The sequence below is a fragment of the Megascapheus bottae genome, unplaced genomic scaffold (genome assembly GCF_031878675.1).
Source record: "Megascapheus bottae isolate mThoBot1 unplaced genomic scaffold, mThoBot2.hap1 HAP1_SCAFFOLD_53, whole genome shotgun sequence".
NCBI lineage: Eukaryota > Metazoa > Chordata > Mammalia > Rodentia > Geomyidae > Megascapheus > Megascapheus bottae.
Genome location: NW_028327559.1, coordinates 1,461,170 through 1,605,348, shown reverse-complemented (window position 1 = coordinate 1,605,348; position 144,179 = coordinate 1,461,170). Strand labels below are relative to the sequence as shown.

The 144,179-nt window shown below is 40.4% G+C and overlaps 1 protein-coding gene and 2 long non-coding RNA genes across 3 annotated transcripts; 2 read left to right on the top strand and 1 right to left on the bottom strand.

Annotated features, from left to right (window-relative positions):
• The first annotated feature begins 2,721 nt into the window (after window positions 1-2,721).
• LOC150039674 (uncharacterized) lies at window positions 2,722-10,292 on the top strand. Its single transcript, XR_016534285.1, has 4 exons — window positions 2,722-3,076; window positions 6,197-6,276; window positions 6,834-6,919; window positions 10,109-10,292. It is a non-coding gene; the product is annotated as an uncharacterized LOC150039674 (long non-coding RNA).
• Window positions 10,293-32,519: 22,227 nt separating this feature from the next.
• LOC150039673 (glutamate receptor ionotropic, delta-1-like) lies at window positions 32,520-104,011 on the top strand. Its single transcript, XM_090327658.1, has 6 exons — window positions 32,520-32,615; window positions 43,036-43,089; window positions 85,238-85,408; window positions 97,512-97,673; window positions 98,990-99,109; window positions 103,943-104,011. Exons 1-6 carry the CDS (start codon window positions 32,520-32,522, stop codon window positions 104,009-104,011), a joined length of 672 nt encoding a protein of 223 aa, XP_090183784.1.
• Window positions 104,012-142,349: 38,338 nt separating this feature from the next.
• On the bottom strand, window positions 142,350-142,987 carry LOC150039672 (uncharacterized). Its single transcript, XR_016534287.1, has 2 exons — window positions 142,853-142,987; window positions 142,350-142,760 (listed from the first exon to the last, which is right to left on the bottom strand). It is a non-coding gene; the product is annotated as an uncharacterized LOC150039672 (long non-coding RNA).
• Between the last annotated feature and the right edge of the window lie 1,192 nt (window positions 142,988-144,179).

Genomic DNA, 144,179 nt, shown 5'->3' with positions numbered 1-144,179 from the left:
TCACACACACCACTTACCTATGGTGATTCCAAAGCCCCATCTGAAATATCTGTTCTCTTATTGGACACAACAGATTATGTGATGGATTAAGCTGGGTTGGAAAATTTACAATACCATCTCAATAACTTCACGGTTCTGCGAAGACACTTTTCTAAAGGCATTTTCTTTTAATACTTCAAAAGTCAATAACTACATTTCAGATGGAGGCAGGAAAGGAATCTCTAATAGCGGTGCTATCTTTGTAGGTAGATATATAGAGAGAGATTTATAAATACAAAGATGAAAGGGAAGCCCTGCCTTGCTTAATTCACACCCTCAGTAATCTTTAGGTGTAAAGATTTTCAACTCAAGAGTAAATAAAGAAAGGAGTGAAATGTTGGATTTGAGGAAGAGGGGCTCAGGAGCACAGAACTAGTTTCAATACTCTCATGCCATGTAAATGGAAATGCTTTTTCTCAAAATCAGATTTATAGGCTCACCCACCATGACAGGTTCACAGTGACCTGTTATCCCATAAAATATTTTGTTAGCCATCCAAATACACAGGAGCTTTTTTAAAAAAAATATTAGGTTTGAAGAAAATGAAAGATTGTTGAAGTCTTCATTTTAGTTCTTTAGTAAGGTCTAAAAAGGGCTGGGAGTTTTGGCCTAGTGCTAGAATGATTGCCTGGCCTGCACCAAAACCTCGGTTTAATTCCTCAGTACCACATATACAGAAAAAGCCAGAAAGTGGTAGAGCATTAGTCTTGAGAGAGCCCAAGTACAGCACTCAGGCCCTGAGTTCGAGTCCTGGGACTGGCAAAAAGAAAGTATAAATAATAAGGTCTAAATATAAGCCACCCCCCAACCTTCTATGTACGGAGCAATATAAAGGAACAAAGCAGTGTTATTCCAAGATGGCATTGTGAAAATGTGTGATACTTCTTTTCTCTCTTTTTTCATGATCAGGATTGCATCAGTCAGTTCATTGGTTCTCTTTACGACACTGGTCTTCATAGCATATCACCAGCCTGTTATAGTTATAATCAGCCTTAATAAGAACCCAGGAACAAACTGAGGACTTGAAGGTCTTTCCTATTTGAAAATAGATGAATTTTCTTTCGCATCAACTGAAGCATTCTATTGGGAGGTTACCCAAACTCATCTATAAAGCTTTCAATTTTTATCTCATACTCATTTGGGAAGGCTTTAGAAACTAACAAGAAAGAAAACTAGCAAATCCTTACTGGAAATCCTAATCCTTACTAATTTCCTTTACTTTTACTAGAACATAAATAAGCCGAACTTAGAAAAATATGCTTTTTGGTTATCTTATATCTGAATGATCTTTATTAGGAAAGGCAAGATCTCTTTCATAAATGGAACAAAATACAGTTGGGATCATTCAAAATTGCATTAGTAAATCATGTTTTGAAAGTCAGTCTCATCCTCATCTTCTGATTGTTCTATTTTATTGTTAATCTGTGATATACAACACGCTAGGAGTTGTATATGTTCACAGCAATATAATGCACTGTTTTTAACTTGTTCTGGATTTATCTTTTCAAGGTCAAAGCATTCCAATCTGCCTAAGAAACTACTTGGTGGAGATCATTTTTTCATAAATTCCATATCTTCTTAATTCCCATGCATGTTTAAAATTCTAATCAGAATGTGAAAAGCCACATTTAAAAGCGATAAAATGGAGAGAAGCAAAAGCTTTCATCTGCCACTATGTCGTTCCTATTTATTTTATGACACATTAACAAAAAGCCTATTTTCCCCATCTCATCAAATGTGTCAGCAATAATGACCTGATATTAAGAATTAAGGGGAGGGGTTTTTTTTTGTTTGTTTCCTTTTCTCTGTTCCTTCTATATTCTTTGGGTACTGTGAGTTACTCTACTGGGGCAGTACTTAGACAAATACTCTCATCCCTTCTCATCAGTCAGCTCTTTCATGTTAGTACAACTTGAAAGTACCATGATCAATCATTGTTTCTTCAGCTGTCAGCCAAAATGTTCATTTTGTGAATACTGAACCAGCATTCCAATCAAGGACAATAGAGAAGTCTCATAGTTAATTTTAAATGCTCGATCTGGAAGAGATAAAACTCTGTAAAGGGGTTTCATAAGTGGGAAATGTTAAGTCATCTGTGCCTCTGCTACTAGTATTGAAACATTGAAAAGGAAAATAACAAACAAGGTAAGGGAAATAAACATTAGCTTGCTGCATGTCCTGAAAGCAATAGCTCCCACAGACTATGTTGTAGGCTACGTGAACGGCTTTTTTCATCACAGGAAAATGCACATTTAAAAGGCAATCCAGCTGGGCACTGGTGGTTCATGCCTGTAATGCTAGTTATTTGCTAATTATTCAGGAGTCTGACATCTGAGGATTGCAGTTGAAGTCTGCCCAAGCAGGAAAGTCCAGGAGACTCCTATCACCAATTAACCACCAAAAATTCAAAAATGGAGCTGTGGTTCAAGCGGTAGAGCACAAGCCTTGAGCAATAAGCCCCTGGGACAGCACCTAATCCATGAGTTCAGGACCAGCACAAAAACAAAAACAAACATTAAAACAACAAAAATCCATCCAAAAGAGTAAAAACATCTGAATAAGGAATAGATAAAGCCCTGAGGAATAAAGTTAAAGTAAGAAAACACTGAATGAGGATATGGTAAAGAGCAAATACCTGGTAATAAAAAAAATCTACCTAAACTAATTCTACCTAACCAATTACATAGGAGGTATCAAGATTAGAGCTGGCAAAATATAGCCATATCTGGCATTGAGAGTTGGGTATTAACTAGCCTGTTTTGGCTGCCTCCTTGCTTCTTCTAGGTTCTCTTCAGGATACAATCATGTCCCTTCTGCTCATTGTGGGGGGACTGTTGCATTTCTTCCTATCTACAGTTGGTACAAAGGGCAAAATAAATCAGCAAATAAGCAAACACATGACTACAAACAGAACATCATAATGGTTTGTGCTCCAGAAATACATGCTGAGTAAATGAACTGTGATATTTCTACAACTTAAAAAAATAGTTCTACTACCATTAACTACCAAAGGAAAATATGGAAAAGGAAAAGGACAGTAAGTAGAATCAAATTTTTGCATTATTAACTCAACTTGATATAGTTTGCTTATTTCTAAAAGTGCAGATATAATAGTAACTTAAAAGTGTATTTCATGGGCCGGGAGTTTGGCCTAGTGGTTAAAGTGCTTGCCTAGCATGAGCGAAGACCTGGGTTCGATTCCTTGGTACCACATACATACAAAAAAGCTGGAAGTGGTGCTGAGGCTCAAGTGGTAGAGCTCTAGCCTTGAGAAAGGCCAAGGACAGTGCTCAGGCCCTGAGCTCAAGCCCAGGACTGGCAAAAAAAAAGTGTATTTCATGGCATTGCATTTTAGACTTTGAGGAATAAAAATAAAAGTGTGTATTGAGTAAAGATTTTATAGTACTTTTAAGTAGGAGACATTAGGTATAAACATATAAATGGCTACATAAATACAATGACACTCCTAATATTCATATAGTTGACTAAGAAAAACAAAAGATATTAGGAATTTGAAAGGGGACTGGATTTCCTAACTTTGTCTCCTACATTTACATGTTGTGTCAGCTAGGTTAGTTATTTTACTTCTTTGAGTCGTTTTTCTCTTTCATTGGAAAAGTTAATATACAATTGGAACTAACTGGGTGAACCTCTACATTAACTGCCACAGATAAGACATTTGATATAAACAACAAAAATTCTTGAAATTATTTGTTTTTGTGGTCTTTCACAATCTTCTCAGTTTGTTTACTGAAGTAATTCATTCTAAGTCTTAGAGCAGTCTGGTTAAAACAGAAAAGTCAGGATGGTTAATTTTTCTCTAATCTTTAGAATTTAGAGTCAGAATCTATGAAGTTTCATTTTATGTGGTTAAGTTCAAGCTGAGAAAAAGCCCACCAAACCAATTTCATCAAAGAAACAGCAGATTTGATTAGAAGAAAATGTAGGTTACATGCTTTGTCTTACTGACTTTGTGGTTGAATGAAAGAATTCCTTATCCTCAATCTTCATCTATAATCCTAGAAATTTTCCACAGAACAGAAACAATCATCAAAGGGCAAATAAGAACTTGTATTTCTCCATTTAGTAATTCAATCTTTAAAAATTAATTGCTGTATATTTCCCTATTAGGAAATTTAAATCCTGGGGACTGCTCCTAACTGATTGTACTAAAATAGAATTCCCTTTTCCCATACTCATGACAGCTTCATGCAAATGGATCTGAGAGTGCCTTTAGAATAAAACCAGCTGGAGTCTCTGCACTTATTTATGAGTGCAGTTTTCTAGGCTTAATTTTGATTTATAACTATTGAAATTGAAAGTGGCTCTGATTTTACCATTGTTTGAGAGAGACTGGAATTATTTACCAACATATTGAGTTAGGAACATTTCCTCTCGGTACAGGCAAAATCTATAATGTGCCTAGTAATTTATTATTTTTAGTGTGTGTGTGTGTGTGTGTGTGTGTGTGTGTGTGTGTGTGTGTGTGCAAATACTAGGTCTTGAACTTAGCCTGGATGCTTTCTCTTAGCTTTTTTATTCAAGGCTACCACGTAGACCCCAGTTCTGCTTTTCACCTTTGGGTTGTTAGTTTCAGATGAGTTTTATAGACTTTTCTGCCTGGGATGGCTATGAACCATGATCCTTAGAACTCAGCCCCCAATGGAGCAAAGATTACAATTATGAATCACCAGTGTCTAACTTAGAATATATCTTTATGTCCATGTTGTACTTGAATTTCTAAGTATGTGATTGTGTTATCTCCAACAGCTGTGAGTATTAGATTTTTCAAATCCAACTAGAAGGAATCAAATTACTTATTTTCCACCTTTACTAAGTGACTTCAAGGTTATAGCTATTAAGGGTTTCAGATAAACATTTGACATGCCATCTGGTGGCAGTGCGCAAAGGATATACACAAATATCCTTGCTTTATATTCATGCTGTCTTCACTACAGGTAATCCTCACCCAGTGACATCCTGTTAAGGAGAGCAACAAGTCTTTTGCTTGTAGCCAAAGTCAGTATTCTATTTACCAGATACCAAATTCACAGGAGATTAGTTAAAGATGTTTTGTTTTGGGAAAGGAAGTGGGACATACATAGACCAATTGCTTGCATTTTTTCTCCTAGCAATAACTATAATTACTTAATTAATGGTAAATTGTAATTAATAAAAAGTAAAAGTTATAGGGGACCAAGACATGTGAAAGGGTATCAATGTATGGGAATTAATGCACCATCTATCTGGCAAATATCATGTAACCCTTCTATTAATTACAATAAAAAATATATGAAAAAAGTAAAAGTTGTACAAAAAGTGAAAGTCAACTTTGACTAATAAAATATTCTAAATATGATAGTTTTCAAGAGTTCTGAGACATTGTAAATATTAGTCAACACTGTGGAACTTTTATACCATCTGCTCCCTAAGAGTATAATGGTCCCCTTGGATCCTAATATAGCTGCCCTTATGCAGCTCTTGAAATGTCTTTTTATTTTGCCAGTCCTTTTACTCAGGGCCTAAGCACTGTCCTTGGGCTTTCTCAAGGCTAGAGCTCTACCACTTGAACCACAGCACTACTTCTGGCTTTTTCTATATCATGCTGGCTTCATGCATGCTAGGCAAGCACTCTACCAAAAGGCCAAATTCCAGGCCCTTGAAATCTCTATTTTGTGCAGACTATTTTTTTTTGGTTGGTCATGGGCATAAACTCTCGGCCTAGGTTCTGTCCCTGAGCTCTTCAGCTCAAGGCTAGCACTCTACTACTTGAGTCCTGGGTTCCTATGAATATAACTTTTTGTGATTAAAGTCACTTGAAGATGTAGTTAATATTATGGATGTGAAAATAAGAAGAGGATCCCACTCTAGTGGGACCCATCTAATGGCACAAAACAGAAATGTTTGTGGAGTTCAGAGAGATTCAGACGGCTATGGAATCAGAGAGATGTAAAGTATAAGAGGATGTTGACTTGTTCATGAGGGCAGGTATGAGAAAGGACATGAAAAGAAAGGAGGGAAAGTAATATGCAGCTACTGATGATTGCCAACAAGAGTGTAGACCTCAAGGTTTAAGTAGACCTTAGGGCCTGAAAGGAACTAAATTTAATCATAAGCTGAATGACGACACAAACTAATATCCACTCCTCATCTCCAGGATGGAACAGCTTTGCCACCATCTTGGTACCAAGAAAGGACCCACCTTAGACACACTGTACCCAGACTTCTGAGAGTGCGGTAATATATTGGTATTGCTTTAAGATATGTTTGTGGACATTTTTATATAAAAAAGCAGGAAAGTAATATATGGTATGTCCTGTCCATAGTATATTATATTCTTGTTTTCCTTATATCAAAGAAAAACAGCCTGTGCTCTAAACTCTACATGGCATTCTTCCAGTCATTTTTTTCTGCTTTCTTTGGTATACCAGTTACACAGATAGTAGGTACATTCTGTGATTAACAAATACAGGCAGTACTTATCATTTAAAAGAATCATTGTTTCCTCACATTTTCTAAAGTATCCTTGAGTATGTCTTTACAATGACTTCTTCATGCTTAAACATTTTGGTTTGGTAAAGTTAGAAGTAGATCCAAAGGAATGACCAAACCTGAAGGCATTTAAGCCATTAATAGCATCAAATGACATTGCTCCTCCTATGCAGATTTTGGGAATGTAACAAGCTCTGATATTCAGGTGAGCCTCATGTAATTTAGTTGTCAAAGAGATGAAGCACAACCCTTTTATTTAATTTATATAAAATCAGTATCGACTTGACTGTGTCCTTTGCCAGGCCAATGGCAATTTTTCCCGGACAAGATAGTTGGTAAATGGTGGAGCCAAACAAAGAATAAAAGAAGACTTCAGGGGAGATAAAAGGTAAGATCAAAGGTTCCCTGGGACTCCTAAGTTTAAGCCATCTTTTACCTGCTATTAAGCTCAAAGTTTCTGTGACCTTGCAATACGAATAATAACAGCACCAACTTGAAAAGTCCTTGGAATCCTCCTATTGCAGATACCATTAACTAAGTGCTAGCAGAAAATAGATTTTATTCTCCCTGTATGTCAATTTGTTGGGTAGATCTTGGAATTTAAAAGCAAAGATTGACAAAATGTATTGATCTTTCAGTCTCTTTAGAGAAAAAATATTCAAGAATAAATTTGTATTTTGATGCTTAAACTAAAAGGTACCTGAAGAGCAAGACTCAAGCTAAAAATCGTCTCTCAAATTGTCCAACCCTACCCCTTCCAGTATATTACAGAGAAGAATAAAACCTGGTCCTAACTAAAGATGGCTATTTAAAGCCCAAATCTCACTAAATTAGTGCTAAATAAGCACTTCTTCCTATAGGTAAACTGTCTCAAAGTTATTCATCATAACTGGTATTGCAAAAGAATTTTTTTGGAATAAGGGGCATTTCTAACATCTATAAGGTTTTCTTTTGTATGAAAATACACAGAGAAAAGTTTTTCTCTCATCATTTTTTTATCAGTCCAGGTTTCTTTTTTTTCTTGCATTACTACCATCCCTTATAATATATATATATTTATATATATATTACATATATGCATGTATACATATATTCATATATATTATAGTTATTACTATTACTTTCCAGATCTTCAAACACATAAAATTATCTCCAAATGTATTATTGTCATCTTTTTCCAAAGGGAAAGGAAGGCAACAGTAGCTCACATCTGTAATCCTAGTTCAGTAGGCTAAGATCTGAGGATCATAGTTCAAAGCCAGCCCAGGCTTGAAAGCCCACGAGATTTTTTTTTCTTTTTTTTTTTTTTTGCAAGTCCTGGGCTTGGGCTCAGGGCCTGAGCACTTTCCCTGGATTTTCTCAAGGCTAGGGCTCTACCACTTGAGCCACAGCACCACTTCTGGCTTTTTTTTTTTGGTACATATGTGGTACTGAGGAAGCAAACCCGGGTCTTCATGCATGCTAGACAAGCACTCTACCACTAGGCCAAACTCCCAGCCCCAGATATTTTAATTGTGTGTGTGGTTTTTTTGTTGTTGTTGTTTTTGCCAGTCCTGGGCTTATGCTCAGGGCCTGAGCAATGTCCTTGGATTTTTCTCAAGGCTAGAGCTCTACCACTTGAGCCTCAGCACCACTTCTGGCTTTTTCTAAGTATGTGGTACTAAGGAATCAAACCTGGGTCTTCGTGCAAGCTAGGCAAGCACTCTACCACTAGGCCAAACTCCCGGCCCCCCATGAGATTCTTATTTCCAGTTAACCACCAGATAATTGGAAGTGGTGCTGTGGCTCAAGGGTTCGAGTTTTAGCCTTGAGGTGAAGATTTCAGGGACAGCACCCAGGCCTAGAATTCAAGCACCACAACTGACACAAGAAAAAAAAAGTAAGGATGGCAGTTGTTAGGACAATTGCAGAGATTAGGATTCTTAGGTTCAAAAAAATTAAAGAAACTTTCTTCGGTGCCTCTTCAATGATTGAATGCCTCCAGTAAGTCATTAAACCCTGAAGTGAGGAGAACACGATTTTTGCTACCTACCTACCTACCTACCTAATTCTGCTTGATATTACAGTTATACATCTTCCACTTAGAATTTGCATACTGACTGCTCAATCATTTCTACAGAATCTCTCAAAGGATCTCAAGACTTGGTCATGTTTGGATTGTGATATATCTGACAAATAGTTAACATAAAACAAATAATTGCTAATAATGTCTTCAACTGTATAACCAGTGATGGAAAATGATAACTACATTTCCAGAATTCTTTAATCTAGTTTTAAAAAGCCTACACCACAGAAAAAGAAAGCCTAATATTATCTTGAAAAAAAGCACCACCTGGTTCCATGACTTTTAGAAAAGGACACATTCTTAGAAACTTACCAAGTCAATGGTGCTGTGGCCCAAGTGGTAGAGCACTAGCTTTGAGCTGAATTACTCAGGGACAGTGCCCAGGCCACGAGTTCAAGCCCTACGACTGGCAAAACAGAAAAAGAAAAAAAAACAAAAACAAAAGAAAACTCACCATGTCCACTACCATTTTGCACAAGCACTAAAATATGAGGAAAGCCACTAGGTCAGTGCTTCTGAAACATACTGTGCATGGAACTTATTTTTCTATTAACATGAAGCCATCCTAGAAGTCATCTTTGTGAATCATTCTACAGTTAAAACTGTCACCAAATATATTTGTCACGAAGGGTACTTCACACTTTAAAGTATTTTTTTCAATTGTATCCTGTATGGCTTATAGCACAGACAACAAGAAACATCTGAGAAAACTACAAGCATAGCCAATTCACAAGCTCCACTGAATTATATAGTATAACAGACATGGTTATTTTTCTCTGTGTAATCTATACACATATAGACTTACTGAATTTATGATGATTTAACCTCTATTTTTTCAGACTAATGAATTTTAACCAGTATTTCATACATTTTTCCACAAAACATCCCTTAGGATGAAATCATGCATTCATGTATTGATATTTTACCTATTTATCCACAGATAAATTCACCAGAATATACCATAACCAATATGTTTTACTTGGTGAATAGGACTGTCTTTATGCAACGTACCATATAAAAGTAATATTTATTTATTATCCAAGTTATAATTATTTCCTAAATTTTGAAAATTGTCATTAATTTCTTCTCCAGAATTCCCTATTTTTTTTTGTCTAATGCCTCTATCAAACCAAGTTAATTCTCTCCACTCCCCAGTTGTAAAAAGGTATAGTAAAGAGATGCCTAAATCTACACTAAAATGAGAAAAAAATTTAAAAGAAGAAGAAAACAAAGACCAACAGTCTCAATCAATATTCTCAAATATTGTGTTAAATCTCTTTATTACAGTTCAGATTGCTCATTTCATTTATTTGTACATAAGGTAGATTTTGCAGCACAGCAAACTAATAATAAGAGATAAATCTTCACAAGGACAGTTTTATGAACAGTGGCTCTTCCATGTAGATGATGAAAGAAAAGCACACAAAACTCCTAAGAGTGAGGATAGACTAGGGGGACAAGAGGAAGACTCAAGTGTACCTGTCAAGAAATTAATCATGTTTTACGCTGCAGGTGAGGATTTTCTGAAGATGGCTACAGTCGTGCATTAGGTTGATTGACTTCTGGACCACAAAGTCTGAAATATCCAGATGGCAGCTCAAGGAATGGGAAAATTGTGGTGCAATAATCAATTTCCAGAAAGGAGGAAAAATAAAGGTAATTTCAAATTGTGTCATACAATTTTGTGAAAGCCTTCTCATAGGGATTGGTTTCATTTGAAAATGAAAATGATTTGTGTTGTTACTAAAATGATAACTTATGAGGAACATTTATTCATCACATATGTGTCTATAAAACACAAACCTCCTGTGAAATGATGATTCCTAGCATAATTCTATTATAACTCATAGGTAAATAATTTCTAATGTGCAATAGAATGGTATTTTGATAAAGATATCCAGGTTGTGGAACTTGACCTCTGGACCTGGGTGTTGTCCATGAGCTCTTCAGCCTACCATCTATCAACCTACCATTGAGCCAAGCCCCATTTCATACTTTTCTAGAGGGTAATTGGAGCTAAGAGTCTCAGATCCTTTTGTGCCCAGGCTGGCTTTGAACCTTGATCCTCAGACTCCTGAGAAGCTAGTACTACAGGTGTGAGCCCACAGGTCCAGCTCAATAGAAAATTTAAAAGTCACATTTTGTTTTTTCAAGCCTGCTTGATTTACAGTGTTAATAACCTAAACTTCTAGTGTGTGTGCATGTTTGTGCGTGTGTGCGTGTGTGTGTGTGTGTGTGTGTGTGTGTGTGTGTGTGTGTGTGTGTCAGTGAGGGATGTTCCTTGACTTTGATCTCAGGACATGGGTCTGTCCCTGTGCTTTTTTTTTTTTGCTCAAGGATAGATCAAGAAGCTTGAGCCACAGCTCTACTCCCAAATCTAATTTCTTATTTAATTCATCCTATTCTTTCTGCCTCTGCTTCCACCTCTTCCAACTTTCTTCTTCTTCCTCTCCTCCTCCTCCTCTTTCTCTCCTTTCCTTCTCTTCTTTTGTTTTTTTAAAGAGTCTCTTTCTGTTATTCAGAATGGCTTCCAGTTGATTCCTGGGCTTAAAAGAACCTCCTGTCTTAATCAACTGGATATCTGGGATTCAGGTATGTGCCATCATGCCTGACAGGTGGTCCTTTAAGCTCTATTTTATTCAGAGAAATTAGTGAATAAATCCAATCCTTTCAGTGGATTGCATTGAACCAGACAGATAGTATCAACAGTAATAATAAATTAATCAGGTGATTGAGTAGTTTATGGTAAGGATGGTATGTGAGGTTTTACACTGGGACTGGTCTTAATTAACAGTATATTCTTGAAACTGTCCTAAAAATTGAATAAATTGGAGATTTCCCACTTGGTAAACAAACTCTTTTGAAAACATTACTCAAGATGAACATTTATTTTAAAAGCAATGTTCACAAACAATAAACACACACACACATATATATATATATTCATTGTAGCATATATTCAATATACTAAATATATAATCTATTTTGGTGTCCCATTATTTAAACATACTTAGTCAAATGTCTAAGTTTCCTATGAAGTCTGTAATATTCCTATAAGTGAGAATGCTATAATGTTTGAATATTTAAAATATCAATGTGATAGCAGATGAAAAAGACATAATGGAATTTAGCTTTTTTTCTTTAAATAAGAAGCAAAGGACCATCAGAAATAATTGTTAGATCAGATTCCACCTATTTTTCTTCATTCGTTAATGTATAGTCATTTTTTTTCTTTCTTGATAAACCATGAGTTGGTAATAGCCAATTTATTTCATGGCACGTTTCAAATGAAGTTATATGTGGCTTATCTTGTATTTATTTTGCACTGGTGTATTGAACATGTTTTCCATGTTAAATTTGAACTGTCATTCCTACTGAATATGTACTGCTGTCTCTAATGTCTCCCATCTTAAAGCTTTCATTTTATTACCTGAATATTTTCTGAGGAGAGAAAAAAGTAAAATAAGCATGTGTGCATTAGCATGGCTTTACCTTTGAGCTGCCTTGCTGGTTTCATCACCTTTGGAAGGAACTGCATTTCACACTTAAGCTGTTCCACTGCAGAATGATAAGTGAGAACCATCCTGTCGATATTCACAGCTATACAAAAGACATCCAGGTACACCTGTCTTTTGAATCAGAACCTAGCTAGCCCCTCTCACATTTACAGAATTGCTTTGGAGAGGAGTTAAACCTGGATGACTTCCAAGCTAGTTAAAAATAATTCTGGGAGGAAAAGTGCAGTGTTGGTGCTCGGCAATAGAAACATGAGTAATGTTCAACGGCAGCAGATTCCTTTCAGACTGTTAGATGCTCATTTCAACTTCTAAATTTCTTGCAGGAGTTATCTCGTATTTACAGCTTTCTCCTGATAAACATATTGAAAATGCAGTCAAACAGCTTTTTATCATTTCAAAACTCGAGTTCAAATTTAATCTTGCTGCCCTGCTGGAGCCCAGGAAGCTGCTAGGGCACTTCCATTATATCCAGTCCTGACTACAAAACTCCTAGTCATTCTTCACAGCTGTGACAGCATGATTCATTTCGAACAATGGGATCGATCTAGAAAGAAGCCAGGGGCAATGAACTCTGGGTATCCTATAGAAGAGAATATCCTATCTAGTTGACAAATGCTTCCCTCTTCATCCTTTGCCTAGAGATAAAGTATCACACCACTGGGACGTTAGCTTCTAGAAAATATTACAGATTTTCTTGAGGCTATTAAAATTGATTACATTTAAATCTCTATAATCAGGTATATAGCTCATAATCCCTAGCCAACTAGGTTAGAATTGTCTATCATTAATGTGCATCTTATTTCAGAAAATAGATCGCTGAGCACTTAGTTTTGCATAAGTATTTCAGGTGTGGTAAAAAAGTAATCTATTATGCTCTGATTTATATAAGAACAGAAGACCTAGCCAGGCACTGTTGCCTGTAGTTGGTCAGGAAGTGAGATCTGAGGATCATGGTTTGAAACCAGACAGGACAGAAAATTCTCATGAGACTCATATTTTCCATTCTCTAAAAAAAAAAATGAAGTGGAGCTGTGGCTCACATGGTACTGTGCTAGTCTTGAGCAAAAAAAGCTCAAGGACTGAGCACATGCCCTGAGTTCAAAGCCCAAGACCAGCATTGATACAAAAAATTAAAAAAATAGGAGACTATTTTTTTTCCCTTTTTACTATTAGGGTTTGAACTCTGGGCCTGGGCACTGTCCCTGAGCTCTTCAGCTCAAGGCTAGTGCTCCACCACTTGAGCCACAGCCCACTTCTGGTTTTCTTGTGGATACTTGGAGATAAGGGTCTCATGGACTTTAGTGCCTGGGCTGGCTTTGAACAGCCATCCTCAGATCTTAGGCTCCTAAGTATCTAGGATTACAGGTATGAATGAGCCACCAGCACCCAACAAGGAGACTCTTCAGATAATCATGATATGGTTAAAAAGTTCTTAGGTTTGCCATGACTCTTGTACATTACAAGTGATATTAATAAAATTGATAAAATCTGATAAAAAGCCTGTAGATTTGAAAGAAAATTAGATATAATGATTCGTAGTACAGGTTTCACAAGCCCTTATAGGAAGAATAGGCTTGCATGTCCCTAGATAATTTAATACGATGTTCATAAAAAAATCAAAATAAGACTAGAAAATGTTATCTAGAGGAAAGCCTTATTTTCCTATAGCCAGCCACAGCTCTGTAAAGCTGGAAAAAAGGTATGAAGCCATGCCAAGGAGAAAGAAAATCTGTAGTGATGAGCAGGACCTGATCTGCTGTCTTCATTCTACTTCCTGTGCCCTCTTTTCACTTTGCTTTTCTTGACCCCTGAACACTAAAATAAGATACTAGGGTAGGGATCCAAGGTAAGATGGTAAAAAGATTACAGTGGCCAGAGTCAAAACCACTAAGTGGCTTAGCTCAAAGTTAGACAGCCTTCTTAGAATCAGCAATAGATGTGGAGAAATGAATAGACCTAGAACAAATCATGTTAATGGAGGTGAGGCAAGTTCAGAGACCCAAACGACACAACTTGTATCTCACATGGGGAAGCTAGGTCTAAAGTACACTGGGACAAGACTCAAGTCATTCCCACACAGTGAGACAAAGGCAGATAGACTTAAGAACAGAACACAAAGGTACCATGGCCTATGTATCTCTGAGCACATCAAGTTTTTATCTAAGTGAGCTCCAAGAAATGGAAACTAGAGATTCTTTTCTTTGTCGCTGTTTTAAGTTTTCTCTTCTTTTTGTCATATGTTCATTTATATGTCATTGGGAGGGTAAGGAAGTGAACCAGTGCAGCAGTGGTAATCACTAAACACTACGTTGAAAATGAACTAGACAACTTGTGGGTGGGGGTGGGAGGAAAAAACTGAGAGAGTGAAGAAAAGGGTGAGATTGTCCAAAAGAAATGTACTCACTATCTGATTTATGTAACTATAATCTCAATTTACATCACCTTTATAATAACAGTAAAAAAACAATCTGTGAGAGGAGTCTGTGCTGTGAATACAAATGCTCTACCAATATTAAATCCTTGGCTAGTTTCAAAGGATTTTCCTCTCAGGAGCCTCTGAGAGAGGACATCATGCCCCCTCTCACTTTCTCACAGCACCTGCAGATGGCACCAGATTTTTCCATGGGTAACTCCTCTAGGCTCCATCATCAAAGGCCTATGGATTTGTTTATTTTTGGACAATGATTGCTAGGCATTGAAGTGCCACCATAACATGTATATTTTTTGCTATTAAGAGGATTACCTTCTAGCAAGAAAAAAATGTGTATATAGTTTTTTAAAAGACCTGCAATTCCAGACATTACAGTAAAGTACAAACAGATAACCATGTGGAAGAGTACAACAAGGTCTACTACACTCCAAAGTGTCAGAAGACTTTCCTAAGGAAGTGGTTTATTAGGCATGCCAAGGTTATTAATCCCAGTGGAGCATGTGAGAGAAGGGCCCACATTGGAAAACAGATTGCCACTAACAAGCATCCACAGGGTAACAAATATAGACCAGCAGTTGGTTAGTCTACCTGGGATCTACAGAAACAAATTGGGAAGAATGAGAACAAGTAAAAATACCTAGGATTACCTCTTACGTGGGATCCTTTTAAAAATTGATCCTGTCTAAATTCTGGACCCATTGGCCAAGGATTATTGTTCTATGGAAAAGGAATGAACTATTGGCCTATGTCCAAATATTACATTATTTAAATATTCCTAGAGGATTCAAGTGCTGGCATCTTGTAGAATACCCTAGAATGGATAATAAGAGCACAAGACTATTAAGAGCTAGGCTAGTATGCTGGCTTGTACATCAGTTCTCCAACAATGAAATTCCAGAAGATAAGATTTGTGTTGATACATCTAAAACCATACTTTCACTGATCAACAACTCTGGAAAAATCTAGGGACTTTAATTTAGAGCTTAGAAATCACCTACTAGAACATTCGCAACAACTAAATGAAGCCCTCCTATATAATTAAAGGTTATTGAAGCCTGGGAAAGCAGGAAAAGTCAACTGCTAACAAATTTGCACAGTCATAAACAGAATTTCGAAAGGTGTTTGTAGACCTATAGTAACACAGAAGGGCCTTGATAATTGATAAAGCTTCAAAAGTAGAAAATTTTATACTCACACCTGCTCATGTAATGTATTACCTCTGGGCATCTGAAGAGAACAGTTCAGTTCCCATTGCTATAAATATATATTTCTTCTTTCATGAGGTATCTTCCACCACACACACACACACACACACACACACACACACACACACACACACACAGTGCCTTCATTATTTTTCTGTGTTTGTTAGTTATGATCTCTTTACTTCTCAATATACCACATTATTAATATTTTTCTACTATCTTAATCTTAGTAGTTTATTCTTTGGAAAGGATCAGGTTTTTAAATTAATGCCTAATTGACATTTTTAACCTAACTATACTTCCCCATCATTATAAAAATTTATGAAAAAACATTAAACTATGCCAAAAATAAAATAAAACATTTTGCTTACATATACTAAAAATACATTCAATTCTTTTTTGCTGAGTGAACAGGAAGGATCATACTTAATTTTTCTATTTTTTTTTGTTTCTGTACTAGTGTTTAGCTGACTGTGTTAGTCTGGTTTAAAAGTTTTAAATAAGTTGTTTTTTTATATCTCCAATTCAGTGTCTTATACCACATCGACTGTGATGACAATCATACCAAACACATTAAATTACAACCAGGAGCACTAAATCTTTGGAATCCTATACCTTGGAAGAATCTGCAATAACAGAGAGTCTCTCTGTGGATGTTGGCATAAACATAATAAAGCAAATAATAACACAAAGCATAACATTATTATGAAAACTTCTATGTACTTGTCTAGCTTGTCTTGACTTAAGACTCCTGCACTCTCCTGTTCAACATCACTTCATAGAAAACACAAGCTTTCCTTGTGACTTTTCTCAAAATTAGTAGGTGTCAACTTTGGTAGGATTCAGCACTGCTTGATACTTGAGGACAATTGAAAGCCCATATCTAAGTTTACGGGAAAGGTTTCTGAGGCTGAATAAAGACTCCTGGCCTCAGGTTTAAGTCATCTACTGAAGCTCACTGGTGTTGTCCCCTGCCGGAGAGGTGAAAATCACACTACTGTAGCATAGAGAATCATTGGAATGTTGAGGTCTCTCATTTCCTGTGTAGAAGTGGTCTTTGAGAAGAGCTCTGTTTTGTGGAAGTCTCATAGGATGCCGTGGAGACTGGATCTCAGGCCCCAGCTAGATGGAGTTTTGTGAGGCATACACCCCACCGGGACTCTTAAAGGTGATCACCCCTACAACTTCCCTAAGCTACAACAGTAGAAGTTGGCGGAGAGGGTCTGGGAATGCACTCTCTGAGGAAATTTGGGGTGGTATCCTGAAACCCTGAGTGTGCACCTTGAGGTTGAAGACTCATGACTTCTGTACTTGAAGAGGTCTCAGAGCTGAGCAAAGAGCACACAGAGCTTGTAGTAGATCCGGATTCGCAGGTAGATCTCAAAAACCTGGAACTCTTAGAGTCTGTAAGTTAGGGTGGATCTTGAAGACCAAAAATGGGGGAGAAACATATTATGATCACCTTAACACTGTGCAAGCCACTTAGAAGGAAGTACAGTTCTAGGGATTGGACCATTTTCTGTTGTGATAGCAAAATCCCTGAACTTGGATGTTTTTATAAAAGGAGGTTTGGTTTAACTCATCATTTTAGAAGCCATCTGCCTGACATTAGGTAGGCCCATTGATTCAGCCTCTGATGGAGACCTTTGGGGATGGCATCTCTGTGGGTGGGACACCTGCAAGAGGGAGAGGTAAAGTGAGGCAGGAAGTTTGGAGAGAGTTTCTGTCTCCTGATTCACTCTTGTTGAGCCACCTGCTTTGGTGAGGACTTTGTGAGCCCAGCATCAATTCCTTCTGACTGAGAATTACTTAAATACCTTCCATTAGGCCTGCCTCTTAAAGGTCCCACCACCTCTCCACATGACCACAGCCCTAGGGGGCTGACCATATCCTAACCTCAGCAGGGCAGTGTGGCAGGGTTGGGGGGACAGGTCAGATCCACAGAGGAATCCCTTCTTTTGGTGGAGAACAATCCTCATTTGTCTGAGTGTATTCTCCCCATGTTTAAAGTTGGGCATCTGCTACTGGGTGCAGAGGGGACTCAGGGTAGGATCAAATATAAGCAGTTTTAGCAAGATAAAGACTCCCTCTTTTACACACTTCCTAAGTGTGTGGCCTGTGAAATCTATGCCCTCTACCTGTGTATTTAGATAGACATAGAAAAAAATCTGGAAAGATTCATAACAAGCTGCTCCAAGTGCCTGCCAAGTTTAATGTCCTACATTGAACATGGATCACTTTTGCAATAAAAATGCAAATCGGAAACAATATTTCCAAGTGTGTCATATTTGTGGTAGGCAATTCAGAAAATATGAAAAGTACATTTAAAAATTAAATCATCTGACTTCCCACTATGTAGAAATCATCATCATTATTTTCATTTAATTTCACACCCACACATACATCCATATATATATATATGTATATATATTTATTTAAAGTAGATATACACATACTCAAAGTATATGTGTTCTTTTTATGAAATCATAATCACATTGATTTGCATTTGCCATTGGTATCTGATTTTTTTCTTTTAATGTTGCTAATGAGTAATTTCCTCTGCCATTAAGTATTATTTGTAAAGGCTTTACCCATATACACATAGTGGGGCAATATGGCTGTTTTTAGATACAAAAAGGATAAGCAATTTATCCAAGAGTACACAGTAGGTATCGAGTACATGCATCAATGTATCTTTTCCCAATTTTTGAGACCCCCTCTCCCAAGGCAGGAAGAATATGTGAATGAACATCACAGGTTGAAGTAGAGTACCTGTCACATCTCAGTTCCTAACTAAATTTAACTCTTCTGTACTCCCCCATCCCTGGTCTCATCTGACCTTTATCCAAGGTCCTACCTCTTGCTGTGTGTGTGGGACAGGGAGCAGGATCAGTCCTGCTTTAAAAATTAACTCCTTTTTTCAGGCACCAGTGGCTCATGCCTGTAATCCTAGCAACTCAGGAGGTTCAGATCTGAGGATCCTGGTTCGAAGCCAGCTGAGGCAAAAAAAATCTGTGATATTCTTATCTCCAGTTAACCATCCAAAAATGGGAAATGGTGCTGTGGTTCAATGTAGTAGAGTGCTGCTAGCCTTCAGCAAAACAACTCAGGAATAGTGCCTAGGCCCTGAGTTCAAGCCCCAGGATCAGCATAAAACAAACAAACAAACAAACAAAGCATTCTTCAGGCGGTTGTTGTGGATTGGGCTGTTGCTTTGGAAGCCCTTTCTCTCATTATCTTAGCCTCTGCTTGAGTCTCTTCTCCATCAGGGTGTGGCTCCTATTTCTCTGGCTAGGCTCTGCTGTGTCCCCTCAACATTTTTCCACCTCCTCCAGTGCCACAATGCTTTTGTCCAGGTCACTCAGAAGTGTGAGAACCTCACAGAGGACATGATTTAAAGACTTCATGCAGCCCAAGTTCTCCTAGTGCTCCTTTAAATTTCAAGCAATCAATCTAGTGACTTATTGTGGAAGCAGTAACTGGGTTTCAGCTGGGAGAAGTCTCAGGTCTATAAAATTCAGATAAATCATTCCAGACAGTCCAGTCCAGATAGTATATATGTATACAGAGAAAGAGAGAGCGAGAGCGAGAGAGCAAGAGAGCGAGAGAGCGAGAGAGAGAGAGAGAGAGAGAGAGAGAGAGAGAGAATTGTAAGCACCTAGACAGTGATATAGCTGAATGGTTATCCAATTTCCCTTTCAGAAGCTACTTCTCTCTGTATGTACCCCCAAATCTATACTCATTATTCACCCCAATAGCTTTCCAGAAGCCTGCTGTTGGCACAATGCCAGGAGCTTCTGGGAATTGTGGACAAGATCATTCCTTCAAGCTCAGTTTCTTAAGACCTGAAGGTAAGCAAAAATGTCCATGTCTTGAAGCTTGCCTTTACTGCAGTTAGAAAGTCAAGGGCAGACTTAGAGGCAGATGACACAGGAAGGCAAAAGGTTGGATAAAGGCAATGGAGAATGGCAGAGATGGGAGAACTAACGAGAGCCTGTCCCCCTGAAATACAATCACAATCAACTACAGAATTATTCTAGTAATTCCTCAGCTAGCTCTCTTTATATGTCCAATAGATGTGTTAGGCAGAATGCCTCTGCTGGGCAGCTGTCCACATCCCGACTCCTGGAATTTGTGTGTACAGTACATTCCTGGTAGCAGAGAATTAGATCTGTAGATGGAATGAAAGTTGCTAATAAATTGACCTTGAAAATAAGGAGATTATCTTGGATTATTCAGATGGACTTGGTTAATCACAAATTTCTTAAATGTTGGAAGGAGGCAGAAGACAGGAGTCAGAGGAAGCAGTGACTGTTGGGGACATTGACACTTTTAGACATGGTGTTGCTATTTTGAAGATAGAGCAAGGTGTCAAAGGAACAGAGGAAAGGACGGAAAGGATGAGGAAATGACCTCTATTTTCAAGCCCCCAGGGGCAAACACTGCCAATACCTTGGTTTTAGCCTTTAGAGATCCATACTAGGCTTCTAGCCTTCACTTGCTACATTTGCAGTCATCTGTCCATCCGTGGAGAACTAATGCAAATCTTTTCTATGAACTAATAATATAGTGTCATCCAGGCTTACTTGGGTAGGGAGACATGGGAAGGCATGGACTTGACCTTGGCCTACCAGTTGATTCAGTTATGAGGACTCTACTCTGGGGTTGCTGGAGGCAGTTCAGATGAGCTGGCAAAGAGGGGATCCTTCCAGCCAGGTGGAACTGAGGTTCAAAAATACCTCACCTCTGGCAATAGCCATTTGGCAAAGGCCCACTTTTCCAGAGACCTAAAACTGGTCAAATTCCACTTAAAAAATCATCAGCATTTAGAAGATTTGAGCTCAACTTTACTTAATTTTCTTTGAAACATTTCCCCCCCTGTGGTACTGGGGATCAAAGCTATAATTTCAAGAGGGGGCTTAATGTGTTTCCACTGGGTTGAGCACGAGAAATTTTTCTTGTTGGTATTTTTTTGTTGTTTTCGGTTTTTGTTTTTCTCAAGGGAGTTGAATCCAATGCCTCATGCTTTCTAGAGACACTCTACCACTTGAGCCATGCCTCTCAGCCCCCCCCCTCCTTTTTTTTGCCAGTCCTGGGCTTGGGCTCAGGGCTTGAGCACTGTCCTTGGACTTCCTCAAGGCTAGCACTCTACCACTTGAGCCTCAGCACCACTTCCGGCTTTTTGATATGTATGTGGGATACCGAGGAATCGAACCTGAGTCTTCATGCATGCTAGGCAAGCACTCTACCACTAGGCCAAACTCCCGGCCCTCAGCCCTTTTTTTGCATTCATTATTTTTCAAGTTGGTTCTTACATTATGCTTGAGCCTTCATCCACCCAGTCTCTCCCTTGAGCAGCTGAGATTACAGTCATGACACACTGTACACACTGTACCTAGCTTGTAAGTTTATTTATTTATTTATTTATTTATCAATCATGGGGCTTGAACTCTGGGCCTGGGTGCTGTCCTTGCACTTTTCAACTCAAGGCTAGTGCTCTACCACTTGAGCCACAGTGTCACTTCCAGTTTTCTGGTGATTAACTGGAGATAAGTGTCTCAAAGACTCTCCTGCCTGGGCTGGTTTTGAACCATGATCCTCAGATCTCAGCCTCCTGAGTAGCTAGGATTACAGGCATGAGTCACTGGCACCCATCTGTAAGTTTTGTTTTAAATCTTGGGGGCAAACATTAAATAACTATTATGGTCCAGATGACAGAGTTGGTTTCTGGCTTGTTTCTTGTAATTGTAATGAGTGATTCTGTAGAGAAGATGAGGGGATGAGATGGTTGCCCCTAAAAATGTGGCTTATTAGAATGAGGAATATTTTTTGTATATTTCCACATGACTACTCACTGTCTCTAATGTCACCTCTTCACTGTGTTGTATTATGGCATACTGTAAAGCTTACAATCTGATTCTTCTCATGGATGATGTAATAGATTTGCTTTGAAAATCAAAGGAGTAAGATAAACTAAACTGTGAACACATTGCCTAATATGTTAAGTGCTTACATATAAATAAATGGCTTTTTCCATTAATCATAATTTATAAATATGTATATTATTTGTAATAGAATATGAGAAAAACAGGACAACACTGTTATGAGTATTAGGAAAAGAAGAGGGGACTTTATTTCCTCTGAGCATTTAGATGTCGTGAGCTTAGTGGAGGATGAGCTTGCCAGATTTCTCTCTGTGTTTGATCTGACATACATACACACACACACACACACACACACACACACACACACACACACACACACACACCACATATGTACTGATAATTTCTTTCCTAATCTAGGAGGATTTTCTTGAAAATGAGCTTCAGGGTACTCCATTGTCCCATCCAGTTCACTCTGACTAGGAAACTGAGTGGAAGGCAGGCCATTCACTTGTCCCAAAAGAACTCTGTTGGTTCATGGTTTGACAGAGCACAAGTTAAAAGCCTGTCAAGTTGAGATCGGGTACCCAACAAATCTGACCTGCAGAATTGTTGCCAATCCATCACGTGAACCTTCCCTGAGTAATGAACAAGGATGGAAAGAAACACCTCTGACATGAATCCCTTCTGATACTAGACGATAACTCTGTCTTCCTTTGGGCTAGCCCTGGGTTTTTGGATCAAGATGCTGTTGATCTCTTGGGCTGGGCAGTTGCTGCTGTTGTTGTTGTTTGCTAGTGGGACAGCTGTCATGTGTGTTGTAGGATGTTAAGTGATCTTTGCTAGCTAGTTGCCTGTTGGTGTCAGCTTCCTTCCCATTAGTCATGACAACGAAAGGTATCTCCAGATATTGCAGGTGTTCCCCAGAGTGGGGAGGAAAGAATAGACTTTAGTTGAGAACCACTGTGTTAGATAAGGAGGTTAGGAAGAAATCATTAGCCTCATGTCCCATTGTCAAAACTCTGGAAGCTTGGTGGGTACAGTAATATTAATCCAATCATCGGCATAGCTCACCCTGTGCAGAAGATAAAATTGATAGGAACCAGGGACTGGGTAGATATTTGGCTGGGACTTTATATTAGAGCTGCTTTGCTGGATGCAAAAAGAACATCCTTTGTTTGTGAACAGATATCAGTATGTTCAACAGCACTGTGAAATTCATGAGGGATTCAGTACTATGTTTTGTTCCTGCAGCAAGTGACCCCAGCTTGCTATAGCTTTTGATTTCCTATGTCCAATTTTTCACCTTAGATTGGGTCTGGTTTCTTGAACTCTGTCTGTGTCTAGCATTTTTGCTCTGCTCTAGAAATTATAATGCTGTGGGCTACACTCCAGGAGATACAGAGGGTGGGGCTGGACTCAGGGATTTTCTAGTATCCTGGGTCAATCAGAAGTATAAGGCTGAGGACCACTGTTCACACACAGCAGAGAAGAGCCCATGTGAGCTGTCCATCTCCCATAAACTGCTTCTGCTTCTCAAGGCTAGACTGAGTTCTACCAGCCAAGTGGGAGTAATGGCCTCTTTTACATTAAAATATAGTTTTATTTTATAAAATTAAACCTCATTGGAAACAAATCCCAAACATGAATTAAAATCAGCTTATTAAATGGTCTTGAAGTGCCTGAAGAGATGTTTTACTAATATCATTTAAAAACCTAGTCTTTTATATCCAAATATCTTTTAAGTAGCACATCAAAATAATTGAATGAATATGAATGCTGGAAGTCGGCTTTTGCTCCCAAGCTAGAGGCAGGTGGTTCTAAAAGCTCTCAAAAGGTCCTGTTTTCTTACTATAAACTCGGAAATAAGGAAGAAATGTATATGTACTTTAAGCAAGGTTAATTGTGTGTGTGTGTGTGTGTGTGTGTGTGTGTGTGTGTGTGTGTGTGTGTGTGTGTGTGTGTGTTTTGTGCCAGTACTGGTGTTTAAACTCAAATTCTTGGACTTTCCCTTAACTTTTTTTCCCACTTAAAGCTGAGTGAAAAAGTTACTTGAGCCATAGTTTCCTTTCCGGCTATTTTTGCTGGTTAAATGGAGCTAGGTAAGTCTCATGGACTTTTCTGCTCAGGCTAGCTTTGAAGGGTAATCCTGGGTTCTCAGCCTCCTGAGTAGTTAGGGATATAGCTGTGAGCTACCTATACCTTGACAGAGATGGTTTCCAATATCTGAACAGGCATGCTTAATATGATAGCATCAATAATTGTAAGTGTAGTTAACCAAAGATATAGGCACAGCAATTTAATAGGAAAGATTACAAATAGCCAAGGGCAAAAGAATCTGATGCCAGAAACTATAGGTTAAGGAATGCTCTTGACCTTGACCTCAGCTTTGAGCCCCCTGGTACGTAAAGCAATAAGCAGAACTGGAATGGCACAGCCCTCAACACTTACTAACAAGAATACAGTCCATTGGGAGAAAAGCTTCTATTTTGTATCCCTTTCTTTCTTTATAGTGGTGTACTTTGGGAGGCATTTATCACACCAGTTTCTAGATAAGGGACTTGAAACAACATAATGGATAGTGTCTTTGCTTGCAGTTTTACAAACAATGTAAACGTGATTCATAAGGCTCCAGCTTATATCAGTCCTGAATGAAAGCCAAGAGCATAAACAAAAGCGATTTTCTAGTGTTGTGTCAGTGCTTCTGTGGAAAGCCAAAATGATATCATCCAAACTCGGAGCTTCCTAGGAATTTGTTTTGGCACAGAGTAGAACTTCAATGTGTTAATGCCAGTACTGGGGCTTGAACTCAGGGCCTTGTGCTCTTGCATGGTGTTTTCACTCAAGGCTAGCACTCTACCTGGAGCCACACTTCCAGGTTCAGTTTTATTGCTGGTCAACTGGAGACAAGAATTCCATAGACTCTCCTTCTTAGGCTGCCTCCAAACTGTGATTCTCAGGTCTCAGCCTCCTGAGTGGTTAGGATTACAGATGGGAGCTACTAGCACCTGGCAAATTTTGTTTACCTTCTTAATGGTTAGCTTTTACTTAAGTTTTTTTTTTTTTTTGCCAATCCTGGGCCTTGAACTCAGGGCCTGGACCGTATCCTTGGGCTTTCTCAAGACTAGAGCTCTACCACTTGAGCCATAGCACCATTTCTGGCTTTTTTCTAAGTATGTGGTACCTAGAAATCAATCCTGGGTCTTCGTGCATGCTAGGAAAGCACTCTACCACTAGGCTAAACTCCCTGCCCCTTTTCCTTAAGTTTTAATATGAAATTATAATCCCGTTTGTTCCATGGAACCTCCGTTGCTTTCCTGAGATCATGTTAGATAGCCAACTGTGTGCTTAAATGTCCAGTGCATCCCAGTCCTCCATGAACCTCCTTCCCCAAAAACTGTTTATATGTCTACATTGAAGACAGTGGACTGTGAATAATGGGCATGACCTACCTTTAGTTATGCTGCTATTGCCAGCTCCCACACCAACTCTGACACACAGAGGGCCCTCATGACCATTCATCAGTCAAGTCCAAACTGGAGTCGTTCCTGCTAGAAGACACAGGTATGTGCAGGGATATCCTCTGGGTTTGGTATCAGATTGCCAAGTTCAAACATGGACATTCTTGGTCAATCTTGGTCAAGACAAAAAACTCACTGAACTTCTTTTCTTGGTCTATAAATAGAAGCTGTACTGATCACTAGAACACACCATAGGTCCTGATGCACAGCCATCACAATGAGATTGCTGGATCATCTGCTCCATCAGATCAGGGTTGGTAGGCAGGGGGGTAGAGTTGTGGTCTCTACAGGAACCAGCATATAGCCACTTGCTTATTGGCCACTCAAATTGGTCCTGTGCCAGGTTCTCAGACACAGGAAGGTGGGAGACCAGGTTGGTAGTTGTGTGCACACCAAGTCTCTTATTTTCTTCTGTTGATGTGGAATCCCTGTGTTTCCTTCTCTGCACTCACTGTTCCTCCACACGGTGGTGGGTTTGTGGAAGACCATTGGTCAAAACTCTCATCTGTGAGGCTTTTGAAGCCTTTAGGTAGGCTCTCACTGCCTCTTACAAGGCAATGGAGGGATCTTGAACCAACCAGTCTCATGTTCGGTGTGATTTGAGATGGCTAACAACATGCCCACATCTGAGTTAATAGGCTAATGTCTGGTTCGTCTTTCATAGTAGGGATGACTCTGCATAGATGGGTGGTGTCTGTAGGGATTCAGTGAAGACATTTGTCCAGGAGGTTCAGCTGAGACCCACACAGAGTCTACACACACACATGCACTTGCACTTCTCTCCAGTCCATCCAGACCTTCTTCTCCATGAAGGTCTCAGCATGTGAGAGGCCCCTGACCTGGGCTATTATGAGCACTGGAACACAAAGAAACAAACAAACAAAAATAATCACCTGTGAAAACATAGCCAAGGAAAGCCTGAGAGTTCCAAAGTGATCTGATCCCAACCATGGTCTCTAGGACTTACTCAGCTGTGTCGAGGACCAATGTGCTGCAACCTACCACTGGGTAAAGGAGACCCCTGCTGGGTCTCCCTCCCTGATCTCCTGTAGGTTCAGCCCTTGCCAGGGACTAACTGGTGGTCCAATGGGTCTGCATCTACAAAGGCAAGTGAAGATGGGCCTTTCCTTTCCTCCTCACTACATTTCCAGCTCTGAAAGACAGGTGTGTGACAAGAAAAGGGATTAGACTAGGCATTGATGGCTCACACTTGTAATCCTAACTACACGGCAGGCTGAGCTCTGAGGATCCAAGTTCAGAGTCAACCCAGGCAGAAAAGTCTGTGAGAATTTTATCTCCCATTAACCAGCCAAAAGCCAGAAGTAGAGGTGGGAATCAAGTGGCTGAGCACTAGCTTTGAATGGAAAAGCTAAAGAAGAGTACAAGGCCTTGAGTTCAAGCCCCAGGACCAGCACAACAACAGCAGCAGCAACAACAAAAGAGTTTAGGAAAGAAAGTGAAACATCTCTTGTTACACCTGTGTAGACTGTGAAGTAGTTTGTTTGGGACAGATACACCATTTTGTGGCTGGAGTCAACAGCAGATTGTAGATGAAAGAGAACAGTCTAGCATCGAGCACTAGGCCACTACTGGTCTTGTGGCTGGGTCACTTCATTGGTCTGTTTATATTTGTGTTCTTCCAGTGTCTGGCTCAGATATGTTGTGGCTACATGAGACTCAGAGTACTTTGTCAACTTATGGTTATTTCTGAGGATGAAAGATACCTTGCTCTTTCTTGTCTTCACAGGACTTTTCTGATCTTCTTTTAGATCTGCCTATACTTCCTCCTCCTTCCAGCTTAGCACCTCTCTGATTCTCTCTCTCTCTCTCTCTCTCTCTCTCTCTCTCTCTCTCTCTCTCTCTCTCTCTCTCTCTCTCTCTCTCTCTCTCTCTTCTCCCATCTGGACAGCCCCTCTCCACCCATGTCACATATACCACCCATCCTCATGTCCTCTTCTTCATGAGATGTAGTCTGTCACAGGAAAGAGACAGCCGTTTCAACTTTCTTACTGTCCCCAAACTCACCCTTATAGTGAATGGATGGCCAGGAAGCTCTCCACCTGTGTTTATGTTGAAGAAGCTCAGATCCCCTGTCCTGTAGACCTTTAAATCATTCATCCTTCTACAGGGAAATGTTGATCAAAGTGAGCCAGTGTGTTTGAACTATGTCTTTGAACAGACTATTATAAATCCTCTGCACTCATGTACATCCACTGACAGAATGTCAGACCTAAAGATATCGGTGCATCCTCTTCTCAACTTTCCTCGGGTCTTTGTTGTATGTGCATTTAAGTAGGCTGCCCAATGAAGCTGTTGGATGAGAATCTAACATCCTTCCTTGAGGTAGTGATAAACAAGCCTGAGCCCAAACTGTTGTGGATTTGTCAAGAGTTCTTTAGTTTGCTGGGTGCTGGTGGCTCATGCTACCAGCCTTAGCTGAGTAGCCTTAGCTACTCAGGAGGCTAAGATCTGAAGATCAAGGTTAAAAGCTAGCCTAGGCAGAAAAGTCTCTGAGACTCTTACGTCCAGTCAACTAGTAAAAAGCCTGAAGTAGAGGTGTGGTTCAAATGGTAGAGTGCCAACCTTGAGAATCAAAAAGCTGTAGACAGTGTCTAGACCCTGAGTTCAAGTCCCAGTACTAGCACAAAAAATGAATTCTCTATAAAATAATGCCTGTTCTGCTGTTGTAAAAAACTGATCTCCTCCATATATTCTCCATGGCTGGAGATGAGAGCAGAGGAAGCAGCCACCCTCTACGTCTCAAAGTCTAGGTTAACAGTGTTGTCTTTCCAATGTTTGTTTACATTCTATTTTAGACACTTTGGAGTTGGGGCACGGTGCGGAGAGACAATATTCTTTTCATTTTTGCGTGTACTACCACGTTAGTGTCTCCCAACATCCTAGAAAAGGGAATGCTCCTACTTGTCCTGCCCACTTCCAGATGTCTTGTATAGATTGCCTGGTCCTATCTTTCAATCCCTATATCTGAAATGCTCCACCATCTAAGTTTTCAAGGGTGCAGGCATGATGCAAACAATGCAAAGATTTCACATGCAAATCACCCAGAATTCTGGAAAGCTAGAAATTCCAGGCTTCTGGTCTCAAGCATTTCTCATAAGGGACCCTGGGCCCAAAGTGATCAACTTACTTCATTGCCAGCCTCAGGAACTTGTTCCAAGTAACTTGAGCCAAAGGGACATTCATGGACTTCTGGAGCTATTTTGATGATTAGGCAGTTGTGATTGATTTCTCATGTTCATCTCATCTCCCTCATAGAGTATTAGAAAACATAGTAAAGGGGGCTGGGAGTTTGGCCTAGTGGTAGAGTGCTTGCCTAGCATGCATGAAGACCCGGGTTCGATTCCTCCATACCACATACATAGAAAAAAGCCAGAAATGGTGCTGAGGCTCAAGTGGTAGAGCTCTAGCTTTGAGAAAGTCCAAGGATAGTGCTCAAGCCCAGGACTGGCAAAAAAAGAAAACAATAGTAAAGGGGAATATTTCTATAATCCCTAAAGTCATTAGGGCAGAATTGGATGAAAGCCCATAGCTATATTTCAAAAAGTAGAAAGTAGAAAGTAGATGAGAATAGGGTAACTAGTTAAGACTTAATAGTACAATGAGTCCCTATAAATCTCAGCACTGAGACCCCAGAAACTGGGGTGAGGCAGCTGGTAAAATCGTGGGGGATCCAGGTGCCAGTGGCTCACACCTATAATCCTCCTTCACAGAGGCTGAGATCTCAGGATCAAAGTCCAAAGCCAGCCAGGATAGTTAGGCTAAGAGGCTTATCTCCAATTAACCTACAAAAAATGCTGGAAGCAGAACTATGGCTCAAGTGGCAGAGCACCAGCCTTGAGTAAGAAACCCAAGGGAAAAGTTGAGCATGGTGGTTCACTTCTGTAATTCTAGCTACTCAGGAGGCTGAGATCTGAGGATCATGGTTCAAAACCAGCCCAGGCACTAAAGTCCATGAGATTCTTATCTCCAATTAACCACTACAAAACTGCAAGTGGCACTGTGGCTTAAGGGGTAGGGTGGTAACCTTGCGCTGAAGAGCTGAGGGACAACATCCAGGCCTAGAGTTCAAGCCCCACAACCAACAAAACAAACAAACAAACAAACAAAACACACACACAAATAGTAGGAGAAAATAAGCATGAGATTTTATGTTGGATAGTGTGGATCTCCCCCACTCCTTCTTTAATCTGTTCTCAGAATATTGGAAGCCAGAGTATACTTGTTATGGTTTGGATGAAGGCTTCCCAAACCTACATGAATTAAAGGCTTGGTCCAAGGCCTATGGCAGAATTTTGAGGTGGTGGAACCAAACGATATGAAGCCTAAAGGGAGATTTCAGGCCTTTGGGACTGTACCATAGATGGAGCCCATTTCTCTTTCTATCTTCTATTTTCTAGCTAGGAGGTAAGCAGTTTTCTTGATCAGGTGCTCAGACCATAATGTACTGCCTTATCACAGTTCCAACTCAATGAAGCCAACAGATCATAGACTCAACTCTCTTAAACACATGCACACACACATACACATTCCTTCCATCTACCTGCAAAGTTATATTCTTGACTTTTAACTTCCCATCTCCTGACTTATGGTAAACACCATTCTGTCCCTCCTTCATATTTATATAAAGTCATATATATATATATAAAAAGTTATATAAAGTGTTAAAGTTATAAACATTTATATAAAGTTTCCATATAGTTGAGGACGCATAAAATTTGTTCTTCTGTTACATTGCATCTTTTATCCAGATTCATTGGTATTATCACAAATAACAAGATCTCTCTCTCTCTCTCTCTCTCTCTCTCTCTCTCTCTCTCTCTCTCTCTCTCTCTCTCTCCCTCTCTCTTTCCCTCTGCATGCCTGCCATCTCCATCTCTCTCTCCATCTCTGTCTCTGTTTAAGGCTGATTAGAATCTGCTGGTGTGTATGTACCTCATCTTGATCTAATCATCTATGCATGGACACTTCCATTGATTCCATGTATCAGCTATTGTGAATTGTGTTGCAATTGACAAGGGAGTGCAGTTTTAATTTAGAAATTGGGGCACTTGGGTGGAGCTGGGCAAGGTGGGGGAGAATGATGGAAGGGATGACATTGACCAAGATTCATTGGACTTATAAATTGATACATTGAATTAAACTCCCTATATACAACTACTTAAAGATAATTCTTTTAAATGTAAGAAAGCTATAACTAGATTGGGAATATTGTGAAAGGGCAATAAAAAGAGAAACTTTGTAGGAGAGGTTTAAACCTTTGTTACCCTATTAGCAAGATAATAATTAAGGCTAATTTCTGAAATGTGTCAACCAAATATAGCAATATAAACATGATTAAATATGATTCAGAAATGCAGAAGCAAGACAAAAAGACATAGCTAAAGGAGTTTTAAGGGGAGCAAGAGAACCAGGGACTGTCAATTTAAAAGGTGTCTATTTCTATAATTCAGGATTTTGGAAAACATACTAAAATGCTAAAAGGAGCCTGGAGCTGATATCCTATACCTGTAACTCTAACTACTCAGAAGGCTGAGATCTGAGGATTGTGGTTTGAAGCCAGCCTGAGCAACAAAGTCTGTGAGACGCTTATCTCCAGTTAACTAGCTAAGAAAGGTGGAAGGAACCATGCGGCTCAAATGGTAGAGTACCCATCTTGAGCAATAAACTCAACCAAATCACAAGACCTTGATTGCAAGCCCCAGTATTTGCACATACACAAAAAGTACATATCTAATCACATACCTACTGTGAACAAAGAGTTTCTACCATAGTTGAAATGTATGCGTAGAGCACAGCCAGACAAAACAGCATTGGACATTGCCAAAGATTTAATCAATCCACTCAGGGACAAAATAAAGATCTACTTGAGAACTATAGAGCAACATTGATAAAGCATAGTGAATGGATTCAAGGCACTACAGCAATTAGATTTTCTCTACCATACTTTATCTATGAGTTAATGTGTCTCCAAGGCTAATTGGGCTTATGATCAATTATTGCTTCATCTAATAGCATTTGAACCAGATCCACATTCACATGTGAACATGTGACTCATGCTTCATCCTCACAAACCAATGTCCTTCCTCACCTTCAGGCTCAAGTCTGCTATCTACTGAAAAGCCTCTGCTGTCTCCTTGGAAGCCCAGAGTTCACAAATTTCCCTGTAAGCAATGTCATCCTCTGGGTCGGGGCTGGTGGAGGTGCTTTGTGTTGGTAGGGGCAAGCCCTTGTTTAGGGTGGAGACATCAAGGAAAACACATTCACAATTTTTCCTGCTATTCTTATTTGTCCTGGAAGCTGAATGCAGATTGGTACAGCATTACTGTCAGGCCCACAGGGATTTAGACAAACAGGAAGCCTGGAATACAACTGTAAGCACCTTTCTACTTCAATAGGGGTTGTCTAAATGATGGGCAAACCTTTTGCCCTACCCCTGCTTCCTCCCCAACAAATTTGCTAGATTCTCCCTTTCCAAGTCACCTAGACCTTAGATCCCAAATGTGGCCTTCTAGTCAGTTGTGTAGCATAGCTGGAGACCCAAATTGAGTGCTAAAGTCACCTATATAAGAAGCAGCACAACGTTTGCTACCCTGTCCTCATTAAGCCTAAAAAGCACCATCAAAATGCATTGTAGTCATCAACTGATTTGTGTAATGGTAACTCTCTTTTTTTGGACAGAGGGGTGGGGTTATGGGGCTTGAACTTGGCCTGAGTACTGTTCGTGAGCTCTTCAGCTCTGCCTGGGCACTGTCCCTGAGCTCTTCAGCTCAAGGCTACTGTCCTACCCTTGAGGTGAGCCCCATTTCCAGTTTTCTTTCCAGTTTTTCAATTAAGTGGAGATAAGAGTCTCAGCTCCTTTTGTGCCTGGGCTCTCTTTGAACCTTTATCCTCAGATCTCAGCCTCCTGAGTAGCTAGGATTAAAGGTATGAGCCACCACACCCGGCTGTTTTGTACAAGGACTTAAAGATAATCAAACATAATTAAAATAATAATGAGAAGCACATTCCCAGCTTCCCAATACCTGAGAAAAGGAACTTGCTCTCTGACCATTCCTAAACTGAAGAACTTTTTTCCAGTACCCTCAAGGAGAAAAGGCTGCTGTCTCTAGAATTGAAAAGAAGAAATTTTTCTTTCTACTCTCAAAAAAAGAGTCAGGCTCATAAAAAAGAATGCGAATTACACCCAGCAGCTCTTATCAACTTGGTAAAGAATTGTATCTTTCAATTTTATTGTCTTAAAAAGAATTCAAACATTTTCATCTTTTAGAAACAATTTGGATTGAGGGAATTAGGTCTTTGTGCAAAACTGCTTACAAAATGGCGCTGAGCATGATTTGAAGGGATCATGGCATTGACCTTGAAGACTGATGGTTTCAGGGAGCAGTTGGAGGCTGTGGAATTGATTTCCCCCCACCATGGATGTCTCCGCTATGGATGGAGGGTAAGCCTCTGGGAAGTGATGGAACCCAGTAGCAGCAAGAGGGGATTGTGTTGTCCCAAGTGGTTAGCAGCATCCCGTGTATAAGGCTAGTTAAACCATGTCCTGTGGAAGTGGCCTTGGAATGCAAGCAGTGAACATAAAAATACCATGGAAGAAATAAATATTGTTCATCAGTTTAGGCTTGTATCTGAAAATGGTTTGAAGCTGGAGCTGAATAGTAAATCTATGGGAAATGGGCTCTGAGCCACCCTCTGTCACCCAAGGTGCTTGTCCCTTGCCTTGGAGAGATATGGAACTGAGTCATCTGATGGTTTACAGCCCACATGGCAGAGGCTGTCCAAAGCAGGTTGGAACACAAATAAGTAATTTGTTCTCCTGGAGATTTCAGTGCTCAAAAGGGATTGTGTGTCAGCGTCTGTTTGCCAAGGGCCTGAGTATTTCACTTGTTTGTCCGTGAGACAAGATGGGATAGAAAAAGTTAGGCTCCTCCTGAGTATTCCCTCAGGTTAGCACAGGAATGCTCATATTTGGTTTCTGTGCCTTCCAGGTGGCAGGGAAATTATAGATCATTGATTAAAATCTGAATATCCATCAGCCGATACTCACCGAACTGCTTGAATTCACCTCTCCAAGTTGATCTTATTAAACAGATCGTGCCTATGAGCAGACTCCATTTCATTTTTTTCCTGCTGATATTAATGTTTCCTCATAAATTGTCCACATGCAGCATATTCCCACATTTTATTACAGTAAATTGCATGTCCTGCACGGCCCGGGATTCCGTCTCTATTTCATCTGGAGGAACCACAAATAATCTGTAATGAATCTTTCTTCCCTGGAGCCTGCCAGCGGCTACTTCAGCCCTTGGTCCAGTTTGGACTGGCTGTTTATTTCAGACTTAAACAATGGGGAGAGACGATGGAGACTGGGCAGTTCCAATGATTCAGTTGTACATGTACTTAGTTAAATTAGCCAGTTATGCTGTGTGTGTGTGTCTGTACGTGCTAATACTGAGACTTGAACACAGGGCCTGGCTGTTCTTTCTTACCATTTTTTTTTGGGTAAGATTGGTGCTCTACCACTCTTTTGTGGTTAATTAAAGATAAAAGTCTCATGGACTTTTCTGTTCCAGCTGGCTTTGAACTATGATCGTCAGATATCAGCCTCCTTAAGTAAGATTAGAGGCATGAGCCACCAGCACCTAACCCAATTATGTTTCCTTTCTTTCTTTTCCCAGAGAAAAGAAGGAAATCCATATTCTGAGATTGTATTTCTTTCTACTCCATCCCACACTAATTCTAGTCAGGGAGTCAGTTTCTTGTGCCCCAGGGGTGGAATCCTGGGATTGGAGGAGGTTCCAGCAAAAAGATAGATAAAGTGGGAAAATATAAGTCACATTTGCATAGGAAGGGCTCAGGGGAGCTCAACTGGATCCTACTTAGGTCTGACATTTTTCAATATTGGAGGAATAAACATAATCAGAAATAGGAGCTGTTGGGAGAATTCTGGGAGAATTCTGAAAGAGGTTCTGGATGCAAAGTAACTAGGCCAGAATTTTGGGCCCCTTTTTCAAGAATAAAGAAGACCTCAGGAGAAACAGAGTGGTTCCAGATAGTTTATAACAATTGGACTTTTCAGGTTGCCTGGACATTCTGGGTGGGATTTCTGGAACTCATGAATCATGATGGCTGCTTTGCTGATGTCTTATAAATGGACTTCTCAAGCCACTGGTCATCGTGTGGCCAGCTATTCCCTTCCTTATAAGTGTGTGTGTGTGTGTGTGTGTGTGTGTGTGTGTGTGTGTGTGTGTGTGTGTGTGTATGTGTATGAGAATAGGGTTTTGTGCTCTCTACTGCTTTGGAGATATGGCATTGCGCAGGGAGAATTGCCCTGAAATAGCATGTTGTTGCAAAGGCGGCAGTGAGTCTTTGACATTTGCTCAATATCTATCTTTGGGAAAGTGCCAATCCCTGGGCTCTGTGGAGGGAATGTTCTCGAGAATTAGAGTTGAGTCTTTAAAATGATGCTAATTGCCGACAAGCTTTTATTATCTCAGGCTCCCAGTGTTGGGAGGGGGAGGTGCCTAGATAAGTGGCCAACAATTAACGCACACATAAATAATCGGTGGCATTTGCGCTTGGTAAAATAAATCCTCCACAGAGAGCTGGAAGGCTTCCATGTGGAAGTTTTTCTTTTTCCTCCCCAACTGCATTTACTCATTCTGGAGGCCAAGGTAAAGTAAAACAGGATCACACTTAAGAACACAAGTGGAACAATGCCCACAGGCAGAGAAGAACAAGTTAACCTGGAGAAGGAAGCCACTGTGGCTTACAGTGTTTTGTGTTTTTAGATACAAGGGGGAAAAAAGGTTATTTTGTTCCCCTTTGTGAGAGGACCAGAGGCTCATGTACTTCTTCTCAGGTAGTTGTTTGAGTGTTTAGGAGAACAGCATGACCTTGGAATGGAGAGATTGGTTTTGGAGAGAGTTGTGCCTTGACTACAGGGACTTTCTGTGAGGTCTGTTTAGATGGAGGTTTCAGCGGTATGGATGAGGTGGACACAGAACTGTCCTCTTGGTTAGGTTGTTGTTGCCTATATGAGACATGTGTGTTGCTTAGTAGAGGTGTTGTTTTAGAAGGTTCTTGAGGTTCACACTAGGTTACATATCCTGAAGAAGGAAACGTGCTCCCCTCTATACTTTCCAAGGGATGGGAGCAAAAGATGCCCTCTGCTTTCTTTAGCTGAGATCTACCTTATGACAGACAGTGATGTGTTCATATAGATATATAATGTCTAAGCAAATCAGTCTTTGCATCTAGCTCTGCCTCTGTCTGCTGGCTGCCTGTGTCTACCTCCCATCCTGGGCTGTGGTTTGGGGGTCCCCAGCGCCAGCTGCCACCTCTTCCAAAGGGCTCAATGAGCATCTGCTTGCTAATATGGATGTCTCTTCGCTTCAGCAGTTTTCAAGCTCTGTGTTTCCAGGGTTGACAGGCCATAGGAGCCAGGCACAAGGGCTCTGGGGGCTTGGCAGGGCTTTGCAGGACTCATAACAAATTAGCTATGCCAAGGCTTTGGACCAGTATCCTCTGGGCCACTGGGATGTAGGCTTTACCCCTATGGAGCTGTGTGTGGTTCCTTAAGTCCTCAGTTGTTCAGGCCTCCACCTTGACATCGCTTTATTTTGAGGATTGTCCCAAAGCCTTAATGGCAAGCTTCATGAAGAAACCTATGAGCCAGCCTCCCCACTGAAGTCAGTTGGTGAGCAGGAGCCCATCCTGAGCAGGAAGTCAGCATCTCTGTGCCTACCTGTGGGATATAGGCACTTATATCAAGTGTTTGACTGGTTGATGCACTCTTTATTCCAATGCCTACTCCCCTATGTGGGGGTAGAGGCTCACTACAGCCAAGGTGAGGGGAGACACCTATTGTGTTGCCGTGAGGGGCCCCTGGGTGCAGGCGACCGGAACTGGACTTTGCAAAGCTGCATTTGTCTTCCTGTTACTGTTTGGTTCCTCATTATCAGGGATATGGCCCTCCTGATCGGCCCTGGTGTCTGGGATCATTAGAAGCATGGTGGGACATACTAGACCCGGTCTGTTGAATGGATTGAGGAAGATGTGAGAGGCTATGCTCATTCAAAGGATGTCACTGCCCCAGCTATCGGTAGCTTACTCCTGCAATTGTTGCTACTCAGGAGGTTGAGATTTGAAGATCACTGTTTAAAGCCAGCCCAATCAGTAGAGTCCATGAGACCCTTTTCTCTACCAAAAAAGCTGGGAGTGGAACTGTGGCTCAAATGGTAGAGCACGAGCCTTGAGCAAAACAGTTCAGAGACAACACCTAGGAACGGAGTTCAAGCCCTAAAACTGGCACACACACACGCGCGCACACACACACACACACACACACACACACACACACACACACATGCAGAGGAGAACACTGTATGAAGTCAGGCAGGCAGGGAGAGAAAGGAAAAGGGAGGACTTCAGTGTTGATTGGTCTTTTGTTGGGCTTCTTCCTGAATTGATAACATCACATTTCATGTCATTTAATTCTCACCAGTACCATAGGTAGGAGGTATTTTTCTCAGGTTGTGTTCCCAGTGGCCAACTTAGAGAGAAAAGTATATGTGACAATGATTTATTAAGGAATATCTATAGAGGAATTCAAATATGAATGATAGCAGGGTAGTGGGAATGTGGCACAGGAAAGTGAAGGAAACCAAGGGAAGTAATTTTGGCTCCTATCTTGTGGAGACAGTCCAGAAGTAGTTGAGATGGCATGGGAGAAGTCTCCATCAGGAAGAAAGCTCATTGAGGACTGCATTCCATAGGTAGCTCTAGTTCCTTGGTTAAGGGTGTGGCTTCTCAGGTAGGGGGAGTGGCCTCATAGGGTTCCAATAGCCTGCGTCACAAGTGTTTGCCATTGGGAATGAACATATAGACAGTCCAGATCACAGGACAAGGGCGTGAGGAGGACTTAGACATAGCACTGGAGTTCTGTTGGTACCTAACTGCTCAACAGTCACAGAAAATGCACCTAAAAAGCTAAAGTCCATCAGCCAGAGGTACAAGAGTTAAGACTTTACCATACTGGTTCTCACTTCAGGGATAAAAGGAAAATGCTGTGGACATAGCTAGGCAGATGATGGAAAGCTTGGTATTGAGAAGGGGAATCAGTGGTGCTGGGAATAGCTCTGCCCTTCAGGCTATGAGCAGCGAGGGCTCTTCCCACAAAGCTGGCAGTTTTCCTGCCATCACACAGAGAGGCAGGTGTGGTTTTGCTTGGCCTGCAGTAGCTGCCCCTTCTTACCACCTCTGCATGAGCTGTACCTTTAGGGAAAAGGCTCCAGCTAAGTGCTATTTATCTCTATATTGGGGAGGAAAGAGGCTTGACAAATGAGTTGTTGCTTAATTGGTAGTGGGAAAGTAGGACAGTGAAGTTGGCCAATCATCCTGTGGGGTTTTCCAATCAATTCTTTCGGCTAATCCCTGATACCAGGTGTGGAGACTCCTCAGGGGAGCCAGCTTTCTCACCAGCTCCCTGGGATCTCAGGGCAACTGGCTCAAGTTATTTGTAATGCCGACATCCATGGGGGCAAGCAGAGGCTCTTTCACCTGCACAGGTGGTGGTACCTATACCATCAGGTTCACAGGACTATCAAGGCCAAGGGACAGGGCTAAAGTTCTACCACCACCCAAGATCTCAGCACACTGGCTTTCCCAGTGAAGTAGGATCCCTACTGATGGGACCTGGGATTCTGCATTTCCCCCCAAGTTCCTTCAGATATAATAATAATAATTCTTAATTATATTAATATTATATATTATTAATTATAATTAGTATTATTGAATAATTGCTGGAGATGTCAGTGCATGATTAGTTCTATCCTCACCTGTGGTTGTCCTTCGAGTTGGCACCTTATAACTCCTGAAGTAGTTCATTGCCTCTTGAACTATCTGGAAAGCCAGAAAGTTCTCACCTACATTGAATTGATCTGTCTCTCTCATTGCTGGAATCATTCATTCTAAATCTATGAGGTTTAGCTGCAAAGAGCAGCTTCAATCTTTCTCACAAAGGAGACTTCTTCATGTGTTTAAGATAACTCTGTTAGAAGGTAGGGAATGTGGCTTAGTGGTAGAGTGCCTGCCGAGCAAGCATGAGATTTAATTTGATTCCTTAGTATCACATAAACATAAAATTAATAAAACAAAAAGGAAAATTGTCATTAAACTATTAAAAATATACTTCTATTCTCTTAGCCTCAGTCCTTTCAAAGGGTTCTTGGTTTACACAGTTCCACTCCTGTGTCTCATCTCTTATGTGTGGCGTTTCTCATGAAGTTAAATCAGTACCCCAAAAACAGAACCAACCTCATCATCTTCTGCCTTTCTATGCTGCCTGTACTATTTTTCTTTCAAATTCCATTTCTCCACTTGCTTTTGGCTACTGGAAAGCAAGTATAAGGCTTTGAGTGCATTCATGTTAAACTGCATCTGTTGGGAGATTTAGTTGTGTTCCAGCTTTCTCTAACATTAGAATATCTTATAAGCTTTGCATCATGTGCAAATTTGATAAGCAAATTGTCAGTACTTCCATGTGAGCACTAAGGAAATGCCCAAGTATTGGGTATAGAAGCCACAGGCAAGGCTTATGTTCAATGTGCTCTCAGGACATCTGCTTCCAAATCTCCCTTTTCCTCTTCTTCAGTGGGGTTCTGAGACATCTGAAAGGGGAGAAGATTTGGGCTGCAGACGGGAGGTGTTTGCCCTTTTCTACTCAGATTCTGGGGTCATTGGCTCTTGAGTCCTCAGAAGACAAAGCCTGAAGATCAAGTGCAGGAATGAGCTTCCAGGTCGTTCCTGGGGTGGGCAGGATCTTCCCTGGCATTTTAAGATGTGATTTATTTACCCCAGGGAAGGGAGGATTCAGGATTCAGTGGGTGAGGCACATGAAGAAAACGAAGAATAGGCCTAGTATCCCTGTAAATTGAGAGGCAGAGATCAAGATGATCAAGTTTGAAAGCTATTCCATGCAAATAAAATAAAAAACAACTAGAGAGACCCTCATTAACAAGCTGGGCATGGATCCCATTTACTTAGGAGCCCTAGGTAGGAGGATTATGATCAGAGGCCATGCCTGGGCAAAGCCCCAGAGCCTTACTTGAAATATTTCTAAAAGTAAAAAGGACTAGCATTATGGCCCGAGTGGTAGAGCAACCGTCAAGCAAGAGAAACCAACCAAGTTTAAACTTCATTGCCAGAGGGAGGGAGAGAGGGAGTGAGGGAGGGAGAGAAAGAGAGAGAGAGGGGGGAGAAGAGAGGGAGGGAGGGAGAGAGAGAGACACAGAGAGAGAGAGAGAGAAATATAAGCAATGTAAGAATATAACACTGGACCCTTGAAAGACAGGAATGACTATCAGTTAACCAATAGCCTATCTGTGCTTCCTGGGAAAGCTAGGGATAGGCACAGGTGCCACACTCTCTTGCCTCTGGGGCCTGGGGATTGAGTGTGCCGTTATGTACAGGAGGGAGAAGGCATCACCTATAATTTATAGATGACCAGAATGGAATGACAGAGGTCACGCATCTCCAGCACTGACTTCTACCCCTATTTATCTTCACCAGGCATGGCAGCTATTATTCATCAACTAGAGAGGGGATGTTGTGTTCTTTTTTCTTGACTGGTGCCCACCCTGGTGTTTTGAGGGAAGTTGACTATAAAGGATTGGGAGTCTAGAGCTCACCTGCTCAATCCATGGGCTCGTTCCTCCCAACCTTACCGTGCTCATCAGCAAACTGGTTCATTTTCCTGGAGTAAGGTCCCCAGCAGAAGAACTTCATGCAGTGGTGGCTTCTAGTCCACTGGGACCTTGGAACCTGCTAGGCCACACAATAGCTGGGTCACTAGTGCCAGCCAGCTCTGACTCCTCTGGTCTCATTTGTTAAGGAAGAAATTAAGTCTCTACGTACAGATGAAGATAAGATATTCTTCAAACACTAATAAATAAAAAGAATGAGTATTGTAACTGGATGTGTGACTCCTGAGATTTTTAACAACCAAAGACCCAGTCCAGTATGCATATGTAGATAAGCACTGATAGATGTGATTGTAGATGCTTTTAGACATTTCAAACAACTTCTGGAGGATGAATTTGGAGGCATAAATGGGGGGCTTTTCACCCTGTGAACACATTCTTTAAAACTATGGAATGATTTTGGAGCATTTTTATATTTTCTGCATTTTTTCTAATCAAAATCACAATGAAAATTTCATGACCAAAAAGCAAAGAAGGTATTGAGTGAAGAAGAAGCACTCAGAAAATGCTCCTAGGTTACTGGATAAGCATCCAGAGATCTGTGAGCACCTGGTACATGTTTACTGAGAATATTTATTTATTTATTAGAAAAAAATGCTTTCAGTGGATTGAACTCAGGGTCTCACATTTGATAGACCGGCATTCTATTATCATTCGAGCCACACTTCGAGCCCATTTTTGCATTGGATGTTTAAAAGACAGAGTCTTACTTTATGTCCAGTCTGATTTGGACTTCGATCCCTTGTGTGTCCCTATTTTGCTAGGAATGATAAACCCACAGCACTGTACCCAGCCCTTGTACCCCTGTCCCATAGGTGTGATAACAGGAATGCTACACCACATATAGCCATTGGTAGAGATGCAGTCTTGAGAATTTTATGTCTACCCTGGCATCAAACTACAGTAACCCAATCTCTGCCACACAAGTATTTAGGATTACAGGCTTGAGACATGGTGGCAGCTCAATGTCTTCTTATAAGACATGATTAAAAGCCATCATTCCCTCCAAATTCTTCCAATCTACTCACTTGTTTTTGCTACTGACTTTTTTTTTGCCAGTCCTGAGGCTTGAACTCAGGGTCTGGGCACTGGCATTGGACACTTTTTGCTTAAAGGCTAGCACTCTGCCACTTGATCCACAGCAGCTCTTCCAGATTTTTCTGTGTATGTGGTACTGAGGTTTCAAACCCAGGACTTTGTGCATGCTAGGCAAGCACTCTACCACTAGACCATGCTCCCAGTCCCATGTACTGACTTTTTTTGTGTGTTTTTTATTGTAATTAATAGGAGGGTTACATTATATTCACCAGATAGAAGGTGCATAACTTCACAAACATTGATACCCTTTCTCATGACATGGTCCCCATTTCCCTGCCCCACCCCGCCCCTCATCTTGTTTTCTCCCCTTCCCTATCTGATTTCAAATAACCAAATAAGCATATATACAATATATCAGATAACAAGGTGAAATACTGTAACAATATGAAATAGCCAAGGGACAGCAAAAGAGATGAGAGATAACATAGTATATTAAGGACAATAATCACTCATTATATGGCTTTTGTTTCTGTATCCTGGAGGTCCTTTCATTTAGCCTTATACTATATGGCCTTATGTATCTAGGTTTTGTTCTATTGTAAATCTCTGCTAGGAGATCCCAAGGTTTCTACTGATTATGACAAATGAGGATAACCATTGAGCCTATGTTTATGATTTTTTTCTAAGTCTTTCCATTTCCTTACAAATGAGGCAATGTCATTCTTTCTGACAGCAGCATGGAATTCCATTGTGTATAAATACCACATCTTGTTGATCCACTCATCAACTGAGGCGTATCTGGGTTGGTTTCATATCTTCGCTATGGTAAATAGTGCTGCAATGAACATCATTGTTCTAGTGATTTTAGTATGTCCTTGTTTCTGGGCGATTTGGTAAATGCCAAGTAGTGGAATTGCTGGGTCATAGGGGAGTTCTATGTTTAGTCTTTTGAGGAACTGCCATACTGCTTTCCATAGTGGTTGAACGAGTTTGCACTCCCACTAACAGTGTCCACTACTGACATTTTAAGAATAGAAAAACAAACTCAAAATCACATACAAGAAATTACATAAGGAACTGGGTCTTATGCGCTTTGACTTTACAGTTTATTCATACAATCCATAATGTACATTTGGAGGACATTGCTTTGTGTTGGTATTGGTGCGAGCATCAGGAACCCAGTTATGACCTTATAGATGTGAACCTTGACCTTAGGGAAATCCCCCAACCAGGAAGAGAAGATATATAAAAAGAAATAAAGAGCCAAGTGCTTGTGACTCAAGTCTGTAATCCTTGCTACTGAGGAGACTAAGATCTGAGGATCCTAGTTTGAAGACAGCCAGGCAGGAAATGTCTGAGACTCTTATCTGTGACTATCAGAAAGTCAGAGGTAGTGTGACTTAAGTGGTAGAGTGCCATCAATGAGTGGAAAAATTAAGGGACAGCTCCCAAGCCAATGTTCAAGCCCCAGTATCAAAACAAAAGCAAGTAAGTCAATTAGAGAAGGCACAATGATTTCAAGTGCCCTCACAAATAGGATGAAGCACTGTAAGAGGAAGTGATGAGGCTGGGCTTGAAAATAGACCAGTCCAGGCCTATTGACTGAAGAACTGGAGGAGGCTTCAAGCCCAGGCTGTGAGGTTCTGTTTACCTGTTATCACTCAGTACAGCTGGACAAGCTGCTACACACCCAGTGTTTCATTTTCCTGGCTCTATAGCTCCCGGCAATGATGACAGTAGTCCCTAAGTGTCCCTGCAGAAAGGTGTGTGCCTGCATTCTTAGAGGAGGCTGTGGTGATATGGCAGCCCTGGAAAGCCTGCAGGAACTATAGCCTCTAACCTTGCTGCAGGCTGGTGCAGGAAAACTTGGAACTGCAGAAAATCTGAAGTCTGTGTTGAGATAATGCCTCTCATGGCTAAGGTGACCTGATCAGGCCTCAAGGGGATGGCATGTTTTGTGAAGAAATATTTCTGCTAGAACTATGTTTATTAAACTTGTCTCAGTAACCACTGAGTATGTTGCTCATGAACATTCTTAATTTTTTTTCCCCTCCTTTGCAGGCTGTGGAGACCAACCTGGCATCTAAGGACAGCCACTGGGTCTTTGTGAATGAGGTAAGAATCCCCTTTCCCTGTATGGTAAGGGGCGTGGTGTGCAGCGAGCCCCTGCCCTTTCTTCTTGGGAACACTCAGTAATTCACTCATGTCTCATTCTGACTTAAGTGATGGTTGATTTGTCAGGCTCCACCCTGTTAAAGCAAGAGTTTTGAGAGTAAATGTTGGTTTCATGTGTATGTATGTATGTGCCTGAGAATCTGTATAAGGAGGTGTGTGATTTTGTGTAGGTGGGGTACAATGAGTATGTGTGGGTAAGTATATATGCATGAGAGTATATTAATGCATTTGTGTGTAAATATTTATGTGTGGGGTGAGCATTGTGATAACATGTGTATGTAAATGAAGACAGGCATGTGTGAGGAGGTATATGTGGGTTGTGTGTGCATGTGAGTTTCCTGTGACTGTGCATGGTGTGAGTGTGTGTATGTGTGTTGTATGTACACACAAGTGTATTTGTATGAGCTTACATCTGTGTGACTTGAGTATGTGGGTGTATGAGTTGTGTCAGCCTGTGAGCTATCGGTGCTCATGAGTGTGTATGTGTGAATGTGTATGTGCAAATATATTTGAATGCATGTATCAGAATCACATGCTGGAGTGTGTACAGGGGTGTGTGTGTGTGTGTGTGTGTGTGTGTGTGAGGATACATCTGCGTGAACGTGTTTGTGTATGTAGAGTGGGACACCAATGTCCCCCCTTCCAAGGAGAGGAGTAGAAAATGTCTCCATGGCTGGCCATTCCCCTGGTTTGGCAGAGGGAGAATGGGAGCCTGCCCTGTGTGGCCCTGGCCTCTTAGCTTCTACTTCCACACAAACTCCCTGTGCCCACGTGTCCTTTCAGGATGCCCACAGCAGAGAGGCCCTGCGTGCCCATGTGCTGACACCTGGAAGGGCACAGGGCAGCTGTGATCCTGGTGCCACCACAGCTGTGACCTTCAGCTACAACTAAATTAACAGACCCATTTCCAGCGACTTCATTCTGGGAGTGCGAGGTTTACTACCTCTTTTACGATGGGTATGTCTTCCTTAGCTTCACACTATATGGCTGAAATAGTTTGGAGACATAAATGTTAATAAGATGCAGGCTTGAAAGACCCACTTTTCATCATTTTCTTCCATGAATTCAGCATCTTCGATGCCCCGTGTCTACCCAGACCAGTTGGCACATGCTCAGCAGCCATCCGTTTCCCTGGGCTAGTGGATGATGGGATGGCTGGGCTCATAATTAGGTAAAGGGATGTGACCGCCCCCTCCTTGCTCTTCAGAGCCCGCAGGAAGCTTCCTTGATCCTCAGCAAGGTTTGATTCTCTGAGCTTTGCTGGTTCCTCTATGGGTTCTTCAAAGCCCAGTGTCCTTTGTTCCAGTGGAAAGGAGCGTTCCGTGTGTCTCTGAAGTCAGATGTCTGGTGCAGCCTTTTCTTTCCTGATGACTCTTGCACATTGAATAGCCAGTGCTTCTCTGTGGCCAATCTTCAAAAACACATGCCTCATTGTTTCATTTTTCTAACCAGTTTCTTCTTCCTCTGAATTCCTGCCAATAGCAAGGATGAATTCCTATCAGTCTCCTGACTCCTTTTCCAGGGCTGGTGGCGGAACTTCAGACGCCCAGTGAGTCTGTCCCTGGAAGAATCTCCATTTATGGGCACATTTCGGTCATCGGAGGATAGGTGTGCACCTGTCTCCTCGTGATGTCACAGCTACCCTGGAACGGCCTCACCCAGAACAAGGCTGTGATCTATATGGTCAGCAGCTCTTCCCAGGCTGGCTAGGCAGTGGCCACCACCTAAATTTCTTGGGGAGGTGTGTCCTACTTCAAAGTGAGAGGCCCCTGTGAACCCCTGTGCTCTCCTTTCTCAGCTCCCTTCTCCATCATAAGATTCAGTTCCTTGGATAATGATGAACGACTTCTGACATTTCCTTCATCATCTATTACATGCTAGGTACTTACTTGTATACTTTGCATATATTTTCCATCTTTAGTCCTCATCAACATGCTTTACAACTAGGAAAATTGAGGTTCCAGACATCAAGTCCCCTCTCTCTGTCTCTTTGTCTGACTCTCTCTGTCTCTCTGTCTGACTCTCTCTGTCTCTCTCTGTCTGTCTCTCTGTCTCTGTCTCTGTCTCTGTCTCTGTCTCTCTCTCTCTCTCTCTCTCTCTCTCTCTCTCAGCAACTCTGAGAATTGAACCCAAAGTCTTGTACTTGCTAGGAGCCATGTTCCATGTACTTTTGCTTTGGTTGGTTTTTCAGATAGGATCTCTTGCTTTTGCCTGGGAATTGACTGGGGTTAAAGTCAGCCTCCTGTGAATATGGAAGTGTCCAGTTTGTTCTTTGAGAGATCTTGGTGTCTTCTTTTTTCCCCCTGGGCTGGCCTGGAATGTTGATCTACTGTGACAGCTTCTTAAGTCACTAGAAATTCAGGGTGGATTTCTTCCTGGAAATTGACTGTCTCTCAAGCCCGCCAAATGACACCATTGTGTTCGTGGCTGGGGATACTCATTGAATCTTGTGTGTGTGTGTGTGTGTGTGTGTGTGTGTGTGTGTGTGTGTGTGTGCGCGCGTGTGTGTACTGGGGCTTGAACTCAGGGCCAAGGCACTGTCCCTTAGTTCTTTTTGTTTGTTTTTGCTCAAGACTGATTTTCTACTTCTGGCTTTTGGCTGTTTAATTGGAGATATTGGAGGTAAGAGTCTCACAGACTTTTCTGCCCAGACTGGCTTAGATCCTGATCCTCAGATCTCAGCCTCCTGAGTGGCTAAGTTTGCAGGCGTGAACCACTGGCACCCGGCCATGGTCTGATTCTTTTCCAGCCAGTCACCGAGGTGTGGGTATACAGTGGGGCACCTTGCAGCCAGATTTTAATTCCAGCCAATGGACATTCTTGAAGTCTGTCATCCAAAGGCAAAAACTGTGAAGCTTTGACCCAGGGATCCTTTGACCCAGAGATCTCAGTGCAGCCTCTACCTAATGACCAAGGCGTTCTCTCAATGACACACAAAGCAAAAAAGCAATGCTGTGTCTTTATAGCCTAACTCCATGGAAAACAAAGATTTTCCATTTCAAGTGTCTCATTTCAAGTGCTGTGAAAATGTAAAGCTCTCTAAATATAGAGCCATAGACAAATAGTTGTAGTCACTTTCTCTGAGTGTCACATATAGTGACTAGTGATCAAAGAAGGCAAAAATATTTTTTTGAGAGTAGAGTCAAGAGTAGATATTTGATGGTAGCTCACCTTCCATGGGGTTCACTTACCCCTCACCTCATTTTGGCAGTGTTCCCCAACTCCCTGGAGAAGCTTTGCCGCTAAAACAAGCTTGAATTTTCGTCCCCCTCTTTTTCCGCCATCCTTTCCTTTTTGATTGACAGCTGTGTCTCTGGCTTCTCTCATGCCCGGCAGCTGTGTCCTCCAGTTCTCCCTCTGAATTGACTTGCTTAGTATATGTTTCTAGATGGAAGGTAAACATTCCAGGGCAGATGTTTTGTTTGTGTTGTTTTCTTAACCTTTCCACTGGTGAGAGTTGGTGCTGCATAGTTAGTTCAGTCTTGTTTGATTTGGAGAAGGAATCCTTCTTAACAGTGAGATTTGCTATGCCTGGGCCTTACCAGCAGGTCTGGGACCCCAGTGTCGGGGACACTGATGAGCAGGTCTGTCAAGCTCTAGCCAAGTTGATTGGTTACTTTGAAGGAGAGGGAGGGATTCCAAAGAACTCCTGGGCAAGAAAACAGTCACATACAGATGAGGGGATGCATAGAATGAGTCCTTGGAGGAAATGACACGATCTGGCTCATTCCTCAGTCTTCAGTACCCTTTGTAAGCGGTAGGCTACTCGAAGGGCTTGAGGAGACAAGTCTATGTACATGGCAGAGTGAATTGAATTGAGGAACCCATCACAGCCAGCCCTGGAGAAAAGAAAACAGTCACAATTAAAAGCCAGACTTCAGAGATGCAGGCAATTGCTCCATGAGAAGCTGCCAGTTCACAACCAGTCGACATGGGTGGAGGTGGAGGAGGGTCTCTGGAACCTGTCTATCAGGTGAGGGAAAGTGCTCCATCTCTACAGGTCCTTCAAGAGAGACCAGGTGAGGTGGTTATTGTAGGTTGCCTGGCTGGTCTTGGGCATCCTTAGGGTATGGACACTGGATAATTCCTCCTCTTTAGGGCTTTTTGTGTATACAGAAGATGGGCACCTTATGAACTGTCCTCAGAGGAACTTTTGGCAGGAAATTCTTAATTTTTTTTTAAAAAAGTTATCCTTAGCTGGTTGTACCAAGGACTTTCAATTCCTTATGTCGATTTGCCAGTATAATGCATCTTGAGGAACGTCACCCCTTCCTATCTTTCTTCCCCATCTCTCCCAACCCTGCCCATCCCCTCAAATAGCCCATTTCCATTCTGACATGTGTACATTGAGTATCATGACTATTTGCCCATCTCTTCCTGTCTCCATTTGTCTGCCTCCCTGCTCTTGATCTCCCTCCTCATCCTCACACATCTTGTGCTTCAACTTTCTCATGTGCATTTTGCTAGAAGGTAAATTAGTTGCTCAAAAAAGTTACACCATAGGAATAGTGCCTGGTGTAAAACATATTTTAGTTAGTATGCTTGTGTCTAGGCACATATGATCTCATATATGTTTACATATATCATTATAACTTTGATCTTGCTTCCACATAAGAGAGAAAATATAGGTCCTTTGTCTCTTTGAGTCTGACTTATTTCACTCAACACATTTTTTATTAATTTTTTTTGTCACTCCTGGGCCTTGAACTAAGCACTGTACTTAGGCTTTCTTGAACCTAGAGTTCTACTACTTGAGCCACAGCACCATTTCCAGCTTTTTTCTATATTTGTGGTATCAAGGAGTTGAACCTGGGTCTTCATGCATGCTGACAAGCACTCTACCACTAGGCCAAACTCCCGGCCCAGTCTTTAAAAAAATTTTTAAGGTATAGAAATTTATTTTCTTTTTAGTTGATCTATAATAGAGGGGTTACACTTACATGAATCAGGTACTATCAGTAGACTTCTTTTTGAACCATGTCTCCTCTTCCATCACTCTCTCCTAATCTTTCCCTCCCATTCCCAACCATAATACCCAGTTCATTTTCTACCTAGTGTCTGGTGAGTATCACTGTTGAAATTTGTTCCACATTTTATGTGCTCCTTTTTACCCTCCCAAACATAAACAAAGTAACAAATAATACAAAGGGAGAAGAGAATGAAAACAGCAACAATGACAACTAAAGAATGTCTCCTTTTTTTTGGAGTTCATTTCAGAGCACATTATTTTTGAGGATCATCTGCCCATAGCTATTGAGCCATTGCCCACTACTCTTCTACTTAGTTCCTTTGGCCTCTCTATAATAATGACTAGGATCCTATATAATTTATCATGTCCACATTTATTTATTTGCTTTGATCATTGAGTGTGTTTATTTGTAGATTTATAGACACATTCTAGTTACGACAAATGAGGGAAATCATGCAGCCCATGTTTCTTTGTTTGAAAAAGTACTCAACATCTCTGGCCACAAAAGAAATGCAAATCAAAGCAACATTGAGATTTCACCTCACTCCGGTTAGAATGGTCATTATAAGGAAAACTACTAATAATAAATACTTGTGGGAATGTGGCCAAAAGCAAACCCCATTACACTGTTGGTGGGAATGTTAACTTGTTCAACCAAAGGCAGTGTGGAAAGCTCTAACCACAGCTTCCCTGTGACCCAGCGATTCCGTTCCTCGACATTTATCCAATGGACCACAAACCAGGCTAAACTAAAGCCACCGGAACAACCGTGTTCTTTTTAAAAATTGCTTTATTGTTTTAGAGGTGATAAACAGCAGTATTACCTTTATATACATTAGGTAACAAATTCATTTCCTTCCTTTTTCAGAGTATCATCTGTTCCCTCATTCTCTCCCACTTCCCCCCTCCCATCTTCACCCTCGAGTTGCATGGCTCACGTTCATCAATATCCAGTGCAAGCCGTGGGCTCCTGTGCTGCACTTTTCATCCTTTTCCTACTGTGCTCTCTCCCATCTTCCCTCAAATGTGCATGCGTATGCACCAAACTTAAGATAAATCATACAGAGTCATCAGAAAACAAACAACAGCAACAAAAAAACAAATTAAGAAAAAGGTCCTTTGTTTCCATATCTTTGGAGTTTGTTTCAGTGTGTATATTATTTTATATACATATAAAGAGCCATTTGGGTATTACATCTTGGTGATTTTCTCCTAAGACTATCCTCTTCTGGTCTCACTGCTTATGGTTATCTAAAGTAATTTGCATGTTCCATTGCATTATAAGTCTAACTTTCTAAAAATAATTTTATTTCAAAATATGGAGGGGTTACAGTTATATTCGTCAGATAGAAGGTGTATTACTTCTCACACATTGATAGCCCTTCTTATGTTTTTATCCCCATGTAAATATAATTTCTGTATATAAGAAATAACATGTGATATTTGTCTCTCTGAACTTGGTGTACCTCACTTATCATGGTTTGTTCTTGTTCTATCTATTTCCCTGAGAATGATACTATTATATCCTTGCTAATGGCTTCCATTGCATATAGGTACCATGCGTTTTCGATCCACTTGTCTATTGTGGGGCATCTGTGTTGTTTCCATATCTTGGCTATTGTGAATGGCATGGCAATGAACGTGGATGTGCAGGTATCCTTGTCATATCCTGGTCCATGATGCTCAGGGTAGATGCCTAGGAGTGGTATGGTTGAGCCATAGGAAAGGTTTATACATTTATTTAGTTAGTTGGTTAGTTTTTGAGGAGCCTCCATCCTGCTTTTCAGTGTGGTTGTACTAGTTTACATTCCCACCAGCTGCACAGTTGGGTTCATTTTCCCCCATATCCCTGTCAGCATTTTTTCAAAATAGTGGCCAATCTAACTGGGGTAGGATGATATCTCAAGGTTGTTCTTCTTTGCATTATGACCAGAGATGATGAATATTTCCTCATATGCTGAACATTTCCTCTTTGTCATTCTTACCTCTTTTTCTCAGAAGACTCTCCTTTGCTTCCTTGCCCATTTAGTGATTGGTTTATTAGGCATAGAGGGTTTTTTGTGTGTTTGTTTGTTTGTTGAGCTCCTTGTATATATTGGGCATTAGGCCTTTATGTTGATATATTGCTAGTAAAGATTTTTTTCACAATTAGTTGGCTGTCGTTCTGGTTTAGTAGGTATGTCAGTCGTGCAGAAACTTTTTGGTTTAATGTAGTCTCATTTGGTAAGTCTCTCTCCTATCTGTTGTATCCCTGGGACTCTATTCAAGAAGTTCTTGTGTGTACCAATACGTCCTAATGTCTCTCTTTTGAGGTAGCTTCAGTGTTTTGGGTCTGATGTTGAAGTCTTTGATCCACTTTGTGTTGATGTTAGTGCATGGTGTCAAAGAGGGATCCATTCTTAGTTTTCTACATATGGCTGCCCAGTTTTCCCACCACCAATAGTTAAAGAGGCTATGTCTATTCCACTGTATGTCTTTGCCTCTTTTGTCAAACAAAAGATAACTATAAATGTGTGCTTTTATTTCTGAGTCATCTGTTCCATTGATCTTTGCATTTATTTTTGTGCCAATACCAAGCTGTTTTTATTATAATGGCTCTGTAGTATGATATCTGGTATTGTGATACACCTACATTGCTTTCTTTTTTTTGGCTAAAGTTGCTTTGTCTATCCTAGGTCTTTTGTTGTTGCATGATTTTTTTGGATAGCAAAAATATGTTTATTGCAGCATTGTCTACCATAGCCCAGATATGGAATCAATACATTTTTTCTAGGTCCATCCATGTCTCTGCAAATGGATGAGTAAAATTCCATTGTATGTATACATTTTCTTGATCCATTCACCCATTGCAGGGTTTTGGGGCTGCTTCCATAATGTGACGATGGTAACTTGTGCAGCAGTGAAAATAGGTGTGCAAATGTCGTTCCCAGGGAAATTCCTTTGTGACCCATGCCTCCCAAAGAATTCACTGTGGTGAGAAATTGAAGTGCTGCATTTTGATTAGACAGCAAATGATGCTGGATGGATTGCTTCAGACATATGCAACTACCACAGGCTTTGATACAAATTGTTTAAGATGCTTATCAAGTAACACAGAAGGATAGCTTAAGCATTGAGCTCACTGAGTGAAGCACTAAGAGGCTAGCACGTCACCAAAAGCTCAGGGGAGGTGGGTTCTCAGGAAAGAGGAGGCATTGACAGTGGGCTCTCAATCCATCTCAATACCCAACAAATGCCAATGACTGCCATGTACGTTGTCCATTGTAAAATTTCCTTTGAGCTGCCGTCTTCACTTATCTGCATGGAAGCCATGTTCAATCTCGTATGCCCCTTCCAGAATACATTGTCCTTTCCAAACCCAGGGCTTGTGCAGTGATCCTTGACCTCAAGGATCTCTATCCACAGCACCATGGTAGCTCTCACCTCTTCAAGCCACTCCAGGAGGACACAGACTTATTTTTATCCCTTAGCTATTCTTCCTCCCTTCCTCCTCTTCCCCCTGCCCCCCTCTTTTTCCTTCCCTATCTCCATCCCTCCTTCTCTCCCTTCCTCCCTCCCTCTTTCCCTCCCTTCCTTCCTTCATTCCCCTCTCTCTCCCCCACCCCACTCTCTCTTCCTCCCTCCCATTCCTTCTCCTCCTTTTCTCTCTTCTGGTCCTGGGCTCCTTCTCCTCCTTTTCTCTCTTCTGGTCCTGGGCTCTGTTCCTTAGCTGCTGCTGCTGCTGCTTCCTCCTCCTCCTCCTCCTCCTCCTCCTCCTCCTCCTCCTCCTCCTCCTCCTCCTCCTCCTCTTCCTCTTCTCCTTCTCCTTCTCCCTCTCCCTCTCCCCCTCCCCCTCCCCCTCCTCCTCCTCCTCCTCCTCCTCCTTCTTCTTCTTTTTAAGACTGGCACCCGGAGCCACAACTCCACTTTTGTCTTTTTGGTGGCTAATTGGAAATAAGAATCTAATGGACTTTCCTACCCAGGTTGGATTTGAACTGTGATCCTCAGTTCTTAGCCTCATGAATATCTAGAATTATATATGTGAGCCACTAGCACCTGATTGGATGCTTTTTTTAACTATTTTTTTGCAACTATTCGGACAATAGTGTTCCCCCCCCCTTTCCTTTTTTTTTTTTGCCAGTCCTGGGCTTGAGCTCAGGGCCTGAGCACTGTCCTTGGGCTTTCTCAAGGCTAGAACTCTACCTCAGCACCACTTCCGGCTTTTTTTTTCTATATATGTGGTACCAAGGAATCGAACCCGGGTCTCTGTGCATGCTAGGCAAGCACTTTAACCACTAGGCCAAACTCCCGCTCCCCCTTTCCTTTTGTTTATATTACATTGATTCACTTTCTAATATTAAAGAAACTCCAGGATCCCTGTGCTAAAAGCTTGTTAGTCATGATATCTTACCTTGGGTATATTCTGTCACACTTGAGTTGGGAAATTTTGATTAGGAATTTTTCCCCTGTGTTCACAAGGGATATTGGCCTTTTCTTTCACCTTTTCTATTCTAATATCTTTTTCTGTTTTTTAAATTTCGGTAAAGCTTCCCTCAATATACGAGTTGAATCAGGTGCTGGTGTTTATGCTATAATCCTGGGTACTCAACAAATAAGTATCACAGTTCTAAGACAGCCCAGATGGAAAAGTCCATGAGACTCTTATTTCCAATTAACCACCATCCCGAGTTCAAGCCCCACCCAGTACGGGCACAAAAAATTAAATTAAATAAATACAATTTAAAAAATGACTTGGTAAGTGTTCAATCTTAGAATAATTTGTGTAGAATTGTTGTAAATTTTTCTGTTTCTTTGGACTCAACAGTAAAATCTCTGGGTCTGGAGGGTTTTTGGTTGTTTGTTTAATTTGATTTTATTGTCAGGGTTACAATTACATATGTAAGGTAGTGAGTACATTTCTTGTTGGACAATGTTATCCCTCCCATGTTTTTGTCCCTCTTTCCCTCCCTGCAAGTCGTAGAGTTCATTTCGAACATATTGTCTGTGTGTGTCACTGTTACATTGGTTCACCCTTTATGTGTTCAGTAGATGTGGAACTACCTATGTCTTCTTGACATTGTTATATGTATCCCCGTCTAAATTGTAAAACATGTAAGTATAAAGTTCATAACATTCCTTCACTATCCTCTTAATATTTGATGGATGGACCTAAAGATATTGAGTAATTCTCATGTTTGGTATTCATATGTCTCTTTTACTTTTTTTTAAATCTTTTCCTTTGTCCTGGTCATACTGGGATTTGAAATCTGGTGTCATATTTGCTAGTATTGTGCTCTGTGACTTGAAGCATGCTCCCAGCCCTTTTATTTCAGCTATGTTTCAGTCTTGTGTTTGTTGCCCAAGTCTTGCTTATACCTTGCGTGTGGCTGAGATCACAGATTCACCCACCATACCTGACCTTTTTCATTGAAATGGGTGCTTGCTAACTCTTTTTGTCTGGGCTGGTCTCAAACCATAACCATTGATCTCTACCTCCTGAATTGCTAGGATTACAGTCAATGGCTGGCTCCTTTTTTTCCCCTTAATCTGTCAGATTAGAAGTTTATTGATGTTATTGATTTCAAAGGACTTTTTGTTTCACTGACTTTTCCTATTTTCTTTTGTATTGACTCCACTTTTGTCTTTAGTATTTTCTTTTCCTGCTTACATTAGCCTTAATTTATTCTTCTTTCTTCTAGCTCCATATGGATAAATGAAGAGTTATTGACTTAAAAACTCTCTTGTTTTTAGAGCTACATTTCCCTTTAAGTGACTTAGTGTGATTCCATACATTTTGATATGTTGTAGTCCATTATTTAATTCAAAATACTTTCTACATTACTTTTTTATTTCTTCTTTGACCCATGGACTGTTTATAAGATTTGGGGACATTCTTAATCATCTTTAGGTTGTAAATTTCTTTTTTTAATTCTAGTATGTTGAGTGAACATAGTTTCTATTACTTAAATATTTTTAAATGTACTGAGACAGATGACAATACAATGTGTTATATTGTCCTTCTTGATAGATATTTTTTGAGCACTTGAAAAGTATGTGTAGTCTGCTGTTGTCCTGAATTGTCTATAAATGTGAATTAGGCTGACTGAATTGATAGCTTTATGTGTGTCTTTAGTATCCTTGATGACATTTTTGGTCTATTTATTCTATCAATTATTGAGAAAGAGCTCCAATGATATTCAACTTTAATTGTGTTTATTTATTTCCTTTTTCAGTTTGATCAGATTTTTTGATTAATGGTCCCTTTATTATTATGGAGTGACTTCCTTTATCTTTGGTAATTTTCTGCTCTCTGAAATACATGCCTTCTGGTGTTAGCACAGCCTTTCATTAATACTTGGAAGTTGAGATGATGCCTTGCTCCGTGGACCACAGAATGGATACGGTGTTGGTAGGTGTGGAAACAAAAGCATCTGTATGTGATCTCTATCATGGCTCTTTGGGGATCAGGTGTGTGTTTAATGAGCATGAATACACTAAAAGATTCTGTGTGCATATGTGTGTGTGTGTATGTGTGTGCATGCACATGTGTGCTTGTGTGCATGCCAGTGCTGAGAACTAAGAGCCTCACACTCTTGCTTGGCCTTTTGCTCAAGGCTGGCATGAGTCACCAACACATGGGTAAATTTGCCTTCATATATAGGTGAGGTTCTTGGTTTCCCCAAACAACGACAATAGTAATGTTAAAGATCACAGTTTATACATCTCTTTACCAAAAAGAGTAGTAATGCAAACACTGGAAACACTGTAATAATTACCAAATGTGACTGTGTACTGTTGCGAGTGTGCTGCCAAATGGCTGGGTACAGACAGAGCTGCTCCAAACCTTTGATTTGTGACCATTGTCATATCCACCCAAGCTCAATAGAGTAAACCAAGAGAAGCTGCACAACTTAAGTGTTTTGTGAAATGTTGTTATAATGTTTCATTTAGGGACTAATGACAAAGAAATTAAAGCTTGTCCAGGTTCAGTACAGTTGTATCCACTGTAGGTCAAATCACATAGTACACCTCAGCAAACACTGTCACTTTTGTAAATGAAAACTTTCTGTGTATTGTTGATTGACTCTGTAGATGCAGAACCCTGGTACAGGGAGAGTCAGCAGTATGGTTTTAATTTATTATGATATATATGTAAGTACTATTATATCATTTCACTTAGAGTATAAGTGTATGACACTTTATAAATGTGTGAAACTAGCTTTTATGTAATTATTGTCATAAAGATTATTTTTATATGGTATGGGTAGTCAGTCTCTCCAGTCCTTATCTTTCATGGCCTGTGACAACTGGCTTTAGACAACATGCTTCATCTGCCCATTCTCTACCATGATGTGGGAACATTCTCAAGACACTAAGCCAACTCAGTCACAGCATACACTTGTCTTCCTGCCTTGAAAGCTCACTATCCTTTGCTGCCATCAGAAAGAATGACATTGCCCAATTTGTAAGGAATGGAAAGACTTGGGAAAAATCATATTAAGTGAAGTAAGCCAGACCCAAAGGAACATAGGCTCCATGGTTTCTCTCATTTGTAAAAATTAGTACACACCTAGGACATTCCTAGCAGAGAATTACACTAGCTCAAAACCTAGATACATAAGGCCATATAGGATGAGACTAAATGAAAGGATTTCCAGGATATGGAAACAAGAGCTTTATCTTGTGTGATTGTTGTTCTTAATGTACTATGTTATTTCTCTTCTCCTTTGTTGCCCATTAGTTAATCTCAAAATGTTACTGTATCTGACTTTGTTACCTGGCATATTGTATATATGTTTATTTGAAATAGGAAAGGGAAGGAGGGGAACAAGATGACTGGGAGGGAGTGGGGGGGGAGGGAAATGGAGACAAAAATTTGAGAAGGGGTATCAATGTGTGAGAAGTAATGCACCTATTACCTGGCGAATATAACTGTAACCACTGTATGCATTACAATAAAAAAATCCAAGCTAGGTGCGGTGGCTCACGCCTGCACTCCTAGCTACTCAGGAGGCTGAGATCTGGGGACAGAGGTTCAAACCAGCCCAGGCACTAAAAAACATGAAACTCTGATCTCCAATTAATCACTAGAAAGTGGGAAGTAGGGTAAGTAGCCTTGAGCTGAAGAGCTCAGGGACAATGCCCAGGCCCAAGGATTGTGTGGCAGCCTTGAGCTGAAGAGATCAGGGACAGCACTCAGGTGGTGTTCAAGCCCTATGACCCACAAAAAAATGCAAAACTATAGTTTTATAAATTAAGTTTAATTTGTTAAAATTATTTAAGCAGAAGGGAAGAATAAATCTAGTAGGGATTTCTTTCCACCTTAATCAAGTTCTACAAATCATACTATTATTCATTTATTTCACAAACATTTCTACTTTTAGCTTGGTATTCATGGCTGATAGCTGTAATCCTAGGTACACAGGAGGCTGAGATCTAAAGATCTTGACTTGAAACCAGCCTGTGTAGACTCATCTCCAATCGATTCCACCAAAAAGCTATAGATGGAGATGTGGTTCAGGTGCTAGAGTGTTAGCAATGAGCAAAAATCCTCAGGGGCAGTGCCCAAGTTTTGAGTTTAAGGTCTAGTACCAGCAAACTCTCTATTCCTTTTGCTCCAAAACATTTGTGGTTTTGTAGAACTTGGCTTTTTCTTTAACATGTAGGGTCTTGACATATTGCTTAGGTTTTCCTTTTCAAATATTGGGCATAAGTGATTCTCCGGTGTCACCTTTCAAGAGGTCATTTAGGTCATTTTGGCCATGGTATGGCTGTTATTCTGCATGAACTGGAAAGTCAAAAGGTTTAGAGAAACATAGTAAGAATACACAGTTTATTTTTAAATGTGTAATAGAACATGGCCTTATGAGTCTTTTGGGAGGTAGAGGTAGCAGGATTTAGGCCTGTGGCTGGCCTAGCAGAAACCAGAGAGTTTGTGTCAAAAACAAACTGAAACAAAGGGAGAAACAAAACATCTCCTAATACTGGGCAGTATGGTTCAAGTGGTAGGGTAGTCCTTGGTAAATTGTGAGGCTCTGGGTTCAAATCCCAGTGCTGTAAAATCCAGTTTTTTTTTAAGATGAGGGGTGTAAGGATGGGGGAAAGAAGGACAATGATTAACAGATTATTATTGTTATGTTGGCACAAAGAGGAGGTGATTGGAACTGTGGTAATAGGAGGAAGTGTGGAGAGTAGTTGGAGTGTGGATTTGTTGCAGCAGATAAAGTTATTTAGATCATATATGGGTTATAAGAGAAAGAACTGAAGGATAATTCCACAGATTTTGTTTGTGTAGGATTTTCAGTTGTTTTCAACTTGAGAAACCTGAAAGAGAAATCACTTCTGAAGACAAGGTACTTAGAGTGCTGTATATTGGAAAGGGATGATGAGAAGCTTGGTTTGATGTTGTTATTGCTGTGTGTGTGGGGGGGGGGGTGGGTGTGGGTGTGGGTTGTATCTGTATCCAGGGGCATGAACTTAGGGGCTGGGGGCCGTCTCTGAGCTTTTATGCTCAAGGCTATCACTCTACCCCTCAAGCCATAGCCCCACTTTGGGCTTTTTGCTGGAGATAAGAGAGTCATGACTTTCCTACCTGCACTGGCTCTGAACTGTGATCCTCAAGTCTCAGGCCTTTGAATAACTAGGATTACAAGGATGAGCCACCACTGCTTGGCTTGAACATGTTCATTTTGAGATGTCTTAGATAGCCATGTGGAAGACACTACAAAAGCTTGTGGCCACATAGGATTCGTTGCATGAGGAAAAGGATGCTGATATTGGAATTTAGGAGCTAGCAGCTTATAGGAGATTTTAATATGACACAACTGCATGAAATCATTAATGGGGTAGGCATGTTTCTAATGAGTATACAGTGGCCTGGCAAGCCAGAGAAAATAGAGACCTGCAAAAGAGTCTGAGAAGGAGAAGCCTGAGGTAGAGGAGCAGGCGTAGAGGGGGAGCCCTGGCAGCTAAGTGAAGCAAGCATGTCACAGGAAGGGAGAGAACATTTGTGTTTATGCTTGTATTGTGATCTTGGAGGACCATGACCTCTTTGAAAGACAAAGCCCCCAGGGACCTCAAGTTTACATGTCTTCTATTTCACAAATAAGGAAACAGACAAAGGGAGATGGGGTGACTTTCCTTGGTTTGGTTTTTGTTCCAGTTCTGGGGCTGGAACTCAAGGCTTGAGCACTGTCTCTGAGGTTTTATTCTTCTTTTATTAATAGTACTCTAACATTTGAGCCACAGCTCCTCTTCTGGCTGTTTGGTGTTTAATTGCAGATGAGAGTCATGAATTTTCTTGCCTGAGCTGGATTTGAACTGACTCTTCAGATCTCAGCCTCCTGAGTAGTATTAAAATGTCTTTTTTTAAGACTACATAACCCATAAATGGCCATATTGGGTTTTGAATTTAGATTTAAGTGACTCCAATTTAAGAACAGTGTACCTAATGCACACTGCCTGTCTATTCTTTCCCCTGCCACACATCCAGCATTTGCTGCATCCTGAATGCATGACTGAACATCTGAAGTACTTAGATTTTTCATAATTTGGAAGAAGTAATATAGTACTTATTAAGGAAAGTCTTGCTGGGAAACTTTTGTTATTTGTTATTAGATTTCTTCCCTTTAGATTAGTTTGTATACTGGCACCTTGTTTTGAAATCCTTGTAGAAGAGACAAAAGAATCTCATGCTAACAAGCTAATAGAGTTACACAAGGAGAACTGGAAGGAAATAAACTGTTTGCTGAAGACATATTTCCACTCCTTAGAATAGAAGCTATCTTTCTTTCTCAGCCAAAGGGACCATGTAAGACTTAGCATTTATATTATGGATGCATGAGGTCATTGTTGCTTTATATTAACTATTAACCTTATCGGAGACCGTGGAGAGGGAATCTGAGGTTCATTTGGGAAACATGACTGAGGTGCTGTTGATGCCTAGGTCACAGTCTTCAGGGAAAAAGTCTTTCTAGGACAGTATTAGAGTTTAAATGAGCAGATATAGAGGAAATGGCCAAGTGTGGGTTCAATCAGACAGCAAGCCTTCCGAAATGAAAGGTTTTCCTATGAGCAAATACCTAATGTCCACCAAGGCAGGATGGCTTGACATCTGCAAGGAGTAAACATTGAGATTTCAGGCGGCACTGATTTTAGGTCAGAGCACATGGGATGGGAACGTGGTTTGAATCAACACCTTACTAATTTGAATTGTGTCCTTTATGGCTATATTCTGGGTTTGCTGGGATTGTAATTCTATCTCAGCCTTTAAAATTACTGTGCATTAGTTAATGCTCAGCTGAAAGTACTCTAGCCTTTCCTTGCCCACCTATCAGTTGGTTTCATAGTCTTTTCTTCTTTCATCCTTAGCTTTGTGTAATCTCTCTACAATGATGTGTAGCTCTTGATGAGCCATGGCTCATTCAACATATACCTACTGAATAACAATGAGGTGAGGTGTGTGTGTGTGTGTGTGTGTGTGTGTTTAAAGAGAATATAATTGTAACTATGGGACTATTTGGGAGAGGGTACATGAATGGTGAGGGGTAAATAACATTGAAGTGCATTGTGTCTATCTATGAAAGTGATATGAGGAAAGTAACCAAAATCTGATGAATAGTAGAGGGTTGAAATGGACAGGGAAACTGGGTATTGGTAGCTCACATCTGTAATTCTAGCTACAAATGAGGCTGTGATCTGAAGATCACAACTGAAACCAACTCCAAGCAGAAAAACCTGTGAAAAATTGGTTAATTTCCCTTTAACTAGCAAAATGCTAGGAGTAGACTAGTAGCTCAAGTGGTAAAGTACCAGCCTTCCTTCAGGGAAACAAAAACAAAGTGACAGTGTAAGACACACACACACACACACACACACACACACACACACACACACGAGGGAGGGAGAGAGAGAAAGAGAGAGGAAAGAAAGGAATGAAAGAAGGAAGGGAGGGAAAGAAGGAAGGAGAGACAAATAGTGTGTTAATTTGACTAAAATATATTTATGTGTGAAATACCACAGTGAAATCCCTCTGCATAATTAATATACACTGAAGAAAATGAGCAACAGGAATATATAACAAGATTTTGTTTGTGTACCAGAAAAGAAGATGAATGGTCAAGGTTAGGGAGAGTAAATGTGGTCAAAGTACTTTATATGCATGCAAGAAAATAGAACAATGAATCCTGTTGAAATTGGTTTAAGAACTGTAGAAAGATGGTAAGGGAGAGTGAAGGGGCCCTGAATTTGGCCAGAGGATATAGACATGTCTAGAAATAGCCCAATGAATTCTACTTGTACAACCAAAATGTGCTCATTAAAAAATATTAGGATAGGGTGCTGGTGAATGTCTCCAACCCATAATCCTAGCTCCTCGGGAATCAGAAATACAAGAGGACTGTGAATTGTTGCCAGCTACGCAAGTCATCCCTTAAATACCCAGCAAATAAAAGCTGGGCTGGAAGTATGTCTCAAGTGTTAGAGGGTTAGCTGATTGAATAAACTAAACAAATGCAGTTATGCGTTCAAACCCAGTACTCACAATGAAATTTTTCTTTTTCTTTAAATGTGGAACAGTGTCTCTTGCCCTCAGAGAGGTGTCTATGGGTCATGAAACTACAGCGGTCAGGCTGTGAGGACCTCCTGAATACAATTCACTAAAACTTCCTGTAGACACACTGCTTACATTTCCTGGGGAACCAGACTCGATGTTTATAGATATGATTCACTTGTTCCCAACAAATGGTATTGCCATTTTGCTGAGTTTTGACAGATTGCTTCAGAAAGGGTGTACTGACACTTGAGGGAGTTGTAAAAATAGCTCTAATTACCACATGCTGTGAATGTATCTGAAAACTAAAGGTTAGTAATCTCTACCTTTCTGCATTCTAATCCATTGCTCTTCCCACAAATGGATTCCAGTGGATTCAGATGAACTTGCTGCTTGTGCCAGAAAGGCTTTATTATTTGTGCTTTCTACTCTGTTATTACACCTCCTTTGTCAGGCTGGATGATCATGATACACCACGTGGAGAAGAGAGCATGTCTGCATGTGTGCTTATACCCACAGGGATGCTGAGTTCACAAAAACCCGTGGGGGGCTGGAGTTGTTCAAGGAGAGGCCCACCAAAGTGGGAGGCAGAAACAGAGGCACCACATTGTTCAAACCACCAGCCATCTTGCTATGAAGTGTCTTATATGATGTCTGAAGGTTCATAGAGTCCAGAGTCTTAACTTCCCTTGGCTTTTCTACTGCTTCAAATCATGGAAGCCTTCTGTGTAAGAGAGCAGCTTGTCTGAGAGCTATTGAAATCTCCCCAATGAATACCTTGGGCATTCAGAAAAGGGAGGATGTAGGAGGTGAGGATGAGGAAGTAGGATGCTACTTTCCTGCAGGTGTGCTGACTAGTTTGTCAGCTTCTGAGTTTTCTTCAGTGGTGGAAGAGCCAGCTGTTGCCTTCCACATGCCTGGCATTTCTTCAATTTAAATAGTACTGAAGAGTGTACCTGGAGAAACCAATGGGGTCTGAAGGCCTAGTCCTTAGCCTTCACTTTCTTCTTCTTTGCTGTAACAACACCAAGCTGGCCCTTGTCATCAGAAGTAAGGGAGCTCACATTACCACTTACCTACTATGTGCAGGCCCTGCATGGGGTACTTCATAGACTTTTTTTTTTCAAAAGAAATTGGTCCATGAACTCAAAGGAATGGCAAGAAGTTTGATCCATTGTAACAGGCTCACTTTCTCTTTGTTCTCATGAAAGTCTTGTCAAGGACGTTGGGTTTTATATACTAAGATCAATCATTGAAAGAGCTCTGTAGACTCAGCAATCCCACTACTGGGTGCATATTCAAAGAAGGGGGTTTGAGTATGGATGGACCTGGAAAAAAATATGCCAAGTGAAGTCAGGCTCAGAGAGACCAAGGATGCATGGTTTCTCTTTTCTGTGGAAGTTAAATCTAATTTGTAAGCATAGGTGTAAACATATACAGGGTCATTTGCAGGTATGCAAATATATTAACTACAGCATAACATGTGCAAGGGATGACTCCTGTGGTGTCATTGCGTTGAATAGCTAACTTGCAACTCCCTAAGAAGATGAATACTAGAAAGCTGGAATTTGAGATGTCAGGGATGAAGAGATAAAGAGTAGGAGAATGTAGTCATGATGTTCAATGTATAGAACTATGAAAAGTGAGGGCCAAGGTTGGATTGGAAGAGTTAAGGGGTGATATTAATGAAGATATGTTATACTTATAATCTGACCTAGGCATCTATTACCTTTAAGTAATAATAACCCTATTTTGTGTTACTACTTAAAGAAATAAAATAACAATAAAAATAAATAGAAGTTGCATTTAAAAGAGACATCTATATTATCATGTTAATCGAAGCACTATTCCACTATTCATAACAAGCAGGACAAGTGTGTACCAGAGGACTGGAGAAAGAAAATGTCACACACACACACACACACGCACACATTCACACACACTGTGAAACACTCTTCTTTAAAAAAGCAAAGTAAATCCTGTCTTTTATGACAGCATACATGCACTCGAGGGCACTATGTTAAGTGACAGAAAACAAGCATAGAAAGTCAAGAAGGATACAATCCCATTGATACGTGGAATTCAAAAGAGCTGAACTCATTGACATAGGAACGTAGAATGGCTCCTGTGACGGATTAGGGTAGGACTTGAGGAGGTGGTGGTCAAAGGATAGGAGATGTCAATTAGACAGGATGAATAGCTCAGGAGAGCTTGTATACACCATCGTTGTACTCTGGAACAATGAATTACAGTTTCCAACAATACTGCCAGTAGATTTTAAGTGTTCTTATCACAGAAGAACTTATGATCCACTTAATACTCCACCACTTGCATATTTTTCAAGCAGCATATTGTATGCCATGGCTTCATGCAATGTTACATGTCAACTTCATACTACTACTAATAATTAATAATACACAAGCTGATCTTAGTGGGCACTCAATATGTCCCAGCCCACATTGGCTCACAAATGGATTAATGATGACTTCTTTTCTGTTGATGTGAGGTCCCATGCTGGGGCCCAGCCTTCTTAAATAGCCACCAGCCTTCTCCGTGCTATTCCACTCTGGAGGTAAGTGGGTAGCTGTGGATGGAGAGACCATTAGCCTCCTCCTCCTCCATCTTCCAAACTCTACTAAAACCTTAGCAAATTACTGTCACCACCACCTACTTTGTGTGTATGTATGTATGCATGCATGTATGCATGTATGTATGTATGTGTGTATATGGATGTGTATGTATGAGTGTGTTTGCCTTTGTATGTATGCATGTGTGCATGTATGTATCTATGTGTGTTATGTATGTGTCAGTACTTGGGCTTGAACATGCGTGAAGGATTTGAGAGGCTTGTTCTTTACTTTTTTTTCCTTATGGCTAGAGCTCTACCATTTGAGGAACAGCTCTGCTTCTGGATTTTTGTTCATTAATTATAGATCAGAGTCTCTAGGTTTTATGTTCTCCAGTTTATTCTGAACCACAATTCTCAGATCTCAGCCTCATGAGTAGGTAGGGTTTGTCACCTAGTTTAAAAAGGGAATATCTTGGGGAAGAGAGACTCTCACACATTTTCCAGACTTATGAGTGTGTGTATGCAGTGAGTTGGGGGGTGCAGGTCATGTGAAAAGAGGGACAGAAATGAGAGACTAGAGGAAAACAGTGAATTCCTTGTGATTATTCAATAACAAGACAAAAATGCAAGTTTATAGGTCAATAAATTATCACTTTAAACAGTTTTTATGTAACTTATTTAGCTAGATTGAATTTTTTAATGATTAAGACTGGTTTTGCAATATAGTACTATTTTCAATGAACTATGCAACATTAGCATTTTGTTATATAAGTAAATAATTTTGGTATAATATTTAGCATTCTCTAATAGAAGGAATTTTGTCATTCAAAAGAATCAGAATTTATGCAAATTGTCTTCATCCCTTAGAAACCTAGGTTGGTTAATGCTCTGTTAAATAAATTCCACAACCAACATGATAATACCTAGACTTGTTGACCTTGACTTAAATCAGTCTTATAGTTGTTATACTGAAGTAGAACATTTTGAAGCAAAATTTGGCTTCAAGTTATAGCAACACAGAATTTTGGTTAATTAAGAATTGATTAAAAAATCATGATGCTTGCTCAAATTTTCATCCAACAGAAAGCAATGAATGAGCAGGTTCAAGGGACAAGCAGAAAGCTAGGGGAAGAAGGTTTTATAACTATATTGCCTGGGGCTCTTTGGGAGGTATGCAAGGATTCAGAGAGAGCACTTGCTCTCTGAGAGAGAGGGAGGGAGGGAGCAGGAGTCTTTACTGCACTATAGAACCAGAATCAGATTCAGCTTCTTCCCTAAAGACTTATTCTGTACTCAATTTTTTTTATTTATTTCATTTTTTGGTGACAAGTTTGACACTTCTGAATTTTGCAAATCCTCCTGGTGGGTGCAAACTGGAAGCGTTTTGCCATGGACAGCAGGCTTCTAGATGAGACACTTCTATAGGATTTCATATCATGAAAGCTTGGTACCTCAAAAGAAATGTTTGATTTAACATAATTGTTCAGATTGATTTGAAATGCTATTTCATCTCCCCTGAACATTGACTTGAGGATCAAGGACTCTCTAGCCTATTGGTTGGTCCATAAATCCTGCTCAAAGACCTGGGAAGAGTATTGCTTTGGTTTCCATGTGGTTTTTTGAATCCAAAATTCATGTTTGAAATTGGACTTCCAATCCAACAGTGTTGTAAGGTGGTAGGGTCTGTTAGCCATGATTAGACTGTTAAGGGGGATTAATCCCTTTATTACAGGAGTCAATTCTTGTCCTCATGGGGGTGACTTGGTACCAACATAATTGGTTGCTGTAAAGCAAGGCCACCCTTACATTTTATTTATTCTTTTAAATAATTACTGTTTTTTTTGTTGGTGGTGGTATTGGGCGTGGGGCTTGATCTCATGTCCTGAGTGCTATCTGTAAACTTTTGCTCAGGGCCAGTGCTCTCCCAGCACCACTTCTGGCTTTTTCTGAGTTATTGGAGATAAGAGTCTCATGGGCTTTCTTGCCCAAGATGTCTTTTTTCATATATTTTTTTATTGTAATTAATAGAAGGGTTACATGATATTTGCCAGATAGATGGTGCATTAATTCCCATACATTGATACCCTTTCACATGTCTTGGTCCCCATTTCCCTCCTCCCCCACCCCCACCCCTCATCGTGTTTTCCCCCGTTCCGGGGATGTGGCCAGGAGGGATCACTACTACACTGTTGGTGGGAGTGCAAACTCGTTCAACCACTATGGAAAGCAGTATGGCAGTTCCTCAAAAGACTAAACATAGAGCTCCCCTATGACCCAGCAATTCCACTACTTGGCATTTACCCAATTGTCCAGAAACAAGTCATACTAAATCCACTAGCACAGCGATGTTCATTGCAGCACTATTCACCATAGCAAAGATATGGAACCAACCTAGATGCCCCTCAGTTGATGAGTGGATCAACAAGTTGTGGTATTTGTACACAATGGAATTCTATGCTGCTGTCAGAAAGAATGACATCGCCCCATTTGTTAGGAAATGGAAAGACTTAGAAAAGATCATATTAAGTGAAATAAGCCAGACTCAAAGGAACTTAGGCTCAATGGTTTCCCTCATTTGTCATAATCAGTAGAAACCTTGGGCTCTCCTAGCAGAGATTTGCAATAGAGCAAAACCTTGATACAAAAGGCCATATAGTAGGACGCTGAATGAAAGGATCTCTAGGATATAGAAACATAAGCCATATAATGAATGATTGTTGTCCTTAATGTACTATGTTATCTCTCATCTCTTTTGCTGTCCCTTGGTTTTCTCATATTGTTACAGTATCTCACTTTGTTACCAAGATGTCTTTGAATCACAGTGCTAAACTTTCAGCCTCTTGAGTAGCTAAGTTTATAGGCTAATCAGTCTTTTACTATTATTATTTTATTACCCATATATAGCTGTACAGAGATGTTTCAATTCAACAGGTCAGATCAGATTTTGAGTACACTGCATCTTTTCTTTTTTCTTTCTTTTTCGCCAGGCCTGGGGCTTGAGCTCAGGACCTGAGCCTTGTCCTCGGGCTTTCTCAAGGCTTGAGCTCTACTACTTTATCACTTTCTGCTTTTTTCTATGTCTGTAGTACTGAGGAATCCAACTCAGGTCACTGTACATGCTAGGCAAGCACCCTGCCACTAGGCCAAACTCGTGGCCCCATAGTGCATCTTGATCAATGCCATCCCTTCCTTCCTTCTCCTCACATCTATCCCAATGGCACTCATCCCCTTGACTTATCTAGCTCCATTTTCATATATACTCATCAAATATGGTGATTATCTTCATCCACCCTTCCCCTTTCCATTTGTCTGTCCTCCTCAATTGGCCAGATGGATAGAAATTTGCTGATATACTGCTGTATGGAGATGGCAAAGTACTAGTCCAAGGGCAGGTGCCTAGTATGTATATAAAGCTGGAGAAGGGAAATGGAGAATTCATGGTATTCATGGGGTGAGTGGAATTTTATATATCAATTCTGGTTGATGTGACTCTGGTGCCTGAACTCACACTGTTTTATAAACTTACAGTATAATTTTTATAAAAAAATGACCCACACAATATGCTGGTACAAGGTGTTGTTTTGATATGTATGTTTGTGAATCTTCATCATCAAAATAATGAACATTTATCTGAGATCTGAGAATCACAGGTTGAAGCCAGCCTGGGCAGGAAAATCCCTAAGACACTTATTTCTAGTTAAGTTACCCGCCCGCCACCATCCCCAAAATAAAGCCAAAAGTGGAAACTTTCAAAAAATCAACTGGCGGGCCTAGAGTTTAGCCTCCTGGTAGAGTGCTTGCTTAGCATGCACAAAGATCTGGGTTTGATTCCTCGGTACCACATGCATATTGTGTCATATGTGAATAAAGATAAATATACTTTTCCCCTCCAAGATGAATCTTTGACTTCTTTTTCTTAATATGAATCTCCTATTTCTTTTTCTTGCCCTTTGATCCTGGCTAGATCTCCTACTACAATATTGAATGGAAGTAAGAGTCATTCACCTGACATTTCTAATCTCATAGGCTAAGTAGGGTATTGCTTGGCTAGTGTTTATGGGAGAATTATTGGGGATAGATATTTTTCCTTTTCCTTTTGGGGAAAGCAATCAAACTTTTACTATTAGTTACTATTGTAGATTATTTTCTTTTTAAGTCACTTTGATGCAGTTTTCTTTTATTCTTCTTTTACTGAGCGGCTTTAGCTTAATTAAATGATAAATTTAGTTAAATTCCTCATATGCATTTATTGGGTTGATCATATGTTCTGATTTTTTTATTGCGTGTTAAAAAGGACAATGTACTTGATTTATTTTTAATCTTTATAGTCTGGGAATAAATTTTGTTTGATACAGATTTTTTTAATCACTTTTGATTTGTGGGATTTAAAATTAGTGAAAGTTGGGCCAGCAGTTTGGCCTAGTGGTAAGAGTATTTGCCTAGCATGCATGAAGACCCGGGTTCAATACCTCGATATCACTTACATAGAAAAAGCTGGAAGTGGTGCTGTGGCTCAAGTGGTACAGCTCTAGCCTTGAGAAAGCCCATGAACAGTGCTCAGGCCCTGAGTTCAAGCAAAAAATAAAATAAAAGTAGTGAAAGAACTTTAGCTCAAGTTTAAAATAAGAATTTTAAAGAAGTTTTGTATCTCTGTAATATAAATAATAGTAAAATAAATAGTATCTAAGGATATTATTTGTATTTTTTCTATATTGTAAGCCATTTTGTTTTGTTATTAGGGAAATGGGGCCTCTTAAAGTGAGTTGGATATGTTCCTTCCTGTCTAAATTTTTGAAATTAAATTGTTGGTAGAAAGTAGAGTTGTGGCCTAAGAGGTAGAGTGCCAGCCTTGAGTAACAAAGCCAAGCAAGAATGAGGGGCCCTGAGTTCAAGTACTAGCACACACCAAAAAGTTGTTTATAGTTGGCATTATTGCTGCTATAAAGAAATGTAGAATTTACCAAAGAAATTATCTGGGCCTGAAATTTGTAACTACTTTCACATCCCTACATATGGGAAAATGTTCTTGCTGGGCAAAATGATTTATTTAATAAGTATGACACTGTTTAGGTCCTCAGTATTTTGATAACTATAATAAGACATGTCCTCAGGGAAAATGGTACACTTCACCCAAGTTGTTTTAGGTCTTATCGGCTCACTATCCATTTTCTATTTTTATATTCCCCCTAAAAATGATTTGTTCTTGTTGTACATAGTAATTTAGTAAAAGGCAGGAGATGTGGCTCAGTGTAACACATTAGACTGGCACATGTAAAATCCAGAGTTCAAAACTGCTTTCCTTACTCCACAACCCCCAAAAGAAAATAAATCAATTTGGCTCCATAATGATTGAAATATACCATTTCACTGATTTTAGGTTGCATTGTTTTTAATGAAAAGTCAGCCATACATCTTAGTTTTGTTTCTCTTGGCTGTATATTTTCCCTGTTGCTTTAAAATAATTTTTATTGTGTTTGTATATTTATATATATTTATACACACACACACCTATATGCACATACACTTGTGCATGTTTTTCATCAAATTTGGAAAAATGTTAACTTCTATTTCTTTTTATACTTTGCCCAGTCTCCTCCTTCAGAGATCTAAGTGACTTGAGCATTAACCAGCTTAGAATAATCCCATTCTCACTAACAATATTTGTTTTTCCCAGCCTTTTTTTCTCTCTGTTGTAATACATTCAAGATCATTGATTGCTTTCTTTCACAGTGTCTAATCTACTATTAACTACATCCAGTGCCTTTTTCACTTGTAGAAATTCAATTTGTCTCTTACTGTTTTCTGTACTATGCACCTGCTTTGTCTTGTTGGTTATTCAGTATATAACAATAATATTTATAATATATGACTTGGTGTCCTGTTCTACCATCAGTATCATTTCTAAATACATTGTTTATTGATTGCATTTTCTCCTCATTATAAGTTGTATTTTTCTGTTTGTTTGCATGTGTGCCTGGTTGGTGTGTGTGTGTGTGTGTGTGTGTGTGTGTGTGTGTGTGTGTGTGTGTGTATGTGTGTGTGTGTGTGTCAGTGTGTGTATGTACACTGAGGCTTTTACTTGGTACCTCATACTTACCCTTGGCTATTTCTTTCATGGCTGCTGTTCTATGTCTTGAATCATTCCTCTACTTTTGCCTCTTTGCTAGCTAATTGGAGATAGCAATCTGGAGAATTTTCCTGTGTGAGATGACTTTAAACTACAATCCTCAGTTCTCCTCCTGAGTAGTTTAGGATTCTAGCCATAAGCTGTGGTAATTTTTGAGTATATGCTAGACATTGTAATTCTATGTAATTGGGTCATTGGTTCATTTTTGTTTCTTTAACTCTGTGTACCTAGGTTACTTTGAAATATTTTGCTTTTATAAGACTGATTTTAAAATCTTGTTTGGCATGCAGATCTTGTTAGATTGTTGCTAATTTGATCTTTTCCTGTGATTTGCTATACCCGCTTCTTTCAGGTGATACTTTTCCTGGACTGAAGTAGCTTCTTTGTGCACAGGCATTAATCATTTAACACTCTGTCAGGGATTCAAAGACAACTTAATGCAGATTTCTGGAGGATCTTTTTTATCTCTCTTGCATGATTCCTGAGCCTATGAATCATAACTACTCTGGACTCTTCAAACTTCAGACTCTCTGTTCAACTTATGGAACCTCATGGGTTCCCCTTTCTGTGCCAAAACCTATTCTTTAAAAAAAAGTATTGTAAATGTGAGGTACAGAGGGGTTACAGTTATAAAAGTAAGGTAATGAGTGCATTTCTTTTTGAAGAGGGTAATCCCCTCCTTCATTTCCTCCCACTCCCCGCCCCATCTGAATCCCCTCTCCCACAAGTTGTAAAGTTCATTTCCAACATAATGTCTGGTGTGCATCATTGCTTCATTGGTTGACCCTTTCTCCTATCATTTCTGTTGCTCTTTCCCTTCTCTAAATCAAAAGATAAAGGGTACAGAACTAAAAATAAGTGACAATGTGGAATAAACCAAAAGAGAAAAAGAAAGAAAGAACTACACTAACAGAAACCTTTTGTTTCAGTTTCTTTGAGTTCATTTCAATAAGCATAATTTTATGTGGTCATATACAATAGCTATTGAACTACTGTGATTTTTTGCTAAGACTATCCTAGACATATTTTAGTTATTACAAATGAGGGAAACTACGTAGCTTATGTTTCTTTGTATATGGCTTGCTTCACTTAATACATTTTTTCCCGTCTTTCCATTTCCTTCCTTATGTACAGAGTAATTTCTTTCTCTCATGTCTTCCTTTCTTTTCCTTCCTTCCTTCCTTCCTTCCTTCCTTCCTTCCTTCCTTCCTTCCTTCCTTCCTTCCTTCCTTCCTGTTTTTGTTTTTGTGGTTTTGTTGTTGTTGTTGTTGTTGTTGATGGGGCTTAAACTCTGGGCCTGGGTGCTGTCCCTTAGCTCTTCCGCTCAAGGCTAGTTTTCTATCACATTTAGCCACAGCACCACTTCCCATTTTCTGGTGGTAAATAATTGGGAGATAGGAGTCTCCTTGACTATTTGTACCCAGGCTGGCTTTGAACCATGATCCTCAGACCTCAGCCTCCTGCGTAGCTAGGATTATAGGCATGATCCACCAGCACATGCCATACTTTCTTAAGGAAGTATAGTACTCCCTTTTGTATATATGCTACATTTTCTTGATCTATTCATCCACTGAGGGATATCTGGGTTGATTTAATATCTTAGCTTTGGTAAATAATACTGCAATGAACATGGTTGTCATTTGGGTAAATGCCCATGAATGTGATTGCTATATCATAGGGAAGTTCCATGTTTAGTCTTCTGAGGAGCCTTTATACTGCTTACCAGAGTGATTGAACAAGTTTATATTCCCATCAATAGTGTGATAGCATTCCCTTTTGTTTACATGTCTGCCAGTATCTGTTATTAATAGATATCTTGAGAATGGCCATTCTAAGGGCAGAGGGGTGGAACCTCAAAGTTGTTTTGATTTGCATTTCTTTTAGATCCAGAGATGTTGAACATTTCTTCATGTGTCTATTGGCCATTCGTATTTCTTCTTCAGATAAGTCTCTCTTTAAGATTTTAGTGCACTTATTAATGGGGTTGTTTCTTTGAGAATTTGTAGGGATTTAATTTTTTGAGCTGTCCGTGTATTTTAGTATTATATAGTTAGAAAAGGTCTTCAAATCTGTAGGCTTTGTATTTATCTTGATAGCTATGTGCTGACATGCAGAAACTCTGCAGTTTAATGCAGTCCATTTATCCATGCTTTCTTTGATTTATTGTGTTTCTGGCTCTTAGAAAGTTTTGACTCTGCCCAGGAACCCTAGATTTTTTCCGCTATCCCTTTCTGTAATATTTTCAGGGTACCTGATCTTTCAATGAGGTTTTGATCCATTTGGATTTGATTCTGGTGCAGGGTGATACTGAAGGATCTAACATTAGTTTTCTACACATGTATAGCCAATTCTGTCAGTACTATTGGTTGAAGAGGTTGAGTTTCTTCCATCCTGTGTTTTTTACTCTCTTAGCAAATATTGGGTGGTGATAGATCTGTGAGTTCATTTCTGGGTCTTCAATCCTAATCCATTGGTCCTCAGGCCTGTAAAAACCTACCCTTATTTTGTCATCAATCCTGAGGCTTCAACTCATTGCTTGGGCACTGTCCTTGAGTTTTCTCAAGGCTAGCCCTCTACTACTTGAACCACAGCAGTACTTCCAGCATTTTCTGAGTATGTGGTAACAAAGAATCAAACCTAGAGCTTTGTGCATGCTAGGTAAGACTCCACCACTAGGTCATATTCCTGGCTCTAAAACCTACTCTTTAAACAACAAGCTCAGGTTGACTTCATTCTCCTTTTATTGGATGTTTTGGTTAAGATAGCAACTCAAGCTCTTGGCCACCATCATATATCCTTCCGAATTTACATTTTCAGATCTTTATATTTTTCCCAACACAACTGTATCTTGTTCAGATGTAGGAATTTTAATGTGTTAAATCTGGAGCTGTAAACTTCAGGACCACACTGTACTAGGGCTCTATGTTTGGTTCATCTTGTGAAAAAAAATTGTGGGAATGATATTTCAATATTTTAAATTATAAATGCAATTAAAATGTATAATTTTCTTTTAGTTCTTTGGGGGATGCAAAACCAAGAAGTGTTAATATGGAACGGAAGGCCTTATTTTCTTAGTGATAGGGACAGTTGTACACAAATAGAAGCTGAATTAAATACTCCCCTGAGAAAGCAAATAGGTATTGCAAACAAAATAATTAGAATGGTTTGTAACAAGCAAGCAAATGAGTGCTGCGAAGGAATCACTGCATTATATTTATTTTTTTTTCTATTTGAATATCTGCCTAGGGAGTAGGCTGCAAATTGAAGGACCCAATTTGCTTTTAAAATTTTAATGACAGAATGAAAAGCATTGGCTTTGTGTTATGGAGAGATGTACTTAGGTCACAGTTTTTTACATATTAAAATTTTTGAGCTTTATTTTGTATGGAGGTGTATGAATAATTTTGAAGAATTCCTTCTTTTTTCCCTCTTCTCTTCCCATTCCCTCCCTTCTCTTCCTGCTTTTCATCTTTCCTTTGCTCTTTCCTTCCCTTCCCTTCCTCTCCCATAAGCACTAACTAGGCTTGGTACTCAGTATTAGGAACCCACTATAGTATGAAACATTAACTTAGCTCATAAGGAATTGATCTACTTTAACTCCAGCTTGGGTGAAGCAATGCACTATGGCCTTCAGTTTATTTTTAGTTCTGTGGGTGCAGAGGGTCCTGAATTCCTAACACTTGTGAAGTGAATCAGTATGGGTATATTGTAAGGGACTAGCATTTCCTTGTGGATTTTGGATTTTAGTGTAAGGCGTTTCCTTACACAGTTGCTGGGTTAATTGCCATATTGCTCCGTTGGAGCCAGAGGGTGGCAGGAAGGACCACTTCATAGCCCATGAATACAGAGTTTTATTCCCTGGACATCTTATGTGGACTGTGATCCCAGCTCTTGAATTTCAGGGACTGTAGCTCTGCCCTGCCTCCAAATGCCAGGTGAAACTATTTTTAGCCTGTCCCTGGAGTTATTTTTGTGCTTTGTAAACCCCAGGTCTAGACCTGCAGCAGTTTACATTTCAGATGCAACTTAGAGCATTTTTCAGGAATATCACAGCTGAAAAAGTTAGGACAAGGTTAGCAATTGCTAATCCCCTTTGCGGAGGGGATTGCTTTGACCTACCTTGGATGCTAAGAGTTCATTGGAATGTTGGTATGAGCTGTGATGGGTGAGATGGAGCCATAAGTATTTAGTGCTTGTCAGGGTGGTAGAAGGAGGAATTCTACAGGAGATGGAGGCAGGAAGTGAAGAAAGAGGGAGAGGAAGAGGGAGAGGGAGAGGGAAAGAGAGAGAGGAAGTAACAATAATGAAAGAACACAAGAGTAAGAGACAAGAGAGAAAGGTCAGAAAAGGGATGAGGAGAATATATAGACACCTCGATCCAGTTCTACCCATAATCCACCACTAACCAGCCAGCCAGAGGAATTTCATGGGCTGTTGCCAGTAAATACTGGGGACAGAGGTGGGTTCCTGCATTTATTGAAAAAGGGATGACCCACCTAGTGCTCATGATCAAATAGAATAGAATAAAAGAGAAACTCAATTCAATAAAGCAGAATAAAAGATTCACTGAAAATGTATATGTTTGAGGAATGCTACTTGGACTCCTCTGGCTAGGACAATAGTCTTTTGGTAAGCAGAAAAAAAACTAAGGGAGGATTTTCCAGAAATGAGCAGATGACCTGGATGACATCCATCCTACCAAACCCAGGCATTGGTCTTGAGGAAATAAGGTTAGCTGAACGGACCAGATCCATTCAGGAAAACCTGCTGTCCTGACAGCGGCCTTGTACTCATCCTTCAGAGAGAATGGCATTGAACCATTGGTAAAGAAATGGAAAAGCCTGTCAAGGATTCTGTTAAGTGAAGTAATCCAGACCCAGGGAAGCACAGGTGGCATGGTTTCTCTCATGAGAGAAACTAGCAAATGGCTATAAATCTAGAAGTAAATACACTAGGTGGCACTTAAGCAGTTATACGTGAATTAACAGAAATATAATAGATTCTATGGAGAACACAAGAATAATTCTTTAGGAAGCCTAAGTCGAAGCCTAACAAAATGAGTATTAGAAGATGAGAACTTGTTGGGGGAAGGTGCAGCAGCAAGAGGAGAGGAGTATAAGAGTGAATGTGAGCACTGAGTAGGATGCAGGCAAGAATGCATTGCATAAGTCAGAGAACTGAGAAAAATAAGGAGAACAGTGAAGGTGCCAAGGGGCTGACATGGGTCAAAATGCATTGAATACATAAAATGCTTTGTTAAATGGGAAAAAAACCTCAATATATAGCCTTGAAATTAGGAAAAGTGAGGAAGGGGTTGAGGGAGGGGTGGTGAGAATGTGAAAAAGGACCACATCGATCAAGTTGCACTGCATTCATAAATGCCCCGTTGAATGGCAATGCCTTTGTTCAACTAATTAAAGAAAATAAAACAGTATATTTAACAAAGACACTTGCTGAGTTGAAGGAGTTGCTGTGTGGTCAGAACTTTGCCACCTCTGTCTTGGAAAATCCACAGTAGAGCGGCAGGCAGCATACTGACTGGACTGTGAGCAGAAGCCACGTGTGTCATTTGCACAAATAAAGCCATAGAAGTGTTTATTTAATGACTGGGTGGTTGAGCCCTGGTGTATTGTCTTGGCAGGATCTCTTGGGGGTAAGGAGGAGAAGACAAGCTTGGTGAAGAAGGCAGTGGGCTGAAAAGGGCTTACTTACTAGTTCAGGGCGACGCATCAGGAATGAGTCGGACAGATGTGTAGGCGAATGTCCCTTCCCAAGGGGAGTCTAGGTAGAGGCATGCCTGTGCTGGCTTGCAAAGGTTATAGAATGAGCTTTAGCTTTGGGGTTGGAAAGATGAAGTGTACTCACTTGTGTGAGTCACATGAATTCCACTCATGGACTGTTCTGGAAAACTCTTGGAAGTAGTTGTATCTCATTTAGATTACACACAAAGACATTACATGCCCTGCCTAAGTTATATAGCCAGGACTGGACCCCAGATCTATCTAATCAGTGATACACTGAGTCAAGGTCTAATATCCGAAGGTGGGATTCTCTGGACATCACAGGGAGATCTTTTGAAAATGCTGATTCTGATATGCTGGGCCTGGGTGGGACCAGAGACTCTGCATTTTTAACAAGTTTCAAGATGTTTCTGCTGTGGTTAGCTCATGGACTATGCCAATCCTGGGGCTTAAACTCAGAGCCTGAATGTTGTCCTAAGGTTTTGTGCTCAATGTTAGCATTCTACTACTTGAGCTACAATTCCACACTCAGCTTTTTGGTGTTTAATTAGAGATGAGTCTCATGGACTTTCCCGCCCAGGTTGGCTTTGAAACAAGATCTACAAACGTTACCCTGCTCAGTAGCTGGGAATATAGGTGTGAGCCATCGGGGCCTAGTTCACACCTATAGGAAGAAGATGGTGATGATGATGATGATGAAGATGATGATGATGATTATGATGATGTGTGTGTATGTGTGCTGATCCTGAGATTGGAACTCATGGCCTCATGCTCTTTTACTTACCTCTTTTGCTCAGTGCTGGTGCTCTACTACTTGAGCCACAGTTTACTTTCAGAATTTTTGCTGGTCAACTGGAGAGAAGAGATTCAAGAGCTTTTCTACATGGGCTGGTTTCGAATCTATACCTCAGAACTCAGCCTCCTGAACAGGAGTAGTTATTGGCATGGACAACCTCCTCCTGGCTTATTATTATTAAGTAAATGGACAAAGGAGTTTCAGTTCATTGCATCAGTTTCTTATTACAATGCATCTCTATCAGTGTCACTTCTTCGATCATTCTCCCTCTCATTTATCCCAACAGGACTCCTCCTTTCCCATTTCCTAGTTCCATGTTTACATATGTTCACATATGTTCACAAAGAGTATTATAACTATATTGTTGACTCTTCCTGTGTCACGGATCACACTTGGATAAATAAGGATGATCTCTCTGCAGTTTTCTATAGCTTACATCAAAAGGGAGACTCAGCAGCAGTCAGTGAGGTTTTCTGAAACAAATAGGGAGACAGGGTATGTCTCTGAGCAGAACTATCGTGTCATCTTCTGCCCCAGAAAAGTAAGCAGAACCAAGCTTTGAGGGTGTCCTACCACCCTCCCTTCCTTTCATATCTCCCTGGAACTTTGGTTCACCTTGATCTGTGTACCCTGATATGCTATGAATGCAGCAGACACTCCCCAAATTCTGTTGACTTGTCTGGGAGTAATTCTTTCATCACAACTTTATTGAATCCTGCTTCTATTTTCTCCATGTTTTCCAAGCCAGTCTTGTCTATGAAATTTCTCTACTATCATTAACTTTAGATTACTGACACCATAGATTTTTTTAAAGGGGAATAAACTTTATTATTTCTCCAGAGATGGAATAATGCTAGTATCACACAGATGTTTGATAGATTTTGGTCTTTCTAAGGAATAAAAAGAAATGACTAACAATGTGATTGCATAGCCCTATATAAGTTTAGAGATCCATTTAAATATTTAATAACATTTCTCCCTGATATGGGGTGGTTCTGAAATTTTACTGAAGTCTTAAAATTAGACAAAAATGTGTTTGTGTATGAGGGTAATATCCACTTCGTCAAGATGTATATTTAGAAAAATGAGATCCTTAGTGTTTTAATTGCCATTCTGAACATTTCTTGTCATAAAAATTTATCCTCTTTGCTGCTCTGCCTGACTTAACATGAGATTCCTGCCGTGATTCAATCTATGTTCAATAAAATGCTTCTAAGATGCTTAAAAGGTCAGATGATAGAAGGCACCCCCACACAATTGCCATTCAAATATTGCTCTGGTTGAAATATCAACTTTTAAAAATTTAAAATACAATGGAACTTTGTGCTATACTGCATTACATGTCATATTGGACTCATTATTCTGTTTTGTTTTTTTTAATTAGACTGTCAGAGAAACCTAAACCAAGCTTTCTTGAATGGTCTGAGAATGTATTATCACAGAGGTAGTTTCAGGGCTTTTGGACTGGTCCTGGTAAGGCAAAATGGTCACCATGTAAAGATAAGCTTGGCTATACTTTGAAGGTTTGGGGAATGGTACAAGTGGTAGAATGCCTGCTTAGCAAACCCCAGAATCATTATCACCAAAGAGAATCCAATGAGGTGTCAGGCAGGAAGAGGAGAGTCAGCAAATCCTCAGCCTCCCTCAACCCCCACCCAGTGCTCTCAGTGTGATGTGTCTGCTCTCAGGTAGAGTTTGCCTGGGACACAAATATCCAGTCAGGAAGGTATGGACCCCTCCAGGTCTTCTTTGAATTGCATAAACCCTTTCAGAACTCACTAAGGAAAATCTCTTCCCATCTCTTCACTCAGAAATGGGATTGTGATGCTCATTTACAACTCTCCAAACTCTGTTCTGACATGTAATTGGGACCAGAACCCATAGGATGCCTTCCTGCTATGGAGAGGAGCAGTCACCTCCCACCTCCAAGACGCTGATTGTGGGGGAAAGTGCAGATGTGTTAGGACAATGTAGAAGAGGAAGGGGGAATCCGGTCAGGAAAGCAGAAAAAAAAAGGTTCTTTCTTTCTGTTTACCAATTGGCAAAGCAGCTGTATGTGCATCACACTTTATTTTTATTTTTATGTTTTGGTAGCTAATAGGATATAAGAATCTTGTGGACTTCCTGCTGGTTTTGAGTCATAGTTTTCTGATCTGAACCTTGTGGGTGGCTGCGATTACAGTTATGAGCCAATCATACCTGGCCATACCTAAGCATTTTTTATGCTATTACATACCTCTACTATAAGTGTATCTTATTTTTGTATCATCCTTCTTTTTTCTTTTTTTCTTTACTCAGTTACCTACATTTATACATAGAATGATGTCATCTCATTAACTTAGTCATTTACTTACAGCTGCATATTAGACTATTTTACAAATTCTTTTGCTTTCTTGTTCTCTTTCTTTCTGCTGGTCGTGTGGTTTGAACTCAGGGTCTGGACACTGTCACTGATCATTTTTGCTCAAGGCTAGTGCTCTACCACTTGAGGCCACCATCCAACTTCTGGCTTTTGTGGTGCTTAACTGGAGCTGAGGTTTCACAGACTTTCCTGCCCAAGATGGCTTGAAACTGTGATCCTCAAATCTCAGCCTCCTAGACTGAGTGGGAGTAAGAAAGGAGCAAAAAATCTTTAGTTTCTGTTGTTATAGTGTGTAGGAAATAGGATAGAGAAGAACAAGTCCAATCCATCAGACTCTTAGTTTGACAGATGCAGAAGTCCTATGTCTCCCAAGTTATGTTAGTATCATTTTCATTTTTCTTCCAGTTAGAAAAGAAGGGGCACTTTAAAAACCATTCGTAGCCTCCCTATCAATTGCTCATCTACTTTCAGGGGGAGGCTGAAAGATTTTTTGAAAAGTCAATGCAGCCTATGGGTTTTCTCCACATGAAAATGCGCACACACTCATATTCATCTCATTTTTTGAAATGGTGAACCCCTGTGAAGTCAACCATGGGCCCTGGCTGAAGACACACATTTCCTCTGAACAGAAGCAATCAAATCTCATTCTCTTCCTTAGCATGCTCTACAAGAAGGACAATTTTGCTTTCAATCAGTAAATTAAGTATGTGCCTTCTGGGAGAATGGGCGATTTGGCTTTTCTTTAGAATTCTTCTAACTTTTCTTTGGCCTTAACCCTTCGAGAGTAAAGTAGAGATTTGTAGAGGTTTCCTAATAATTTATTTGACTCAAGATACATATTTTTCTAAGCTTCAGTATACATTCTCAGTAGAGAACTGGAGATAGTATTTTTATTATTCAGTGCACGAAGCAATTTCTCACATTTTATTGTACTCATAGCCATTTTTCCTATAAGTATGCTACAAGGCACAAAAGAGTCTGTTCCCCCTATTTCTTTCTGATAATGGGTAGGAAGAATGTGATGTTAACTTGAGACCGTAGCCCTCTGTATTTCTGTACTTCCTTCTGTACTTATTCCATTGTTAAAACAATCATAACAAATCACAAATATGTATTGTTTCCCACTGAAAATAGAGACATATCCAGCAGTGTTTTACTGCCTCTTTATCCAGATTCTGTCATCAGTTAAGTGTTCTAGATACTCAATTTTAACTGTTTCTAATGATAATCCATTGACCTTCAGGGCTAATTTCTTGAGTGAGTGGTGTAGAAGAAAAAAGATTTATGGTGTAAACTGTAAGATTATAGGAGGTAAGGGTAGTCTCAATTCATGACAATATTTCTTTAAAGGAAGTCAGATGGAACCTACAGAGAGCTTGTCCTCTTGCATCTACCAGGGTAGATGACACAAGAATCCAATTAGGATTTGGTCAAATGGAGGAAATTGTTCAAATGTCTTCCGAGTTCCTTATAAATAGTGCTTTTTCTAATATTGATGACAGTGAACTTAGGGAAAGGCAGTCAAATGAAACAAGTATAAATTATAGCATAATAGCCGGGATTTAACCAGTCATACAGCCAAGACATATGGGGAGCAATTTGGGGCACAGGTGTGTGTTCCAGAAAAAGAATTAGGATCATGAACTAAAGAATCTGAAATACATACAAAAGGTTTAGTAGTACGTTGCAATGGAAGAGTAATTAGCTTGAATGACACTCCCAAATGGGGGAAAAAAGCACTAAAATAGCTGAAAATGGTATATTTAAGAAAAATCAAATAGCAGCTGTCAAGAGTAAGAACCATAGAGACACAACATAGAAAGAAAATGGAAACTCTTGGCAATATGTGAGCTTCAAATTTAATGTTTGTCCTGAATGTCTTGGCCAAGCTGTTTTTGTTCTTCCAGTTGGGTGGGAAACAGGACATAGAAGATCAAGTCAAAGAACCACCTTGTGTAGAGCCCAGTGTCAGACTTCTCCCTAGCTCTGGTAACATATCCTCACTCTAAGAATTAATGAGAAACAAATGCAAGGGAAATTTCCCATTTTCACTTCAGAGTTGCACGGAAGGGACATTTTCTTAAAAACTGATGATTCATGCAGGTTTGTGCCCCAAGTTTATGTTGTTTGTGGGGTCTAAGGGAACTCAAAGGAGAGCTTAATTTACAGTGGTTTAGATGGGCAGTGAGGAGGAAGTAGATTGCAAGCAAACAGTTTCTGAAATAATGTGAATGGCAGCTAGACTTAGAATTCTTAGAGAAGTTATAAGAACAATGAGACCGAGAAAGAGATAAAGAGAGAGGCATAATCTCTGACTTACACTATGAAAGAAATGTACTTATATATGTCTTAAAAATAGTGGTGTATGTGCCTTGAAAAATAAAAAGCAGAATTGAGGCTAGCTAAACCAAACACAGGGAAGTCACAAATCCTAGTAAGTTAAAAACCTTACAAGGAGACATTACACATCAGAGTGGACCTACAGAGAAAAAGATGGAAAATACGAAGGCATTATTTAGACTATAACCACAGAAACAAAAACATGAGAGATTAAGACACATGGAAGATAAGTAACAATATTTAGCATATTTTTGACTAAATTTCTAAAAGCAAGTAGGAGAAAGTGAAGTAGGAAGAATATTAAAGGACATTATGATTTATAAGAAGAAAACAAACCAGATGTAGCAAGACTAAGGATCAAGAAGATGACAAAAAGTTCACATCTAGCCACATCACAGAATGACACTGTAGGAAACCAAAGACAAATAAAACCTGAAATGTATTTACAGAAAAATGACAGACCATATACATATTTTTAAAAAAATTTATGTGTGGTAGGCTGAATATTTGCCTATGACTATATTCAAGGCCTAGTCTTATCTTTCAGTTCTTTTTTATTCATTTTCTGACAGGAGAAGCAAGGTTTAATTGTTGATAATTAAATTAACAACACATGAAATTGGCTTGTATAAGTTCATACTGTTAATATATTTCATTATCTTTATATAATTTTTATAAAGGGCTACCATTCAATAAATCAGTTTATAAGTACAATGCAGTTTTTTTATTCTCAACTATTTATTTTGTGATAATTTGTTATTACAGCTATAGGAAACTAGCATCTGGATAATAATGGAAATCTAAGATAGTGTCATATTGCCTTCCATGAGAGAAGAGAGAGTGGTTAACCTACAAGTGTACCTTTAAAAAATGTGTTGTATTTATACATTTTCATGTTGAACTGAAATTCCTTTGTGCAACTATTTAAAGGATATAATAAACAAATTTAAAGAAGAATAATATCGACATGGCCTGAGGCTAGCTCTGGGCAAAAATATAAGATTCTGCTAGGAAAATAACTAAAGCAAATAAGTGCTGGGGGCATAGCTAAGTGTTAGAGTGCTTGCCTAACAAGCATGAGTCCCTGAGTTCAAAAGACACAAAACCCTGAATAAGATAAAAATGTTTTTTCTATTAATGGAAAAAAATAAAACAAAACTGAGTCTATAACCACAATTCAATATGAAAAGAAACTCAGTAATGTACCCCAGAAAGAGAATTTTGTCACATGTAAGGCTTGAAGTCTAGTCAATAAAGTCTAACCAATATGCTAATGGATACTTAGTACAAAGGCACATGTGCAGTTTATAAAACAATGTGGCTGGAGCGAACTAGAAGAGCACAAAGAAAGATAGAATGAGACTAATGTGCCATTGACACACTGACACATTAGATGGCCCACATTAGCTGGTCATGGGAAGCTCACATTGTTGAAGAGAAATACGGAATGATTTTGCTTGTGCATTCCAGTGAGCATTGTGTCTGATGTGTTCTGTTACCTCACTGTCTTCTGAGAGTGCTGTGTTACCCAGTGGCTTGTTTTTTTTCTCATCAACTGTAGTCCTTGGTGGTGTGGGGGGAAGATTTTTCTCCTGGTACAAAGGGAAAATGTTTTCTGTTTTAATTGAATGCTTAAATTACCCTGTGTCTCCATAGGATGATTCGGAAGTTGGGGCCTCTCACTATGGTCCAGAGATATCAGATAGGAACTAGTGGGCAGGAGTGAGAAAAACTTCAGTGCTACCCTAGGGGCCTAGCAGATACATTGGGACAGGACCACGGCCTGCCATATTGCTGCCAGAATGGACCAATCAGATAGACTCAGAACTGGGAAGAGGGAAAGAAGTGGGGGCTATTTATTACCATGGGTTCCCAGATTGGACATGTTTCTGGAGAGAGAGGAATAGTCCAGGGGGAGTGTAGGAACAACTAGCAAGCAGAGATCGAGTGGATTCAAGCCAGGCCAGGTGACACAGGATGGTCCACACGTTCCAACAGACTCTCATGGTGGAAGGCATATGGTAGTTAATGGCTTGGCAGGACGCTGTGCCAAGTCTTTTAGAAGTCCTGGGAAGGCAGAAGGAAAGGGCAGATCAGGGAAGCTGAGAAGACTCCTACCCCTTGGTTCACAGAGTCATTCCCCAAGGGCTTGTGAATTGCCAGGAGAGACAATGGTTGTTCTAGGCTGTCTTGTAAGTCAACTCCCAGGTTTCCAGGGTCTACCGGGGTCTATAGATTTGCTTTTGAAAATGAGGAAACATGAGAAATTTTATAAAAGGACTTCTAGGAAAATGACTGTCCTGTAATAGCCTCCTCAAGATGTGGGAAAAAAGAAATAATATGAGACACACCCATTTCCCCTCTGAGGGGTGCTAGCTCTGATTCACTTCTTTATGGGAAATTGAAGTGGTGTTTCATGATATCATGCAATTTTTAGATAAGAAGCTTCTCAATTTCTTTCTTTGTTTCTTTTCCTCCTCCTCTTCCTCCTCCTCCTCCTTCTCTCCTCCTCCTCCACTCCTCCTCCTTCTCTTCCTCCTCCTTCTCCTCTTTTTCTTCTTCCTCATCCTCCTTCTATGCCAGTACTATGTCTTAAACTCAGCACCTCATGCTCTTGATTAGCATTTTTCTTTTCTTCTTATGGCTGGTGCTTTATCACTTGGGCCACACCACCATTCTGCTTTGCTCTGGTTAATTGGACAAGAATCTCATACGCTTTTCTGCCTGGGCTTGATTTGAATCTGGATTCTCAGATCTCAGTGTCCTAAGTCAGGATTACAGGTATAAGTGACCAGTACCTAGCTCCTCACTTTCATATGGTTTCTGGAATAGTAGATAGCTGGTGTACCTGGATAGGTTGATGATATGAGGGTGTGATTTCTCTCATCCTCTGTCTGTGCTCAGGGTAGGGCCTTGGTCCCAAGAGTGGCTGGGGCAGAGCTGACCATGTATATCCAGATTCAGCTTTATCCTTTACTGTGCTCCTTGAAACCCGCTGTGTACTGGGTCTGTTCTGCATAACTAGTCTTCTTACCTTGGATTGTATATTGCTCCAATCTAGCAAGTTCATCTTCCTTCAAACAGACTTGTCTGGAACATTGTCTTGAGAGATTCTAGCACAAAAACAGCATGAAAAATTTGGATAATTTAACTTGATGTGATCTCTGCAGGCCAGCCTTCTTGGAGATTACAGATTATGCCACAACTCTTTGTATGCCACAACTCTCTTCCTGATTCAGCATGGGACTTTAACCTATTGTAACCCTTCCCCGACATGTTTCCTTAGACCCATCCTATATACATTGTTTACTGTCTTGCCCTTGAAAACGTTATGCTGTGGTTTAAATGATCACTAATTTCTAACTACTTTCGGAATGCGTCATCAGTCATCATTAATTTCTAACCTCATTAGTTCTATTTACACCACTATAGAATTTCAGCTTGGGTGATCTGTAAGGAGAAAAATTTAAAGCTCATTTTAAAATACAATTATGCATAGGTAAAGTCTTCACTTGTAACCAGCTGCCAGTGGAGACCATGAGCTGAGACTTCAATTAACCTAACTATTCCTGTCCCATTCATGAAGTGCTTGATGTGTATTCATTGTCATCTTATAGCATTCTGGGTGTGTGAACCCCATATACCTCTGTTGGGGTCCTGGGTTCAAAACCTATTTTTGATCCTACTTATGATCAACCCCCTCTGATCACAAATGTCCCCACCCCAGGACCACCCCAGGGCGGTGGAGCCTGTGGCACTGCACATCTGGTGAGGGCTCCACCCTGAACAGAGTTTTTCTGCCCTGTACTGCAGCCAGTGTAGCACCACAAGCTTCCCGGCTGTACTCTGCCCACACATATGCAAACACTGTGCCTAGTAAGTTCAGCTTCAAGTTCAGTATGTGAGACATTTCTCATGGCCTCTGAAGGCCCCTCCTTTTGCAATGTCTCCACCTGAAGGCAAAATGGAATGATACTAAAATATACTTCACTGCATTTCTAGGGTTGTTGTAAGCATCAAATAAACAAAGGCATATGAATAGCATCATTGGTGTTTCAGTCTCTGAGACACTCGGTATATATTTCATCTAGTAATGGAAAAGGAGAGGTTCTTGGGACAGGACTGTGGGTGACTCCTGTTGTATCACTAGTGTTAAATATAGAACAAACACCATACAGGATGATGGGTAGATTTTTGTGGAACAAATGGATATGGTTGTGAATTTTTTATTGGAAGAAACCCCAACAATCTAAGTAGGAAAGAATTCTAGGGAACACATTGTGTTTTGGCTTATCAAGTCAGAGAAACTTGGCTTTCCCTGATTACATCAGGCTGGTGACTCCCAATAGAAAATACAGCAGTACATCTGGCTAAGTAATGCCTACTTGTATCTACTGTGAGCTGTGACAACACCGGTTGCTAAAATCTTGACCTGTGGAAACCAGCCTCTGACATCTTTTAGCCTCTGACATGTTTTTATTTTTTTTCCACCCCCTCTGGTGTAGAGGAAAAGCTAAAACAATTCTGTGTATACCTAAGGGCTAACAAGTATTGTTGTAAATAAATAAGAATATGTGTGACCTGAGCCTCATCCCTTGATCTCTTTCAAATTATTCATGAATTGATAGTAAGCACAGATGTGATTATTTCTGTAGGAAATCAGTGACCCCGAGATCCTGGATCTGGTCCACAGTGCCCTTGGAAGAATGACGGTGGTCCGGCAAATCTTCCCATCTGCAAAGGACAACCAGAAATGCATGAGGAACAACCACCGTATCTCTTCTCTGCTCTGTGACCCTCAGGAAGGCTACCTCCAGATGCTCCAGGTCAGTGTGGGATATACAATTCCGTGGGGGGTGGGGGTACATCTCACTTACACCCTTGGCTTGTGGCCCAAAATGTTCTGGGGTTTCCTGGGTATGAGCTGAATGCTATTGCCAACCACTTTTAATTACTAAGACCTCTGTCATTTGCTAAAATTGAAACCAGTCAGCTGGACAGTGTCAGCAGGCCACTATGTTTGTTGTTAGCAAGCAGGAAATGCTAGCACACAGGGGGCCTCTAGTATTTTTTTACATATATAATTTATTGTAATTAATAGAAGGGTTACATTATATTTGCCAGATAGAAGGTACATTACTTCACAAACATTAATACCCTTTCTCATATTTTGGTCCCCATTTCCCTCCCCCCACCCCAGTACCTCATCTTCTTTTTCCCCCTTCCCTATCCTATTTCAAATAAACAAATAAACATATATACAATATATCAGATAACAAGGTGAAATACTGTAACAATATGAGATAACCAAGGAACAGCAAAAGAGATGAGAAATAACATAGTACATTAAGGACAACAATCATACATTATATGGCTTTTATTTATATCCTGGAGGTTCTTTCATTTAGCGTCATCCTATATGTATAGCCACACTTTTAACAAAAGGATTTATATTTTGTAATACCCACAGAATAAACTAAAAAGAGAAAAGAAAAAGACAAAAAATTCAAAGGTAAATGAACCTAAGACCTAAAGAAAATAAAAAGGGTGTGTAAGTCTCAAAACAAGCAAATGAAAATCATGCTCATTGATAGTGAAAGAAGTAGAAAATAAATGGGCAAAATAGCATTTATAAAAACTGAGAATCCCCTGAGTTGGCAAAGCTAGATACTAACAGACACCTATTTACACTGTAGTTCTTGGGGAGTCCATTGACACACATGTGTAAGATAAATTTGGGCCTCTCGTATTTAAAAGTTATACCTCTTGGTCACTGGTGGCTATAATCCTATAATCCTAGCTACTCAAGAGGCTGAGATCTGAGGATTGTGGTTTGAAACCAGCCCAGCAGGAAAGTTTGTTAAGAGTCATACCTTCAATACTAGCTTTGAATACAAAAGCTCAGGAACAGCACCCAGGCCTTGATTTAAGCGCTAGGACTGGCACCAAAAAAAGGAGAATGCTATACCTTCGTGGGGAAGAGATTGCTGTTTCTCAGGCCTTGTTATTGACTTTTTGAAGGGATGGGTTTATTGGGCAGGGCTAGAGGTGGAGAATGGCTTTGTGCTCTTTCTTGTAAGAAGTCACTCATATGGACACAGAACATATGCTAAGGAACTTGGAACTTCCCTAGCACATCTTCTGAATGCTGAGGCTCAAGTTATCCAGGTTCAGGTCAGAGTTGGCTGAGTCTCAGCCACTCACAGGACATCTTTGATGTCAATATTATTGTGGAGGGGTTGGGGAAGGAGGTCTCACATTTCAAGGGGTAAGTTATTAGGATCTCAAATGGGTTGATAACATACATAATTTGCCAAAACATTGAACCCACGATGCTATTTTATATCAGGAGAGGGGAGGAAACATGGCTCAGCAGATAGTACACAGGAGAAATAGGTTCTCAATGGCTGGAAAAGACAGCAGGAACTGAATTTAGGTGGAATAAATGCCCTCTCTTGGTGTCCACCGCTCCAAGGTATAACCAATCAGCCGAATGGGCTGGATGGAATGTCTGGGACTGAAGTGGTAAAGGGTTGGCAAGAGAGTAGCCTCTTCATGGACCATGAATTTGAACTTGAATTTGTACTCATAGCTCAGAAAGGCCTTTGGTAAAAATTTTACATTTTTGTTCTGCTTTGCTTTTGTTCTCTCTGGCCTATTTAAGAAATAACAATGACCAAGTATACTGTAACAGTGATCCTGCTCATGTGTCATTTCTGCTCTCCATGTGGATGAATGTGACACTAGACAAGGGGTCCACACTGTGTGCCTGCCCTTCTCGATGCATAATGAGAGGAGAAACCTTTGCCCTGAACGAAGTGAAAGCATGTGCACCTCCAACTCCCTGGAAGGCCTCTCCAGCTCTTCAACCCTTTGAATGGCTTCATCCCTCTCCAGTCTTAAACCATCTCTTCCCTGGCCGTACCTCTGTCCTTCTATCCACATCTCCAGTTCTTGCTACTCAAACCACACTCCATCTTCAGGGATCACTTCCTGTTGCACAAAAGTGGGTGACATAGTCTAGGGCGGGGAGTTGACAGTGTTTCATGTTGAAGTATGTAATGAATCTGTTTCCTACAGACAAAAATATAAAACGAAGTGGGTTTATAGCAGGCACATTGGATGCAAACAATCTGGCCACGGAAGACTAGAAGGCTGGCTGAGGGGCCAGGTCCAGGTGAGGGCTTTCTGATATGACATATATCCCCAAAGACATAACGGAATTATCCAACTAGGAATTCTGGGGTCCCCTACCCTTCTCTGTTCCAGGAGCTAAACAAAGAGAAAAACTGAAAAGCAAAAGATCAGAGAGATCTTGGAGTTACAGCCATAGCAGCAGCAGGACAAGGGCCAGATTTGCTTGGGCTCAAATCCCATTAACTCTAGTTACGAACCACTTAATGATTGTTATTTATTTGTCATTCTGTGCCTCTGTGTTTTGCTCTGTCAAGTGGTGACTAGAATATTACCTATCCCCAAGTGTCATCATGAAAACTAAGTGAGAGAACATGTGGAAAACATTTAGAACTATTACCATTATCATTGTCATTGAGGCAGGAGGAATGTATGTTCAGAGTTTCCATGGAAAGGATGAACATGGCTGTTTATCCATCCATCATCCATCGATCCATCCATTCATCCATCCATCCATCCATCCATGTATGTATGCATGCATCTATCTATCTATCTATCTATCTATCTATCTATCTATCTATCTATCTATCTATCTATCTATCTATCTATCTATCTTCTACCTAGCTATTATGCATATTTATGTATACCTGCATATGTTTGTCTATCATTCATACCTAGTTTGCATATTGCTAACTATATAATATGTTCCATTTTCTTCCTAAGCATATTTTTAAAAGGATTATCATAATAGAAGAGTAGCTCCTATCTTCTCAGCTTCTGTCTCAAGCTTTATCATCTCTCTTTTATCCATGTCAGTTCCACAGATGCTCAGTCACAGGTTGGAAGAGGACAGGCCATGTTGTTGATTCCCATGTAACTCTTCATTGGAGACCCTGTTTCTTGAAGGCCCTCCATAGGGGATTCTTGGGTAAACGTGTTAAAAATGTAGGGCTTGATACAAGTCAAATGGTATCTAGAAGTATCCATGTAAAACACTTTCTTAAGGAAATCTCTGGTGCATTTTCTTTCTCAAATGGGGGATATGATGGGGGCAGAGAGGGGAATGAGATTTATTTACTCCTCCTGAAACTTGGGAAGCTTGTAGATTCTCATTTACAAGCCAATCACTTCAAATTTCCTCAGGTATGATTACTTCTTTCTTCTCTAATGACAGTGTAGAAGGCAAACTAATTTCTACTAGCCTCTAGGTGTGAGATTTATCGAGAAGACTCTAAGATGTTTAGAACAGCCAACTGAAGGGGAAAAAAATTGATGCCACGGATTATTAACTTTGTCTTGACAAAATTAATGAAAATCTTCCCAGAAATGGAGCTTCTCAGTCCATCTTAGTGCCTTCCCCAGATCGCTCTTGGTATGACAGTAGTTCAGGAATCTTTGGGTGCGAATGGCTCAAACCACTAATCCTAGCTACCCTGGAGGTTTAAGACCTGAGGGTCCCGTACTGAAACCAGTCAGCTTGGGCAAGAAAGTCTGAGACTGTTATCTCCAATTAAACTCCCCCAAAATGCTAGAGGTAGAGCTGTGGCTCAAGTGGTAGTGCTCCAGACTTCAGTAAAAACAGCTAACAGACAGCACCCAGGTTCTGAGTTTGAGCCCTAGTACTGGTACAAAAAATAAAAATGAACAAGTAAATAAAAAGAATGGAGTATATTTTTTTTCCTACAAGTTCATTCATCTTCTGGCTTCTCCACTGAATTGAACTGGCCTCAGAAACTCTATCTTCCTCTATTAAGCCTGTAGTCAGGGCTATCTGTGTTTGAACACCCACCAAGAACTATTATAGCAAATCAATTTGGTTGCTGTTTAGTAGAATGCAAGTCCTTCGGAAGAAAAATATCTAAATAAGTGGCTTCTCATGGCTTCCAAAGTATTGTTATTTTCCAGCATGCCAGGGTTGTTGTTTATTTTTCCTTACAAAGCAGTGTCTGAATTCAGTGTTTCTCATTCTTGTTTTCTTGACAAGTTAGTTTAGGGCTTGTCTGACTCAGCCAGTAATAAAAGTGATAACTGGTCCCTCAGAACCCCAAGACTTTTGCTGAGATTTCACAGTCAGCCTTGCTCCAAAGAGACTCTGTATACCACCCTATCTTCAGAATTGCATTTCCCTGAGACTTCAGGTCTGTAATTATCACATTGCCACTCCATTTATATTCAAATGTGTTTCCGAAGGATGACCAGCAAATGAGGTAACCTATATCATCTGGCCACTATGACCAAGAATTAAGCTGAAGGGGCTAATAGAGTATTGTTACCGAATATTCCCCAGGAGTTGAAATTCCTCTTTTTTTATGCATTTAAATGTTGTTGATGGTTTGGTGGAATCATCCTCACCCCATATAGTCATTTTATTAAAGCATTTCATTTCCCCTCCCTTCTTAATCAATCTTGATTATTTGTTTTTTTGCTGATACTGGGATTTGAACTCAGGGCATTTGTCCTGTCCCTGAGCTTGTTTATTTCAAGGCTATCACTCCACCACTTGAGGCATAGCTCTACTTGTGGCTTTTTAAAGTTGTTGTTGTTGTTGCTTTTATTTTTTGTGATCAACTAGACATAAGAATCTCAAGGACCTAGTGCAGTGGCTCTCGCCTGTAATGCTAGCTACTCAGGAGGCTGAGATCTGAAGATCAAGGTTCAAAGCCAGCCTGGGCACTAAAGCATGAGACTCTTATCTCCATTTAACCACTAGAAAATGGGAAGTGAAACTGTGACTCAAGGGGTAGGGCGGTAGCCTTGAGCTAAAGAGCTCAGGGACAACACCCAGGCCCAGAGTTCATGCCCCATGAATCTCAAGGACTTTCTTCTGGGGATGGTTTCAAACTATGATAGTCAGGTTTCATTGTCTGTGTAACTTGGATGGCAGATGTGAGCCATTTGTGCCTGGCTCTGATCCCTAATCTTTAGAACTTTCTATATTCTACAAGGTTTCTATTGATTTGTCATAGAAAGCCACCCTCAGCATCCCTACCTTCTCTCCAGAGACTTGGATTTGATGTCACTTTCAATATTTCATTAATTGTAAAGATCCTACAGGCGCATTTGACAGGCAGGTTAGGGTGGTGTGTGTCAGAGACCAGTGCCCAGGTAAACAGAGTTGTGCTGTTCTACTTCAGGTGGCCACATGTACAATGGGAGTCCTGGGTACAGACAGATTCCTTCAGATTCAGTGGTGAGTGAGCCTCCTGCCTCCCGTTTGCCCTCTGCCACCATCTGCTCTAGCCTCTGGCCAGGCTCAGAACAGGTTGGTTGGCAGCAGTTTGACATGAAGATCTAGCCCGGGGATGGTTTCCTTGAGCTGTGGCATCTGGATGTCAGATTGCCCCTCCCCCTGGGCCTACTGTCCATTGCTTATTTGACATTGCTGGCTAACCAGAGACTGTCTGAAGATCCTGTCAAAGGTCAGTGGCTGCTGTTTGCCTCTGAGATATCTCCTGAACAGCCCACTTTCCTTGATTAATGATGGAGGGCAGAGACTCCTAGGCTCTTTAGAAGCCTGGAGGAAGGGAAGAGCCTTTCTTGATGAAAATGTTTACCGCATATCCAGCTTTTGGTTCAGGAAGATAATGGTCTGGTGTAAGATGCAACTGGTCTCTGTGGTTTTGACCTTGGCTGACCATTCAGCATCTTATACCTTCAGGGATGATAATGCAGGTGCATAACTATCCTTGATCCCTTAGAGCAGACAGGGACACAGCTAAAGTGCCCTTATAAGTCTTCACTGGAGTCACAGATTTACTATGGGGAAGACAAGCCTCAGTGCCTGGGAGGCAGACAGTCTGGCACATCCTCCTGTCTAGCCAAGACCTCTGTCTTCCTGGCTGATGGTGGATAGATTCTGGCATCTGCTGCCTTCATCAAATGGGCTTGGATGAGCTCTGTGGACGAGCTCAGCACATATCATGTAAGGGCTGATATTTCATGACCTCAGGTCCTAATCTGTATTGCAATAAGTGAAATGGGCATCTGGGCTTTCAAAGGGCTATCCTCCACCTGCTATGTCCTTGCCCAGACAGGGAGTAAGTCATTTCTTGAACTAATAAGGTAATAAATCCTCAGCTACACAAAGAAGCTGTTAGGGAGTATCTGAATATTGTATCCACTCAACTTCCGTATGTTGAAACCTGATCCCCAAGTTGATGGAGTCAGGAGATGGAGCCAACTTTTATGACCTAATGCATATGTGAAAAAAAAGAGGTCATCAAACTACAGATCTTAGAAATGGGTCAAACTAGACACTTATGGCTTACTCCTGTAATCCTAACTAATCTAGAAGCTGAGACCTGTTCAGAGCCAGTTCAAAGCCAGTCTGGGCAGAAAAGTCTTTGAGACTCTAACCTCCAATTGAAAACCCCAAAAGCTGAAAGTGGAGCCATGGCTTAAGTGTTGAATTCTAGACTTAAGCGGAAAAGCTCAGAAATAGCACCCAGGCCCTGAGTTCAAGCCCCAGGTCTAGCACAAGAAAAAGGAGAAAAAAATGATGAAAGAAAGAAATGGACCTATTACTCTCTAAAAGGAACCAGAGCTCTTCGCTTCTACCACGTGAGGACCCAACAAAAAGGCATCTTCTGAAAGTCAAGAAATAGGCCTTCCACCAGACAATAACTCTGATAACCTTTGAGCTTGGAAGTCCATTCTCCTAAACAGAATTTTGTAGGTTATATATCAGCCCATCAATGGTATGCTATTACAGTATTCTAGAATCTAGAATCTCAGTGAATTTTTGTAATGCAGTGACATCAACAGCCTCTAAGTCCTTCTGGCTTGGAGTATTCAATATTAGTGAACACCATGCCTCCTTTCCCAGTGCTCCATCATCTCTGTATCCTGCTGGCCTTTCTGTCATCTCTATGCTCATTCCTCTTAGGACCTGACTATTAAGTACATTCTTACCTTCTTATCATGGTCCACTTAATGGTCTTACTAACAGGCTTTGTTTCTGTTGACAGGTTCCTTAATAAAATGCAGTTAACAGATGTAACAAGAGTTCTGAGGAAAACTCTTAAGAAAACTCAAATTCTGTTTTTTTCTGTCTTTCGGGTGTCAGTCGATGTGTATGGATTGGATTCTAATTCTCCAACAGCTGAGTAGCTCCACCTGGCTTCTCAAGAACTGCTAACTCCCAGCAAGAGTTCCTTGATAACTTCTCCTACCTCCCAGAGATGTGTCCTCCCTTTTCTGTTTCCTCCATGAGGACATAGTGACATGGGTAAATGAAGTTTGAAATTCAGCCTCTTCAGGATCCTGCCATCTCATGGAGGCATATGCTTTGTGATTCTGACTTGGAGTGAGGGGAGCCACACAGAATGTATCTATACCCAGCTCCTGTACCTTTCCCTCGTGTGGCCTCAATCCACCATCATCCACGTTCCAAGAAGAGGCAACCTCTATGCAAATATCTTTAGAGCTCTTTAATTTGGTATTTGCTTCTAAGAACAGATGTAGAACTTGTCATTCAACTTCATTAGTTCCACAAACATTTACTGAGCAATAATGTATCCATGCAAATTATTGTTAGGCATTTTATACATTCTTTCTATTAGTCTCTCCTCTCTGGCTTTCTTTCTTTCCCTCCCTCTCTATTATTTTTTTGTGCTGGTACTAGGGCTTGAACCTATGGCTTGAGCATAGTCACTTAGCTTTTTCACTCATGGATGCTGCTGTACCACTTGGGCCACAGCTTCTACTTACAGCTTTTCCATGGTTATCTGTCCATAAGAGTCTCCTGGATTTTCCTGCCTGGGTTGGCTTTGAACTTTGATCCTTAGATGTCAGCCTTCTTAATAGTTAGAATTCAGATTGTGAGCCCTGTAAAAATACTCTGTCTTTTAATTCTCACAAATTCCTAAAAGTTGGGAAATATGTTGTTGCTAGAGAGAATAGCACTGTGAATAGATCCCAGGGCTTGAGAGGCATAGGGTGAGAGACAAGGGTCGGGAGGAGAATTGGAGAGGATGGAAGTCACCAGAGCAATGCTTGTGGGATGCATTGTGGAATTATGACCACGGCTCAAAATGAAAAGGGAGAATGTGCAGATATGAGACAAAATTCCATTCTCCCCTGAGAATGGAATGAGGCTGCCTGCTGCTGCAGCAGTGTCAATTTAAAGAGGACATTGGGGGGCTTCCCAGGGCTGCAGCCTCTGAGCCCAGGTGGGCAATGGGTCAGAATAACTTGGTACCAAACACAGTGCCTGCTATAGACGCTAGGCTAGACTATGCCAGACATATTCTACCTGCTATTTCCAGCTTCTCTGAACATCTGGGTGGTATCATTGGAAGAGCAGCTCCCATGGCTCTGCCAGCCCAAAGTACAAATGTGTGGCCTTCAGCTGATCTATGCTAAGTCCCTGTCAAAAACATGGTTCGTAGTATTATAGAACCCTCTTCCTCTGGTGAGCAATATGATCTGGGCTTTCCTATATTGTCCATTTTATTCAGAATTTACATGAGATACAAATGAAGGAAACTCCCTTCCAAGTCCAAGTTGGAGACAGCAAATCTTTCTTGGGTTAAGTTGTACCTTTTAAGCACAAAAATCTATCCACTCTACCACCTGTACTTTCACCCAGACTCTTCTAACTATATGTCTATCTATCACCTATTCACCTAAGGACTAATCGTCCATCAATCCACCTACTAATCAACTATGCATCTAGCTGTCCATCCAAAACTCAATCCATCACCTTATCCATCCATCCCTCTACTACTTATCCATCCATCCATCTACCTATCCATCCATCACCGTCCCGTCCCATTTATCCACCCACTCATCCATCCAGCCACTAACCTATCCATTACCTATCTATCCATGTGTTCATCCACTCATCCATCACCTACTCAACCACCCACGCATCTACTCATCTATCCATCCACCTACATCCCATCCATCACCTACATATCCATCTACCTACTCATCTACTCATTAATCTACACATCTATCACCTATCTATCCATCCACCCACTCACCCATCTATCCACCCATCTATCTTTCTATCCATGCATATGCCTATTCATTATGTACATATCTATCAAACATTAACTAGGAAGAGCTAAAAAAAACCCTCAGATTTTGGTGAGGTAAACACATTTATGAACTGACAATGTGTAGAAGCCCATGGAAAAGGGTGATATGGGGGAGGTGGGAAGGCTTATCCATGCCTGGAAAAGAGCATTGCTCAAGACTGTTCCTTTGAACTAGAATTCATTCTTTCTTCCAAGCAGACACACTTGTGGGAGGACGAAGGGCTTCCTCTGGCCTTTCTGAGTCATGTTTGCTTTTTCTTCTATATTGCAAGCCTCTCTGCATTCATGTATTTGCTGAGCGCTTTAGTTCGTCCTGAATAGAAATGCTGGGAGGGGAGAGAAATTCAATCAAGTGCTAGTCTGGCTAAACATGAGGCAGTGCTGTGTGCTTGCGCTGATAATGTATAAGTGGTATTCAGGTAGGGGTGGAGGTCGAAGGGTTCTAGCTGACTAAAGAGCACGAAGCGATTTAGTTTTACTTTCACTGAGAGTCTCACAAATGTCTTGAGAAATTTTCAGACCATCAAGGACTCTCAGCTTTGAGTTATTACTCTTTTAGCAAAAAGAAAAACCAACACTGAAAGCACCTAAATACATACCAAGCCTTACATATCCTTATAAAAATTTCTCCTTTATAGCTTTATATTTAAAGGGCAAAAGTATGTCTATGCAGTGGTGGTAGCTTCTGAGGAGTACCATGGAAGGAAGTGGGTGGGGTTTAGTCTTGCTCACTGGGGACATGGTTCTGTGACAGGGGCATGTGGGATAGTCAAGTTCCCAGGTGGGAGCAATTCTAGACTTGGTTGTCATGTAAGCACCTGTGTTATGCAGGTCTTCAGAGGAACAGCCCAGACACTAATGCACTATAGATAGCCCTTTGGCCTGAGACCAAGCTTTTGGGTCAGGGTTGATCAGTTACCCAGACACACCCTGTCTCTACCATGAGAGCTGTCTTTCCTCCACCCACTTCCCATTCATGTAAGTGGTATGCAGAGGCGCCACACATGGGTCCCATGATAACCACGGCAAGGAAAGTGGACATTTCTAGACAGGACAGGAGTCTCCAGGGATGGTCAGGACAGAAGGGCACCTGCAGGGGAAACAGTCAGTTCTGTTTGGCTGTGTCATGGTGAAAATGGCCCTTGGAGCTGGCATGAGCTTTGTACCAGGCCTGATGCTTTGTCCTCCTTCTCTTTGGCTCCTGATGGACTTGAGCTTCAGTTTTGGAGGGTAATTCCTGCCACAAAGCTTCTCATCTAAGGCTTAACATTTGAGGCACCCAGAGTCAAGGCGGGTGAGAAATGAAGCTAAGGCAAAGAATATGCCTGAGGTGTGGGGACTGGTGGAGGAGGAAAGGCTGCAGATCACAGGGCCTCTTCTTGCAGGCCAAGAAGCCTATTTGATCTTCCCAGGAGTTCAGTGAGGCTGACATAGTCTCCTATTTCTATCTAGTGATGTTTGTGTGAAATATTTTTAGTAGGCTACTTGCTGTTTAGGTGTACATTGACTGGTCCCTTTGACCCACTTTGACTGACCATTGATTGTTACGAGTGAGATGTCCTAGACTGTCCAGCATGGACTTTGCACCTCTCCGTCTTTCTATGTCTCTGTGTGTGTGTGTGTGTGTGTGTGTGTGTGTGTGTGTGTGTGAGAGAGAGAGAGAGAGAGAGAGAGAGAGAGAGACAGAGAGAGAGAGAGACAGAGAGAGAGAGAGAGAGAGAGAGAGAGACAGAGAGAGAGAGAGAGAGAGAGAGGGAGAGAGGGAGAGAGGGAGAGGGAGAGAGAGAATCCTGGGGTTTGATTTTAGGGCCTGAGCGCTGTCCCTTAGCATTTTTTGCTCAAGGCTTGTGCTCTACCACTTGAGCCACAGATCTGTTTCCAGCCATTTTAATGGTTAGTTGGAGACCAAAGTCTCAAGGACTTTCCTTCCCCAGCTGGCTTTGAGCCATAATCCTCAGATCTCAGCCTCCTGAGTAGCTAGGATTACGGTTTGTGAGCAACCAGTGCTTGGCTAGAAAATAATGCTTTAATGGTACATAGCTGCCTTCATCTGCTGATATGTCTGTGGCTGCTTTAAGTTATAACATAGGATTAAATTATCATGAAAAGACTGTTTCCTAGCACCAGTGGCTCACACTTGTAATTTTAGCAGTTTGAGAGGCTGAGATCTGAGGATTACATTCAAAGCTAGACCCAGCAAGAAAGTCCTTGAGACTCATACATCCAGTTCAGCATCTAAAAGGCCAGAAGTGAAGCAGTGGCTCAAGTGGTAGAGTGCCAGCCTTAAACAAGAAAGCTCAGCCACAGTGCCCAAGCCCAAATCTCTATCATCTCTCAAGAGTCCTGGGATAGCCTGAGGACCTATTAGGAGGGCCCCTTCTTACACCACTTACTTCCTTTGCCCATGCCATGCCCTCATTTTACCCTCTTAACCCTCCTCTCTCTCTGCTTTATGTTACTTGAGCAAGTTACTTGTCTGCTCGAAAGCCTCAGTCACGGTGTTGTGCCTGCTGGTTCTCTGTGTTGATGTGCCAGTCCGCTTGCCAATCTTGTTCCTGGAGGGTTAGGTCTGACTTTCTGGAACTCTACCACCTGACTGAGCTGTTGAGGAAACACAGGGAACCAGAGGCTGGTGGATAGCTATCAATCACCGTGTCTTAATTCCTATCGCTGTTTTCTGCTGGCTTATCCCCCTCTCTCCTGAATTGGACCAATTGAAAAATGTCTAATTGCTCCTTTTTTTTTTTTGTAGATCTCCAACCTCTACCTGTATGACAGCGTTCTCATGCTGGCCAACGCCTTCCACAGGAAGTTAGAGGACCGGAAGTGGCATAGCATGGCCAGCCTCAATTGCATCCGGAAATCCACCAAGCCATGGAATGGAGGGCGGTCCATGCTAGACACCATCAAAAAGGTGTGTACAAAGGAGTATACTTCCAGGGTGGGCCAAGACTGGAGACAGGTCCCTCCTCACAATCTCACTCTGTCCATGCAGCAACTGATCTGAAACTGAGCGCTTTATATGCCTCCTTAGTCCTCTCTTCAGGTTTCTATTTTGTCACTCTTCTTGTCCCCACATTTGAAAGCTGGCTGAGCTGCGTCTACGCATGTGTGTTATTACTGCCTCTACTTTAATTCAAGGAGACCTGGTTTTAGAAAGGTTGGAGACCACCACCAATTCTATGTCTCTTCCTATGCCTATCTTCTGTCTGTCTGTTATGCCACCAAAAAGACTGCCACTGTTTACACCAGAGGTAGTTTTGGTGGATGCTGTCATGTGCCAATCATCTGGGATCTCAGCATGTTTATGTGTGTGTACGTGCGTGCTCCTGTGCACATACATTGCCCACGGGCCATGTTCCACTTGAAGCCATGGTAGAAGACTGGGTTTGAAACAAATTGAGTAATTCACACAAGACTTGTTAGAGTGAATTGGTTTTTAGAGGCTTTCAAAAGAGTATTTAGAGAAATCTATAGTGTTAAAGAGTTTTAGTTACGATAAATTGCACATGGCTTAGATAGTAGTAAACATGTTCCTGTGGTGGCTTGAATTTACTGCAGCCTAGGATAAAGCTGGGCTTCTCCTGGGCTCAGTCTCTGTGTTCTCAGTACTCATTGGTGGTAAGGTTGAGTGATACCCTACCCCAGACTTACAAGACTGATGGGGATGAGACCACCATAGCCCTCACTGCCCTGCTTTTCCTATGGAGCTCACAAAGCTGCTAAAGAGAGAGCAGGGCTACTATTGCCTCTGACAACATGCCTTATTTATTTGTATATTTCTCCTTCAGTGCTGTTGACTCTGTGGCATAGATTTATTTCAGGCTGAAGCTGGGGTGTGGGGAGGGATGGGTACAAATTTTTCCAAGCTGGCATAGGTAACAAAGCTATATTTTCCCAAGTAATGCTCTCATTTACTGCCCTGCAACTTAAGGCTGTGTGTCAAATATGGTTCCCAGTGACCTTTGAGATCCTTCTGGCATCAGAAAAAAAGAAGCACCTGCATTGGGTCACAAGGGGAAGTTTATATCTTAAAGCTATTACTGCTTTATTTCACAGCAAGCACCGTGTCTGGCATGTAGCAGGAACTGTCAGTGCACTGTATGAATGACAGGTGCAAGTCTTGGGGATTTCTCCTGTAAATACTTTGGGAAGTGGTGGTCCTGCTTCATATTTTGACTCTACCCGTAATTTCCTTGTTCACTAGTGGCCTTCCCTTGTCCCCTGCAGGGTCATATCACTGGCCTCACAGGTGTGATGGAATTTCAGGAGGACAGCTCGAATCCCTGGGTCCAGTTTGAAATCCTTGGCACCACCTACAGCGAGACCTTTGGCAAAGACATGTGCAAGGTAAGTCCCAGGGACTTCATATCCCAGCCTTTCTGCCATGGTGCCATTAGAGAAAGCCACAGCCCTGGGGGTCTCTATATTCCCAGCAACTGTTCACTGACAAAGAAAATCTCTCTTCCCATCTCTCTTTCTGCTTCAGTGCTGTTGATGCTGGTGTTTATGGGCGCGAATTTTCCTACACAGGAAGTACCTCTAGTGAGTCTCTGAGATGTCAAGGGAAGACCTGAGTCCTGCTCCCTTCACTAGGGGAATTGCTTTGCTGGTTTCAAAGGTCAATGCATTTTCCCTAGAGCTGTGAAGTCAGTCCAACTGTGGGGACAAGTGTAAATTATGGCTGAAGCTGAAACCGAGGTCGTAGCCAAGGATGGGGTGGTGGTGGGGCGTGATATCAGAGAATCGAGACAGGATGCCTGGATTCCCTATATCATGGGGGAAAGTGGAGAATTATAGCCCTTATGAAATAGATAATTGTTAGGAGTTGGCTGAACAGATTCGAGGAGACTCAACAGTTGGTTGTGATCTGATAACTTAAACATGTGGCCTGTTGACATTTCGGAGTAGTCTGGAGATTTGTTTGTGGTTCCATTCAGGATATAGATGGTTCTCTTCTGTTACCATGTAGGTCCAGAGTCTGATGCATAGTGTCAAGGAAATCTGGCTGCCCTGGGTCAGTAGAAGTGCCCCAAACTGTGAGCCTTGCTTGGGGGACGGTGGATGATAGTCAGAGCATTGGATTAAGACTTAAAGAAAAGTGACTTCTGTCTTGCAAAGTGATGTCAAGGCAGGAGAGTGCCTTCAGTTACTGTGGTACGAAAGAGACTTCCCAGCTTGTCATCTGTCTGCTGAGACCACCATTCCTGACCAGCCACAGTGACAAATCAGGAAGCCCACTGTTTCCCTCCCTTCTTTTCACTCATCTTGAATCTCAAGGTCTCCATAGTCTGGGCAGGGTTGGCCGTGGAGTCCCTGTCTCATCTCATGTAGTGGATACTGGAACACCCAGGCTGGCAACCTGCTGGCCACTCCTGATGTCTGAGAGGGAGAAACACTGCATCCTCCACTTCCTGGGTCAGGTGTCTGGGCCTTCCATGTTGCCAAGGCAACATTTCTCAAAACGACCCAGCAGCCAATAGGAAGCGGGCATCTCTCAGTATAAGGAGCTTCTGAGCAGGAGGCCTGAATGTAATTGAGTTGGAAGGGAAGCTGATTTTCAAGTGGGCTTTATTTTAAACTGTATCTTTTTGTCATTTTAAAATCTGCCCTTAATAACTGCATAGCCCAGTTGTTATCTAGTCTGCCTAGCAGCTTATGGCTGGTAAGAAGTTATCTAGAAAGCATGGAAATGGGATTTACCTTGGTAAATGTTTGTTATTCAGACTCAGGGGCATTTCAGAATGAAGCAAGGGGAGAGAACTAGGAAAGGGGGTCACCAGCTTAGGTCAGCCTTTTAAGGCAGATCCAAGCTATGGCTTTTGGGTAGAGGGTGCTGGATAGCTAGAGTGACTTAAAAGATAAAACCTTGGCAAGAGAGGAAAGACAGCAGAGTGGTTGGCATATGTAAAGAAGGGTTGGGGTGTGAAGGTAGTGAGTGCAAAGATAGTCTTTGGAGGAGCTGTGCTACAGCCACTTGCCTCTGCCAGAGTCACTAGAAGAAATAACTGGAAAATTTACCTGGGATTGCTGTGCTGACTGCTCAAAGGTTCCCTGCAAAGGTGATGCTTGGGGCGTGTGTGTGTGTGTGTGTGTGTGTGTGTGTGTGTGTGTGTGTGTGTGTAAAACAACTATAGCAAAGTCCTGGTAGTTTCTTAAAGATTGAAAGCAAGATAATTGTTCCTAGAACAAATGGATACTTTTCTTTAACTAAATACCCTAGGGGGAAGTCTCAGGCAGTGAGTCACCCAGAGTCATCAGATTACAGCCTGGCTAGATAGATTGGATGGCCACCATGATTTTTGCTTTTATAAATAAGAACTGTAACATTCTCTCAACAGGCTAAGCCATGCTCCCAGTATGAGTTTATTTTATTTTATTTTTATCTTATTTTATTTTTGCTCTAATTACTTTTAAGACCACCTTCTTGTAGGAGGATCCTGCATAGCTGGAATTACAGTCTTGTACCACCACATATAGCTTATTGGTTGCCTCACCTGGCCTTGAAACATGATCCTTCCATGTTAGTGACCCTCTTAGTAGCTATATTATATTTCCAAATTCAGCCTGCCTGCCTGCCTGCCTTGCCTGCCTGCCTGCCTGCCTTCCTGCCTTGGCTCCTTCAGGCTCTTTTCCTTTCTTTTGTTTTCTGATAGTATGCTAGCACAAAACATTCAGTAGTGTTGGGGACTGACTGTGGGGTCAGTGACCTTGGACCCGCACAATTGAGTACACAAGGAAGTAAGCTCTTATCATGATTTTGGGCTGTGTCAATAGCTTCTCATTTAACCTGTTTGGGACTTGATAGCTTCTCATTCAACCTATTTCAGACTTGATACTGTTTGTACGAATGTAGCCCCTGGCAGTTCCCTAGTTTAAAGATGTGTATTTAAGATTGTGGACTGGAAATAAACTGGGCTATGGTCTTGGGCGACAGGCTTCTTAAGCTGTGGCTCCTGATTTGGGCTGTAGCCCTCCTGAACCCCATCTGTTTGTCTCTCTTCTAATTTTTCCTAGTCCTTGCCCCCTATTTCAGGAACCCCAATCTCCGAACCCTGGTTTGCTGCCGGTTGGCCCCGGCAAGTAGAAACTTCCATTCCTCTTGTATAATGCTCCTCAGTCAGTCATGTGATCGTGAGAGAGAATAGCCCTCATTCTTCAGTGTGTGGTGCTATCAATTTTGTAAAATTTAATTTTATTGTCAGGGTGATATACAGAGGAGTTATAGTTACATACATAATAAGGTAGACAGTACATTTCTTGTGGGATATTGTTACCCCCTCCCATGTTTTTCTCCCACTTTCCCTCCTCCAGCCCCCAAGTTGTAGAGTTCATTTCCAACATATTCTCTTATGTGTATTGCCATTACATTGGTTCACCCTTTCTTCTTTGTCTTACCATTTCATTGATCCCTTTCCTTTCCCTAATTCAAATAAATCAGTTACAGTGACAACAGGGAATAAAACATAGGGGGAAAAAAGAAAAAAAAGAAATAACTTCACATAGTACATTAACAACACTCACAAAGAAAAACCCTTGTTTCCATATCCCGGAGTTTGTTTCGCTTAGCATCATCATATACGGTCATATGTACATAGCTATTGAGCAATATACTAATTATTACAAATGAGGGAATCCATGGAGTCTGTGTTTCTTTGGTTCTGGCTGACTGCACTTATTATGATTTTTTCCCAACTCTTAAATACAAGTAATCAATAAGTTGCACAATATATTTAACCCTTTGTTAAAAAGAAGGCTTCAGGGAGGATTTCATCCAATCACAGGTTAGTGTCTGCATATATTGGGTAGATTAATGCTAAGGTATGATGTTCGTATTCTCCAGTTCATGATAGTTTCAATAAAAGATGGGTATGCTGGGACATAAGTACATCATAAGTCAAGGAGCATCTGCATGTCTCCTTCTGAAAAGAAGGTTCTCCAGCTCCGATGTCTGTCCTCAGGCTGCTGATAGTCCTTCCGGAGGCACTCTACCCAACATGCACCTGGCTGGGAGCTACCTGAGCCTCCTCCTTATACAAGCCAGTGCTTTCAAAAGTGCTTTATTTTCCTTTCTCTATCCTTTAAATATCCATCAAAATTTGGACAGATGAATGGAGAGAGGAAAGGCAGAAAATCAGTCATTATATTCAATATACATGTATAAAACTGAAGCTACCGTGACATGAAGGTATGGGTGAGATTATGAAAGATGGGGGAGAATGAGGGAAAGGGATGATATTGGCGATGCATTGTACTCAAAAACTGACTTGTTGAACGGAAAACCCTTTGTACAATTATTTAAATTTTTAAAAAAATCTTAAGGATCATGAAATTTCAAATAAAACTCCAGGTTTCTTAGTTTATAATTAAAGAAAAATAATCCCTGTCCAAGTAACTCATGTCTGTAATCCTTGCTACTCACATAGCTGAGATCTGAAGATAATAGTTCAAAGCTGGCCATGGCAGGGAAGTCTGTGAGACTCTTTTCTCCAAGTAAACACCCAAAAAGTTAGAAGGAGAGCTAGAGGGCTAGCCTTGAGCACAAAAACTCAGAGGTAATATCCAGGCCCCGAGTTCAAGGTCTAGTATGGGTATATGCACACAAGAAAAATAAAAATAAGTTGCTTGATGGTTGGTACTCAAAAGCAGTAACTGACTGGAGCTCTAAAACATCTGAAATCTTTTCAGGAATGCCATTCCATTGATCTAGCCTCCTACTGTGAGTTTATCTTGTACTGGTGCCACATGTCAGTGGCCCGTATCTGCCATTTATCATTGTCATCATCATCATTAATCTCTCCAACATGACTATTTCCTTCTCCATTCTCTTTGAATGTTCAGGTCAGAAACATTCAATAATTAATATTATATTCTCAGTATTTATCTAGATAAAACAGGAATCCTGTCTACTTTTTCCTTATATACCTCAAGCTCAGTGGAAAGACTGGTTCTTTAAGTTCAGCATCTTTGAGGGAACCTAGCTACAGTAGAAGGCAGAGGCATGACAAAACCCTTCTCTGGGCTGAGCTACTTATGCTGTTAGGCAATGGTTGTGAGTGGGTCTGGGTGGGCCTTGGATCTTAGGAAGAAATCACAGACCATTCCCATCTTTGCAGTGTATGATATGCAGTATATACTCATGCTTTGTTGCTTGTTTTCCTTTTTCTTTTTCTGGCATTTCAGGACATTCCAGGATCTGTCCAAGCAAGTAGAGATGCCTTATGGCACTGTGCGAGACTCTGTTGTCTATGAATACTTCCGAGCTAAAGGCACCAACCCCCTGGAGCAGGACAGTACATTTGCTGAGCTCTGGAGGGCTATCAGCAAGAATGGAGGGGCTGACAATTGTGTGTCCAACACTTCAGAGGGCATCAGAAAGGTAGGGAGGAATTGGTGCTTGAGCACATGTGCTGAGCCAAGGCTGTGAATGGGCTAATCCTTAAGGTGTGAGACACACTCCCAAGTCTTTGAAATAGGTCTGTACCTGCAAGGTAACCTCTTCTCATATCTTTTTCCATTTTACTTTCTTTGTATTGTAAAGTTGATATGCAGAGGGTTACAGTTACATAAGTAAGGGAATGAGCACATTTCTTCTTGAGCAGTGTTATCCCTCCCTCATTTTCTATCACTTCTCCCATCTCTCGGTACAAATTGTAAAGTTCATTTCCAACATAGTGTCTAGTGAGTATTTCTGTTGCATTATTTTGTCCTTTGTCCCACCATTTCTGTGATTGCCCTTCTCTTTCCCAAGTCAGATAAATTTATATACAAGGCAAAGAATACCAAAATTAAAAACAGTGACAACAGGGGATAAGCCAAAGGGAATGGGGATGAAGGAAAAAAGAAATAACTGCAAATAGAATGCACACACACACACACACACCCTCTTGTTTCCATATCTTGGAGTTCATTTTAATTCATATGGTCATATATGCATAGCTACTTAGTTATTTTATTCTGCTAGGATAATCCTAGACATATACTCATTGTTAGAAATGAGGGAAACCATGGAGCCTATGTTCTTTTGGGTCTGGCTTATTTCACTTAATATGATTTTTTTTCAGTCTTTCCATTTCCTAATGAATGAGGTGATGACATTCTTCTGATGGAAGCATAGAATTACATTGTGTAAGCTAGGCATGGTGGCTTGTGCCTGAAATCCTAGCTATTCAGGAGACCAAGATCTGAGGATTGTGGTTCAAAGCCAGCCCAGGCACTAAAGTCCATGAGACACTTATCTCCAATTAACCACCAGAAAACCAGAACTGGGGCTGTGGCTCCAGGGGTAGAGTGGTAGCCTTGAATTGAAGAGATCAGGGACAGCATCCAGGCCCTGAGTTTAAGCACCATGGCCAGCAAAAAGAAAGAAAGAAAGAAAGAAAGAAAGAAAGAAAGAAAGAAAGAAAGGAAGAAAGGAAGGAAGGAAGGAAGGGAGAAGAGAAAGAGAGAGAGAGAGAAAGAAAGAAAGAAAGAAAGAAAGAAAGAAAGAAAGAAAGAAAGAAAGAAAGAATTCCATTGTGTATATATACTACATTTTTTGATTCTTTCATCCACTGAGGGACGTCTGGGTTGGTTACATAACTTAGCTATAGTAAAGTGAATATGCTGCAGTGAATATGATTATGCTGGTAACATTAGTGTGGTCATTTGGATAAATGGCCAGGAGTGGGATTTCTGGGGAGCTCTGTATTTATTCTTTTGAGGAACCTACATATTTCTTTTCAGAGTGGTTGAACATGTTTAAATTGGCACCAACAGTGTAGCATTCTCTCTTGGCTACATTCACACCAGGATCTGTTAAATTTTTTTTCCTAATAATGGCCATTTTTAACTGGGGTGAAGTGGAATCTCAACGTCATTTTGATTTGCATTTCTTTTATTGCCAAAGATGTTTAACATTTCTTCATGTGCCATTCTTATTTCTTCTTCAGAGAAGTCTCTTTCTAAGTGTTTAGCCCACTTATTAATGGTGTGGTTACTTCTTTGAGGATTTTTTTTTACCAGTCCCAGGGCTTGAATTCAGTGACTAAACACTGTCCTTGGGCTTTCTCAAGGGTAGCACTCTACCACTTGAGCCACAGCATCATTTTTAGCTTTTTCTATATATGTGTAGCAAGGAATCAGACCCAGGTCTTCGTGCAAGCTAGGGAAGCACTTTACCACTAGGCCACACTCCTGGTCCCTCAGGATTTGTTTTGTGGGGAGGTTAATCTCTCCCAAGTTACTCGAGCTAATCTTAAACTTTGGCAAAGTAGCAGGGTATAAAATTAATCCACAAAAACCAACAGCTTTTCTGTAGGCCAACAATGAGAAAAACAAGGGTGAAATCAAGAAAGTAACTCCTTTTGTAATAGTCTCAAAAAATACCTAGGAATTAACTTAACCAAAGATGTGAAGGACTTATATAATGAAAAATTTTAAAATCTGAGAAAGGAAGTTAAAACAGAATTTAAAACCTGAGAGAGGAAACTTAAAAAAAAGCCAAGAAAGGAAATTAAAACAGGAAAAACCTCTCATGCTCGCAAATTGGTACGATTAACATCATGAAATGACAATATTACCAAAAGCTATATACGGATTCAATGCAATACCTACCAACATCTCAACAACATTCTTCAATACAATAAAAGAGCAATCTAAAAATTTATATGGAATAATGAAAGACCCTGAAGAGCAAAAATATCCTTAGTAGGAAGAACAGTGCTGGAGGAATATCAATAGCAAACTTCAAACTCTATTATGAAGACAGTTATTAAAAAAAGAAAACAGCTTGATATTGGCACATGAACAGACCTGAGGATCAATGAAATAGAATTGGAGACCCAGAAATGAGCTCACATATCTATGGCTACCTAATGTTTGATAAGGGAGCCAAAAAATGCTAGATGGAAGAAAGACAGCCTCTTCAACAAATGGTGCTTGCAGAATTGGCTATACACATGTAGAAAACTACAGTTAGATCATTATAACTCACGCTGCACCGATTCAATATCAAATGGACCACAGACCTCCATATAAGATCAGATACCTTGAAAATATTACAAGAACGGATAGAGGATACACTAGGGCTCCTTGGCACAGGCTGACACTGAGTAAAGAGCCAGAATCACAACAAATCAAAGAAAGGCTGGATAAATGGAATTACATTAAACTGCAGAGCTTCTGCATGGCAAAGAAAATAGCTAGCAAAGTAAATAGAAAGACCACAGGTTGGGAAAAGAGCTTCACTAGATATAAAACAGACGATAGCCTATCCTCATATCTTTTTATTTTTCTTTTCTGTTTTTTTCCAGTTCTGGGTCTTGAACACAGGGCCTTAGCACTGTCTTTGGACTTTCCTTCAGGCTAGAGCTCTATCACTTGCGTGGCAGCCTGACTTCCAGCTTTTTCTGTTATGTGGTATGGAAGAATTGAAACTGGTTTTTCATGCATGCTAGGCAAGCACTCTACCACTAGGCCAATCTCCTGGCCCTATCCTCATATCTTAGGTCTCCAGTTTGTTAATTCAGAAACAGAGAGGTTAGGTACCTTGTGACTTTCAAAGGGATGCTATCCAGGGAAGAGCAGGCAGATTAAGCTAAAGCCTTGGCTCTCTGTCTTTATGGGCTTATATAACCGTTGCCTGGGGGTCTGCCTGGTGAAGGTGAAAACATTTGGCAAAAGCAGAAGCACAGTTATCAGACTTCCAGGGAGTCTGGAAGAAGCTTTAGGAGATTGTGTATGTGGTATGTTAACCAGGAGACTGAGATGGGGAAGACTGTAAACAGGACATGGGGCTACCTAGATAGGCTGTATTGTGAAGAGGCATGCTTTAATGATGACAGGAAAGGTGACAAACCTGAGATAGAGATTATACAGGAGGTCATGAGAGGAAGCCATAGCCAAAACAAAACAAAACAAAAACAAAAACAAACAAATAAAGGGTCAGGCACACACCAGCACCCTCTTCAGTAGCTATTAGACTTTGCTTGTTTGTTTTCACTTGATTTCTCACAATGAGCACTGAGGATTGCTACCTCATTTTAGAGATGATTACCAGAGACAGCTTCACACTCTGACTCCTGACTGAGGTTTTGCTGCGTCAGAGCCATGAAAATCCATATGGCGAAATCCACTGAGTTAGATGCAGCTTCCAGGATGCTTCAGCTGGTGGGCACCATTCTGCCTGAGGTGTGGGAATACTACAGGTGCTGCCAACTGTCCCCCAGCTCATTTATGAGTGGTTTGTGAAAGATAAACTGGCCTTGGGGCCAGGACTATGCCTTACTTCACCCAGGGTTCTCTCTCATCCTTCCCCTTTCACATTGTCCCACCAGCCTTGCAGAACTGTTCTCTCTCTCTGTCTCTCTGTCTCTCTGTCTCTCTCTGTCTCTCTCTCTGTCTCTCTGTCTCTCTCTTTCACATACACACACACACACACACACACACACACACACACGCACACACACCAGAATAAACTAAAGCAAACCCAAACCAAAACACACCCTCTGTATGTTCCCTTCTCTCTCTGACTGGTCAGGGTGTCTCGCTGTTCTTCACAGAGCAATGGATGTCCTGGTGGCAGGATGAAAGTCGGGGGGCACCAGTACTCACTGCTCTGCAGAAGGAGAGGGTCCCCCAAACCTACAAGCTTCTCCATCCCCTGAAGGTTCACCACTATCCAGGAAGAGAACCCTGAGTTTGTCCACGCCTGGAAAGCCAATCACAGCTTCAGCCCTGTGGGTCCTAGTTACTATGTGAGAACACATAGTTATGTGCTGGTGAGACATTTTGTTGTCATCTAGCTCAATAGCAGGAGGTGTCTCTCTCTGGAGCCTGACATGAGTCAGTATGACTTCCCATTCTGCATGAATGGGTCACTCTCTCTGGAACCTCAGAGCTGAGAGAGACCTAGATCAGTTCTTATGGTAGAATTTCCTTAAAGACTTACGATACCTAAAAACACATAAGGTAGATTTTGACCACTGACATTTAACTAAAGTAGTTCCATTCTTACAAGATTTATTAGACCTCCTTAATGCCTAGTGCACTCCACTCCAGCCTTGAGCTTAAGGACCTCCTTTCATCCCCAGAGAGTGAATCTTTGTGGTTGAGAGTCACCTCATTTGGAGATAATGAAGTCAAAGCTGAGCTAGGGCCTTTTATGAGTGCAAGGCAGGGGTGGTGTGGCCTTCGAGTTCCCTCTCCCAGATTTCTTTTTCTCTCACAGTAAACAAATGCTCTATCTACAATAGATTTTTATGAAAATCCACTGTAATAATTATCCACAAATCATTTCTTATGAACAAAAGACCCCATAAAGAATGGATAGTTACAGCACATACAAACACTATCCAATTAATATCAAGAAGATACCATGAGCATTTACAAATCAGTAAGAAAAGCTCAAACAATTTAATAGGGAAAAATGGGCAAAAGGCTCACACAGATTTTATAGAAGAAGCAACACATGTGGCCAATAATCATAGGAAGAGATGCTCAAAGTCATTAGTGATCTGTGAAATGCAAATCAAGACCATAAAGATATATCATTTTCCACCAATTAGACTGGCATCAAGTGAGAGGTGGTAGAGAGGATTTGACAGAACAGGTGTTTAATTGCTGCTGGGAGTGTACTCAGTACAACCACTTTGGAAAAGAGTTTGTCATTCTCTTATAAAATGGGACATTGCATAGCTAGATTCTACCAATTCCACTCCTGAGCATATACCTCAAGTACATGTCTCTCAGCACTCCTGGAGATAAGAAAAGCCACAGTAATATTGCCTGTAGAGTCAAAACTCTGGAAACAATCCCCATGACCATTAACAGAGTACAAAAAAACAAAGGTATCTGCAAGGAAATGCATGAACTGTCTTGAATAGTGTATATGAATCTTAGCAGAACGGTATTGAGCAAAATAGAAGTATTAAAGGCAACTAATCGAAGATAATGTGCAGTATCATATCCTTTAAAAAACATTAAATATCCTCATATTCACATCCAAAGTCAGGATAAAATGCAAGAATCATCATTAGTATTTGCTGCAGATGGGAGGCATGGAGCCACAGGAAGAAGGGAAGCATATTGTTGGATGAAAATCAGAGTCAATGCTAAGGTTTAGATAAGCCATTTTATTGTTTATTTCTAATGATAGCACCTATTAAGTGGTTTGATTATAAATGAGAGTTATACCCAAATAAATGACCTAAAGCAAGGGTTGCAACTGTTATCATTGTGCACATCCATCAATTCTTCCAAAATAAATATAGACTAAGTCAGGCAGAGGTTTGTTCCCCATTCAATCCCTCCCTCCCTCCATCCCTCCCTCCTTCCTTTCTCCCTTCCTTCCTCCCTTTCTTCTTTCTTTTTGATTATCTTTAAGTAGATCCACAAAGGAGTTGTCATTTAACAAAGCAGTTTATGAGTACCATATATCTTGATTGATAGTGCTCATTTTGACATTCTCACCCATCCCTCTCCCACATACCCCTTCCCTCACTCATCTTAGTTTTGTAGAATGTGGTCTACATGCCTGCTCTGATATGCCTCAAGATAACTAAAACTTTCCTCTAGAGAGTTGTGGCTTGGCCATTGTGAAGATGTCTTCTCACTCTGGATGCAACACATTGGCAGCCCATCAGAAAGTGTTTATTGGATGTATTGATACTTTTGAGTAAGAGCAAAATCATAAGCAAAACCATCAATGAAAAGTTCAAATAAAGCATTCCTTATCAAATCATACAACTTCTCTGGAACAGAATCTAACCTTTTTACAGTATACAAGATTTGTTGCTTTCCTGAAATGATTAATGTATAAACTCCCGAGCCACTTTTGGGTAGAGAGGATCGCACATTTACCTTTTACATTTGAATCTGCAATAAAAATGGAGGGCAGTGCTAGAAAAGTGTGGAAAGGTTTTATAATAGTGTCATAAACACAAGTTTACATTTTTTGGAAAGAGAAAAGCTCAGATTCACCTTCCAATTTTCCTTCTTGTATCTGTTTGAGTGGTTAAGAGATGGAAATAGAACCCCCCATCTCTCTTTCTGGATTTATTCCTCCCCACATCCCCCCAGCACAGATTTGGTAATGTGGAGTCCAGGATGCGCAGGTTATATATTCTCATTTCTCAAGTGAAGACCATGCCTTAAATCTGCAACGCGTAAGGGAAAAAATGAGCAAGTAGGGAAATAGGCATTGATGCTACAGTCAAATGAGGGTAACTGCTTCCATTCTCAAATACAACCTGCTTCTTTGCAGTTCAGACAGTCTGGCAAAGATAAGAATGCCCAGTATGTGACTCGTAAGGACAATTACACTTGTAATTTCCAGTTGCTCTTTGATGATACCAGTTCCATTTCCAGAAAGTGCATGGTAGTGGAACAATGGTTAATTGCTATTAAAGTCAAGGAGTTGGGTATCTGCATAACCTTGGAAAGCTGCTATTATTTTTAATTCACCAGTACTGTGGTTTTTAATGACTTGAAACCAATTTAAGTGGGATATGGCTTAGGGAGTGGCAATCACTTTTGTACAGTAGCAGAGGAGGAAAAAAGGTTGTATCATGCTTGTTCAGACTCCATTGGTTCCTGGCAGCATTGCTGAAACAGGGAGGAAGGTAGAGCTTTGGTCCTGATGATGAAACATTTCAAGATGGGACCTGGGAGGAGAGAGAGTTTTTATATCCTAAGAGACTGCAACAAATACTTTTTAATGCAACTGTCTATCTCCAGGGGAGAAAACCCTTCTACTCCTAAGTGACCTGTGGACAGGCCTCCATTCTACACAGCCATATGGACCTAACTGACACACGAAAGAGGAACCAAGAATGTGGCCAACTAGATCCATGACTCAAATTTGATTTTGTAAAATATGCATGTATTTATTTATTTATCTGTCCACTATATAGAATTTTTATTTCTGCTTTCCCACAGCAGAGTGGTGGGACAGCAACCATATGGTCACATTTTTGTCATCTATACTTTTAGAGAAAAAAATTTAAAGAAAGTGTGTCTAACGCAGAGTTCTGCCCCACCTAATAGCCCACAGACATCTCCAGCAGCTCATCTTCCAGTTCTGCACAGCTGGTAACCTTTAAGTACCTGTAGTAACTCGTTCTCTTGTTCTGCACCCTCACTGGTTCCTTCAATAGTTCATCCTCCAGTTTGGTACAGTCTACTGGTCTGTAAGCCTCACTAGTCACTTGTTTCCCTGCTCTGTGCCATCTAGTATTGCATGTATCTCTGTAATCAGTGGTCTTCTGGTTTTGTATTATTTGGTTGAAAGGTACCTCTAATGATTTGTTTTGTTGTTATGGATCATCTAGTAGCCCTACTAGCTCATATTCTAGTTCTGCACCATCTAGTAGCCCATAAACCACTACAATCATTTGTCTTCTTTCTTCATAGCATCTAAGGTATTTGTAGAAGCTCATCCTTTAGCTCTGTGCTACTTAGTGACTCATGTTCCTGCAGTAACTCCTGAATTGGTACTAACTAATAATCCATAGGCATTTCCAATCACTTGTCATCTTGCTCTGGACCATGTCCTAGCTCCAAGGCACCTCTGGTAGCCTTTCTTTTAGCAATGCATCATTTAATGCCTTGTATTGTCCTTTCTAGGTTTGATGCTGGCCGCCTAGGACTATACTGTGATAGCTTTTGTCCTGGCCTGATCTAGTTTTCCCTTTGGGTCCAAGGCACTGTGCCAAACTACTTACATGCATTACTGCTTTCTTCATAAACAAATTTCTCCATGATTATATCTCCATAATGTAGAAAATGAACTTGAGCCTCAGAGAGTCTGACTTGCTCAAGGTCATAGAGACCAGTGGTCTAGCCATCCAAACCTCACACCTTCATTGCCTCTGGTGGAAGCTAATGTTGCCATTTCTTTCTTTTTTTTGCAGATAATGATAAATTCTTATTTATTGAAAGACATTCAGTTGAGAAGTAGAGAAATAATTGTTAGGTAAGCTTAAATGGCACATGATTATGATTAAGTTCCACTAATTTTGTATTTCTGAATTTGCTTTCTATGCAGAGCATTATATTCATATAGCCTCTCAGAGGCATTTCAGTCAAAACAGATTATTTATGAGAGAAGTGTGTATATTTTAGATACATTACCTGAGCAAGTAGTCACCACCTACAAAAGAGGAGATAATTGTCAGTAATCTCTAATCACCTCCAGCCCCTGTAGCCTTCATTCTCTCATATCTGAGCTTGACCTTGGCTACTGAGCTCCAGAGATAGTACTCTATGTCTTTCCTGTTTGCAGCAAGGAAAAATATAAAACAAAACAAAAAAGTGAAACAAAAGTATTCTATCGATGTAAATTTGCAATAGCAAAGTGGACAGGATCTAGAAGGCGAAGCAGCAGAGAGGTCATGATTGCTTAAGATGAACAACCAAATATCATTCAAGGAGGGCTCAGTTGTTGGAAGCATCTAGCATACAGTTGCCAGGGTAACCAGGCATTGAAGCTCAAAGGCAAACAAAACATTCCCCAACACATAGACATTTACTGACATTCAGAGTAAGTAGATCCAGCCATAAACGCACAATTGCATTCACAAACACTGAGGTCTATGCAGACGTGTATTCATCCTATCTTGCTACACACATGTAGAGTTTCAAAGCACATCATTACAGAACAATCCTGTTTATCAGAGCGGGGAAATAAAGTCCAGGAGAGGAGAGTCATTTTCAGAGCTTCCTTACTCCAACCCCAGCCCCAATGCAACTGTCACCCAAGCAGCATTCTGCATTAGCGGCTGAGGAAGGAAGCATACCTTCTCCAAAGCCCTCTCTCCTGACAGGCATCCTTGGCATTCAAGCCTCCTGTACCTCATTCGTTCTTCTGAATTTCTGACTATAACCCAGAGCCCCTGGGCCTCATGTCTTCAAGGCATCCTAGTTGTCTCCAAACAAGAAGATCCGTGATCATATTTGTATCTGTGAATGTTTATTGATCAGGTTTGTGTTCTAGAGAATGTACTATAAACACATAGACAAGTGTTTCAGCCATGAAAGGCAGAAATTACTATGTTCTTGTGTATGTCTGTCTGTTTTTTTTCCTGGGGCTTGAACTGTAGGCCTGGATGCTTTCCCCTAGTCTTGTTGTTCAAGGCTAGTGCTCTATCACTAGTGGAGCCACAGCTCAACTTTGTGACTTTCTGCTGATTAATTGGAGATAGGACTCTCCTGAACTTTCCTGCCTGCACTGGCCTTGACCCACAGTTCTCGGATCTCAGCTTTCTGAGAAGTCAGGATTACAGCATCTGGAAGAAATTACTATTTTAAAGTTAAAGGAAACTCAAAGAGGCCTGGCCCTAGATTCATTGAGAGATAATGCTTTCATTCCCATCCTGTCCTCTACTGGACTCTGTAACTCCTTTATTCCCGTGGCCTCAGGGCATATCGGTGAGTGTGATTATTAATCATTAATATTTTGTTTCAGTACTGAGTCTTGAACTCAGAACCTTGTGATCTTGCTTAATTTTTTCTTTAAAGGCTGACACCTATTTTTTGTGCCACATGTATACACCCTGCTTTTTGCTGATCAACTGGAGATGAGTCTCACAGATTTATCTTTCAGGGTGGGCCTTGAACTATGATCCTTGGTTTTTAGCCTCCTGAGTAGCTAGGATTACAGGCATGATACTAAGCTGGTTGTTCCTCTTTATTGGCCACATATTTTGACTGAAAATCTCTGGAGATTAGTAAAGCATGCTGTTGGGTGTGTCTCTGAAAGAATTTCTAAGGAGGATTAATTAACAAGAGTGGGGAGGGGAGGTAGAAATTGCCCTGGATATGGGTAGTACCAATCTTACCAGCTGGGAACCTGGTTGGAATACAGGAGGAAAAAATTTAAAAAAAATCAGGCATTTCCTCTCTGCTTCCTGTTTCATTCTACCAGCTTTCTCTAACATGATGGAATGAAACCTCTGAAGGTATGGGTGAAAATAAGCCCTTCTTCCTTTTCTTCTGTCAGCTATTTTGTCACAGAGATGAAAAGTCTAACAAAGAGAATTAATACCAGAGAAATCTGGATCATGGCTTTGCTTACCTGACCAGGTAGCTCACAAGCCTTAGAAACTACTTAGTGAGAAGACTTTGGAAACGTTGACTGATGAGGGATGGAGAGGCCCTGCAATGCTATAAGCAGCACTTGCAGGAGGTGGGGGGGATGGGAGGAGCTCAGACCAGAATGCCAATAGTCACGAAGAAGGTAAAGTCTGCTCAGGAGGCTTCAGATGGAAATGAGGGCCCTGCTTCAAATCAGACTACAAGCCATTCATGCTATTTGCTGGCAAGAAAGTTGTGCGTTTATCCTTGTGAGACTGTGGAGGACTAAACTTAAAAAATAGTGATGAACCAGTGAATCTGTTGAAAGATTTCAGTTAGCTCAACATTTCAGCTTTTGCACAGATGTTTTTAGGCTCCTTTAGGCAGGTTTATAATGAGAATTCTGAGCAGAAAGCAATGCAGGAGGGTTTTCTAAGCTTTCAGTTTATCCAGAAATGACATGTGAGTAGCCAGGTGTGGGTAAGCTGCTTGTAATCCCAGCTGCTCAGGAGGATGAGATCAGAAGACTGGTTCAAAGCCAGTCTAGGTAGAAAACTCCACAAGACTCTTCTTTACCACCAAAAAGCTGACAGTGGAACTGTGGTTCAAGAAGTCAAGCACTTGCCTTGAGCACAAAAATCTCAGAGAGAGTAGCCAGATGGTGAATTCAAGCCTCAGGACCTGGATGCAAAAGAAATAGGTGTGCTGAGATGATTTTGCACTTGCTCTGTGCTGGTATTTCAGCTTCTGCCTTTACTTGAGGCACGAAACCCACCACAGTAGTTGAATTCTTTCTCATTCAGCAACTTGTCACCTAGACTGGGCTGAGTTATCTCATGTAGATGGCGCTTGTCACATTTAGGAGAAAATGACAGAGTGGGATGCTATGTACTGATATAAGGATCCTGCATGCTAAGAAAGAGACAGCATATTAACACTGAGGGAGTGACAGAGGGAGACTATTCAGAAAGATAAATAAGGAGAAATCAGTCAGAAAGCAGAGAAGCGTAGGGCTAGAAACAGCAGTGTGTCCTAGCTACCGAAGATGGAGGTGGGGCAGTAGGTAGAAACAAGGTTTCTAACTGCGGGAAAAGCTGTTGGATGGAGGCTAAATCATGCTCTGGAAATGAACCATCTAATGAAGACCCACCAACATTGTTGTTAGTGGAAAATATACTCTGACTGACTAGACCAGTCTACCACCCTTCTCCTCTAACCTCTGCCAAGCTCAGGAGCAGAGGACCATGGGGAAGCATACTGAGATATCTCCTGTAACTATCTCCCCAGTAACAAAGTAGGGAAGGATGGACAATAGGTATGAAGAGAGAGAGAGAGAGAGAGAGAGAGAGAGAGAGAGAGAGAGAGAGAGAGAGAGTGTGTGTGTGTGTGTGTGTGTGTGTTAGGGGCAAAGGAAGGGAATTAGACATTCATTATAGCAGAGGAGAAGGAAAGAATACAAATCACATGAATTCTATGGCTATCATTTCCTAAGAGAATTAACTCATTCTTTTTTTTATGTTTTTATTATTGCATTTAATGGAGAAGGAAAGTAATCAATTGCAATTCAGACAGATTGTGAAACTTTAACCAGAATTGATAGAAATAAAATTACTGTTTTTTTAATTGTAATTAATAAAAGGGCTACATGATATTTGCCAGATAGATGGTGCATTAATTCCCATACATTGATACCCTTTCACATGTCTTGGTCCCCATTTCCCTCCCCCCCACCTCCACCCCTCATCTTGTTTTCCCCCATTCCCTATCCAATTACACATAACCAAATACAAATATATCCGATATATCAGGTAACAAAGTGAGATACTGTAACAATATGAGATAATCAAGGGACAGCAAAAGAGATGAGAGATAACATAGTACATTAAGAACAACAATCATTCATTATATGGCTTATGTTTCTATATCCTAGAGATCATTTCATTTAGCGTCCTACTATATGGCCTTTTGTATCAAGGTTTTGCTATATTGCAAATCTCTGCTAGTAGAGCCCAAGGTTTCTACTGATTATGACAAATGAGGGAAACCATTGAGCCTATTTTCCTTTGAGTCTGGCTTACTTCACTTAATATGATTTTTTCTAAGTCTTTCCATTTCCTAACAAATGGGGCGATGTTGTTCTTTCTGGCAGCAACATAGAATTCCATTGTGTACAAATACCACATCTTGTTGATCCATTCATCAACTGAGGGACATCTAGGTTGGCTCCGTATCTTTGCTATGGTAAATAGTGCTGCAATGAACATTGTTGTACTGGTGGATTTAGTATGTCCTTGTTTCTGGATGATTGGGTAAATGCCAAGTATTGCAATTGCTGGGTCATAGGGGAGCTCTATGTTTCGTCTTTTGAGGAACTGCCATACTGCTTTCCATAGTAGTTGAATGAGTTTGCACTCCCACCAACAGTGTAGTAGGCATCCCTCCTGGCCACATCCCCTCCAGCATCTGTTGTTATTAGTTTTCTTGATCCTGGCCATTCTAACTGGAGTGAGGTGGAATCTTAGAGTTGTTTTGATTTGCATTTCTTTTATGACCAGAGATCTTTCCCCAGAACATAATTACTATTGTTAACAAATGCAGGCAATGAAATTTAGGGCCATTAAGTTGTTAACTCCAAATCATTTAAATAGCCCATCAGTGTAAAGAACACTCATGATATTTCCACCCTAGGTACCTACCTTGTGTTCAGAAGATGCAGACACAAGGCAGCCAGGCAGAGGGTTATCTTCCACACGTAGGGAGCTCTGAGCCTGCGACACTGAGGCTACAGGCTTGATGGAGAGGGTGGGCACAAAGGACAGTGTGACATTCATGAGGAAACATTGGGCTGCTGTTTTACAGTTGAGATACTATGATGCTCCTCAACAGAGCACTAATCTGTGAAATGCCGTGCTTTTTAAGAAATATATTTTTCCCCGTGAATCTCAAAAGGTTGTTCCCATTTTAATATGATGATCTAATTGTCCAGTATTTCCTGATTCATCACCACTTGTTTCATTCTCCCCATATACTGGTTTTCCCCTCCCTGGAACACATTTCGTATATCTGACATCACATATGTCTTCATGTGGTCCCATGTGTCCTTTTCCATTCATCTACTCCTTTCCACTACCTTCCTCTTACATTCCCATTTCAGCTTCTGAAATCCATTTTGTTAAACTATCTGTTCATTGCTTGTTTTGCCAAGGAAATTGACTTCTACATAAACTCTACTTTTCTCAACTAAATGGTGTATATAAACATATGTCTCTTTGTGTGATTATATGGGCGGTTGTATTTTGGGTCTATGAAGGGCCATTCTCATACATGAAATCCCCAGGAATCTGAAAGTGTGGAGCTACCGAGGGCCTAGTGATTGATTTAGACTCAGAAAGATGTTTGCAAGATTCTTCTATTTTTCTAGTTGTATTACCATATGTTAAATCATTTTACTTTTATGACCATCCACTTTTGCAGCTACAAAGTCTACACAATGAGAGTTGCACTTGTATCTTTAAGGATGAATTAAGAAAGTGAAGACAGCTGGGCGTTGGTGACTCACACCTGAAATCCTAGCTACTCAGGAGTCTGAGATCTAAGGATTGAAGTTCAAAGCCAGCCCTGACAGAAAAGTTGTTGAAATTCTTATCCAATTAACCCTCGATAAGGCAAAGAAAGTGAAGAAAGGTGTGGTTCAAGAGGACTTGAGGGACAGTGCTCAGGCCCCTGGTTTAAGAGCACAACAATAAAAGTTGGAATATAGTTACAAATACATGTTTGAAATAAAGCACCCATTGTTTCCATTAGGTTACTAGACCCACAGTAAAAGTGTCATTGCTAGTAAAGGAAATATTGTCACATAAGCTTCAACTACAAGACTTGTATAGTAACATAATACATATTATATTATACTGTTATTATGAGTCTGTACCATATTATAGTGTTATACTATATTATATTGTCATACTATATTATTACAGTATATTATATTAATTATACTATATATTAAGCAATCCTAAAATGCATGCAGACAGATACAGAGACTCTAAATATACAGTTCAGTTCATTTTCCACAAAGTGAATGCTCAAGTGTAGCCCTTAGTCAAAAAGAAACACAGGACCAGACTTCCTGCCACTTTTTGCCACTGCCGAATGGATTCCTCTAGATTTCAAAAGGTACTACTAAGATTTCAAACTACATGTGAATATCATTCCTGCATATGTCCTCAATGATAATGTTTTGTTTGCTTTTCAAACAAATTTTATTGTCAGGGTGATGTATAGAGGGGTTCCAGTTGCATAAGGTCATAAGGCAGTGAGTCCATTATTTTTTGAACATTGTTACCTCTTCTCATGTTTTTCTCCCACTTTCCCTCCCCTCACCCTCTCCCAAGTGGCAAAGTTCATTTCCAACATATTGTCTTCTGAATATTGCTTCACCCATTTTTAACTTGCCATTGACTTTAAAGATTTATCTATATTTAAGTGTGAAACTCCTTTTCATTGCTGTGAAGGATCTCACTGTATAAATATGCCAACATTTCCGCATTCTATTTTTGGTAGATTTCCAAGTTGTTCTCAGCCCAGATGATTACAAACAGTGTCCCCAGAGGAGATTTTTGCATACGAGTTGGGTAGATTTGTGTATCCCTCTCTGTTGAATTTCTTAATCATCAATATGCTTATGTTTGGCTTTATGTAGATGCTGCTAAAAAGTTTTCAGAAAGAGTTGTGCTGATTTATGCATTTTACCTGTAATGCTGGGGAGTTGAAGTTGTTCTGCTTCGGAACTAACAATGGCTATATTCTGTAGTTTTAGTATTGTTTTTTTAAAATTCTAGTAAGAATGTAGCATGCCTAATGGTGATTTCAGTTTGCATTTGCAAAGTGTTAATAGCATGGGTCCGTTTTTGTGGGCTTAGTTGAATACTCTTTTTGCTACCACATCAGGACTTGCTTTTTCAATGTACTATTTCTGATATAATCTGATGAACAGATGTTATTAATAGAACTGAAAGCTCAGGATCAAGATTGTCCTATTTCTTTCTTTTTTCCTTTTTGTGGGTTATGGGGCTTGAACTCTGGGCCTGGGTGCTGTCCCTGAGCTCTTCAGCTTAAGGCTACTGCCCTACCCCTTGAGCCATAGCCCCACGTCCCATTTTCTAGCGATTAATTGGAGATAAAGAGTCTCAGGTTCTTTAGTACTGGGGCTGGCTTTGAACCTTTATCCTCAAATCTCAGCCTTCTGAGTAGCTTGGTACCAAGGAATCAAACCAGGGTCTTCGTGCATGCTAGGCAAGCACTGTACCACTAGGCCAAATTCCCAGCCCCTTTCTCTCTTTTTTTTTTTTTTTGCCAGTCCTGGGCTTGAGCTCAGGGCCTGAGCACTTGGACTTTCTCAAGGCTAGAGCTCTACCACTTGAGTCTCAGCACCACTTCCAGCTTTTTTTTTCTACGTATGTGGTACGGAGGAATCGAACCCGGGTCTTCATGCATGCTAGGCAAGCACTTTAACCACTAGGCCAAACTCCCGGCCCCCCTTTCTCTTTTTTAAGTGAGTATATTCCACAAATGTTAGGGGCAGTCTTTGACATTGTATGAAAATTGGAAGTGCATGTTTTGAGATTTTTTGAATTGATTTGATATGTCTTCAATATTTCTGCATATGATCTTAATGTAGAAATGAATGGTACTGCATTTTGTTAATATTTATTAATTGCTCAAAGTAAGAAGCTTCATTATGATCTTTTTAGGGATGCACATGAATTAATTTGGCCCTATTGTCAAGGTACATTGTATGAGTTAGCATTTATCAATTTAGGTAATAGTTTAGCTAATGTCTCTTTTCTCTTCTGTGCCTTGGCTTTTCATTTAAACATTTTTCACTAAAACCTGGAATTTCTGCCATTATAGTTTTCCATTTCTCATATAAAAAACTTCTTTAACGTAGTTATTTTTCCACATTAAGTATGGCTTTTTTTCTTTGATCAATCCTACTTACACTTAGGGCTGTCTTCATTATTTTTAAGTAATGGTTGTTTCAGAATTGTGTGTTTGTGTTTGTGTGTGCATGAGTGCATATGTGTGCACAAACATGTTTATGTGCCAGTTTTGGGGCTTGAACTCGGGGCCTGGGGCTGTCCCTGAGCTTTGGTTGAAGGCTAGCACTCTACCACTTGAGCTACAGCTCCACTTATGGCTTTTTTGCTGGTTAATTGGAGATCCAAACTCTTTTCAAAATGCATTCCTCAGTTATCAACCTCCTTAGTAGTTACGCTTAAGGAAGTGAGCCACCATAGCTCAGCTTTTTATTTAAGTGTTTAAGATTTCCATGTTTCATATACTATTCTGATAATAGTAGTTACAGGAGCACATTTAGGTACAAGTGGATGGAAATTATAGAGACTTCTGTCATAAGTTCCCTTAAAAACACAGAGCTTCATAAGTAGCACCACGTACCAGAATGGTATGGTTGTAACCTTAACTCTGCTCATGAGAGGAGAAATTCTCATGATCCAATGATCTCTTAAAAGGTCCTGCCTAAAGAACCAAGCACCAGTGCCTCATGCCTATAACCCCAGATACACAGGAAGCAGAGATCTAAGGACTGTGATTCAAAGTCAGCCTGGGCAGGAAAGCCTATGAGACTCCCACGTTCAATTAGCCACAAAAAAGCCGTAAGTGGAGCTATAGCTCAAGTCTTAGAGTGCTATCCTTGAGTACAAACGCTCAGTGATAGCAGCCAGACCCTAAGTTTAAGTCCCAAGGCTGGCGCACACGCATGCTTGCACACACACACACACACACATCCTACCTGTAAAACCCTTAACCTAGGACATGAACTTTTAACACATGAAGTTTGGAGAAGACACACAGGCATGCTCAAACCACAGATATGGGGACTCATATCCGTGATGCCTGCCAGGATATTTTCATTGCCTAAAAATTTTCATGATCTGACTCTTCGCTCTGTTCCCAGCTGCGGCAAACTTGATTTTTCTTCAAGTCACTTAGTTCTTACCTTTTACCAAAATGTCACCTAGATAGACTCTAGTCTGGCTTCTTTCACTTAGCAATATATATCGAATACTCCTCTACATCTTTCCGTGGCTTGAGAGTGCAAATCATTTTAGTACTGAATAATATCCCATGGACTGGGTGTGTCACCATTTACTATTTACCTTCTAAGGATCATTGTCATTCTTCCCAGACTTAACAGGTGTGTATAAAGCTGCTATCAACATGCACAGAGAGTTTTCTGGAGGCATCCTGTTTCCAATACATGTGAGTAAATGAATGGAACACTGAGGAGCTTGATTGCTGTGTTCTGTGATGAGAAAGCTTATCTTTGTCAGAAATGGTCATATTGTCTTCTAAAGTGGTTGTATCACCTTAATAATTCTTCAGCCAATGAGAGCTGCTATTGTTTCACATGTCGTATTGTCAGTGTGATCGATTTTGGATTACTTGTTTACTTGTTTATTTACTTGTTCACTTACTTTCACAGTGTTGGCGTTTGAACTTAGGGGCTTGGACTATGTGGGCAGGTGCTCCACCACTGAGTAATAACTCTAACTAAGGGGTAGCCATTTAGAAAAGGATTTGTTCTTATCTGCTTGTTGCTTTCACTGCAATGGACTAATGATATATGAGGCAGAGCTTTTCTTTACATGCTTCTTTGCAACCTCCATCATGTCTTTCCTGAGATCTCTTTTGGGGACTTTTAACTATTTTTCATCATTTTTAAATTATTTTTTTGTTGAGATTAAGACTTTATGTATCTCCAATAACAGTCTTTCATCAGAAATGTCAAGTGATGGAGGAGATGAATCTTAAAAATGGATATTGTTCACCTATATGGTCATGTCAAAACAAAATCTCTTTGTACAACTAATTAATGCTAGTAGGAATATAAAAGGAAGGGGAGTAAGAAAAAAGAAAAAGAAAAAATATTTCTCCATATTTGTGGGTTGTCTTTCCTTTCTGAATGCCCAAATAGAGTAACACACCATCTGTAAAGGAAAACAATTTTCTAATTCCTTTTTCTAAGGTATCCTCTGATTTCTTTGCTTTTCTAGTCTGGTTGCTTTTGTGTGTGTGTGTGTGTGTGTGTGTGTGTGTGTGTGTGTGTGTGTGTGTGTGTAACAATACCGGGACTTGAACTCAGGGTCTGCGCATGGTTCCTTAGCTTTTTGCTCAAGACTAGTGCTCTACCACTTCATCTACACTTGCACTTCATTCCCTTTTCTCATTCTCTGGACTAGCTAGGGTAATAGGCATTAACTATAGATTCATAGCCGGATTTTTTACTTTTTTTGTGTGCATTTAGGCAGCTGACTCTTTTCAGAACTTGTGTACTGCACTTATCAAATTTATGGGCAGACTGCATTTATAGTATTTTTGCCATTTTTTAAGGTCTATGAAATTGTTCCTTTTCCCCAATTATATTACTATTTTTTGTCTACTTTAACTCTGAAAATGACCAAAGGCTTATCAATTACATTTATAATTTCAAAGGATTAGCTTTTGGCTTTGTTGATTTTTCTTTACTCAGTTCTTACTTCAATTTCATTAACTTTTGCTTTAAATTTTATTATTTTTCCTACTTACATTGAATTTAATTTATTATTTTTCTATTTTCCTAAGGCAGAAGCATAGATTATTCATTGTTTTTCTTTGTACTAAAGTGTGCATTAAATGTGATAAGTCTCACTGAAAGAAATACTTTGGCTGCATCCTGAAATTTTTGATAAGTTGTACTTTGATTTTAATATAGTTCAAAATATTTATAAATTTCTCTTGAGATTTCTTTATTGAACCAAATGTTATTTAAAAATGTGTTCTTCAGTCTTCAAATATTTGGGACTTTTCAGCTATTCTTTTGTTATTGATTTCTGGTTTAATTCTATTGTGGCCTATGTTCAAATATTATGAGATATCTGGTTTTTACATTTTTCTTGGTTTTTAATGATCTAGAATGTGGTTTATCTTAATGTATCTATGTAAGAGCTAGACCAGAATCTGTATTTTGCTTTGTTTTAATCATCAAGTAATTCATTGGTGTGTAACATGTAAAGTTGATTGATGTGGTATTGATTGTAACTCTGGCCTTGCTGATCTGTTGTCTGCTGAATTTGCCTATTTCTGATAAAGTAGTGTTCAATTCTTCAACTCTACCAGTTGGTTAATCTATATAGCCTTAGATTTTCCTTCATATATCTTCACCTTCTATCTGCAAGTATACACACAGTAAGGATTGTTTTGTCATCTTGAAACTCTCCTTTATTATTATGTAGAGTCTCTCTTGATTTTTGATATATTTCCTGATCTGGTCTGTTATTTAATTAATATAGCTTCTATTTTATAATCAGTATGATATATCTTGCTGCCTTCCTTTAATTCTAATATTTATGTATTTAATATTTAAGGTTTGTTTCTTCTACGCAACAGATAATTGGGTCTTGTTTCCTTATTTATTCTGGCAATCTCATTTGATTAATATTTGCAGTAATTATTAACCTAGTTGGTAAATATTTACCATATTTCTTACCACTTTTATTTGTTGCCTTTGTTTATGTTTGACTTCCATTTGTTTCTGTGTTTTATGTTTTTATTTTGATATTAGAGTTTTGAATTCAAGCACTTATACTTGGTAGGCATGTGCTCTACCCCTTGTGTCATTCCTCTTGAGTCAAGATGAACTTATTACTTACTCTTTTCATCCATGTCAGACTTGACCATGTTTCCTCTATTTCTGATTCCCATGCTGTGGCTGAAATGATAAACACATTCAACTTTTTCTGTTAAGATGACGGGCTCATGAAAATTTGCCTGGAATATCCTGGAACGACAGTCATCCTGATCTCAGTCTTCCATATAGTTGTTATGACAAATGTGAGCCATTATTCTAAGGTATTGGTCAAGAAGTTTTCTCAGTCATGCTCCAGTTGGCCCTTAAATGCAATTCTCTACATCTCTGTCTCAAAAGTAACTAGGATTATAGGTGTAAACTACTTGCACCTGAATCTTACCTGGTTTCATTGGGAGTTTTTTCTTATTACTGTTTTAACTTTCCTTGGTGTTTGGGGTCATTCATTCACATCAATATAAACTCAGTTTCAAATGCCACCCCCATGTTAGGGCCAATAACTTCTGATAGCAAGACTTTCAATTCATTCTCATTCTTTGTATCATTGCCAAAATTTATTTCACCTATAAATAAGGTATTAGCATTGGAAATGTTGCTGCTATTATTATTTTGCACAAATTGTCAGATTTAAGAAGACAAAGAAGATTTTTACTTTACTCATGCTTATTTATTTCATTTTCTTCCTTTGTTTATTAGATTTGAGATTCTGATTTTATCATTTTCCTTCACCCTGAAAAACTTCTCTTAACATTTCCTGCAAGACAGGTCTACTGGCAATAAATTTCTTAAAGTTTTGTTTGAGAAAGTTTTTATTTCTCCTTCACTTTTAAGGTAATTTGTTGTATACACAATTCATTTGTGTTTGTTTTCTTTTTCTCCCTCTCAACACTCTGAATATTTCATTCTATTTTCTCACTGCACAGTTGTTGAGGACAAGTTGGAAATAATCCAAGTAGCAAATCTTATTTGCTTCTCCATAGAAAGGTGTTTTTTTTCCCACTCTGACTTTCTTTAAGACCTGTCATTCTTTGACTTATGCAGAGATTGAATAATATCTTTCTTAGTATAATTTTGGGGGAGAGAAGCTGAGTGATGGTTATCCTGCTTGGTGTCCTCTGAAATTCAGATATCTATGATTTGTCTGGACTGGCCTGGAATCATAATCTCCCTGATCTCAGCCTGTATCTGATATTATTTGGAAGAAGTTCTCAATCATTATTGCCTTAAATATTTGTGCTTCTCCTTCCTCTTTTTGTTTTCTGGTACTTACATTAATCTTTGATCACACTTTTTATAATTGTCACATAGTTCTTGCATTCTATATTTCCTTTTCTTTTTCTTTTTCTCCTCTGTTTTCCAGTTTTTGTCATCTTTGTTGGCATATTCTCAAGGTTAAATGCATTTTTCTCCATGATGTGTAGTCTACTAATTATCACACATATTCTTTATTTCTTGTTTTTGATTTCAAACATTTCTTTCTGAATATTTCTTAGCATTTCCATTTCCCCGTTTACATCATTTCTCTGCTTATTTAATTTTTCTATTGGAGCCTTTAGAATATCAACCATCTCGTTGTTTTAAATTCTTGGTCTGGCAATTCTGATGTCCCTAACTCATGAGTCTCATTCCACTAACACCTGTAATCCTTTCTATATAAGGGGCTGAGAACTGAGAACTGAGCCACAAAGCCAGCTGAAATGAAAAGGGAGAAACTTGAACAAAAATAAGCCAAATAAAAACCAAATTTAAGCTCTAGTAAGACTAGAAACAAGCAAACAAAATGCATTTGTGTTTTTAAGTCTGTCTTACAATGTTTTCTTGGCATGATGTACTTGAATGGACAGGTCTCTAGTCACTTCTGAAGGTGTGGGTAAAAGGGAAACAGTCGATAATTTTATGGTTAGGTTTTCATCTTTTTATATGTTCATTTTTACAAAAGGATTTCAATGCAGCACGTCAAATTATGAGTACAATTTCTCCAGATTAGTGTCATACCTTCCATCATTCTCCCCACCATCTATCTCAACCCCACTGAATCCCCTCAATTCACCTGGTGCTGGTTCCATTTTCTCATTGACCTTTGGCTATGAACCTCATACCCACCCACTTCAGGGATGACAGCTACTTCACAGCAAGAGCGAGCTAGAGTTGAGTGTTTCCTTTCCACGGGGTGAAGGAGCTAGGTTCTAATAACGCCTAACATTGATAAGCTAATTCATCTTGACTTTAGCTCTTAAGAAGGCCAGATACTCTAGCATATTTTTAAATAACTATCTTAAACAGGCCTCCTACCATCAACTGAAGCATGAAAGGACTTTTCTCTGATACTCACTTTAGAAATAGAGCTCCGAAGACTGAAGGTCCTCCCTGGTCAGTTCCCCTGATATTCCACCCTTCTCTTCAGTGCTGTCACTTTGAACTTCCAGTAAGTCAACAGCTACAGTTTGGGTTTTCCTGGACCAGTCTTAGTTTCCACAAAGGTTTCTCTAATAGGCGTATATTCAGGTAAGTCATGGTTCTCTCTCTTTTTAATTTTGGGGTACAACGATTTCTCTTGTGAACTCACTTCTCTAATGGATCTAAGAAGAATTGATTTTTCAGTTTGTTCAGTATTTTACCTGCTGCTAGGATGGAGTCATGATCCTAAGCTCCTCCTTTTCTACTGAACCACAGACAAAAAGAGCCTCTGTGTGTGTGTGTGTGTGTGTGTGTGTGTGTGTGTGTGTGTGGTAATATTTTATTGAAAGTTGGACATAGTGTGTGAAAAATCGTGGAGGCACAAAATGATATTCTTTATTCCCAGATGTAATCTACTCCATCATTCAGCAGGGAACTAGAATAAGACAGACAACTTTGATTATTCAGGGGTGGAGCTGGTTTGCGCTTGCATTCCGTGTCTTGCCTCTGTCTGCTTCTGGTTTATTCCTCCTCTTAGGTGGTTGCACTCTAGGAATCACAAATGAAAACCTATGATGCTTACCGATCCTCTCCTCATGACTTATCTCATCTCCATATTCAGTCTTTCCACTGTAGTGAGATGGCCAAAAACTGCCCACCCTTTTCACCTTTTTCCCCCTCTGCATCTCAGACTCTTTTCTGGTATAACCTAAGAGTTCACTAATGCTTCCACAGCAAAATTACCTGACTCGGCTCATCCATAATCCAGGGTTTAAGAATGGATGCTTTGATTGGATGGATTACTAACTTCCATTGGCCTAGATTTGTGATAGATGGAAAGCTAATGATGGCCTTGACTTTAGCTCCACTTTTGACTGGTTTCTTTGTCTCTTATGGCAAACCAGAGTGGTAACTGCTTCCCACAGCTCCTGAAGGACTATGGTCCTCAAATCTTGGCTTGCTTCAGAAAGTCTCTAATATCGGCCAACAGATGTTTCTTTCATTCTATTCAGCCTTTCTAGTTGTTATTCTTGAAAATATTGATCTTAATCAGCAGAAATGCAAGACCTGGGACCACTTAATTGTGAAATGGAGAAGTTGTGGGCAGGTGTTCTCAGCATCTGTGAGATAAGGCAGTGACATATAGAATGTCAGGAGGCCCCCAGAATGCCAGAACTTACTATCAAAATAGAGAGATGACCTCTCACTACAGTGCTTCTGTGAAGATTAGTGCTGTTTTGAGTGTTAACACTCAGGAGAGCAAAGGAGGCAGCTCTCTAACAGATGACCATGGAGAGGCAGCTTTTACAGCAAAAAATGGGCTAGAAAGGAATTTATTATTAGAGGGCGAGATGGTCACAACCACTGAACCAATATAATTCCAATATTAGGAGTGTGCTTCAATATATTGTGGATCTTTTTCTCAACCTTGCGTTGATTGTATTATGTTAAAAACATGAAATTGACCACTGTGGGACTATTTACACCATGGAAATCAGAAAGCACAAATAATTCAGAGCTTTGTTTTGGGAAACATTACCCACTATAGTACCTTGTACAGGGAGGAGCACTAGGACTAGAGCTCAAGCCTCATGGGCCACAGATACTGAGTGTTGATTAAATAATTGGCTCCATGTTAAACTCTTTGAATATGCACCCTCATTTAGTTCTCCCAGCAACGCTGGGATATTGTACCATCAATGCTAGGAGATTTGGGGTAACCTGGCAATCTGGGTCATTTTGACCCACAAATCTTTTTCTTAGCTATCACACTAAGTAAGCACTTGCCCACCAGAGGACAGATCTTAGACTAGAAGGATTGGCAGACTTCCTGTTACTGAGGGCAGACCAAAGACAGGTGCCGGACCTGAGCACACATTGGACCTACATCCAAAGTACAGAGATTTCCAGAAGTAGGCTCTGAGGATAGAGAGCCAGTAGAAACTCAAGTCCTGGGAAGCGGGAACTTACAGGTCTCCCTGACAGTCAGACATGGCACAGTGAGTGGGACCCATATTATGAGCAAAACACTAACAGCTGGGACCCATACTATGAGCAAAACACTAACAGTGGATTAACAGAAATCTGCCACTGGACTTTGGGAGACAGGCACAGAAAAGCCCAGTGAGTGGTTTTCAAGTTCTAAGCAGGCTATTCATTTTGATACCCAAAGATGATCCCAGTTTCTGCATTTAGGGGGAGGCAATTTGGACAAAATACAAATACCAGTCAAGGTATTTCTGGGACCAGATTGGGTCCCAGTGGTCCCAGGAAATAATACAGAGACCTGGAAGGTGAAGCAACGGACTCTTAACCAGGACAGTAAAGTTGAGGGAGGAGGCTCCTCTCACCCTGGAGATTGAGCAGGCTCAGTAGCAAAGCCACAGCATGTTTCAGGGTTTCAAATTAAGGGTTGAAGGATGGTGTATTTATCAGATCAAGCAGAGCAGGGACAACCAGCTCAATGGCAGATGACCATAGCCAGACAGTATGTCCTCGGACACATAGGTTAAGGATAACTGAGTTTATTTTTCTCTTCTTGTATCTGAGTAATGTTCCTGTGAAAGCATTTTTGGTATATTGCAGAACACAATAGGAAACAGTTTCATCCTCTCGTCAATGAGGACAGATGATCTCTCACATAGGTAGGGAGAACCCAGAATGGAGTGTGATAGTGACAGAGCACAGATACAAATAAAAACCAAGAAGACTGCGTGTCAATGACACATTCTTGTAATCCTAGCTAATCAGGAGGCTAAGATCTAAGGATCATGGTTCAAAGCCAGACCTGGCAGGGAAGTCTGTGAGATTCTTATCTTCAATCAAACTCCCAAATACCAATCTGTGGCTCAAATGGTAGAACACGTCTTGAGCACAAAACCTCAGGGTCAATAGCCAGACTCGAAGTTCAAGCCCCACGAATGACACAAAACCATAAACCTCCAAATAAAGAAGGCAAGGCTATGGCTGGGAGTCTGGCCTAGTGGTAGAGTGCTTGCCTTGTACAAAGACCTGGGTTTGATTCTTTGGTACCACATACATAGAAAAAGCCAGAGTGGTGCTGTAGCACAAGTGGTAGAACTGTAGTCTTGAGAAAGCCCAAGGACATTGTTAATGTCCTGAGTTCAAGGACCAGGACTGGCAAAGAAAAAAAAAGAAGTCAGGGCTAGCAGGAATAGTAAACATTTACCAAATGTCACAATAAACAGGGCATCAGCTTCTTTCAGGGACTGAGCGATGGCAGAAGACTAGAATGAGATGGCTTCATGTCCTGGGTTGTCAGAGGCATGCCCAGTTTATGCTTTCTGTTCCAGCACTGAAGGTTATTAATCGTTTCAATCTATTCAGTTAGAAGGATGAAGGATGTGTTCATTCTAACTATAATGGATCTGGTAGTTAATTTTATGTATCAACTCAACTAAAGTCATTACAATCAGATATTTGCTGTAGGTTTGTCACAATGCTAGAACAGGTATCATTGTGAAGTTATATAAGATGAATAAGTAGGAAGCAAGCAGATGTAATTCCCTCATGTAGATTGGCTCAATCCAATCAGTTGATGACCTCAGGAAAGAAAACAGGTTCTGCTTTTGGATTTGTTTTGCAGCATTATATTTTCAGGGTCTTGGACAACTTAATTCATAGCCTCTTATTTACAGAGCACATACTTGTCCAGCTCCACATTACACTACACACACCCTTAAAACAAATAAAACAGATAAATATGTCTGTCATCTGTCTATCTACATATACATCCTGATGGCTCCGTGTCTCCACAGTGTCCTAATATGGTAAATATATGGAGAAGAATCTGTGAGAAACATCATGGGTGAAGGTCAGTAGAACACATGCCTAGCCCTGGGTTCTATTCTCAGCATAAACAAGCAAACAAAGCCAAGGCAACCTGTGGAAGCATGGTTGACGGAGCTGTTGTTTCCTCTGCACCCAGGATTTTCAGTGTAACTAAAATATCTGCTGAGGGGCGTTTCCCAGAGAAGGACTTGGGGATATGGGAAGGAAATGAGACAGGATTTGATTCAGAGCGAGGCAGGAGCAGAGAAGTGGAATGGAGAAAAGTTAGCCTTGCACCTGTTGCCACACCTGGATCCTCGAGAAGCCCAACCACCTGTGTTGCGTATTTGTATAAACAAAAAGCAGAGTACAGGTAGTAAAATCTTGTATGGGGAGCAGATTGCTGTCTTTATAAAGTCCTGATTACTGATCTTTATGAGATCTGCAGTTCCTAGTAGCAATTAGGGGTCAATTCAGTCTTGCTGTTTTCTAGAAACTATTCACACTTTTTAAACCTACAAACATTCCTCCTCTCCCTCTTTCAATATTCTGTTTCTAATTAACATTTCTTTTTATTAATTTTGAGACAGTGTGGTAAATTTATATGAAGTAGAAAGAAATAATACTGTAAGGTTGCCTGCAGGCTTTGTTTAGTCTTCTCCAAAAGTAACATCTTGTAAAATTAGAGTATAATTATAGTACAAGACTTAATCTAGGAGGAGATTGCTACTGATACAGTAAAGGGAAAATTTTTCCATCACCAGCAGTCATTCCCTTCACATTAGTTTTTTATAGTTACAACAGCATCACCTTGATCCTCTCAGACCAACAATAATTTGTTCTCCAGTTGCATGTTTATCATTTTGAGAATGTGATGCATTCATAGCATGTACCTCTGGGGATTATTGGTATATACCATTTAGCATACCCTTAGGAACTTTGAGATTGTGGGTTATTTCAATATCTATATTGCTGGTTCATATTCCAGAGGATGGAGACACTCTTACTTCAAGTTTGAAGACATTGCCAGTTTTTGCCTATTCCAAATAAAACTCCTGCAGGTAATTTGTGTGCGCTCACATGAACCCAGCAGTCCTAGGGCTTGAACCCAGTCCTAGGGTCTGGGTGTTTTCCCTCAGCTTTTGTGCTCAAGGCTAGCATTCTATTATTTTGAGTCACAGCTCCATTTGAGGTCTTCAGGTGATTAATTGGAGATAAGAGACTCACAGACATTTTTGTCCAGCATGGCTTTGAACTGCAATCCTCAGGATTTTAGCCTTCTGAGTACCATGAGCCACCAGCACCTGGCAATGCTTTATGTATATAATTTTGCTGATTTTAAAGCCCAGGAAAGCAATTCTAGGATAGCAGTTGCTGTGGGATTTCCATATTGGCATTTTCCCCACATTTTTATTATCATCAATAAATTGTACAAGGGGATTTCATTTTGATATATCCATCTATACATGAAATGTACCAGATTCACCTCCACCATTCTCTCTTATCACTTTCTACCCTGTTGCCAAACCAAACTCCACAAGCTTCATTGCTGTAAATTTTAATAAAGTACCAAATGGGTTTTCAGAATTTTGCATACCCACCAGCAAAGGTGGGTTGAATCAGTTTTCCACATTCCATTGCTAATTGGCATTACCACTGTTTTTAAAGTCTAGCCACTCTGATTGGCTGGCCCTCTGGTTTTCATTTGCATTTCCCTAATGGCTAATGATATCAAACATCTCTTTCAAGGGTTTATTTGCCATCTGCATATCCTCTGGTGGAATGTCTTTTTATGTTTTTTGCTTGCTTTTCCTTTTCAATTGGATTATTATTTTATTGGTTAGTGTTTCAAGTTCTTTACATATTTTAGATATGAATCATTTGTCAGACCATGGTTTACAGAAATATTCCCCATGTGCATAATTGCATTTTCATATTCTTTACAAGGTGAATGGTTTAAATAGTGAGAAAGCTCAATTTTCTGGTATTTCTTTTTGTGGGAAGCAGTTTTGGTTTGTTGGATTAAAAATACACTAACTAGCCTTAGGTATCAAAGGTATTCCTTTTAACCGTATTCTGTATGTTAATAAAAGTTTTGTAGTTTCACATGTCAGTTTGTGAACCATTTTAAATTATGTTTTTATACAAAGTGTGAGTTACCTGTTCATTTATTTTGCTTTTAGATATCCATTTGCTCCAACATACTGTGGTAAAAAGAGTACTTTTCTCATCAACTTGCTTTTGTAGCTTGTCCCCAGTCACTTGTGCATATTTGTTTAAATATAATGTGTATGAGTGTGTGTGTGTGTGTGTGTGTGTGTGTGTGTGTGTGTGTGTGTGTACAATATTAGGGCTTGACCTCAAAGCTTCATCACTATCTTTCAGCTTTTTTTAAATTTAATTTCACTGTCAAGGTGATGTACAGAGGGTTAACAATTACATACATAAGGTAGTGAGAACATTTCTTAACTAACATTGTTACCCACTCCCATGTTTTTCTCCTATTTTCCCTTTTACCCAATCCATCCTCCCAAGTTGTTCATTTCCAACATATTGTCTTGTGCATACCACTGTTGCATTGGTTGGCTCTTTGTCTTTTGTCTTACTATTTTGTTGTTCGCCTTCCCTTCCCTTATTCAGATAACTGTGTATAAAATACACTGGGTACTCAAATCAAATACAATGGCAACAAGAAATAAATTCTAGGAGGAAAAAAAGGAAAAACTTCACATAGTGCATTAAAAACAACAATGACAAAGAAAAACCTCTTGTTTCCATATCTTAGAGGTTAATTTTCTCCCTGCCTTTTGCTAGGTTTAGAATTCACTCTCTATCATAGCACCCCAACTTCCCAAGGTCTTTAATTGGGGACTTTGGTTATTGTGTTGACACAATCTGCCTTTTGTTGTTGTTGTTGTTATTCTGGTCCTGGGGCTTGAGCTCAGATTCTAGGTACTGTCCCTGAGCTTTTTCACTCTAGGTGATCCCTCTACCACTTGAGCCACATTCGCACTTCTATCATTTTTGGTGGCTAATGGGAGATAAAAATTTCATAGGCTATTCTGCCCAGCTGGCTTCTAAGTGATCTTCAGATCTCAGCCTTTTGAATAGCTAGGATTATAGGCATAAGCCACTGGCACCCTGCACTATCTGCTTTTCTAATACACAGGTTTATTTGCTTCTGCTTTTTTGTTTTTGACCTTGCTTTTGTTGTGTTTCATAAAATTTAATATTCCAGTTTCCCTTGATTCCTTTCCCTCTTTTCTTTTTTGTTCCGAAAATATTTTTAATTATCTGTTGGAATACTTTAAAAATTCTAACAGTATTAAAATCTTTATCAGAGAATTCTTGCATCTATCCTCTCAGAGATCACATCTATTGACCATCTTACACTATAGAGCCTGAATATCTTTGACTCTTATTGTGACTGAATTTCAATTTCAATCCAGATATGTAGGTTATTACACTGTGAAACTGTGTATCATCTTTGAACTTTCTGTCATAACTGGATTACTATCAGTGGCGTTGTTCTGATTAGAAAAGATGGCAATACTTCTTGGTTACTGTAATCTGGGAGTAGAAGGCCACATTTAACTTTTGACCACCTCTAACAGTAAAAATTGGCAACTCTCTGTTAATGCTGGATGGAGTAGAAATTGTGTCTCTCCACTTGGTTCTGCTGATGCTGCGGTGGGGTGTCTCGTCACCACTGTGTAGTCACGGAAGTCAGATTTCCCTCCAGATCTCCACTAATACTGCATTATGGAGGGAAAGTTAACAACTTTGACTCAGGATTTGTCCTGGAAAGTCAGCATCTCAGTAAGGTGAAGGGTACTTCATACGTCAGAAGCTAAGTTCCATACTTGGCTTTTGTTGTATAAGATGGGATACAGGTTGTATTCATTCATTCATTCATTCATTCATCTGTTTTTGTTTTCTGTGAAGTTTTACTGCAGCAGAATAGTTAGTAGCTAAAGTTTTCTCTGTCATTTTTGGCTACCCTTATCCTTAGTACTTTGGGTAGGAGGAATAGTCTTTATTTTTTATCTTTCCTCTCTACCCATTTGTGTTTCTGCCTCTTCAACTCCATGTTTCAAGAATTGGATCTATGAGGCTAAAAGGAAATTCAGAGCTGGATGCCAGAGTCTCATGCCTGTAACCTTAAATATTCAGGTGGCTGAAATCTGAGGATCTTTAGGTTTTAGCCAACAGACATTTATGTCCAATTAACCAGCAAAAAGCCTGTAGTAGAGCTGTGGCTCAAGTAGTAGAATGTCAGTCTTGCATGAAGAAGCCATGTGGGAGATGGCAAGGATCCGAGTTCAAGCTCGTGGAGTATCATAAACAAAACAACAGCAAATCTAGGAACTCATTGCCACTTGTTCCTCAGTTCCCAAGCCCTCACTCAGCCAATCTAGTCTCTTCCCTGTACTCTAATTCAGACCCTTAAGTTTATGTCCCATAACGTCCAAGGCTATAAATTTAGGTTGAGGGAAGCATATGGAGGAAATGCACAGACTCTTCATTTTACTCCATATCTACTTTGTTGAACTAAAAATAGTTGGATGAGGTAGTTCACACCTGAAATCCCATGCACACAAAAGGCTGAGATCTGAGAGTTGAGGTTCAAAGCCAGACTAGGGCAGGAAAGCCCACGAGATTCCTTTCTCCAATTAACCTCCAAACAGATGAAAGTAGAGCTGTGGCTCAAGAGGCAGACTGGAATGAAAAAGCTAAGGGACAGTGCACAGGCCCTAAGTTCAAACCCCCAAACTGGTAACTGAGATGAACTGTATTCATAAATTCTTTTTTTCCTATGGCAACTCCTTTTGTGTAACTACTTAGAAAATAATAAAAACAAACAAATAAAAAGAAGCTACCAAAATAATAACTTGCTTTTCTTTTTTCTTATCCAGTTACACATGCATGAACTTCCTTCATCTGCCTTTACCTTCTTCCTTGTTTTTTTCTCTTGTTATAATAAAGCCTTCTCTCCTGGAAGCTAAGGTCACACTTTATTCCTGAACACTAAATTCCAGCTACTCCTGCTTTCCCAGGAGCATTCAGATTCATAGTAATGATCTTTTCTTCTCCTTTGCATAGATTCTTCCTGTTAACTAGATTTTTCTATTAGCTTTTAATTGTGCTCAAGCCCTTTTCATTAAATACAACTCCAATCCTAGCTGTACCTTCCCTCCAGCTATTGCTCAGCTTCCCTTTCTCCTTCCATCAAACTTCTTAAAAGAAAATGTTTTTATTTCTCATCTTCCATTTCCTTTTCAATCATTCTGGTGTGGCTTTGCTTCTCCAAATCCCACAGCCAACTACACCCATGAAATTGACAGATTTCCAGATATTTTCATTATTTAACTCTCAGTAGAGTCCTTTGGCTCCAATGATGAGTGCTGATTCCTTTCCTTTTTCCTTTATTTTTGTCAGTCCTGGAGCTTGAACTCAGAGCCTGGGCACTGTCCTTGGGCTTTCTCAAGGTTAGCACTCTTCCACTTGAACACAGTGCCAATTCCAGCTTTTTTTTCTTGTGTAGTATGTATTACTGAGGAACAAAACTCAGGGCTTACTGCATGCTAGGCAAGCACTCAACAAATAGGCCATACTTCTAGCCCTTCCCTTTTGTGTGTGTGTGTGTGTGTGTGTGTATATGGGTGTGTGTGTGTGTGTGTGTGTATATGGGTGTGTGTGTGTGTGTGTGTGTGTGTGTGTGTGTGTGTGTACTAGGGATTGAATTCAGGGCCTGAGTACTGTCCTTAACTTTTCACTAAAGGCTAAGCACTTTACCACTTGAAGCCACAGCTCCATAGTTTGGGTAGTTTATTGGAGTCTTCTGGGCTTCCTGCCTATGCTGAATTGGTACTGAGATCCTCAAATCTCAGCCTCTTAATCTCAGCTAAGATTACAGGTGTAAGCTACTAGCACATAGCAGCAGTGCCTGCATCTAAAAATATTCTTGGCCCTTGACTTTCATGAGACCATGCTCTTCTTTTTTTTAAATTCTCTTGATAGCCTTTATTTTCTGGATTTGCACACACATACATATATATGTATGTGTATATATATGTCTGTACATATGTATTTATATATATATTCAACCAATAATTGTAGCATTGTCAGAAGGTTTTTCGTATAGTTTTTGTTGTAATTAATAGAAGGGTTACATTATATTTGCCAGATAAAAGATGCATAGCTTCAAATACATTGATACCCTTTCTCATGTCTTGGTCCCCATTTCACTCCTCCTACCCCGCCCCTCATCTTGTTTTCCTCCCTTCTCTATCTTACTTCAAATAACCAAATACAAATATATACAATATATCAGATAATCAGGTGAAATACTGTAACAATATGATATAACCAAGGACAGCAAAAGAGATGAGAGATAACATAGTACATTAAGGACAACAATCAACCATTATATGGCTTTTGTTTCTATATCCTGGAGGTCCTTTCATTTAGCATCCTACTATATGGCCTTATGTAGCTAGGTTTTGTTCTATTGTAAATCTCTGCTAGGAGAGCCCAAGGTTTCTACTGATCATGACAAATGAGGGAAACCATTAAGCCTGTGTTCCTTTGAGTCTTGCTTACTTCACTTAATATGATTTTTTCTAAGTTGTTCTTTCTTACAGCAGCATAGAATTTCATTGTGTATAAATACATCTTGTTGATCCACTCATCAACTGAGGGACATCTAGGTTGGTTCCATATCTTTGCTATGGTGAATAGTGCTGCAATGAACATTGTTATGTTAGTGGATTTAGTATGTCCTTGTTTCTGGATGATTGGGTAAATGCCAAGTATTGGAATTGCTGGGTCATAGAGGAGCTCTATGTTTCGTCTTTTGAGGAACTGCCATACTGCTTTCCATAGTGGTTGAACGAGTTTGCACTCCCACCAACAGATCAGAAGTTTTACTTCCGGACATTTTCATCTAACCAGTGGTTTCTGCTCCATGCAGGCAGCACACACATTTGTATGCAGGTTCATCTCTCCACTGAGTTTCAGGCTTTTAATGCATATTTTTACTTGGAAGGCTGAAAGTCCTGTAAACCAGTATGTCCAGAATTGAATGCAAAATCTTCCTAACTGCTCCTCGGCACTCCTCCTTATCACAGACCCATCTTGTCCTGTTCTGAGTCAGCAAATGGTACCATCATCCATCCAATTATAAAAGCCAGGAACCTCTGTAGGAATCTGACACCACATGCCCTTCTCCTTTATCTGCCCCTTATTCAACACACCATTGTGCTCTGCTCCTTTTACTCCCTAAATAACTCATCAATCTATTTTCCTCAGACCTACTCTATACATACTGAGCCAAGAAAGCAGCACACTAGTCAATTACCACTGGTTCCCGGCCTGCAATCCTAGCTACACAGAAGCTGAAATCTCAGCATCATAGTTCAAAGCCAGCCAGGGCAGAAAAAAAATCTGTGAGATTCTTTTCTCCAATTAAACACCAAAAAGAAAAGGCCAAAAGTGGAGTTGTGAATTGAGTGGTAGAGTACCAGCATTGAGTGAAAAAAAAAAGTATAATCTGTTTAAGCCCACATACATGGATGTGCATGCACACACACACACACACACACACACACACACACACACACACACACACACACACACAGAGGCCATAACTCCTCTCCCTCTCCCTTTACTCCTCAATAAACTGACCAAGCATATGATAGGCCAAAAAAACTTTCCAATCAAATTTAATCCTCTCTTTCTTTCTCTGTCCCTCTCATTCTGTGTCTCTCCTCTTCTCTCCTCTTCTCTCTCTCTCTCTCTCTCTCTCTCTCTCTCTCTCTCTCTCTCTCTTTCTCAGTTATACTTAGTATCTGTAACTGTCATATTATCTTGATTTTACCACATGCCATTTGTATGGGTTAGGCACAGTCTAATTTTTCAGTTTCATATCAATGTCTGGCTCAGCTGCACTGCAGTCACAATGCTTTGCCCCCTAAGCATTTGTCTTGAGGACCCTGCATGAGTTCATATGTTTTCTATCCAGCGCTATCTCTAGAACACTTCAGTTGTCCATTCAACCATTTCTAAAGTTGCCTTGCAAACTTTTATTTACTTGAGAATTATCTTATTTCTGTTCATTCCCTCCACGAGAGTCACGAGACAGAGGAACATCCTAGATGGCAACTTCTGATATCCACACCTGTATACCTTGACTCAAAGAGTTGCTATGTGACATGGAACATGATGTGTTCCTGGAGCTGTCTGTTGTTGCTGCAGCTGGAATCACTTATTCCACATGGAGTAGATTTCAAAGAGATATTTGAGAATGAATGAATGAGACTAATTCAATGGGATCTACTAATTAAGGGACAGATTGATAAAAGTAGAAGTTTTTATTGTTGAGTTTCTCTCTCAAGTCATTAAAGGAGACTATAATGAGTTAAGTTTGAGAAGAAGACAGGTTTATTTTTGCATGTCATTTTTGCTGTATAGATGCAGATACCTGGTCTTCAGAGAGTTTTGGGCTCAGGAAGTTGGAACACAGATTTTTGAGTCATTAGAAGACAAGGGATGCTGGGATTTGAACATGGTTTGAGTGTGCCCTCAAGGTTCATATCCTGGATGTTTGGGTCTCAGTGTAGCAGGGTTGACAGATGGTAGTTGGGTTAGGAGGTAGGGATGAAGGGAAGATAGTTAGATGACAAGTACACTGCCCTCAGATGGGCTTAATGCTTGTCACTGGGGTGACTTAATCTCCACAAGAGAGGATTGTTATAAATCCAGGCCATGCCACTCTTAATTCCTTCTGAGTGTGTAACCAATTCCTTTCAATTTCTCTCCATATTCTGACAGAACCAGCAATTCTCACCAGAGCCCAAACAGTTGCAGCTGCTCCATTCTGGACTTTCCCAAAGCATAAGATAAATAAAACTTGTGTGTGTGTGTGTGTGTGTGTGTGTATGTGTGTGTGTGTGTACTGGGGTTTGAACTAAGAGCCTTGCACGCTCACTTGGCTTTTTCTGTTCAAAGCCAGTGCTCTATTATTTGAGCCATATAGCTACTTCTAGATTTTTGCTGGTTCATTGAAGATAAGCATATGAGAATTGTCCACCAGGACTATCTTCAAATATTATCCTCGGATTTTAGTCTTCTGAGCAGCTAAGATGACAGCCATGAGCCACCAGTACCCAGCCCTAACTATACTTTTTTAAAAAATAAACTCCCCCAGCCTCTGTTGTTTTGTTATAGAAACCCCAAATAAATGAACGTGGATAGTATTTTTATTGATATATGTGGATACAAATTTCCTTAGTGGAGGAGAAAGTGTGTGTAAGATAAGAGGAGGATCAAAGACAAGAACCTAGCAGCTACCCGAAGATTCAGAATATTATCTTGCAAAAGACAAGGCAGGAGAAAGGTCTAAAGAATGATATGAGCAACAATATGAAACATTTCAAATTTGTGTTGAGTCAAGAGGAAAATTTAGGTTCTAGTCCTATACCTCAGCCACACGAGATCAGTAGGAACTTCTGAGAGAACAGAATGATAGTTCATTAAAGGACAGAGGAGGCACTTTGTGTCCTTTTTTCTTTTTAGCAGTTAGGGAGCTTGAACTCGCGCCTGTGTTTTGTCCCTGTGTTTTTTGTTCAAGGCTGTACTCTACCACTTGAGGCACAGCTTCACTTTCAGCTTTTTAGTGGTTAATTGGAGTTCAGAATTTCACAGGGGCTTTTCTGCCCAGGCTGGCTTTGAACTGTGATCTTCAGATCTCAGCCTCCTGAGTAGCTAGAATTATAAGTGTAAGCCACTGACGCTTAGCAGATAGGGAACATTTCATAGAAAGACAAAGTCTGCAGCTTTTTGACTAAGTGAGGTCCCAAATCCCACGACCTGAGAAATCTGAGTGATGAGTACAGATGGTATAAGGTAAAGGTACAAAGATTTCCAGAAGGAAGGCGAAGGAACTCATGATTACAGTCATACTAATATGGACCAGTTGTCTTTTTTTTCTTTTGTAGTTTTGATCATTGTTGATTTTATATTCGTTTTTTAAAAATATATTTTGATTTTTAAATATTTATACAGAGAAGCTGCCATTCAATCCAGCAGTTTATACAGTGCATCTTGCACAATTTGATTATATTCTCCCATTGCTCCCACTCCTACCCTTTCTCACACTTTTCTTAATTTTGTAGGGCATGCATTGAGTTTTATGATTGAATTATCCCCCTTCTCTCTTGATTTGTCTACCCTTCCCCTTGGTCCCATCCCCCATTTGTCAAGTACCCATTTTCTAGTGTATATTTTGCTTGACTGCAAGTTAGTCTGTCTGTGGAATTACAATATTTAAATTCTCCCTGGAATTTCACATATTCCAGTTAATACATTTGTGTACCCTTTCCTACTACCCCAAAGTGTTTATTCATGTGTTTATAAATTAATTCTAGCATTGACATATGAGAGAAAATAAGTATTCTTTGCCCCTGGGCCTTACATCACTTAACATGATTTTTTCCCCAGGTTCTTTCATTTCTTTGCAAATGATGCAATATTGTTCTAATGGACCAGTAATTTATCACAGAGATGGTGAGAATATGAGCAGTGGTCTGACAGGGTCTCTCTTAACCTTCCAGGGGATAGGAGGGGCCGGGAGAGACCGAGAGAGGAGGGGGAGGGGGAGAGATCAGGAGAACGAAGTAGGAGGAAATATTTTGAGTCTGACTGAAAGCTCCAGGAAGAAGATTGAGTTCAAACATGTGTAGTGGGTTTTATGTAGCAGCCTCTGAATTCCCAAAGCAGCAAAGGGGAAAACAGGTGGTTGTATTAACACAGGCCTGGCATCATCAGAGCTGGTTCGGAAAAAGATTAAGGGATCAGGGAAGCTGAGGGAGTTGGTAAACACGTAGTTAAAATGATTGACAACAGTAACCAGTTGTCAGGAGGTAATAAAGCTGGGTGCAGGTTGGCAGGCTGGAAAGATAAACCAAGGCAGTGAACCTGGAGTTGCTCAGAAGGTGGTTTCCATTAGCATAGGAGTACTAGGACAAGTGAAGGAAGACTCTTGAGTCAGAAGTTGATAGGTTAAACTGGAGATTTCAAGGAAATAGGCAAAATGTAGAACCAGTAAAAAAATAAATAAATAATGTGAAATAACTTTGATGTGAGACACACTTGTGTGTGAATCCTTGCCTCTTTTTGTGATGAGCTGTGTGAACTTGGAGCTCAATTACTTAATCTGAAAAATAGAGATAATAATAGCTCCTATGTCAAAAGCTTGGGGTGAGAATTAAATGGCAAGCAGTTACTTCCAGCTAGAAGATGAGCAGCTCTGTAGGAGTGGGTGGATATTGATACTCGCATTTTAGGAAGTTCATGATAGACCTCAGGGTGTGGCTATAAGTGCAGGCTGCTGAAAGTGTGCAGAAGTGCAAGAATTTGTAATGGAGAAAATTGAGAACTGAGAGCACAATATCAGCATGGACCGACCTATGGCTATTGTGGAAGATAACATCCTAACCTTGTCTTTATTATGAACGTGGCTCTAAGGCTTAGCATGTGGAAATGTTGGTCTTGACCTTCCTTACCTTACAATGGGTGCCCAGGAAGGCAATCCTAGATCCAACCCACTTGAGACCTTCCAGGCCTGAAGGTACCTATATGACCTGGCTCAGAGTAAACCCACTGTATTTGACAAGGCATCGTTTACTTAAAAGGATGCTCTGGTTTTAGTGCCACCACCTTTATTGTGATTATTTTGTTTCTGTTTTAGCCAAATCTGCTTGAAATTAGGAGAGAAACAATAGAGGCCAGTTGATTGTATTTTCTTTTGTTCATTCTTTTCTTGTTTACTTGGTGCCAAAGCCACTTTGATTTGGAGAAAGCATTATTCCATTAGTGTCCACGTGAGCATTCAGCACTCTGTATCCACCGGGGACCTACATAGACTTAACTGTGACTCCAGGGGCATCCCCAGAAGTATGTAGCCCCCATATGTTATACTTGGTGACACAGAATCTCTGGTACCTGCCAGATGGCACTCATAGGGCCTTGATGCTGTTGTAATCGTATTGCAGTCTATGAGTCTGGTTACTTCCAAGCAGACCAGAAGACATGGAATTGAAATTGTTCTGGTTCCTAGTTACAGAGAAGACACCAGCAGTTAGTAATTGTCTACTCTGTAGGAGGTACGATCCTACATTCCCATTGGTAATTAGTCATGTAATCACCACAGCCTCTCCGGGAAGTAGAACTCGACCTGAAGAAGTCCACAGCTCTGTTAGGGAAGCGAAGGCCTTGCATATTCTTCATCTGCAGGTGTGCTTTCTCCTGGCATATGGATTCTCTCAGGAATGGTTTTTCAGCATTTACTGTGAAATTTGAACAAATTACATAGGGAGAATGTAGTAAGACCTTGAGCAAACATTTATGTGTGGAATATCCAATAAGAATATGAGACCCTGGCCTATCAGAATAGAGCACTGAGCATTCATAAGCAAAAAGTCTATGAGGAGGAAAGTATAATAAATCACCAGGGCTGCGGGTGTCTCCAGTTTCCAAGACCTTCTAATGTAAAGGAACCATAAAGGGGGAAAGAAGCATCCAGACAAAATTTCAAGATAGTATATAAATGACATCACGTAAGGTTTGTCCCTATGCTTGCTTTGTTCTCTTACCAAAATGGCTTCTAGGTTTATTCATGCTGTTACAAATAACAAGATTTCTTTCCTTATAAGGCTAAATAGTATGCAATCATGTATTTGTGTATGCATAGACAGACAGACAGACAGATACACACATTTTCTTTGTCCATTCATCCATCAATGTGTGTGTGTGTGTGCTTACTGGGTCTTAAATACAGTGCCAAAGCACTATCCCTCCCTTACCTTTTTCCACTCCACTTCTTGCCTTTTGTTGATTATTTGAACAAAGGATTCACACAGACTTTTCTGCCTGTGCTAGCTTTGATCCATGATCTCAGATCTCAGTCTGCTAAGTAGCTAAGATTGCAGACATGCCACCAGCACCTGTCACTTCAGTTATATCATAATAAGATCAAAGAGTAAGTTCTTTCCGTTGGGAATCCAACAGGAATTAGTATGTTCTAGTGGTAGGAGATAGCAGCTAACTTTGTCTTCATGTTAAACAACCTTAAATGGGCAGATGAGACCCTGGGAAGTCACAGTCATGGTTTTAGGATAGAATGTGTGGGAGTTGCAGACATTTTTCCTGGCCAGAAGACATAGCTCATCGAGTTAATTGATAGGGTCAAATTCCTCTCAGCAAGGCCCTATCAAGAACAAATGATAGTTAAGTCCAGGGTGGAATCGAAGGTAAGCATCAGGAAAGTCCAGGAAGTATCTGAGAGGTCCTTCAGGATATAATGAGATGGAAATAAGCATCAATATGGTTTCCATGAATCAGAGTTCAAAGGTCAAGAGACTTGGCAGGGAAGCTAGATCCTTCTCATTGTGATCAATTCTCTCTCTCAGCCTCAATGTCCTTAAAAATAGAGAAATCTGGCACCAGTGGCTCACGGCTGTAATCCTAAATATT

Coding starts and splice junctions, on each gene's coding strand:
- LOC150039673 (XM_090327658.1), top strand. CDS start 32,520: ATGGCATTGACCTTGAAGACTGATGGTTTCAGGGAGCAGTTGGAGGCT. Junction 43,090..85,237: donor ACTGGGTCTTTGTGAATGAG/GTAAGAATCCCC, acceptor TTATTTCTGTAG/GAAATCAGTGACCCCGAGAT. Junction 99,110..103,942: donor TTGGCAAAGACATGTGCAAG/GTAAGTCCCAGG, acceptor CTGGCATTTCAG/GACATTCCAGGATCTGTCCA.